Source organism: Trachurus trachurus (genome assembly GCF_905171665.1).
Source record: "Trachurus trachurus genome assembly, chromosome: 20".
Lineage (NCBI taxonomy): Eukaryota > Metazoa > Chordata > Actinopteri > Carangiformes > Carangidae > Trachurus > Trachurus trachurus.
In genome coordinates this window covers 7,201,681-7,341,160 of record NC_139911.1, presented here as the reverse complement: position 1 = coordinate 7,341,160, position 139,480 = coordinate 7,201,681, and the positions used below count along the sequence as shown (strand labels likewise).

General features: G+C 42.4%; 3 protein-coding genes across 5 annotated transcripts; 1 reads left to right on the top strand and 2 right to left on the bottom strand.

Moving 5' to 3' along the window:
• Positions 1-4,363: 4,363 nt before the first annotated feature.
• Positions 4,364-14,547, bottom strand: sh3glb1a (SH3-domain GRB2-like endophilin B1a). The gene is made up of 9 exons (XM_083995798.1): positions 14,369-14,547; positions 13,453-13,594; positions 12,185-12,313; positions 11,673-11,806; positions 10,694-10,786; positions 7,738-7,827; positions 7,138-7,238; positions 6,390-6,624; positions 4,364-5,648 (listed from the first exon to the last, which is right to left on the bottom strand). Exons 1-9 carry the CDS (start codon positions 14,429-14,431, stop codon positions 5,541-5,543), a joined length of 1,095 nt encoding a protein of 364 aa, XP_083851924.1. The 5' UTR covers positions 14,432-14,547; the 3' UTR covers positions 4,364-5,540.
• Positions 14,548-16,584: 2,037 nt separating this feature from the next.
• LOC311003986 (crystallin J1B-like) lies at positions 16,585-23,009 on the bottom strand. 3 transcript variants are annotated; one of them, XM_083995914.1, is made up of 10 exons: positions 22,964-23,009; positions 22,519-22,585; positions 21,657-21,836; positions 20,620-20,718; positions 19,995-20,087; positions 19,155-19,311; positions 18,775-18,890; positions 18,360-18,437; positions 17,855-17,994; positions 16,585-16,863 (listed from the first exon to the last, which is right to left on the bottom strand). In XM_083995914.1, exons 1-10 carry the CDS (start codon positions 22,964-22,966, stop codon positions 16,771-16,773), a joined length of 1,026 nt encoding a protein of 341 aa, XP_083852040.1. In that variant the 5' UTR covers positions 22,967-23,009; the 3' UTR covers positions 16,585-16,770. The 3 variants fall into 3 exon arrangements, with proteins under 3 accessions (XP_083852040.1, XP_083852041.1, XP_083852042.1); XM_083995915.1 differs by having other exon boundaries at positions 22,981-22,995; XM_083995916.1 differs by having other exon boundaries at positions 21,657-21,831; positions 22,981-22,994.
• Positions 23,010-28,200: 5,191 nt separating this feature from the next.
• vav3 (vav guanine nucleotide exchange factor 3) lies at positions 28,201-118,518 on the top strand. The gene is made up of 27 exons (XM_083995151.1): positions 28,201-28,586; positions 43,330-43,446; positions 68,474-68,532; positions 68,657-68,722; positions 71,410-71,518; positions 72,202-72,303; positions 73,789-73,857; positions 74,490-74,593; positions 75,309-75,408; positions 75,656-75,751; positions 79,619-79,687; positions 80,718-80,804; positions 80,922-81,007; positions 81,770-81,902; positions 86,478-86,587; positions 91,648-91,749; positions 93,305-93,396; positions 96,629-96,651; positions 97,621-97,639; positions 99,849-99,979; positions 102,111-102,176; positions 102,844-102,878; positions 103,090-103,206; positions 105,216-105,303; positions 105,988-106,117; positions 112,696-112,847; positions 114,471-118,518. Exons 1-27 carry the CDS (start codon positions 28,380-28,382, stop codon positions 114,513-114,515), a joined length of 2,514 nt encoding a protein of 837 aa, XP_083851277.1. The 5' UTR covers positions 28,201-28,379; the 3' UTR covers positions 114,516-118,518.
• The last annotated feature ends 20,962 nt before the right edge of the window (positions 118,519-139,480 follow it).

Genomic DNA, 139,480 nt, shown 5'->3' with positions numbered 1-139,480 from the left:
GCAAGCTGTTGCTATAAGCAGCAGAGGAAACATGAAATTTCCTGTTTTGCTAAGATGTGCAGCAACTGCCCAGTTCTGTATCTCGAAGAGGAGGGGTTTGAGGTTTCCTTCCCATCAGTGAGACTCAGATGCAACATCAAAATGAAATTCCAGCGTGTCGGTTCTCATGAGGAGCTGGCTTGGACGCACATATTGATATTTGCTTGCGTATTCTGCAAGTTAAATAGTGTCAGGCCACAAAAAGTAAACAAACATGTTTAGAGACATAAACATTATGGTGTGAAACAGGGAACAGCAGTTATTGCAGAAAGAAGAATGCCAATGCATCTCTCTCCTTTTGAGTGCATGTGTGTTTCTGCTCAGAGGTGAGAGGGCTGATAGATCAGTGTGTAGCTGTAGAGAGTGCCGGAGGCCTAACCAGACAGTAACCAAAATACCACTGTGGTGATGCTCAGGGTCATGGTGGTTGGAACATAAAAAAGAGAAACCGGTGCAAGTCCTTGTTGAAGCCATGAAAACACCATAATTTTTGCAGATGTTTCCCATTGCACACCTGCAGGTCAATCAGTTAGAGTCCAAATAAATATATTATTGTTGCTCTTCTGCAGGGCAAGGAGGATTTGATCTGAGCATGAGTTCACAAAGGTAAAAAAGAAAGACAGAAAGACAGAAAGTCAACTCAGGTCAGCAGTTGAGTACATATAAGAGGTAAAGCATTTTCATTTTCTGCCACTATTCAGTTATCAATAAGTAATGTGAGCTATGACTCATTCTGCACTTCTGGATTCATTGTGAATCTGGAAACCGCCACTACTGGTAAATATTAAGTTGAAAGCTGCAGGCTGAGGTTCTCAGTGTGTTTCAGGAAATGAGCAGTGGATTGTATGAAATAAAGAGTTGAACCTTGAGTCAGAGAGTGCCTCTGCTCGCCTGACCAACGGCTTAAAAGCCCGATCACACTACTGGGAGGGGATTGGGAAAGACTTTGTAGCCCAAAGAGCATCATGTGAGAAAGGCACTTTGCCACTGGTCACAGATTGTTGACCAAGAGGAAATTTAATTTGATTACTCAGCTATAAGAGAGCCATATAAAATAGGTTGGAGGGCATTCACACAACATGGCAGCCAAACATTCATAACATTGCACAGAAGTTAACAAGGTGATTGTACTACATGCACTTGCTCAGAGGTGATCTGAGACACGGGTGACACCAGACATACGATACTGTATATGACACAGCAACAGATTATCATTCATAAAGCTTGTTTTAAAGTAATGTGAAAGAGATGACTGGAGAATGTCTCTGTCCTTTTTTGCCCATTTGCCTTGACCTTCCCTGTTTAGTTTTGGGATCTTGCACGGGTGTGTGTGTGCCTTGGTAAACTGAACTATGCTTGGCAAACAGGAAGTTCCTGACCACATGGAGCCACAGGAAAGAGTTTGAAGTCTTCAAGACCAATTCATGTATTTCATTTTGAATAAATCTGGAAATATTTCTAAAAACATGTTTTCACTTTGTTAATATGAGGTTTTGATAGTAAACAAATGGTCAGAAATGAGTGGGAGAACAGAGGGGCATGCCCACTATCTAAAGCCATTGTAAATACTCCATGAAGATGGTAACAACTGGTGCAGTTTTTAAATTTATTGGACTTTTTCAAACATCTACTGCTCCGGCATACTTTCACCTAGTGACTTAATTTAAACTTTAAAACGTAGACATAGGGAGTGAGAGAGGTTGTCTGAAATGGTCAGATATTTTTCTCTTTACATGCTGCTCCCGGCCACAAATTACACACTTCACACATGATTTTTTCCACAGTCGTAGACCAACTTAACATCTCTCTCACAATGCACTCAAAAAAGCAGAGAGACTTACAGAATTTTAACTATGAGCTTCTGAGTACGGCCAGTCCCATCCAGCTGCCCATTAACGCTGCCTCCTGTTTTTAGCTTGCATTGTTTTCCAAACTTTTTACTCTAGAAACACCCACAACATATCAATGTGTGCAGGTGTTTTAAATCAGATAATTAGGAATATCTAGTAGGCTACTTTATGGTGTTAATCACTTTCTTCCAACACATACACACACAAACAAACAAATGCACACAGATAGGTTGACAGCTCCTTCATATCAAGTGTTCAGAGAGAGAGTGATGTCTGTCAGATTGGTCTGTACAATGTGCGATTCCTGACTGTAAGATCGTGGGTTTGATTCCCAAGTTGACAGAGATCACACCTTGGCAGCATCCCCCATGGCACTCTCAACATTTTAGCAAGGAAATGTTCTATTATTAGCATGCTAAATGTCAGGAGATAGCAGGGATTATCACAGTTAGAAATCAGGTTTTCCAGGTATAATTCCTTTTTTACAGCGTAGGTGTAAATACAAGTTGTAAAATGAGCCTGAATTGAGCTAACGTGACTGTCAAATACAATAAAAAAAACAAAAAAGACATTAGCCTACCTGCTAGTCCAGCAACAAGATGGTGAGTTTAGTAAAAGTCAGTCCAAGTTCATAAAATGGTACTTTTCGGTACCACATGAGATGGAGCCAGGTTGAAATTACGGTGCAAGACCTGGCTCGACAAGGGGGCACTGTGTCAATTGCAGGGGCAAGTAATTAAAATGTTTTAAAATTTGAAACTATCATTTTAAGCGTGAAATAATGCTGCTGGTCAAACTGACTCAGGGGCCAAGTGACATGGTTACAGAAAAACACAGCCTACTCGTGGTGATCTGATAATGTGGTGGCTGCCTGTTACAGTGTGAACAAGCCACTTCAGCAATCAGATAAACGGCAGCTCTTGATTTCAAGTGAGCCTCCTTTTTTTTTTCCTGTGAAGCTGATCACACATGAGAGTCACACACTATTTTGTGGACTATCTGACAGCTGAAGACACGCACACTGCAAGAGGTGCACTTTTCCTTTTATGTAGAATCACCGCATTGAGTGGGAACTTGAGGGGGAACTCAAATGGCAGATGTCAACAAGTATTTTCTGTTTTCTGTGCAACCTATGAAAGAAAATAAGGACTGGTGAAAGAGGAAGTGTATTTTCTCAGGCATGCTATCACTCATCTGATGTATGAATTGGTTAAGGCTTTCTTTATCCAGCCGGGCGGGGTTGTGTTCACAGAGATAAAGACGTGAAAGATTAGAAAAACTGTTGAACCGTGGTTTTTTGCGGACCAGTGTCTGAGATCTAACTCTGCTCTGTGGTGAAGCTTTATTTTACCCTCCATTTGTCCTGTTTTTTTCTTTGGGTTTTAGGGTGAACAATTGTACTTACTCCCTTTTTTAATTAAATTGTATGACAGGCGAAGGTCAGAGGTTAGTTATGAAAATAAAAATATTGTCCTGTGTTAACTGATGTACTGTACAAGCAGCTTCTCTGTATGTCAACAGTCAGTTTGCAAAACTCCACTTCCTCTTAACCCTTCTTGCTCCTATGACAGGCAATAATGGGGCACAAGTACTGGACTTACTCATCGGCCGGAGAGTGCTTCATAGCAGTTGTTCTTTCTTTTTTGTGGCTTTAAGTGACCACTGAAGGGTTTTATTTTATACAGCTGCCCAGGATCCCTTTTAAATATAAACAATAGAGAGTGATTATCTGGGTATTTATAACACGTTTCTGCTCACACTGCAGCACCAAGCTCTTCTGGAAATGGGAATGGGTCAAGAGGGCAGACGAATTAACACCAGGGCAGCAGGAATTTGCTCTTTGTGACAACTTGGTAAAACAGAAACAACTTTGGGGAAGAAAAAAAAAAGTCAGAATCAGCAATGAAAAACAAACACAACATCAACAACCCCCCGAAATCCAGAAATGGTTCAGAAAAATAAACTTTCAGTAGAAGCACTATATAGCTTTGTCTTACACATCTACATATTTAACAGAAGAGCTATATATACAGTATAACTTGGGCTTTGGAGCATGGTGGGCACAGTGAGTCAGTTAATGAGTTAACGTCACAGTAATTTCCTCATGAGTTCTGTTGAAATGGAGTTTGTTATTCAAATTCTTTGAAGCAGATGTTTGGTGTGTTTTGAGGTTTTGGATATTAGATGTAATCGGTACATTTCCTCTGTTGTGTTTTCTATTTATCTTATCTTAAATCTCTCTTCATTCTGCTTAGTTACAGACACTGGGTTGTCAAAATGTCTCTAGTTTATGTACAAACAAAGAAACCAGCCTCTTTTCACAGCACAAGGACTCACGATCATGTTGCCTGCTCTGCCCTCCAGTGGCTCAAATCATAAACAGGAAGGACCAATGTGAAGGCCATGAATCACAGAGGCTCCAAGTGCAACGAGGATAATAAAAAGAAATCAAAATGTTGAAATTGTAAGTGAGATTTTTTTTTATTTTAATGCACCACATTCCATATTTATTTTACAATTGTTTTCTATCTTATCAGTTACACACAAAACAAAAAGCAGCTGTGAAGTTATATACTTAAATCTCCCAGAATGTAACAGGACTTTTTTTTTTTTCAATGGGGGAGTGAATATAGAGGTTTGGGGAAAAACGGATGAAATGAGATGATAATGATGACGATGATGATGACAGCAATGTCCTTTAAAGCAGACACCACGTCAATCAAAACCAGAGGCACTACACAAATTGTGTATTCATGACTAATACATAAATTAATAATTGCTGTCTTCTGGCTGATAAACACCAACAGAATGTGTGGAAATGCTGGTTTCCAATTTTCAATAGCTTCAGGGAAAGAACAGGGTTCAATACAAAGACAGGAGACTGGACGACGCCCCAATACTGCTGGTGTAGCTGCAATCAAGTCAAAAGGCTTTAGGAAGGCAGATTCACTGTGACAGGCACTTTGTATCATGTTTGACACGTGAGTTTCGTTACTGCGTGGTGGTTACACCTTCAGTCAAATGCTCTGAACAATGTGTTCAACTCACTGTGAATTAAGGCTCCATGTGAATAAAGCTGACATACAACAAATATGATACTGTTTTGTTTTTTAAAAAACAATTCAAATTCAAAATAACTGTAAGAGCTACTGCAGCATAAAATTCTCAATTATAAAATAAGACTTTAAAAAAAATCAGCATCAGCCTCCACTTCAAACTGAAGTGCCTTTTTTGCTATTAAAACAATTCATCTACTGTTTCACCACTTGCAAAAGAAGTCCTCACATCATAAGCATTAATGTTGTCTGAGATATATGTCGTAAACAAAAAACAAAAAGTTTTTTTTAAAAATAGTTACAGTTTGGGAGATGTTCTGGCACATATTGCAGATTGTATGGCATCAAACACAAAGGCATGGAAGCAGGTTTTACAAATGTACTGCAGTTGCATACAAACACGTTAGGGAATGGGTCCGTTTCCTTTCCCTTTGCTCAGGTTTATTCATTCCAGCTTGAGTCCTCTAAAACTCAGAATCCATCTTCTTTTCATTCAAATACAACTCATTCTAAAAATGACTGAAATGGAAGAGAAAAGTGAAGGCTGTCCCTGCAACACTATATAAATATGGGATCACAGCTGGTGACAGCAGGCTCAGTTAAGCAGCTCAAGGTAGGTGATGGGCACTTTGCCCTTCTGGTTGCCTCGCTCACCCATCAGCCAGTCTGAATCCATGCCTGGGACGCTGCTGACCGTGATCACCTGGAATGACATGGATATAAGCCATTAGCCATACAGGCTTTAGTATTCAAAATAGTAACCGCGTCATCAGTCATCAGAGCAAATAACCGACACAGCAGAACTTTTATGCAGCGATCAGCATCTTTCACAACCGCATTTGTGAAGCAGCTACTTATAAATCCTGTTGGTATCAAAGGCAGGATGGACAATGTTTGTGGATGTGAGTCAGTGAGGTAATGCCATGCCACTTCATTGTTAAGTCAACTTCAGGCTCCTTACAGGCAGAGGGGGGGGGCTGTTCCAGGAAAGGGAGTGGCTTATGTTCAGTTACACAGAGGTTTCAGTACATGAGCTGCTCCACAGCTGCTAGAGGGCAAAAGTGGACTCACAGGGTGAGTCGCGGAAAATACAGAGCTTAGTTTGGGATTAAATTAGGCTTCATTATGCTGTTTAGATGGAAATAAACTAGAATACAAGGTAACAAACACTGCTGACTTCAGGCAAGGGTTAGGTATTACCCTGGTACAACCCGGGCTCACTCACATTCACACCTATTACCAATGTAGGCCACCAAGTAACCTTAAGTGTATGTTTTAAGACTGTGGGAGGAAGCTGGAAAGGTTGAAGAGAACCCACGATGATGCAGGGAAAACATGCAACTACTAGTGAGAAAAAATGCATAAAAGACTGCAGTTTGTATGTAAATATACATCGAATTCAACCTTTAACTCTGATTGTTCCCCTGTGGATGTTTTTACTCACCTCATCAGCGAGCAGGGAGAGCTCGCTGCTGCTGGCAGCGTCGTAGTCGTAGAGAACGCGGGCTTTGCGGCTGCCGTTGGAGCTGCGCAGTTCATTGAACCCGCCCGATGCTGCGGCGCTGCTGCGGCCCGCGGACACGCTGGGCAGGGAGGCCGACACCGGGATGGTGGGCACCGAGATGCTGGCCCCACCCGACACCGACGACTGGTTGTTGTTGGTGAAAGACGAGGGGAAACTGGTGGGAGGGATAGGGAGGAGGAGGATGGTCATGATGAGCGCAGTTTTAACATCAGCAGTTACAGCCAGGTGTTATCTCTGTATGACTTCTCTGTGAACTCATCCCTGAGTCAGTTTTGTCAGTATTCATCGTTTTTTCTCGTAGCGAAAGGTCTGAAATCTGTGTGACCTTACTTGAACTTCCACAGCTTTGATTGTATCACTCAAAATGATAAATGAAAGAACATTTGTCATCAGCACTTTTTTTTTTCCACAGAGGGTGAGACAGGAGGTTATCATATAGGCAACAGATGTGGACTGGAATGAGTCGTAAACTTCGGAAACAAGTCGTGACTAAATGTTGATTAGATCTGAGTGGTTTTCAGGTGAGTGTTGCTTGACTCCATCTCTCCTTCTCTGGATGTGGATCTCAGTGAAGCTTCTTTGCTCTGCTACATTAAATCATCTGTGTCACTGAAGGCCTGTAAAAACTGAAGAGAGAAAGAAAGAAAGAACCATCCATCAATGTTACCTGCCCAGCTGCTTTTGGAGATCCACCATGTACTGGTAACACTGTGCGTAGTATGTAGTCTGGGCCTCCACAAAGTCGTTCAAGCAGCGTAGGTGGTGTGCCTGGAGAGAATCAAACACATGCCGAGAGATAATTTAATGTTTCTAATGTGAGATGTGACTTGCAAGACAGACATACAGTATTTCTATATCCAACACTACCAATTCAGTTTGTAAGCCGTTAGCAGTGATCAATTTACTACTGAATAATCAGTTAACCCATGTGTGTGTAATTTAGTTAGTTAACTTAGATGTAAAAACATCTGCTGTACAGAGAGTTTCACATATTTTGCATTCTTGTCGACTGTGTCCACAGAGCTAAAAGGCTGATTATCAGTCTGATATCTGCTTCTTGAAGTCTCCGAAAATAAACCTCAGCAAATCCCAGCTGAGCAGCATTTTTTTTTTTAAGAAACCCTGTGATACAAACTGAAGATGTGGAGTCTGAAGACGTGATTATCTGTGTTATTGTGTGACACATGGAGCTACGTTTTGGCCACCTCAAACCTCCACCACCACCTGTGAACCTGAAAGCGGAGATGAGCTGAGCTTTGCTACGTACGTGGGTGCTGCTGACGCCTTCTAGCAGCAGCCGGGTGATCTCTGCCTGCCGGTCGAACTCACTCTGGGTCATCCTCAGCTCCTGCTCGGCCTGGGGAATGAGAAGAAAAACAGAACATCAGCGTATAACGCACATCTGGATCAGAGAGAGCTCAACAGGCAAAATATATATTCATAACATATGGCTATAATCAGTGCTGTACAGAGCGGTTTAAAATAATACAAAAAAAAAGGATAAAACATAAGAAGAGATGAACAATTCAATTCAACCACAGTCGACCACAGAACAAGATGAATCTGTATCGGTTCATCTGTGTACACTGAGGATTTGTAAGATGGGAAAAACAAGGAACAGAACCACAACAAGTGAACATGGAGTCTCTGTCCTGAGGGAAAGGTTTCCTCTTCCTCAGATTGAGCCAAAGGATTCAATAACGAGACCCCGCTGGAACAATGGCTTGTTGTGACTTGCTAAAAAGTCTAATAAACACAAGGTCTGGAGCCGAGACTGACAGGGACAATGGTCTCACTGTCCCGGTCTCCCTCCGGCTTACACCGAGAGCCACAGGGAGAGGTGAAGGAGGAAGGGGAGTGGGAGTGTCTGGGGTTTGGGGTTCTTGTAGGACTTTTCCACGAGGACCCAGCGTGGAGGAGACCGAAGGGGCTCGACGGCAGCTGCTGACGCTAATATCAAGGGGTTTTGTGTGTGAGAGTGATTAATACAAAGATAGCTCCAACATTCCACTCACCTCTGTCACTTCCTCTGCTCACATCTGCTGCTTTGCGTTTTGAAAACAGTGACACAGTAGTTAGAGCTACAGCTGCTGCACAGCCACAGCCAACAAAACACATCTCACTCTGCGTTTTTTGTGTGTGTGTGTGTGTGTGTGTGTGTGTGTGTGTGATGAAGATGGCGGTGGCAGCATGCTTTGACAAAACCACACTTTATAGAAGACGCTGCAGCGCAACAGTGCAACACAGTAAATATTTCTCCTCCTCTGTTTTCACACGATCAAACCACCTCGGATCCCAACAGCGACTTCTCGATGTGAGAGAAGTAGCACCCTCCAAAACAGAGATTAAAAGCACAACTTCTGCTGGTGTTAACCAACAGAAACCGTTATTTTCATCTCCTCTGTTCGGGCGGACTCTCTCTTTCACGGGCGAGGATAGCGTTGGCAGAACACCTACTTATTTGTAGAGTTTAAACGCATCATTTAACTGTCAATAACCACTCGACAACGCTGCTATTTAGGGAAACTAAATAAAATGAGTGAGCGGACAGACCGCATGGATAACCTGGCTCTGAATGTGCCATCATATGATTGTTCTTAGAGAGAGATGAAGCTCACTGGGTCTAAACTAAAGGCTGCAGCCTAATCGCTTTGCAGGGATACTGTCTGGTGTTTTAATGTCCATCCCTGACTTTGATATTACGTCACTGTGTAGTCATATTGCCTGTAGTAACTGTAGAGCATTAGCTGAGGATTTCAGTGTAAACGATCTGAGTCTGAGTTCAGGCGACGAACACCGAGATATCATCTTCAGACGTTGTTGACTGGAATACAGTGAAGAGTGGGATAAACATGAAAGACTATCTGATCTAACTTCAATGTCAGTTCAAGTTTATGACCAGTTTTTTCCTATTGACACGTCATTAAAAACTGACCAGAGAGAACAAGGTTTAGAGTTTAGACTAGAAATGATGAGATAAGAATATTCTAAAACGCTAAACATTTCAGAAATCGACTAAAATGTGGTTGAGAAAGTATTTTATGATATTTAAAGATCTCAAGCAGGGTGATTAGGATCAGTACGGAGAACTGTGGTAATATTACACCTGTACTGGGAAATGACTTTGCAGGAAGTATTCTTGAGTAACAAGGCTGAATAATGGCTAAAGATGATGTTTTGCAGAACCTTAAAATGTCACAATAAAGTTACTTTTCTACCATTTACCCCATCTGATATTTGAGTTAAAGGACAATTCCATTCAAATCCAACCTGGGGCTCTAGTTTCTTAATATTTTAGGTCCAAATGATGGATTCTGAAGATTTTCTTTTTAATTGTTTTGCAGTGGTTGTGTCTGTCCACGCATCGCCACGGCAGCGATGAATGGAAGCAGACAGCATTTCCACTGTTGTCAAAACCGCTTTTTTTCCCCACAGACAGCATCAGATGGCTATTCAAACACACACTGAGGGGTTTGTTTACTTCAAGAAAGCCGACATGTTTGTAAACAGAGATGTAATACAAAGTCTCATGAAGTCTCGCAGGAGTCAAGTTGATGTTCTCAGTATGTTTACAGGCATTCACAAGAATGTACAACCTTGAACTTTCACCTTTGAGCAGCAACATCAGTTAATCCATGAATTAAAATGGATTTCCCGAATGCTGCATTCACAAGGCCAACACTGTGTTTTGTGATGTCACTGTGACTTTGACCTTTGAATTCAAGTGAAGGTTAGGGTCAAATTTGAGGAAATACTCCCTGAGGTGTAACCAAGATATCACAATAATGACAGGATGGATACAAATACAGACTGACAACCCAAACCGACCCAGCCCAGTTCTGTCTGTCGCATAAAAATCATTAAAAAAGGAGACATGAGAGTAGGAGAACTGGGAGGAAAAAGGGAAGTCTAAACTTTCCGTAGCTGCTCATGTGACTGTGCTGAAGTCACAAGAGATAAACTGGTCAGTTTTGTGTTGTGTAACTTGGTGTGTCAGTCGTGACTTGTGTGACTTCAGAGTACAGACGGACGGACAGGGGACACGCCCACTGAGCTTTTCTTCCGCTGGCTGATGATTCTAGAGAAAGCGGAATTCACTACCACCGGGCATTAATCAGCATTAGAAAAAAGAAAACATCGAAACTGCAAAGTGGCAGTGTTGCAATGACAATAATGTATGCATGTTTTTGTTTGTGTGTGTGTGTGTGTGTGTACACACTTACCACAGCTCTTGCGTCAGCCATCCTGGCCTTCTTTAGTCTGGTTTTGGCTGCATCCAGATCCAAGCGTTTGACCTGCAGCAGCTTTCGTTCTTTCTGAACACAGACCACAGAACAAAAGGACACAGTTTGTTGATGTTGTTTTGTATATAAAACCGTTAGTCACATGATAATGTCATAGTATTTGGAGTCTGTAGCTATGAACTAACAGGATTAGTTACAAAAGGAGATAATCAACTATTTGACGCCTGTGCCATAGAGGACTGTGCGATCATATGCCATAGCTGTGGGCAAAACAAGATCAGTTTTCTATACATCAGCAACAGAGCTGATGTTGTCTTGGAGGTTTGATGTTTAAATTTAGTTGTGTGTGCAGCCCTTTATCAAACCAGCTCACTATGCAACTGGAGTTGATTTGGAAATAACAGAAACTTGATGTTAAACTGTTCGTAATTATCCAAGAGTTTGTGGTTGCTGACCTCATGTGGCCTATGGGCTACCGGAGCTGTGTTAAATTAAAAAAAAGCAGGAAGTTCAATGGTAAAACATGGGTGTGGATCAGAGCAGAGCTAAACAGACACAGTGAATAAGCCAACACCCACAGTAATTAATATACTAACCTGATTATATGGTCAAGGACAAGTACAAGGTAATCTACAAGTAAGATTATGGATGACCTATTGTGTGTTGTTGTGACACTTTTGGACCTTTGAAAATTTCACAGGATTCTTCCTGTATTTCTGGTCCAACCTGAAATTTTAACAGTTTCTATGCCTTTAAAGAATTAAATGTGTTTCAGACTCATTTCTAGGCTGAACTGAGGATCGTGTCCACAGTTCAATGTGATATCTGATCACAGCGGGTGCAATAAAAAGGGGCGGTCTACCCTCTACGGCTGCTTGTATTGTGAAGTAATTCCAAATATAAGGCCACAGCCCCGTGTAAAGTGAAACTGATCCAGAGCATTCAGGGTCCAACTCACCAGGATGGTTTTGAAGTCGCCTTCTAGAAAGTTTCTGAAAGGTGTCAGGAAGTTGATGGCAGCACTCTGGAGGAACTCCCTCTCTGCCCCACCGATCTGTTTCTCCGTCTCGCCACATTTTATCAGAGCGTTTCCTGCGATGTTCAGTAGCACAGACAAAAAACTTCAGCCACAATAGAACAGCAGACGGGGAGACTTTACAGTGGTGACGAGTGACGACGTCTCTGCAGCCTGAACAACTGAGACTTGAGTAGACACAGATGCCCTGAGATCAGTAAACAAAGTTGTGGTTGAAAGCTATAAACAGGTTGTGGCAATAACAAGAGAAACTGGCGGCCAATGATGCTGATGTAAAGGGCAGTGGTGAGTGAATATGTCCAATTTTACAGGCCTAAATTGTAAGTTCACTGACAAAAAATCTGTTATGGTACAACCACAGTTTACCAGGACTCATCTGGGGTTAATTGGTCAATTACGTCCTTGTGGGTCAGGCGGCGCAGTGTGTCACTCACCGTAGGCAGTTCCGGGACCAAATTCACTCCCAGACTCGATCATGGAGTGGCCCAGTAGCTCATGGTTGTTCATTCGTGTCGGGACTTTTTTCTCCAGTTTCTCGTACACAAATTCCTCGAGCCGGACATCTGCAGTTTGCAACGAGAAAACTCAATTAGTAAGTCATAAGACTACAGTATACGGATGCCAAACGCAGCCGGGCACTGACTCCAGGAAACAAGCCTGACTCGCATCTAGAAATTAAAATGGAAGCTTTCATAATGTCAACCATCACGTTCATCATCAAGAAAAAAAAAACTTTTCACATCTTCTGTCACACCTGATTGGATTTTTTTTCTCCATCAGATCATATCATGTGAAAGGGCACAAGCAGTAAATCTGTGGCATGTAGTGTGAACACCGACAAAGTAGAACAAATCCAGTTTAGTAGATCCAAGCCTGTTGCACAAGGCTCAAGGCTGGAAGCAGCAGCTGGTCCTGCAGTGTTTGTTGTGCTACAGTGGTATGGCATCATGGTGTGAACGAGGAGGATGCACAGCTGAGCTTACACACACTTTAATGACATTAAAGTATGTCAAACACCAGCTTAAAGTAATTGGACCACCAACTTCTAAAAGAGAATTAACTGATGACTATTTCCAAAAATAGTTGTGTTATATTAAAGCATGTGTTGGATCAATCTAATGATGAATCATATCAGTCAAGAAGCCTGACAATGTAATTATCAAAATTTGTGGCTGTATGTTGATTTATGTTTGATAGTGCAACAACCTTATCGCTGCTCCTCCCAAACACTGCACTGACACTTTATTATTCAAGCACTTTGTAACTCTGTGCACCCCAGTCTGTTTATGCCTCAATCCATCCCAACCCCTCTGGCACGTTACTTGAAGCACTTTGTAAACTCTGTCTGTATATCCTGGTCTGTCCATTTGTGTTCCCTCCATCTGTTGCAGGGACAGTCCTCGGACCATATTTAGAGATCTGTCAACTTGTTTTTATTTTCTGTTATCTGTTATTTATTTAGAATTATTTCGATAAGGGACAATGGATATTTATGTTATATTTATGTTATGAAGAAGAGAAGACATTCAGAAAGGAAAAACACTAACAACAACAAGACAGCAGAGAAGAATTGAACGACTAGTAGTCTACGACCATTGTACACTATTTAGAAAGCGCTCAGTGATAAAGTGTCAGTGCCGTTGGGGTAAGTTGTGAACATTTAGCTGGTCAGAAGTCAGGGTGGAGTGTGGTGTGGTCTTACTCGGGTTGGGCTGCAGCAGGACTTCTGTCTGCTTCATGATCCTCTCCGTCCATTGTTTGGTGTTTTCAGCTCTGACCAACAGGTTCTCCAGATGGGCGTCCAGCTCCGTCTTCTCCGCCTGCCCCAGCTTCTCCTCTGTGAACTAAAGAAAGAGAAATCAAACATGACCCATGATGGTGCCTGAGGTGTATTAGGCTACACTGGGCGGGCTGTAGTGTGGTGCTGGGTGGGTGAGTATGTAAACTAACAGCTAACTAACTTTTGTCTTTTTCTATAAGCACAGTGGCCCCTAACTTACAATTTTAGGAGCACAAGTAGAACATTTTGGGGCATAGCTACATCAACTTGCAAAGCATATAGCACATTTCCTTTTCATTCATGATCCTCACACACATTGGCCTGCCCCTTGTAATGACAGATTCCAGATTCTTTCAGTCGCCCCTGCCACATATCACCAGTGTTTAACAAACAAAACAAAACAAAAAAGGCAAATTTAGTGGTTGCACATGTGCAAGTAGATGAACATTTACTGGCACTGCCTCAAAATTCAGTGAGGAAATTACACCCATTTAGGAGGCAGTCTGTAGCCCTAGGCACTAACAGCCCAAAGCTTCCTGCGGCCTGCTCTGATTGATGTGCTAAAACAGCTGTAACACACAGACACACACTGTCATGTCGCGGGTTTTGTTGACACCAATTTTCTATGTGAGTGTGTATAGCTACAACTCAGTGGGCTTTGTGTATTTGTCTCAGCTGACAAGCAGCGACACAGCAGCAGCAACAACAATAACAACAGTAGTCGCGGTGACGTTAGCCGTTAACGGCGGCTAGCACTCGAGCTAACGCTACCTAAGCTAGAACCAAAAGTTGCTTGGTTGGTGCCAACAACGTCCACGAACTCAACGGTTAAACGTACCTGCACCGCGCGGCTCAAGAAAGTACCGGCGTCTGCGGCGAGCCGCTTAACGTTAAAGTCCATGGCACGGCGGCGGGCGGAGGGGGAAAAATAAACACTTGGTACAAAAAAGTAGCCTGTCTCACAATCCAACGGCCATCCCCACAGAAAATGCCATTGAATAAGCTTTTATTCCGAGGTCCACCCAGCTGTTCCCACGAAGATGATACAGAGGCAAGATGGTTCCCGTCTTCGCCCTGTTCTGACAGCTGTGAGAAACCAAACACCCGCGACTTGAACAATAAATATTGAGTATCGGGTTTTGTTTATTAAAAAAACAAACAAAACCCCCCCGCAGATGTGTGAAATTAAAGTAAATTACAAGGCTCCTGTTAAAGGCTGCTGTTTATATCTTGTCGACGGCCTCACAAACGCTAGCGAGGGAGGAGCGGCATAGAGCGAAGACCGTAGTTGGGCGGAGATATCGCTCTTGCTCCACTTTGCTTCTACTGATCTTTTGTTGCGTTCATGTCGCATGAAAATATCGGAGTTTTGCGAATCTATCGAAAAGGGGTGAAAATAAGTGGGGAAATTAAATTAAATTGTGATTAGAGATGTGATGTTACCGGACAGAGGGGCAGTTAAAATTCACATATAGGCTACATGTGTGGAAACATTTTCATATGTTACAATAAGGTGATAAAAACAACTACAACAACGACCAAAACGAAAACGAAACCAAGCATAGAAAGATGTAGGCCTATTGCAAGAATAAAGCACGCCTATTGTGATTATAATACATCTATAGACATGTAAAGTCATACTTTTAGGTATCAAATTCAGCCGAAATATAATTTAAATTACGATTTAGGCTGCGGGTTAATAATTTAAAGGACTTTGGAAGGGCCTTGAAGGCAACATGCGTGCGTGTGCGTGAACTGGCTCTGCCTTCTACTGACAATTTTGTGTATAGCTGAGTGCAGAGCCATGAATCGCTCTGGCTGAGTGGTAGCCTGCTCTAAGTCCACCCTTTCTTTTGTCAAAAACATACAGCTCTTTACCAACAAATACACACAATCAAAATTAAACACACAATCTTTGACACACAAGATGCACAGCATGATTTTATTTCTACAATAGGCCTATACATGTAAGTGATGAGATTAGAAAGTGACCACCATGTGAACATCTGTGATTTAAATAAATAACTAAATAAATAAACGCAGTTTCTCTCTCTCTTTTTTCTACATGTAAGTATGTATCATCATAAATCTGCAATGTAAACTATTTGCCCTGTCACTATTGGTTTTGTTATGCATGCTGATACCATGGGTACACTGTAATACTGACACAATGAAAAATAATATTTCCACAACATGATATATTTTGCAATCCCCTGCTGTTTCCTAAAAGACGTCTGAGGAAGTGGACTTTGGCAGATTTTAGGAAAACAAAAACACTCTGTCTGGATGTAATTATGCCAGACAGCGCCTGCTACCTGCTGTGTGGGAGGAAGTCGGGCAGAGAGGCAGAGAGAGAGAGAGAGCGAGGGAGAAAGAGAGAAATCAAATCAGTTTTTCTTCAATGCAACATCAGCCACAACCGCTCCTCTCCTCTAAAGTCAGCATTCAGGCTGCGCAGCTGAAACACAGATTCCCAGCACTTTGCCAAGCTGACATGTAAGCCCAGTAAAAATGTTGATTTACGGTGTTTGAATAAGCTTGACCCACTGACTATTTATCATCTCTCAACAAGACAGTATGCTGTAAAAACAACAGAGGGACTCCAACAGTAGCCTACACACTGTATTTTTTTTCTTCTAAAAAACCACACTATGTCAAAGATATTAAGGCCCTGGCTGCGTTGTGCTTGGCTGACTTTCAGCATTGTTGGGGCGGGTGTTTTAAACACATGGATATGGAAGTCAGCACTTTTCAGACGGTAGAACAACTCCTCCGAGGAAGGAACATGTTGCACTCCCTGGTTGTTCCAGGAGTAAATCTGTATCTGCTCTTTCACTTCACAATAACAGAAAGTGCTCAAGGGACAGAGAAGACCAAAACCTGCTGAAACATAACTTCAGGTTTCATGTTTTTACTTGGGAGCAGGAAATCCCAAATGTCCACTTTGAGGAAAAGAAGTTGAAAAAAGATAATGGAACAACACACACACAGACACACGTTAAATAAAGTTCTTTATTTCTTTTTGCTTATAATGGTGATACATATGTTTCATGTCAGATTTTCTCTTTCTTGCATGATGCAGCTTTGGCACAAGCAAATAAATTCAAGTTTCATTCAGTACGAGACTTTTAAAATGCAACTGTCATGGATCGTCGTGTCAAATTACTGTACATCTGCAATATGAGAAAATATAAGTAATTGAATATAAGTCGGAATTTAAGCTAAACTACATTTGCTGACTTATTTTTTGACCACCTTTTGGGCTAACTCCAGCAGCAGAGGATATCTGAGCGTCTTCTTCCTCCAAGACTCCGGGATTCCCTGGAGACCAGTCTGAAAACACATCAAGGTACTGTAACGGCTGAAAGCATCACAGGAAGTTTCACAATATCAAATCACTGTAGGTTCATCAAACACATCTGCTATGAAAGGGAACAATATGCAAAATGATATATTTTTACATGCTGCTGTTGACCTGTGTGTGTGTAGGTGTGTGTATGCGCCTCTGTCAGCTACTTGAGTTTCAATCAGCCGACACACCTGCTACCCATCAACCCCGGCTCTCCATCCCTTCTACTCTTATTGGCTGCATGCTTTATGCTCTGTTTCCACTGCCTGCCTCACTCTCGCCTCTCAGCCTGCTTTGCTTCACCAGTCTCCAGCCTTTCTCCTTCTTGCTTCCCTGCTTCTTCAGGACATCCAGCCTCGTTCTCGGCTGCTCACTCTCTCTACCCGCTCCCCAGCTTGCCAAGTCAGGCATCCAGCCTCCTCACTGCTCCCTCAACCCTCTCCCTCTGCATCCCACTACTACAACTCATTTCCCCTCGACATTTTCTACCCAAGTACAATTAGGCCTAATACATTTCATTTCATTCATTATTTTCAGTAACTGATGATGCTTTTACTGTTCATCCATGACTACACTGCAAAAACTCAAACTCTTACCAAGAATATTTGTCTTATTTCTAGTCGAAACAACCTCATTATACTCAAAATAAGACTCATCACATAAAAGTATCTTTTTTTAAAGACACTTTTTACTTGTTTCGAGCATATTTTCACTTGAAATAAGTAGAAAAATCTGATAGTGGAGCAAGTTTTTCTTTCTTATTACAAGCACAAAAAACTTGCTTTCACTGGCAGATTTTTCTACTTATTTTAGGTGATATTTGTTTGAAACAAGTGAAAATTATCTAAAAACAAGATGGAAAGAGGTTAGTATTGAGTAGAAATTAGACATTTTGACAAGAAATAAGACTAATATTCTTGGAAAGATTTTCAGTTTTTGCAGTGTAACAATTTTAGGTTTAGATGCCTAAAGTACCTGTGCTCCGAAACAGGCTCCTATGAAGGAGGATCGGCTGGCGGTGCATCCCCCGCAGCGCATGGTGTCCCTGACTGCTTCATCCAGCTGGTTCAGCGTCAGGATGCCGTGAAGCGCTCCCTGGAATGCACCTGGCAAAGCTGAGAAACACAGAAAACCATCAGAGGATGAAGACTGTTCAAGTTTTTTCTCATAATGAAAGAAAATATCTATGTACAGTAATTTCTTTGAAAAAACAAAAAATACAATGCTTTGCTCTACTGTACTCCTTATATCATTGGCATTATGAACAGGGCATGTGTACACGAAGCAGCCCAAATGTTCAGGCCTGTAAAACCTGAGACATTTGTACCAGCGGGAGGTGGAAACGAGGAGGAAGCAGGAGGGAGCCCATTAGTCAGGAGATCAAAGAGCGGAGAACCATCTAACAGATCTACTGACAGGAAGACCACGCAGGTCATCCCGAGTCAACAGACCTGGATCCTGCTGGAAGCAACCGCCTTACCTCATGTGTTTGTGAACACAGCAGGTATGAGCTGCTGGGACTTCTTGGAGAGGTTGTCCTTCACCTGGTGGAGTTGCGCTTCAGTAGAGACACAGGGACAGAGGTACACAAAAAAAAAAGAGAAGAGGAAAAAGACAGAGTGCTGTTTAAACCCTGGAGCTCATTTGTGGCTGGATCTCAAAAGATGACCGTGTTCCTGTGCGTAGGACTTCGTGTCTCTTCCAGTTTTGACCACATTTCCCATAAGACCTCTTGGTGTCTATCCCTCTCCAGCAGATCTCACACAAAATCCATCCACACGGCTTCCAGAGTAAAATACAACACAACACACATGCTGCATCTAATTTCTTTGAATTGTAGTAAAGCCAAAATCTAAAAATTAAAACAGTTTAACTATGACTTATTGAAATCCTACCAATTACAGCCCGGTCCAGCTCCTGAGGGTTCTGCCTCTTTGGGTCATTCAGCTGAGCCAGAACTGCATCCAGAGCTTTGGGATCTGGACCATTCAGGATGAAATGCTCCAAAAACCTGAGGGTCAAACAGACAAACAAAGGTTAAACAATCTTCTCAATTCACTCTCTTCCCCTTTTTTTGTCATCATAATCATAAGAAACCTCAGATTTGGGCCGCAGTATTTGTGCTGGGGGATTAAGTTTTACAGGACTTTCAGTGGAACAAACTGAATTTGTACGGTGTGTTATCTTCGCTGTTATCCTAGAAGCTACATACAACACAACCCACTGTTAAACCTGTGAGGTACGGTTCTGTATATGAGAAACCCATCACACTCACCTGGCTGCAGCCAGAGTCACAGCCACACACATGTCTTCGTTCTGGGTGACCCGTACGGCTTTCTCCACTTTCTCCAGCATCTGAGGCTGACCAGCAAACATGGCCACCAGTGGAGCCAGTTTGGTGACGCCGTCCATCATACAGTCCCCGTCAGAGCCTCCAAACACAAACACACAGATTAGTATAGATTTTTACACAGTTGATTTACTGTTTTATATCTTACAGTTTTTCTTGATTGTTTACACACATTTTCTGAAAGCATGCCTCATACTCTCAGAACTTCTCCTGCAAAATGAAACTTTACATTCAAAACAATGTTAATTATTCTTAAAATGCTATTTTAGTCTCAAATGACACACACAAACCATCATATGACTAGACATTTATAAGAACCAGTTGAACACTGATGTGCTCAGTGTAAAACACTATGATGAATGGAAAACACTTCTACTCCATTCATCATAATGACTTGGGCTTTTCTTTCTTTCTTTCTTTTCTTTTTTTTTCTTTTTTTACTGTAACTACAGACATCACTTACTGTAAAACAAAATAATTATGACACAAATTAATTATTGGGAATGGAAACTTTTTTCTGTGCAGTGTCTTTCAATAACTATAAGGAAGAGTAAGAAGTACTGGGGGAAAAAAACATTCAATTGAGGAGGTACACTCCTTATGTGTACTACGTATTTGGCTGTGAAATTGATTTGGACATCCAGTCCATTTCTCACAAATGGATGTAACGACATAATACTGTAGACGTGTGTATAGTTTCCATGGCCTGTTACTGTAAAAGGGAAGTGAAAATATTGACACTTATTCATGATCCGTGATCTTTACCAGTTTCTTCTTTGCCGGCATCCACGTTTCTCATGAAAGCCTTCAGGCTGCCGTTCCTCCAGGGCCCATCGATCGGCAGGATGGCTCTGGGACCTGACACATTGAACAAACATTATTTCATTATGGAAAGGAGAATGAATAGTCACTGACTTCACAGTTTCATCCTCGTTGACGCATGGAAAATGTGGTTTGAGAGCAAAACAAGCCAGAGAGGAAGGAAACATTTCCATAGAGCGTGTTGATGCAGTTGAAGTTTCTGTAGGTGGAGCTCTTTTCTTTGTGTCCTCAGTCATGCTTGTTATCGCCGCTCATGATGACAGAGCTCCTCATATATTACTGACAGATATAAAGCCATCTACAGTTTACTGTGCCCACAGGTGTGTGTGCTGTTATGGTGAGTTACAGCAGCTCTGCATTTATGTGACATCATGATGGCAAAAAAACAAACACAACAACGGCTCTGTGTGGAACATTTTCATTGCCAAACAGGGAAATCATTACATTTCAGACAGCAACAGGGACAGTCACATCTTTTCAGGCTTGTTAAAGTTGACCATTAATACATTTGCATCAATACATCAACTATAAAGAGGGTGTTATTTGGTTAACTGGACAGGTACAGTACCTCCTTTCTTTCTGTAGGGATCGTTGAGAGGCAGGTCGTACACTGTTCCCGCGCCAAAGAATTTGTAGAAGCGCTTGGTCAGGTCGTCCACATCGACATCTGCCAACACATCACAGACAAACATGACATGTTTCAGGTGCCTTTACACCTAGAAACACAACACACATAGCTTGTAGCATTATAATCAGTTTGTTTATTAAATATCTATGTATAACCCCTTAATTATTTGGTGCAAACATCAATTTAGGTTTAGAGATGAACAGATTGGAAGCTGGTGCCATAAGCATTTTACTTCAACAGTCTGATAGAATAAAATAGGCTAATGCAGTGATAACATATCCAAAAGGTCAAAGGTCAACTTCACTGCTCCATCATATTGTGTAAAAACACCTCAGGTCATTATTCAGTGTTGTAACTCAGGAGAGCGAGATTGTGACTGTATTTCCTCTAACTTGACTGCTTTGTGGGAGCATACAACCCTCAGGCTGTGTACCTAATTTTAGTTTAACTGAGTGACTGAAAAAACTGAGGTTACTGTAGAGTTGTTTTGGTGGCACATCACATGTATACACTTTGGTTTAGCCAGCTGTTTCCTTACATTTACCACAAAAACATGAGTCTCATCTCAGGCAATAGAAAATGAATTTGGAAAAAAAAAGCTGAATTTTGCCTTTAAAGATTTTAAAAGTAATTGCCATAAACAAATAAGACTGTGGTTGACTCCTACTTTATGTCTATAAACATTATGTTTTACAGGAAATTTGATATGGTTACAGGAAGAAGAGGACAGGAAGAGGCTGCAAGTGAAAACAACTAAATCTGTCACAGGGTTTGTTGAGGTGTAACATGAGAAAGACAGATGGAAAAGTCTGACAGACACAGATTCAGAGTTTATGTTTGAGGAGCCACTTTTCGTCATGATAGGAAACAAGGAGTCAGGATTAATGTGCTGTATAATGTAAACTGTCACTGTCTGGTAATTATACCTCAACAGCAACACAGACATACGCCATGTGTCATGTGGTTTCAGTAGCTACCTCCACACCGGCTCAGCGACTCCAGCAGGACGTAGGCTTGGTCTCCGTAGCAGGTCTGCTCGCCCGTCGTCCGGCGGTAGAAAGGATTCGCAGACTGCGACCTGAACTCAGGACAGGGCTCCAGATCAGAGAGAACTTCTTTGAGCCTGTCTGGATTGTAGATCCAGTGCATGGGCTGTGCTGGATGGGTTAGAGGCACACACACACAAACACACACACACATAAAAGAGGGAGAAAAACAGTGGAACATTCAATAGTTATGTTTCCCTAATGTGTTTGACATGACCCACTGTACATACAGGCGGTCGATAACAGATAACATAACAGGGGCAGATGTGTGTGTTGTGTTGTGGCTACTGGAGCGAGAGAACAAGAGTTACATGTTCAACAGTGACAGCTTTGTCATATATGCATCATTATGTGGTTGTTATGAACATAAAACCTTCCTCAGCTTTCATAACATCATGCGCAGGTCAACAGCACTTATACAAGTTAAGGCACCACCCCTGTTACTTTATCAGTGTGTGCAGATGTTGTGTGCACTGCAGATAATGCTGCTGATAATGCTCCCATGCAACACTGCAGAAAACTCCACATTTGGTCACATCCGAAAAGCTTTGATAGCATTTTCAAGACATTTAATCACAAATAATTAACAATTAGTTAATTCCTATGACAGGTGACATATGGAAACTCACAAGTATCATATTTGTAACATGAGAAATAAACCAGAATAAAAAGTGATTGAAGCATGAAAGTGATATGAAACGTGAATGAGGCAGTTTAGGTTTGTAAAATGAAAAGTTCTGTTGCATTTATTTATTACTATCAGCATCAGTAACACACAGCGAGTTTATCTTACCTGCTGCATCTGCCACTGCTGCCCCGATAACGGCCCCAATGGCTCTGTCGGCCACACTCAAGGCCATCTGTGTTCACATAGAAGATTCTTGACTAAAACATTTTCATTACATTTTAAAATACAACCTTTAAAAGAAGTCTGTTGAAATAATTTCCACTGATGACATAGAAGAACAGCTCATTATTGTTGGAAATGATCAAATACACTGTTTTCATTGTTTTACCTGGAAACTTGAGTCAAATTATATAAATTCCCATTTGTTTTGTTTCAGCTGGAAAAGTTTGGCAACTCAAATGTATTCAACTTCATTACATCACAGATAAATACTATAATATAAAATCTTCTTAGTTTCTACTCCTCTTTAAAGCACAAGCATTTGGTAAGTATGTCTTAGGCCTATTCGTTAAGATGCATGTGTTAATATTCTGTCATTACATAAACTTACCATTGAAAGGACTGTACCTTAGCTCCTTGTCCTCACCTTGTAACCTCCACTACAAATGTTGTATGAAGCTGTGTCAGTCTAAGTTTCCTAACCCGGGGGGTGGGCACCAACAACGGTGATAAGCACCCACCAATGGACACTCAGGGTTTTTAGGGGGGAGGCCAAGGAGGTGGTGTTTAGTGATGCTAGGTTTAAAACAGAAAGTTTAGTGCACCCATTTTTGGTTTAATTGTCACTTCAGGGACTTAAATGCAGCACAACAGCACTGGTTAACGTGCTGGCTGATTTATAGACTTGGTGTTGTCCTCATTTACTCACAACATGTTGCTGAATGGGATCTTTTCAGTGGCAACAGGCCTATATAGGAGCCAAAGCCATGTTCACAACACTCATTTAGCTGCTTTCAGATAAATGCTAATGTCACCACATGCTGCTGCTGTTTAGCATGTTAGCATACTAACCTGCAGAGGGAACTATCTTCATCTGCAGGTTATCTGATCATGAACCAAAGTGTAGTAGATATACTTATGACCTGATGATGGCGCTAGAGGAAAGGTCAGGGGATCATCAACAGTTACAGTTAATCCTGAAGGGAGCATGAATGTTGGTTTGATAGTAAAAAAAAAAAAAAAAAAAAAAAGTATGATAAACTACAGCCAGTGATAATGGAGACACAAGAGCTATTTGTGATAGTGGAAAAGCCACTGAAGCACCAAAATAATTCAAATCTTCACAGCAACTAAATAGTTTTCAAGATATTTCAGTCTGGATCAAAGTGGCTGACATCACCATCCCTACATAGCTAATAGAAATTATGTTAATATAACTAATTTGTATACAGCACATCCAAAAAGATTATGTTTCCTTGTAATTAATGAGATCTGTTGTTAATTTACATATTGCGAGATACAAATATGTTGATCAGTAAATGTTTTACATCTTGCAGAATAATCTCCACTTGAGAGACTCCGGGGTTATTCGAGTTTCTGTGGACTAAACCACAGACAGGACTGGAAGCGAACCTCAGTTTTCATTTATCAGTGAATCCGTGCTCCTAATGGATTGTACCGCAAAGCCAGAGGGCAAATTACTATACAGTGTAAAAAGTCACTTGGTCATTTTGATCTGTCATGCTCTGTCTGTATGCCTTCCACTCCACTGCCTCCATCCGGACAGCTCCCCCAGCTGCTCCCACTCTGCTGTTCCCACTCTGATGAAACCCTGCGAGGCCTGGCCAGCCTCCACTTATCCCAGGCCTCTCATGGGTATCCCAGGTCATTGATTTCTCCTCTGGCCTCCTAAACCAGCAAAATAGAGTGCTAAGGGAAGGGTCAGGCGATCGATAGCAGTTAGAAAACAATGAGCAAAACCCAATGTGGTCATCTTCAGTGTTGCATCTGGGTTGCAGAGAATTCGCTCTGGGAGACAACCAAAGGTATTTACTGTTTGTAAATAAGTCCTGGAAGGTATTATCTTGGAAGTAGAAATGTAGGAGAATTCAAATCAGGGTCTCTCTTAATTGAAAAAAAAAAAAAAACTCCATTGAAATACATGTAAACACGTGGAGATCACAGATACAGCTGAAAGATCATTCTCCATAAGGCAAATCAGCAGGAAACAGAGAGCGTTGGCTTTTCTCTGCAGGGAGATAACGTGCCCTTCACACAGAGAGCAGAGCAGAGCTGCACAAATAGATCAGCCACTGTCACCAGATCAAGTGACACAATGAGCGGACTGAAGCTCTGAAAATTACCGCCTGGCAGAGCTGCGGGAAGATATCGATGGAGTCCAGACAATGTGCCAGCGCCCGTGCCCGAGTGTCCAGGGGGGCCGGCTGCAGCTTAGGGGGCTTTGATCATGTGGGAGTTGGAGTGGAAAAGATGCCACTCACATGTTACTTGATGCCAGAACTTGCCCAGTAACTAAGAGGGCATACATCTGACACATTCATGTTACATATTTTGGATATATTTCCTCTTTCACAGTTGTCTATATATCTCTGCTTATAGCCTACCTTCAGCAACCTGGTCCTATTTGATCGTTTTAATTAAGTGCTGTTACAAAAAGGAGGAAATTCTGGCAGCAACATCAAGTCTACCATATGTGCACACACACAATCATGCTGTTTCTTGGAAGCCAAAGTGGTTAGTCATTACCTTTCAGCGCTGGTCAAACCCAGGTATAGGCAAATAATTCACCTGCATTGACGGAGATCTGAGGGCAATTACTGCATCTTTTCATGAAACGGTTGCCAGCCAGATTATCAGCTTCATGGTAATTTCATGTAAAGCTATTTCGTGAAGAATTAACAGTATTGCTGCAACTGCAATAAGCAGTTTGTGAATATTTTTTGTGTCTCATAATGGTTCCAGCACTGAAAAGCTATGATTAAGCATCCACCCTGAGCCCCTGTAGGGTATTAATCATAGGAATGCTGATAATTGCCTGGCTGTGTGGCTGTCTTTCCAGCCTGGGGAGAGGAAGCTGAAACAGGAGACGGGTGCTAAGAGGTATGCCAGCATCCGGCCGCGAGCCACCTCTCCTGTCATCTGTGCTATGCCAGCGATGGCATCCAGAGTGAAGCGGAGGAAGACAAAGCTGGATGCTCACAAGTCCAACGTCTTTATCAGTCCTCATCTGCATACACTGTGAAGTGAAGGGAGCCAAGGAGGCACAGAAGTATAGCTATACAACGCAGCGCTGGGAAATGAAGGAGTATAGGCCTACAGATGGAGAGAGAAAGAGAGAGGAGCTCAGTGCATCATGGGAAGTCCTCCAGCAGTCGAGGCCTATAGCAGCGTTAACTAGGGGATAAACAAAAGAGTAGGACTGTTGCCATCCCTGCTCCTCTGACATCCGTCCAAATCTTCTGCACAAATATGAAGAGAAGAATCGGCGATGGAGAAGAGAGTGAGGATCAGAGAAGTATTTACAACTGCACACACAGGAGACTAATCTTCACAGTACTGTTTGCACAGGCCTCTATGTTGATGCACTCAGGCTGATTCATCCACATACTGTATAGTGAGGTTCCTTCTCTCTGCAAATCTTATACTGTGGATTTTGTTTCACTTTATAAAATTAAATTGATCTGGGAGGTGCGTAGTTCTTCTTTTCTTTCCTGCACATCCACAGAGCTTCATTTAACACCCTGAATGTGATTACAAGCACATCTCTGGCTCAGCTCAGTCGTATTCATTTTCACATACCGGATCTTTATTATGCTTTCATGATTTAGCAATAGAAAATGCTCCACTTTCATGAACAGCTTTTCTTCTGCTCCAGATGTTTATTCACATCATCATCTATCCACACCGCAGTCTTTATGTAGCCTATTGCTTTGTGTTGTGCTATCACCCCAAGAGGGATCGATAAAAACCTGTAAGCAAACTGAAGTGCTCTCTACTGCTTCTCATTCGCGTCTTCTCCTTTCTTCTCGACCACTTGGAGCTAAATCATCTTGCATAAGAGCAGCTCTACAGTGACTGAGGAAATATTTCAGTTATTGCCAAGTTGTCACAGTCGGTCCAGAGCAAATAATAATAATACCCCACCTCGAGCTGTTTGAAACACTAAATCCAATGCCTGTTTTGCTCGACCAGAGAAGTCTAGGAGTATCTGAACCAGAACAGTTTCCTCATTTCACCCACACAGAAGTAATAAAAGATAAACCACTGTCAGTTAGACTATATATTGGCTCTGTATGCTCCCAGTATGATGATAAGTTGGTTTATGCATTTACAAAGATGAGTGTGTTGGACTTTTTAATAGTAATAAAAAAAGGGAGATAAAATACTGCCAGTCACATAATAAATGTCAGTCTTAAACCATAAAAGCAAATCAGTCTGAGTTATTAATTAATTTACAGTAACAAGCTCATGTGTTGCTTCTTCTTTATCAGACAAAAAAACAATCTGATACTGATACCATTAGCATGGAAGTTGTAAAACAGAAGTTCTGTTTTTGTTCTTCAACAGAGGTGACAGTGGTCGAAACTAGAAATGGCTTTATTAGACAGGGTCATAGTGCTTTTATATTTAGATATTAAAAAAAGAAGCCCACATATGACTTTGGAGGTGGCCATTTGTGAGACCACTGCTGTGCTGAGGAGAAAATAAGAAGCAGCCAGAGCTGAGGACTGACTGAATATACACATTCTGTAAAGACAAGTGTTAAAATATGCAAACATCCTGACATTGAATCATAAATGGCCTCCGTCACTGTGCCCACATGCACCTCTTTAGCATTGAGTGTCTTCAGCGCATATTGAGCAGAGGCTGATAACACACACAAAGACACACACACACACACACACATCTGCTTTTTACATGAGCCACACCATTTCCTGCCCAAACTAATGATTCACTCATGCAGAAAAGAGCACACAGCCATTCATGAATATATAAATACACACGCTAGACCTGCACGTATTAAAGGTGTGAGATTACCTCATGCATTAATGCTGTTGAGGCATACATTAAACATAATAGAAAATGTGTAGCACTTCAAACTGCCTCATTATGTCCAATGTCAGATGAGATCATTAGGTTTAGATTATTATTAATGTATATTAGATGCTTTAATGAAGGAAACTGGGTCTGACACATTCACGTTACATATTTTGGATATATTTTCACATTCATTTCAACATGTGCCCCTCTTTCACAGTTGTCTACATCTCTGCTTATACCTTCAGCAACCTGGTCCTATTTGATTATGTCCAATGTCGGATGAGATAGGTTTAGATTATTATTATATATTAGATGCTTTAATGAAGGAAACTGGGTCTGTGCCTCAGAAAGAAGCACTTATTAGGTTTGTTCAATCACTTTTAAATAGTAAACTCTGAGGTATATGTTTACACATTAGGGCAGCATATGATTAAAAAAAAAAAAAGGATACTTAACTGTTGAATAACACATTCGTTTCAGTGAGTTTGCAGTTTGTATTCTGATATTTGTGTTACTATAATTTCATAGGAGAGTCAGCCTATGGGTGGCAAGCAGAGGAGGTGAAGAACGAGGCGAGGGGGAGGGAAGAGAGAGAGGGTGTGTGTATGTGTGTGTAAGAGAGTGTGCGAGAGAGCGAGAGCAAGAGAGAGAGAGAGAGAGGAAGAGTGCAGGGTGCGCTCGCTCCATCCACAGCCTCAGTACACCGGACTGTCATCCTTGGAGCGGCCGCCGTGTCTCCCTCAGCAGCAGCAGCAGCAGCAGCAGCAGCAGCAGCGGGTCTCTGCTCCTCCTCGTCGGGTCTCACAGTCAGCGGATGTGGCATGGACACGGTCTGACACGCGCTGTCGAGCCTCCAGCTGTTTCTCTCAGTCCAACCTGAACAAGAAAACAACAAAATAACAAAACAAAAAACTAAAACAAACCCCTATCCAAGCTCCTTCGGCTCGGCTCAACTCACCATCACCATGATGGAGTACTGGAGGCAGTGCGCGCTGTGGCTGATCAACTGCAAGGTGCTGCCGGCGAACCACCGCGTTACATGGGAGTCTGCTCAGGTATTCGACCTGGCCCAGACCCTCCGGGATGGAGTCCTGCTGTGCCATCTGCTCAACAACCTGAGACCTCAGACCATCAACCTGAAGGAGATCAACCTCAGACCGCAAATGTCACAGGTAAGACACCAACTTACACACACATATTATTATTACTCTGTGTTTTCGCTCCGTCGCCAAACTACAACTTGAAACCCTCCGATGTACAGTAGGAGCGCACGACCACCAAGCCTCGTCAGGATTACGACCATTTTAACTTTTCTTGCTTCTCGGCAAATTTCTATCGCAGCCACAACATCGCCAGATCTTATAATGCATGATAATAGTCTGATATACAACTCGGCCTCGTTTAATCCACAGTTTATCACTTGGTTTATAGAAATGTTGAACTTTTTAACATCTCACTTCCACCGCTCGTGCCCGCCCCCAGCCTGTCATCTGGTGGCCAAAATGACGAGTCAACAAATGATAACAGTGGAAATTTCACTCACTCGACCACATTAAAGTGTGAGTAACATATCCCGAAGGAAAAGTGTGACCATCACGACTGTGTTCAGCCTGTTATTATTGCTTTGTCAATGATGCACCTTTAACAGCGCGCAAGGAAACTTTAAAACTACAGAAACTAGACGGAGTTTGGTAACAACAGACCCGGACCAACTTATAGTGCCGTAAAAGTTACATTATGAGCGCAAATGACGAAAAAAACTGTCTTCCTCTAATTCTTTCACTTAACCTTGTATCATAGGTTAGTGGTAATAGCTACTAATGGTCAATGTTGGTCAACGATGAACAGTAAAGCTGAGGGCTCCTCAATCTGCCCTCTATAGGTGATGTAGACGTAGTGGAGAAGGTGAAGTGACAACAAAGGTTTAATCAGGGCATCTCTGAATAAAGAAGTGTGTTCATCAGAATAATCAAGTACATTGTTATTATGGATAAAGAGGTGAATCTATAGGAGTAATAAGGTATTTTATTATAGTGCCTATTTATTGAGAATCAAATATAGAGATAGATAGATAGATAGATAGATAGATAGATAGATAGATAGATAGAGATGTGATGTGTTGTTTTGTCAGATACCATCTGCCTCAGTAACAGGAAAGCCGGAGCCAGGACCAGATTAATATTTGCCTTCATAACAGTGAATCTGTCCGTTTGGCACAGTGACAACACAGAGTGAGGTAGACACTCACCTACTGAGCCTGCAGACCTGCTGTACAATAATTAGACTATAGCAGCAACACACACACATAGTATATTCATCTGTAATGGATGCCCCTAATGCTCTGCTCCGATCCAAAAAGCCTTTGATGTCAGTCCCATGTTATACTGTACCGGTGATGATGGAGAGTGGGCTTGGGCCTGTTTCCTGGAAAACACACTCTAAACTCAATGTCACAGTGGCACACAGTCAATATGATATTGCCATTACTGCTTTTCCACAGTCAAATTGGATATCCGCTGTTAGACATGAGAACACAGGTCAAGTGGACAATCTTTAACAAAAAAAAAACTAATGTCGTCAGTGGAAATGGAAATCAACTCTTCTCGGGATCCGTTTACTCGAGGATTTCAGAGAAAACTAGATTGGGAGGCTGTAAGAGGAGCCGGTCCGTGCATTTACCGTTAGAAGTTATGCCAGATACAATACAATTAGTGATAAAAGAGACATCAATAGTTCAGCGTTTGCTTTCAGCCATGACATAATGACACACAACTGAGCCTCCGATGTGTAGAGGAGCGGTGGTGGTGGTGGTGGTGAGCTTTACATATGCTCAGAGCCTGGCCTGGCACAGACTGGGTTATTTATAGGCAGAGTTTGTTTTATGCATGGCTGGATGACTTACTCACACACACTAAGCCAGTGATAAAACTATATTCAGAGGAAAATCAGCATTAGTAGTATATATTTACAAAGTGCATGGGAGCGAATGCTGTACACAAGAGCTGCTTTTACTGCCATTGGCTTCTAACTAGACTGGTCTCTTACAGTAACTGTATTTCCAATGAACTGTCAGTCTCAGTGTAGTGTTTGATATGATGATATGATATTGAATCATATGGCGGTCAAAACATTTGTGGAAACCAGCTTCTGCATGTCGCCTTGTATGTATTACCGAGGAAACCCGACTTATACTGAATACTGACCACTTCTGTATATGTGTGTCAGTAGATCACGACTCGTGTCTTCCCCTTTAAACACACATATTCATATTCATACACCATGAAGCCGGATGCCACCTCCCTTTACCACCCCAGCACTGTTTCTGCCTCCGCCCCGTCGCCCCCCCACTAAAGTTAAATTTACATAACTGAGGGTGGAGTTGCTTTCCCACCCCCTGCATAATTCATGAGTGCCGTGGCAGCTACTTTATCATTGGCCGGTATTAACACATGGGACGCCACTGTGGCCTCACCCATGGGACCCAAGAGATGGAAAGACAAAGGCAGTGAACGGACAGGGCTACAAAGAGCCTGTCTGGAGTCTCCGTGGACATAAAGGACCCTGAAGGGTTCGTCCGCGCAGTGCTGCGATTAGCTGCGTAATTAAAGCACAATGCTTCAGAAGCTCTGTGAGATGTTGTGCTGTTTCTCATTCTGTGACAATAACTGTGTTGGTGTGTTTTGTTTTTTGTGTGTGTGTGGGCTGCGGAGTGAGATGTTTCTCTTCAGGACTGGACTCCTATTTGTATGCAGAAGGAGAAAGCACTAAAACGATAAGATGAAGTAGCTGCTGGGATCAGTCTATTTGCTGATGAAATGAGTTGATCTGCGCAGTTAGGCCTCCTCTGATCAACATCGTTGCAAGTACAATGAAGAGTTATCGGAGTGGACGGCCCCGTGTTTACTCTGTTCACGCATGCATGAAATTGTGACGGTTACGAGGTTTAAGATGAAGAGCTCAAAGTTTGACCACTTTGATCGTTGTTTTACAGTCTTGCAATGAACCAATTACATCGTCTAGACACAACTCCACAACCACAGCGACTGCTGCGTTTTGCTTTTCTAGCAGAGAAAACACCACATAATCTGTGGTTGTTTTTGTCTCGCTCTGTCAAAATCAGGCGTTTAGTATTTAGAGGAACTGTGAACTGCTTGTGGAACATCAAGCTCCGGCTCTTTCTGTCCTTTCTTCTTGAAACAATTGGGTCGGTGTTGTGCTGAATCTCACTTTTTTTTTCTGAGAAGACACCACAACTCCTTTAAACACAGCTTGATGAAGCATTTACCATCTTGAATCTGTGTTTTTTTTCCTCTGATGCTGTTAGCAAAGCGGGGTAGGCTAAAAACAAGGAGTTGAAATGTTGACAGGCAGCAGAAGCAACGTGAGGCCACTGACGCAGCCATTTTAACACACATACTGTACAGCTGCTTAAAGGTGCAAACCAGGGCTTCTGTTTTACTACAAATGTATAAACTTAAAACTGTGTTAATCTTTTGTCTACTTCGTTTCCCATGACCCAGGATTATAAAGTGCAGATTCAGTGTGAGAACAGCAGCTGAGAGCCTCTTACAGAGCGACTGTGAGCCGCGACATGCACAGGAAATCAGGAAATGGAATAGAGGAAGGAAGTGAAACTAAACAGGCGCTTGATCAAGCTCAGACCAAAGCTATGAGATGTCACACACAATGAAGAGAAAAGCCGCCTCTCTATTCACACAGAACCCCCCCCCCCCTCCCTCATACATACACACACATGCACATTGCTCTTTACAGAGCTTGCTACAGAGACTTAAAGGCCCATCCTTCATTTTTAGAAACTGAAAGTGAGGGAGAGACATAACATGAGTAAGAGTCAAGTCTAATTTTAATGCGTGTCAGAGTTGCTTGCAGAGCAACAGAGGACGTCAGTACACAGAGAAACAAGTCTCTACACCTACATGGAGATGCTGTGAAGGCTTGATAAGTCAAGTTATAATGAATTAATGTATAGAACCTCTGATGATACGTAATGTGATTGATTTATTATGATCAAGTGAATTTAAATCCACGTGGATGAAAAGCTGTCATCATGTGAGACGACGACGGCAACATCACAGCGTCAGATATCATACAACTTGCACTAATTTTTCATTATTTAGATTGTGCACAATAAATAATAAAGGTGATGATTTGCAGTCACAGGGCTTCGCAGGTTTCATTCACAAACTCACCTGAATGAGACCTCAGCGTGCGTATTACATCTGTACATATAGTACACACGGAGAACATGAATAAAACATGGTTTATATGTATATTTTATCAAGCAGAGACGAAAAGTTGTGTGATGTCAGAGAGTGAAGAGAAAAGCTGGTTTCACAGAGTGAACTCCCCATACAGCCGGCTTCAAAGGCTCCGCTCTTCACTCACAAAGAGAAAAGTTAGAAAGAGATAGCGTGGGAGAATGAGAAAGACCAAGATTACTTATTCTGCTCGAGCCCGAAGCAGAGCAAGACGCTCCGTCTCTCGAAGTCATATGGACTCAGGCAACAGGGTTTTGAAGCTGCTGCAGCTACGTAACACACTGTGATTCAGTGTAAAAAAAAGTGTCATGTTATCTAATACCAGTGAAATACCAGTTTCAGGGCAAATTTTGAGGAGAGAATTTGGGTTCAGATTAGTATTAAAGCATAATTGTAAACGAATGAAGCCAAATATGTGATCTGAGGCACTGACATTGAAAGAACTGGATTGTAAATAAACAAAAAGTGAAGTGCACCGACGCCGCATTTTAGTTTACATCATTCACAAAACTACTGTTTTACAAGCCAGCGGTTTGTTTTATAACTAATTTGTGAAATTAATATCTGAAATATTATCTTTGGTGGCTCCTATTCGCTTCTCTTCTCTAAAACTTTCATATGCAGCGGGATGTGACCAAAGCAGCCGACGATGAAGTTATTTTGTCTGTCAGTATCATACATTGCATCACAAAAAAAACATTTTCATTGGAGCATGACTTTGCTGCCGTTTCCCTTTTTTTTTGTTTTTGTTGTTCATAGCTTCATGTGGAAAATGTTTCCCCCCTGTTACATTTCTATGGAAACAAACAAGCACAGCACGAATAATTACCGGGTCAGATTTGATCAAATACCATCCTTGATCCTTCACTTAATGAATTCAATGATATAGCCTACCGTATTTCAAATTCTACACAGTGCATGTGCATGTTGCTTGGCTGCTCTTGTGGATTCATGTTGAAGAAATGGACTTGCACTTCTAAGAACGAGAAAGGATTGCACCTGTCAGCGTGCAAACACTGCGTCGCTGCAGCCATGCATGCCACAGCCGCTGCTTCCAGTGCAGTTGTGATGTATTATTCGCACTTTCCTCCGTGTCATCACCATGACACAGTCGCACCGCACGCCGCTTCATGTTCACACAGACGTGGACGCGGATATTTGCAAGGACAATGTTACGTTGCTCCTTCGCTCGTGCAGGTACATGTGTGGTGTGCGCTGACCCATCAGCCCGTCACCAAGGCAACCAAGGCTGAACCACAGCAAACCAGTAAAGGCTCTTCTTCTTGCTGCAGTGCACATTAAAGTATAGATAATGTATATGCTGATTTCATTAGATGATATTCAGCGGTGGAGGATGTACCTGCAATCGATGTTTATTATGTTACTCAATTCTGGCGTGGAGGGTTCAGTTAATCACCGCTGAGTGCTCTGAGAGCTCGGAGAAAGTCAATACCGTCTATTGTCTTCACTGGGAAAATATCATCATCATCATGAGTGGCATTTAAAGTGTAGTCAGGGACTCACAGGAGACCTCGCAGGAGGACGTGGTATAAATATGAAAACAGTAACATTAACAAATGATAATGATGGAAATGTCAAGACACTTTGTAGAAGGAAGAGAGCAATCAAGAGATGTACATAGCCTATATATCCAGATAATACCAAGCTACAAGCAGTAAGTGTATGCAACTCTACAGAAATCTGTATGAGACAGTAAAACCTCTATACTGCCTATATAAACATTGATGCTCCTGTGTGTATAGGACTCACACATTTCTGTGCGAGGACACAGTAAGGGTTTCATCCAGCGGGGACAGTTATGTATAAGGTGTCTCGTGCTGAGCGACTCAGGGTGGAAGTGATGGATGACTGTTGTCGCTTGGAAATGGGAATATCCTTATTTGTGTAATGGAGACAGAGAGGGAAGGAGTGTTGGGATACGAGAGGACTAGGACTAGGACCATGTATATAGACTTATACGGTTTGCTCTTATAGAGGTGGTTTAGAGAGAAAGAGAGGCCTAGAAATAAAAAAGAAAAATCTGTGGAATCTGTGATTTTTCTTGGCCTGAAAATGAACCAACTTGCAGTTTATCAACTCAAACGTTGAAGCCGTAATACTGTGTCAGCCTTCAAAAACCTGAATTATTCAAACACATCTGACTGGGCACAGACACACACACACACACACACACACACACAGAAACACACACACATCAGACAGACAGCAGTTGACCGGGCTGTGTGAAGCAGCACAGCAGAGCATTATTCACACTTGTCTTTTTTTTAAACACAATCTTCCAGGAGGTAGAAAATGAGGAGGGAGCGAAGGGAGGAAGAAGAAGAAGGGATGCTGTCTGCACTACACGCCATCCCAGAATCGCTGTTTTTGCGTGTCTACATTTAATTTAGCGCCGCACTCAACTAGTCTCTCGTCACCAGGAGTCTTTACCAGTCTCACGCCGTAGTACAGCCCGCCCTAATAAAGCGCCTTTTGATCTGAAAGCACCTAATCTGTGTTGCCGTAGCCAGGAGCGTTCATATCTCACACAGTAACACTAATTCAATTCCCTTGTCTGGTGGGGGATGGAGTGAGCTTTGTGTATATCTCGGGGTCACGGGGGTTAAAACCGGGATTTAATGGAAAATGGCTGCAGAGACACTTATTGGTGTTGTGGGGGAGGCACAGAGGTGGAAGGATGTGGGGGTGGCGGTGGAGGGGAGGGGAGGGAGGAGAGTTTTCCCTCATGGCCTTATTGTCATTCCATGAGAGAAAGTGAGCAGCATGCAGAACTATATGCGTATATTCGTCTCTCACTTGAGGGTGGAGAATAAATAAATAATAAAAACTGCTCAGACGTGTTGCTGGGGATGTCAGGATTTTTTCATTTTATAAATGTCACAGCTGACCGGCCAGTTTGTTGATATTAACCTTCATTCATGTAAATGTTGTCAGATGACTTTGAAAACCATGGTGCGTCTGTTCTCTTACCAGATGGCCGTGATTTTTTCCAATGCAAAGATGAGGAAGAGGAAGATTTTTTTTTTTTGTGGTTGTCATGTCAGTGATCTTTTCAAACCTGAACAACATGAGCAGCAACTTGTGGAGCAGATTGTTGATGATAGGCTACTTTACTTGTATTCGAGGATATATGGCCATATACAGGTGTGCTGCATGGACATGACCCCGGTTTATCTCTGAAAGAAAAGTCATTTTGGAAAATATTTATTTTGGACTAAGAAGTAGATGAGGAGATTATGACTAATATCTCTTAAACAGGAAATACAGCCAGCAGCTGGCCTGGCTTATTTCAAAGGGAGTGATGATGAGTGCCTCTTCTCAAATTCACTGATTATCAACACATTATATGCCTTTTAGTTCTGGGTTGAAAAAAAAAATCGATTCTCCATTTATTATCGATCCTCATTTGAATAATCCGATATCCATTCAAACCATAACCCCCCCCCCAAACCCCCACCACGGATGACGTGTGAAGCTGTCACGAGATCCAGTCACGTGAGTGAGTGAGCTCAGGTGCAGAGCATGGATGTATTATATTAACGGTGCAGAGCTGCAGGAGTAGCCTGAAGGATGTTTTCAGCTAGTGATAAAATAATAAATATCTGCAATTTGACAAAAATCTGGTTCAGATATGATCATTTTTAAGCGATTGAAGATCCGATCGCCAAATCCTATGTCATCCAGTCGAAGTTGTCATGTTGACCATCAATCAATCAGATTATGTCAATCCTAACGTCAGAGCTGCACAGTAAATTCAATCGTTGATGAACCAAGATGAAAAGGCAGATTTATCCTTTAATTCAACAGTCCGTCTGCTGATACTTTATCAGACACAGAGTCAGCCTGTTTACACCTGGACGTGGACGGAAGCTAGGCTACCTAAAACCAGTTAGCTGTTAGCTGTTAGCTTACCTTAGCTTAGCCGCTCCCTGCACCTGCAGCCTCTCCTCTGTTTGGACGTTTCCAACGTTGGTTTGCTCGTCTCGACACAACGAAATGAACGTAAAGGCATCGCCGTATGAATATCGTTGATAAAACGTTTGAATTGAGCCGCAATTTAGGTGTGCGCGTGCTCCGCAGGTGCGCTCCGTCGTTACCTAATCAAACAGGGCTAACTGCGCGTGAGCATCAACAAACATGGCAGAAGAAGGTGATGGAAGATATGTGGTTGCTTGTCGGATCTATAAACTACAAAGACAGCGAGGAGCCGGGCTGAAGCAGGAAGAAGCGATGGGAAGGTGTTTGTCTGTTCATACCAGGTAGATTCACAATGCACATTAGATAGCCATATGGTGAATTATTTGTTGTTTTATTTAAGTGTTTTGGGGGTCTGTTCCTAATATGAGCATTATTTAATGAGTTCAATTTACAACAAATATCAAATCAAATATGATGTAGCCTAATACATATCCAGTCAAATTTGTTATTGTAACTGTAATGTCTTAATATTGAATTGAATTGCTATCTTATCAATTGAAATTGAATCAATCCAGAACATCATTGGCAATAGCCTACTCAGGCCCAAGGGCAGGTACTTTCAGGTCCAGTGTCAGTCAAAGACCCTCAGACTTATCCAAACATTTCACCTCCACATGGACAAGCACATATCATTTCTAATCAATTAACTGTAATTAATGCTGTTTTCTGTGTTAGTAGCTAGCTATGTGACAGCGCCCATCACATTGCAAGTTATAAGTTGGTGAAAAGCCTCAATCTTCATGCACGGAGGGAAATATATCTGGCTCCTTAGCTGCTGCATAATAGGCTACTTCACTGTTCACCATGACGTCTTCTTGAGCTGTGTGTTTTGGCTGTTTTCCGCTGAGGCGTTAGGCTACTGGACAGTGGGATTATCTGATTTTGTTTTTGTTGCTGAAATCACTATGATTGATTAGAGGGGAAGACAGATGACACCTCCTGGAAACACTGCAGGGAGGTGACCTATGAGCCAAACTCCTGCAAAAAAAAGGTCCATTACTGGAAGTGTAGAAGATAAGAGGTGATAAAGAGGTTGTCACCTACCAGCTGAGGATATTCAGTCTGTGTGTGACTGGAAAAAGTGACTGGGTGAGACACTATCTGCTTTGTCAATGGTTTTTTGTCTCGTGCAGTTTTGGGGTTATCACACTTAACCCAGAGTGGAGAAACTACAGAAAGCTGTTACTATGGTATGAAAAGATGATGTTTTTCATCAATCAAAGATAAAATGGGCCGCGGCTGACCCCAAACTCAGACTGTCGGGGGGTGGGGGGTTGGGGGTTGGGGGTTAGAGCATCGGTTTCGTCAGTGTCAGCAGACCTCCGCCTACGATCCTCCTCCCATTTCCTGGTTCCACAGCTGACAAAAGCTCCCAACTTGACATGGATGTGACCTCTTGGATTGCGGTATATGTCACCCACTGGTTTTGACTTGGTTTCGTGCGCATGGTGTCAGTTACACCGGACAAAATATGACTGATAGCGTTGATTAGGAGTGGGTTGAAGCCAATAGACATACAATATCACACTGTTTCTTCCTTTACATTTCTTCTTTGTGGTTTCCTCTCTCCTCTTCTCTCTGACTAAGCATGAGAGAGAGAGAGAGAGAAAGGCGGACAGACTGGAGCTTTTAAACACCAAATTAGATTCTTTGCACAGGCCTTGATTCCCTCTGCTTGAGACTCCTCCATTTGATTGCCATTAATTGATGCTCTGAAAAAGGTTTACACAGTGAGAAGGCCAAACTCCGGCTGTGTTTCGCTGCGTAGATCTATGAGGGAACAAGAACAGGATTTCATTAAGCTCCACAGTATACGCACGGGGGTCATAAAAAAGCTCCGGCTTGTTGCTATGGAGCTTTTGACTTGGATACTTGATACTTATTGTGGATACAGAGCACGACCTGGCTCATATCAAAAGGCGCAGCAGTCAGATGGCTCGTCTTAAAGGAATATTTTTTTTGTTGCCATACATTCCAGATGGTTGGTCTTGGTGATGAAGTGCGCTGGTGGGAGTTTAAATCCTCCACACACTGTTTCTTGTATAAAATATGCAGTTTTATCTAAACTGAGTCTGTGTGTGTTTGGAGCTTCCTGCTGGGACGGTGCAGTGTAATCTCTCTTTAATTCCTTATTCTACACAATGAGGTTATTTGCAGGTTTCGCTCAAATGCAGAAATAGAAGCGCTCGTGTCGGTGGTTATATTTGCCTTGGCTTTGGTACAGTTTCACCTGGTGCGACACTGTAGAGCTGCAACAAAGCATTATTTTCTTGATTTAATAGCTTATTATTATTTTTTATTTAATATGTTATGAGATAGTTTACAACCCAGACATTCAGTATGTAGTTATCTGTAGCAGAAAAGCATCAAATAATCACATGTGAGAAGCTGGAACCAGCAAATAGTTTGTGATGAATTTTATATCACCAACCTGATTGGGTGATTTTCCTCAGTAATAAATGGTCTAGATCTTTTTTTTTTTAACTAATAACTAAGCATGTTTTATATTTGAACATGAAACAGAGCGGGGCATTCTGCAGTTGTTTGTGCGTGTGAACAAACTGTGAATCTGTTGACGTGAATTCTTAGGCCTATATCTAATGAAAGGCTAATATAATTTGTTCCTTGTAATACATTTTTGATTTCTGTAATTTGTATACGATATTTGGTAGGCTAGTTATTGTACCATTACCAGATCTGATTATATCTATCAGTGGGTTAAAACTTCTATTTTCTTTTGTCAATACCCAACACCTCACCTGGGATTATACTGCCGTCTGCATGCAAAACATGATGCTACAGGTTTGGCATAAATACTGGAAATAGGATCAAAACCTCCAACTGGCTCAGGTCAGAAGTGACAAAATCCATCCAACAGTAACTCTGAAGTGAGATGTAGGCTAATTCACACTCTCTTTTGTTGAATCTGTCTTGGTAAGATTCCCTGTTTTTAAAGGGATAGTTCAACATTTTGGCAAATTGGCCCGTTGCCATAATCCCTATAGTTTTAGGAGTAGGTTCGTTACCTTGAATTGTGGGTGCAATTTAAGCAGAGCCGCGAGCTGCTCAGAACTATGCTGCGGAGGCTCATGGGATTTCTTGGTTTCCCTCATCAAACTCTGCTCCGCCGTTCTAAAAATAGCTTGCACCGACAATTAAAGGTAACGAACCTACTCCTAAAACTATAGGGATTATGGCAACGGGCCAGTTTGCCAAAATGTTGAACTATCCCTTTAAGATATAGTAAAAATGCAGTTATACAGATTTAACTAGAATTGATTGGTCAAGTTGATTCCACAGAAACAGTCAGCAGTAACAGTTTGACCTATGTGTTGTGAATTAGTTGATTGTAATCACCCGCGTGCAACCATAGTGCATGCTCATAGTTACCCAGAAACACACTCAAACACACATTAGGTGCTATACAAATAAAGTTTATTATTATTATGCCACTCACTTCCTGATCCTCAGAGACTCAGTGTTGCGGGAGGAAAGCTGACAGTGGAGCAGTTAGCAGCTGCCTCATGCTGCTACTGTCTTCAGCTCAGTGCAGCACATACCACTGTCTTTCATATATGTGTGCTGTGTGAAGCTGCTTCCCTCAGATAATATGCCGAGGTCCTTTGGGACTCCGCAGACTCCAGGCAGACAAGATGTGCTCGTGCGATAAAAGAAAGTGATGTGTACAAGTGTAAACATTCAATATTATTCACTCTTTACGCTGCCTCTTATCTGGAGCTCTCTGGCTTGGGGGCTTTTCTCCTGTGAAACCATCTGTAAAGCCCTAATTCAATTGGAATGGAGAAGCATTTCATATTTGATGCATGGCCATGAGCTTGTGCAGACAAATCAGATCTTTCATTGGACCACGAGGGTGAAGGTGTGTTAAGAATAACTGAGTGGCTTCGGCAGCTCCGCTTCCTCTCCACAGTTTGTTTTTCAAGATGACACTGACTGAATTATTTTCTCGCAGGTTGTCAAACATGATCACAGTCAGGCCTCTGAATCCTCTACATGTTAACATTATAGCATGGAGCGCTGCCCCCTTTTTAAGGAACAGGAAACGACTGATGAAATCAGCTTCCTGTGAGGCTGTTGCCCAATATGAAAAAGAAGAAGGAGAAGAAAGAGAAGAAGGAGAGTGTGATGATGAAGCATTATGTTTAAATGAATAACTACGTATCTCTGGAGAGGGTCAGGTGTTATAGATTATTAATAAATTAAAGGAGAAACTGGACAAAATGAGGGATTTTGACGTCAAAGCAGCTCAAATCTCACCCATGCAACTAAAACTGAAGTAGTTCAGCTGTAATGATTTTAATGGCACTAATTCAATGTTTTTTTAACATTTACAATGTTGTTTGAGCACTCTCCAACTCCTTTTTTTCTTGTCCTATTTGAGTTTCTTAATTCTCTGTGTGAACTGCGGCACAGTTTCACTTGTCTTTGCTCATGTTAAACTTTAGTTCCTTGCACTGATGCACCCACAGAGTCTCACTACTCAGAAGCACAGACCACAACCACAGAGTTGGTCTTTGTGTTGGCTGTCTCGCCCTACTCTTCGTCTCACCATCGTCTTTGCATGACCCACATTACTCATGATTACAATAATCTCGCTCCTGACATTAACATTAACTAGCGCAGGCGTTAGCAGCGCGCTGGGGGTAAGGACAATGCCGACTCTTGCCGAGTGTCCGTCTAATGATAATCAACTCGCGTACACGGATATATAGGGATGAGGTCATGTTGTTGAAGCTGATCCCAGCTCTGTGATGCACAGTGATGTGGCAAAACACATCACTTCCTGACTCATCTCTTTCATCAGCATCCTCTTTTGTTCCATCCTGTATCAACTACAGGAAGGCTAATGGGCGTAAGACACACATACTGCACATTGGCTAACTACGATATGTTGACACCTTCCTCTCTCACCCCCCCCACCTCCTGCCCGCCTTCTGCCCTGCACTCCTTATACAGACCAGTCACCACCACCTCTGTAATACTACCTAATGCTGTGGCTTTTCTTTCTCAGCGTAGTGAGTGTTCCTGGGCAGCGTTCAGAGCATAATTTGGATAAATAGCTCCTGGATGAAGCTCCATTTAAAATCATTAGCTCACAGTTAAGAGGCGGTCTCAGTAAAATGACCTTGTTTATTAGAGGAGTTACTTTATTGATCATTTGATTAGATTTTTTCCTGGTGAAGGTGCATTGCCAGGAATGGCTTTTCCCGCAATGCAAAATAAATAGTGTGTTTTTTTTCTCTTCTCCTCATGTTGCCACTTTATCAACGAAATCCTGTGAAAAGGATCACAGATGGGCCGAGGTTACAGGAACAGGTGACCTCTGGGATTTGTAGTGAAGCAGCAGCGAGCTCTTGGCACCAGAGCTTTTTTTTTTTTTTATATCCATGATGTGTCTGGACTGGACTGTTTGAGCTTTGATGCTGCTAATGTCAGTGCTAGCAGAACATCTGTCTCTGGGCATGACTAACAGGACACTACGGTGGCCCTGAGAGAGGGAAAATATGCAAATTCATTAATTAGACAACACATGTAGCAAATACAACATGATGTTATATGCTTCCCGGGGACACTAGAAAGTGATGAACCTGACCTGTGGACCTTGTTATTCTGCTCCAAATTGTGATTCAAACCCCAAGTCACTGAATTGATGAAGATGTTTTCTGAATTTGTTTGTTCTTAAAGTGCGGTGCATCACTTTAAAGGCCACCGCAGGACTCAGTGGGAGTGAATCACAGTCGACCTGCGCTGACAGACTGCAGATATCATGACAGAGCAGATATTAAAAGGAAGTTTTTCACAGAAAACCCTCAAACTCAAACTTCCTGATTTTTTTCCAGGAAAGTTTTAAATGTCAAATATGCATAATGTGTTTTAATGTCATCTCAGTCTGGTCTTTTCATGTGTGAAACTTTTTTTTCCCCACAGTACGATATTGTCATAATTCTTTTAAAAGTTATTATGAGGCTTTGGCAGTTTTAAAGTTGACAAATCAGATTCCCTCTGTTTGTCACAGCTCCTCCATTGCAGCTGAACTTGTTAAAACACTGTGAAGATGCTCTGTTGATTTCACAGCTGAAGCCTCCTATCATCACAGACAGAGCGAGGAACTGTTTGTCATCCGACACATTAGAGAGAAATCTTTCAGTGTCCGGTTTGAGCCGCAGTCACAGATCTCAGTTTCGATTACATTACTGTAGCGGTGACATCATCATACTGTATCAGTAAACGGGGTAGACAAGATCTCTGCCTTTCTCTCTTTTCTTCTGCTAATTAGCCACCACTCCACTGGCCTATTTCTACAGGAAATACATCATATTAATGAACCAAGATGCTCTCATGGTGCCTATAAACACAGATTCATCCATCTTTCAGAGCCGTGGTCCTCCAGTGTCCTCGGCTGCACGGCCTGATTAGACAGCCAGAGAGAAAGCCAGCAGGCGGAGTGGGGAATAGAGTGATTTCTTTTTTCTTTTTCAAGTCACATAGTTTTCTGGAAAAGAAAAAACGAAAGATAAAAAAAAAAAACACATCATATTGTCCATGCATGTGGTTCTGTCTGGGCATTTACATGAGTCACTCACACATGAACTCTTTCTGTCTCCTCCTAACACAGTTCCTGTGCCTGAAGAACATCAGGACTTTTCTGGCAGCGTGCAGCGAGATTTTCGGCATGAAGAAGAGCGAGCTGTTCGAGGCCTTTGACCTTTTTGACGTCAGGGACTTCGGAAAGGTAAGGCTCAGTCACACGCGATGAGATGAGATGACGGCCTGCATCCACCGTGGCTGTGAGTGCCAGCTGTCCCCCCCGAGACTGCACTGATTTAGTCGAGCGCGCTTCACCCACCCACTCTCCGTCTTTGTGTCTCAGTTATGGAACTAAGTCAAAATTATTTATAAGCAGAAGTGTCTGCGCTTCTTTTTTTGCAAAGATTTATACAAGCCCAGTCTTTGATACCACAGCCTGGTTTCTGTTCAGCTCATCCTGTCACCGTGGCAGCAGTTTCTCCAGCCTCCGGGTCTTGTCTTCAGCACCATTAGCAGAAGGTTCTTTCGTGGCATCGTAGGTGCTAATAAGCACTGTCTTAGGCCACATTGCAGCTTTCCTCAGACTCCTATAAGCTGAAGCTGAAGTCAGCAACATGACCCAGCAGTTTAATTGCTTCCTCTCATTAGAGTGAAAATGCCTCAATGTGCAGACTTTACGAGGGGTTAAAAGTCTGCCCTCGGGTTCATTACTTTGATAGGATTTTCTGTCTTTGCTTGTAGCGCTGTGAAAGTGTCTGTGGCTCTTTGACAGCGCTGGTGCTGCTTTCTCCTCAAGTCCCCAGGAGGTTTAATTAGAAAACCGCAGCCTTGAGCTGAGAGAGGGTGCTGCTGCCGGACCCCGAGGCACCGCGAGGCGTTTATGAGACGACAGGGTCGGGGGTTCTACGGTTTAAAATGTGCGATGTGTGTCAGAGGGAGAAACACAGGAAGACGTGCAGTCGTAATGATTGATTAGATGTCATCACCCTCCGCTGAAATCACATCAAGAGCATCAGAGAGAGCTGAAACCATACCCAGCAGTAAGTAGCAGTAATATCAGATTAAATCAAAGACCAACTCCGCTGTTATTCTAAGATACAGTAAGCAGATTTATAATATCATGTTCGTTGTATCAGAAGTGAAACACAAAGACTGACATTTGTTTTCCAATAAAAAGGAACAGGGCATTTCTGTGTGGTCATCATGATAGAGCAGCTGTCATCACAAAACTATCATGTGAAGAAATGAACTGACCGCCACTTCAACAAAATCAATTCCTCTTATGATGAATGAACGAATAATTTTACCAATACTGATACTAGTATTGGAAATACCTCTGATGCATATGTGAATCTATGAGCCAATTTGATACGACTTCATTTATTAATGACGAATATGAATGACAATAATCACATATCCAGTCCGGTAATTAGTAGGAACAGCTGGTGTTTTTTAGGCTAAGGACTTGCGGGTCACTTTTCCTGCCTGGAGTTTGAATTGATTAGGATGTAATCAGCATGAACATCTGCATCGACGGTGCAGGTGGATCCTGCTAATGCTGCTGTTTATATTCTCATTACTGTGAATGTAAGTTCACTAATTGGTCAGTCGCCTCTGAAAAATATTCACTTAATAAAGCCTTTGACTTACAAAAGACATGTTAATACCGTCTCCCACAAGAACATATTAGTGATGCATAGTGCAAGGGAAAAAAAAAACCCTTGCACTGTAGATTATGAAAAAATATATAAAGACTATATAAAGATCCTCAGAATAGAGATGGAGAATGAAAAAGGGCTTTAGATATGGTCAACAGCTCATTTTTATCCCCACTTGAACGTTCATTTTCACTGGCGTGCTGAGCTGAATTAAGATGCAGGGAGAATTAAGTCATCTATTCATTAAGTCATCTATAATTAAAACACATTTGGACCGCTGGCAAGTTTCTTCCTTCGCCCTCAGAGGGAAATATTTTCACAGAAAATCTACAGAGGCTTAATGAATAAAGATGTGCACATCCAAATCTTTGTCCTTATTGTTTGTAAAACAAAAACTGTGACTGTTAGATTTGCTCATCATCAGGATTTTGTGCTCCAAATATTATCCCCTGTATGCATTTGGAAGAAAAGGAGCTTCTATAGACCTGAAATAAAACACATGCATTCACAGAATAACCTTGATATGTCTAATTATTCAACAAAAAAAAACACATTTTGTTGGCTACAGACGGAGCCAGGCTATATGCTAAGCTAAGCTGAGCTAATCGCTGCTGCTTGTAGCTTCATATTTAGCAGACCTACATCTGTGGCATTGATCTTTTCAGCTCCTCCAGCGAATAAGAGTATTTATATATCTGGTGTTTCAGGAAAATCCAGTCTGTTTTTGGAATATTACACTCAATAAGGCTTTCAACCATAAATGATATCTAATAGCTGCTCAGGGCATGACATGTCACTACATGACTTTAATGTCTGCCCGGTTAGTTCCTCAGCGCTGACCCCCCTCGCCCCTCGCCCCCGCCCCAAACACGTCTTTAAGATGAGATGATAAACTTTTATTTCAACCTTGAAGCACAGGCTCGTTCTCAGATTTTCTGATGTCCAATTTCATCCTCATTCAACCCCCCCCGACTCGTGCTTTCAGCTCGCTCGGCCTGAACACTTTGATGACTCTCCTGAGTGAATCCCACATTGCCCAGAGTGAATTTAACATCTCTGAAATTAGACAGCAAGCCTGGCCCCGTAATCCTTGCATGGCTGGCTCTGCAGAGGCTAATGGAGTGAGGAGAGGAGGGAATGGGTGAAGCTGCCACTCACCTGCAGCCCCAGTGTTTTGTTGTGTTTTTTTCTTTTTTTTTCTTTTTGTGTTGTGTGTGTGTGTGTGTTTTAAAAATAGCTGCTGGACTACTACTGAATAAAACATCAGACGAGTCTGTTTGTTTTAGCCTTTATCAGGCAGCCTGAAAATGCTTCAATCCTAAAAGCTGGGGAGACGGAGGAGTCCTCAAAACATAATCAGAGTCAGAAGACAAAGTGAAAGCTTCTGTGTGTGTGTGTGTGTGTGTGTGTGTGTGTGTGTGTGTGTGTGTGTGTGTGTGTGTGTGTGTGTGTGTGTGTGTGTGTGTGTGTGTGTGTGTGTGTGTGTGTGTGTGTGTGTGTGTGTGTGTGTGTGTGTGTGTGTGAGTGTGTGTGTGTGTTATAACATTAATACATCTGACAAAACAGCTTTCGGCTTGTTGGTGCTTTTGAATTTTAAAATGTGGCAGCACGTTGTTGTGATACAACAACACAACACCGACAAGTACAGCAGGTCTGTGTGTGTGTGTGTAGCCCCTTTCCCCTCTGTGCACCAACATCTGGTTTGTGCATCTGTCTTGTAGACACATGCAGGGGTTGTGGGCTCTGTAGGGAGAAGAGAAACTTAGATCCATAGGCCATACATACACATACACACACCCACACACACACATGCATGCTGATACACACCTGGCACCAGAGCACCAGGGTAAGAGCCACAACATCCTCTTGCTGTTTCAAGTGTGTGAGTTTTTTTTTTCTAACCTGCAGAAGAATTTATTTGACACAAACATTATGGATTTGTGTGTCTGTTGTCATAAACAGCAACACACACTGCAGTGGAAAATAAGCAGTGAGAAAAATCATACCATGACATAACATATGTGACACCATGAGGCTTCAAACACACAGATATAGTCGTATTTCTAGCTGTTATAGGACTACAAATATCATCATAACCTTTATTTAAACTCTGAGATACTAAGGAGTAACCTCATTTACAATATAGCCGAGATGAAACACAAAACATTTGAAACATACATAAGCAGTTAAACATAAGTGTAGTTAAAAGAAGGAGCAGTTACAGGTCAAATAAGATGTAGTTATGATTTTAGATTGCCCTTTTGATAAAAGTGAGGTAAGTTTCAGATGATTTTGCAAAGTGTTCCAGGTTGTAGGTGCACAGTAAGAGAAACTGGTCTTTCCAAGTTCGGTGTTAACAGAGAAATATGGCTTCTACATGTAGGCATCTCTTCAACTGCATCAACAGACCTACAGACAAGTGCAGCTGATGTTTCAGAGACATTGAACACATCAAAACGTGTTACTTTTATTTGGTTAATCAGTGTATCGAGCTCTTCCCTTGAGCATCCCCTCCCCTGACCTCGTGTGAGAACATTCTTGGTTGTGAAAATACATCAGATACACCCAGAGAAACGGTGACTAACTGTCTCACTTCTATTTTATTGCTGATTCCAGTCCCATCAGCTTGTTTTAAAATAGAGCTTAAGTGCTGACAGGAGCCGGCCTTACTCACACTCACATGACGGACAGTTGCTTAATTCTTGGAAAAACGGAGAGATTGTCACAGACTGACCTGCTAAATAATTTAGGTAGAGGAGTAGCAGTCAAGCTGTGCTTCTCATTCAGTCAGCTGTTTCCCATGAGTCCTCGACCTTCAGTGCTTCACTATACGGCGTATTACATGGGAAATGCACAATGCAACTGATATAATGAAGCAAATGTAATGAAACTAGACGATTCTGCATCATTTGCTCTTCTCTTGTCTTTTAAGTGAAAATGCAGTAGTGACAGCATTTGATCCTAAAACGTCATGCATGCTCATTTCTGCACTAAATATCTAATTCCTAATTAGTAATATTATATATACTATACTGTATGAAGTAATTATATAGTATTTTTGGTAATGTATAAAAGACACAGAGAAGATAGAATAGGATTTTTTTTATTTAATTACTCATCAAATTACTGATTCAAAGAGTTTCCTGTTATTTTGTGAAGTTGGACATTTATTTTTTACTGAATTTATCATGAAAATTACGAGTAAACCCAAATTCAAATCTCAGAAGAAAAAAACCCACAATCACAGAGTGATGAAGACTCTGGGCTTCTTGTGGTCTGACTCTCTACACGGTTTAGTGACTTCAGGTCAATTTGCTCTGCAGACTATGCAAATTTCTCTTTCTCTGTAACTTCCTCTAAATGAGCCAGAAGACGCCACACCTGCATGCGTTTAACCGTATCTGTACCGTATCTGTATATGTAAATGATGTGGCATTAAGAGATCAATGCAGCGTCTTCTTTTATTTCTGCAGCTGTTCGTCCATCTGCAGTGGTTACTGGTTTCTAAAGTCCTGACGCGACTGACTCTGCTGTTTGAAGTGGTCTACCTCGACACCAGGTCACAGTTTGAAAACCTTTGAACTGGTTAGATATGGACACAGACTGTACAGTAGAAACTATCAACTCACCCCCCCAGTGAACGTGACTCTATTACCTACTAACACTGGTTCTCTTGGGTTTTTAGATGGATGAAGATGAAGATAACATTTTTTTTTCATAGTGGGGGGAAGAAAACAACAGACTGGGGGGGAGGGGAAGTCAAAGGAAGGAGACAGACAAAGAGGGTTTATTGATTGGTGTCTTCCTCCTCAGTTGACTGTGATAAATTTAACTGTGGAAATCCACTAAAGGCTGATGCACCCCCCCCCCCCCCCCCCCCCCTCCCAATCCCATCCCATCATCTCTCCCTCTCTGCCTCTTCCCTTTGTCCTTCAGCCGTGTTCTCGGCAGCAGATCTGTGTGGTCAGATATCAAATGTCTGCTACGTGCTAATGGACACTCTGCACTGCATGGCTAAACTGCAGTAACGGTGGTTTTTAAAGGCCACCATAAGGTTTACTGCAGTGTGAGGAGTCGTCAATATACATTGGGATGATGGTGGCCTTTTATTTAAAAGAACATAGTATTGGCTCATTAGTGACCTCCCCCCACCTCTGAATATGACAGAGGTTTCTTCTACGATCTAGTTATCTCTCCAATTTAGCATCAGAGGTTTTACTTAATAACTTTGTAGGTGTCTGTCTGCCATTAAATCTGCAGTGACCTTCAGCCTTCAGGAGCTCTGAACCCATATAATACATCTTAGTCTATTAATGCGCCTCCATAGGCTGTCTACCATCAATATAAAAACAATGCATATATACAGGAAACAGTGGAGTGATGTCATGGATTTATTTGCTCTGTAGAACACATGCAAAAAAATAACTGGTAGGATTTTACTGGCAGGCAGCTGTAGGGCAAACCTCAGATATTTTTGACCTGTAAAGTGCAGGTGTATAAGCATTAACGAGTAACAGCGTCAGATAAACAAATTAACAGCAAATTAATGTTTTCCGGTTCACTGTCTCTGGCCCTCTGTGGGAACTGTGTAGGTGGCTCAGTCAGGATTACTTCTGAGAGCTCGAGTCAAATATTTATGCACGGGAATAAAGAGGTGTCATCTGCAAAAAAAAGAAAGAAAAAAATGTAGTTTGATTCAGGAAGTCAGACTGTGGACGTGGAGAGCTCGGATACTTCAAGGTGAAGAGATGCCTCTTGGCGTTGGATTGTGTAGTAAGTCCGCTCTGACATGCAATATAAGGGGAAAGTGAAGTGTGAAGGTAGAAAGGAGTCAAAGCTTTGGCTCAAATCTGTCTTTCTCACTCTAATGCAGTGTGGGTTATTTTATTACCTCAGGCTTAGGCAGATATTTGATAATATCAAATATCATGATGTTCAATTTTTGTCCCTCCCCTTCATATTTCACTGCAGAATAATTCTTCCTTTATATTCTACTTGGGTATAAACAAAAGTTCAGCCTGCTGTTTATTGGCAGTGCTGCTGCTTATACATAACAATAACCCAATGATGATGTAATTGTTGTAATATTTGGGCTGGACTGTATTGAGATGTTAGGTTTTGGGTGGATACAGTATAGACTGTGCGGTTGTGGCCTGTTCGTGCTGTGTCTGTAAAAGCTTCCCTCGCTTCATTAACTTTCACTTACAGTTCACAGAGTTAAAAACCATCTCCAGAACCATTTGAAGCTGCTGAAAGCTCTGCAGATAATTCATAGACTCCCAGTGACTGACGGCATGATAGCCGCTTCCACTGGAATCACACTCGCCTTCATATCGACTGGATTTTTTTTCTTCTTTCTTCAAGCGTGAATGCACAAACACACTCATACGCGTGCAAAGACACACAAACCCCCCCCCCGACCCGCTGGCTCAAAGACAAGGGCTCAGCCGGAGCGGCCGCTCGCTTGCTCGCTGCCTCTCTGCCTCTCTGCTTGCCAGCTGTAGAGATTGGTGGTGTCTTTGATTGTTTCATGGTGTTGGGGAGAAACTTCTTTTGATGATGGCAGACATGTGTTTGATCCCTGTGTGAGCACACTGGATGTCTTAGCTGTAGCAATGTCACCTAATGGCGAGGAGGGGGTTTCTGTAGGGATATTTGATCTCCACCCTTTAAGCCTCACCGGTCTGATTCTTGATGTTTACTCCCAGCTACTGTCACTTCACACACAGGCAGCCGCAGCAGCACAAGCTGAAACTCTTTTCTGAGCTTCAAAGGTGACAATTAAAAGTTGAATAATGATAATGCTCCTCCATAGGCTGATAATGCTCCTCCATAGGCTGTCTACCATCAATATAAAAACAATGCAGATATACAGGAAACAGTGCAGTGATGTCATTGTGCACATCTTGTATGAGCACAGCTGGATAACACATGCAAAAAACAACTGGTAGGATTTTACTGGCAGGCAGCTGTAGGGCAAACCTCAGATATTTTTGACCTGTAAAGTGCAGGTGTATAAGCATTAACGAGTAACAGCGTCAGATAAACAAATTAACAGCAAATTAATGTTTTCCGGTTCACTGTCTCTGGCCCTCTGTGGGAACTGTGTAGGTGGCTCAGTCAGGATTACTTCTGAGAGCTCGAGTCAAATATTTATGCACGGGAATAAAGAGGTGTCATCTGCAAAAAAAAGAAAGAAAAAAATGTAGTTTGATTCAGGAAGTCAGACTGTGGACGTGGAGAGCTCGGATACTTCAAGGTGAAGAGATTCCTCTTGGCGTTGGAGTGTGTAGTAAGTCCGCTCTGACATGCAGTATAAGGGGAAAGTGAAGTGTGAAGGTAGAAAGGAGTCAAAGCTTTGGCTCAAATCTGTCTTTCTCACTCTAATGCAGTGTGGGTTATTTTATTACCTCAGGCTTAGGCAGATATTTGATAATATCAAATATCATGATGTTCAATTTTTGTCCCTCCCCTTCATATTTCACTGCAGAATTATCATTAATAATTTTTTTTTTTTTTTTTTTTTTTGAATAATGAGGTTTCGATCTTCGGTCCTCTGTCGGTCATTTACACTTCACTGCTAAGGTACTGACTTTATACTGACCACCTGACATGAGTTCTGTTTATATAGAAAGCATACCCTTACAGAAAAAACACATGAACTTCACATGTGATAACATGTTTTACACATGTGCTCTACATGGTAACACATGTGATACCATGTAGAGCACACATGTAAAATATGTTACTACATGTGAATCACATGTGAAGTTCATGTGTTTTTTTCTTTAAGGTAATGCTTTCTATACAAACAGAACTCAGGTCAGTTGCTGGTAACATGTTTTACACATGTGCTCTAGTCTACATGGTATCACATGTGTTACCATGTAGGGCACATGTGTAAAACATGTTACTATACGTGGAAAATGGGTTCACATGGGAATTCAAATGTGACTCACATAAAATTGGGCCAAAACCACATTTCCCATGTGCAAATAACATGATTCCCATGTGCCAAACTTTTCACATGTGAATCATATGTTAAGTTCATGTGTTTTTTTCTGTAGTAGTAGTTCTGTAGTTCAGTTTTTCAGCGATATCACATAGGAAAGGTAACAGCCCACAGTTTCTTTTCCCAGCTTTGCCGAATTAATATGAATTAGAAACAGCTGAGTTCATTTGCTGACAGTGGAGTTGGAGAAATTAGCATTTTAGTGGCATAATCATTTACTTTAGCTTTTTCAAACAGCGATTTCCTAAACGCAAATCATTACTCTCCTGCACCCGTTTGAACAGACGCAGGGGAAATTAAGAGCAGCCTAATGCCGTGTTCACGTCATCAGATTTACTGTAATTACCAGTTTCCCACTTGTAGATAGTGTTCACATTAACATCCAACTTGTAATTACCACTGGGGGAATGTTTATATTCATAAGGATGATAATCTGACTGCTGGAATCTGCAGAAATGAGTGAGAGGCAGTTGTGCATGAAGACCCCGACTTGACCAATGAGTCAGCCGTATTTCATCATACTAGAAATTTTGTGTGGTTTTTCTCCTAAAGAGAAATATATCCAGATCCAGATCCTGAATAAGCAGCAGGAGAAAAAAATGTTTGTTTTTTTATTTTTAAATTGTGAAATAAAATGTGCAAAAAAATGGGAGAGAGCTGAGCCGCTGTGTCACCATCTGACACTGATGCTCTTTTACCTTTGCTGCTACAATGATTTACCGTAAACAGCAACAACAGGGTGAGTGAAGCTTTAACATGTCAGAACAAACCATGTGTGTACCCTTGTGTATGTGTCACAAAGATAAATTCATCTTCTTTTATTATTATTTATATTATCTTCTTGCCAACGAGCAGCTGATTTTAGACTCTGTCACATCCAGGTTTGAAAAATATTGAACATTTAGACAAACTGCCCACACAAAGCGCTTGTGTTTGCGGAGGTAGAGAGCTGAGAGACTGGGAAAATGGATTAAGATGAAAATTGTAACCTGTTAATGCCAAAACCTACTCCAACGGTTTATTGGAAATGGACTGAAATGATTAAAAACAGGCACCAGCGTAGCTCGAGGCTTCGAGTCGCGTCCACGGTGCGTTTCCTGTCGTCACACAAAATGTGGAACAACTCCTCTGACATCTCTTCTCTGACATTTAAAATGCCACATGGACCTTTATAAATGCGAATGAGGGAATAAGACGTTTGTGTGCATGTGTGTGCGTGTGTGTGTGCTTGCAGGCTGACTCATCTGAAGTTTCAGTAAGCAGCAGGAAACAGGAAGAGGAAATGGTCATGGCAGAGCAGAGCAGAGCCCCTCTGGAGCTTCAGCGTACGAGTGTGTGGATGTATTTGAATACAGTTTCAGGTGTGATGCTGCAGCTCAGGCAGATGTGATCCACACTCCCACTCAAGAGGTTCAATTCAAAACTGCCTCCCCCTGGTGGGTTGTATCCTCATGGGGCCGATGAGCCCAGTGAGAGCTGCATCGTTCGTGAGTGTGTGAATGTTTGAGTGTGTGTGTATGAGACCAAGACAATTGGACTTCCCCTAAATTTCCTGCTTGTATCTGTGATGTCCTGTCAGACTCTATCAGATGCTCACTTTTCCTGTGACCGGCTCCTGGCCCCTGGAAGTGGAAGTTTGTGTGTGTGTCAAGTGGAAATCTGGATGGGGGGAATTTATATTTATATTTTTGGCGTGTGTGTGTGTGTGTGTATGTGTCGTTGCACCATACCGGTTCAAAGGAAATCTCCTGTTGAGTCTGTAACACAAAACCGCAGCAGGTAGCCTGGCTGTATATATACAGGCCACTCTATATGTGTAGCCTCACCATGTGATTCATTTTTAAGACTTGCATACTCTGCAAATATTGGCCTTGTTTTATGTCCTCTCTTTGTAATTCCTCCTTATTTTTTATTTATTATTGTAGATCTGTGTTATTCTAATTCGAGTAACACCTCCCCCCCTGTTGTTGATTGGCAGTTTTCGGTGAACAGTGTGAGGTTGACAAGTAATTCTTCTTGCAGGCACCTTAGTGTGAAGCTTTGAATCTCAGGCTGTTGCCGGGTATTGAGGTTACCTGGCCATGAAAACATGCCAGGTATTTATAGGCCACTGCTGCGTCTGGGCCAGCCAGAGAGCATGTGAAGCTGAGCCACTGTGGTCAGGATCAAAGACGACCAAGACAGAAGTGCAGGTCTACAACCCGAGCCTCCTCCTCCCCTCGCTGTCCTACTTTCTGACAGCTTCTTCTTCTCCCCCCCCTTCCTCCCCTTCCCCTCAGCTTCACTACTGAGCACTTTGCTACCTGGAAATACAAGAGGAAGATGCACATCTCACTGTGACAAGGTTACACTGATGTCGACTGGTACTAAACTGTTGTCGGAGGTCGGATCCGTGAGGGAACTGAGACAAGTATATCGGTTTATTCAGTATCTAACAATTCTTGCTTTTATAAAAACGACAATATTTGTCTATAAGATGTCTCTAAACTGAACTTTTCTTTTATAATAACAAAATTTGTCCAGTTTGGTAACACTTTATAATAAGTACACACTATTAAGCATTAGTTAAGCATTAATAGATACTGAATTCTTCATTTATAACGCATGAATACTCATTCGTATGTAGTTTATGAATACAATTAGTGCTTATCAATGATGAGTAAAACATTTTTAACTGTTTATAAACAACATTCTAATGAGTATTATGTATTTATAAATGATGAATTCAGTATTTAATGCTTAACTAATGTGTACTTATTATTGTAAAGTGTTATCTCCATTTCATAATATTATTTATAGGCTTTTCCATCCTGATGAGAATTAAACATCATGGCTCCAAATGATTTTAAACATCAGTAAACGAGACCAAACGGCCTGTAGCCGTCCTGTGAGACCGAAGTTTCAGCTAAACGCTAACATCTCCCATGGTAACGTCTCCACGGCGACATGCTAACGTGAATCCAAAACGCGCGGCAACGCCCCCTCCAGACTTGAAGACTGAGTTGAGTTGTGTATATGTACACTGACATGTTTGCGTCGAGTGGGTGAGCAGGGAGGAGGGGGGGTGAACTTTGATGAGTGTGCACTTTGAGATCTCATCATCTGTTTCCATGGAGATGCAATGAAATTAATAAATCTGTTCATATTTTGTAGGCACAGTATTTATTTATTTATTTATTTATTTGCATATCTGTTTGGATTGCAGCCTATTCAGATGCACTAGGAAGTCAGAGGGTGAACTAAAGTTATTAGAATATTTCCAGCGGGGAGCTTGAAAATCTGTTAGAAATTTCTCAGTAACCCATAAAATAAATCAAGTTATAGGTTCAAACTCTGCAAAATGTCTGGACAGAATTGATCTAACAGACTTTGACGTATTTCAGCCCGGACCAAAGCAGCGGCTCGGCTGGCAGATGTGATGGAGCCAACAAGCATCAGAGAAGCCACTCACATGTCCTGCCTGCTCTACAGAAACACAGCAATGAAGCAGCTGCTCTGCGGTTTAGAGGGATAGTTCAACATTTTGGCAAATTGGCCCATTGCCATAATCCCTATAGTCTTAGCAGTAGGTTTGTTACCTTTAATTGTCGGTGCAAGATATTTTTAGAACGGCGGAGCAGAGCCGCGAGCTGCTCAGAGCTAAGCTACGGAGGCTAAAGGGATTTTTTGGTTTCCCTCATCAAACTCATCAAATACACAATCCAACAACTCCACAACGCTCTGGAGGACAAGTTGTGACCTGCACATTCACCACGCTATGAGATAATAACAGAACGTTACGAGACAGAGTTGTTTTAGAGGTAAATTCATGCAAAACCGCTGATGCACGTTCCTGTCGGGGGCAGTTTTTCAGCAAGCAGTCTCTGTATTTACCTCGAAAACAACTCCGTCTTGTAATGTTCTGTTATTATCTCATAGCGTGGTGAATGTGCAGGTCACAACTTGTCCACCAGAGCGTTTTGGAGTTGTTGGATTGTGTATTTGATGAGTTTGATGAGGGAAAACAAGAAATCCCATGAGCCTCCGTAGCGTTGAACTATCCCTTTAAATATGAAGAGAGTGGAACTGTAATACCGATCCCTCTTACAGGCGGCTGCACGAGGTGCGTTTAGATTCAGAACATGAATCGCCCATGGTCAGTGGTCTCTTCCAGATGGGCAGCCATGCAGGGAGATAAAATAACGCAGAGATTCTGCATGTCTCATTCCCATCTCCCCAGTCCATCATCTCACCGCTCCAGGGCCCCGGTCTCCTTGAGGCACCAACTGGCTTCACCTAAAAGAAGAGAGGGAGTGAGGGAGATTTTATTTTCAACAAGTGCGCTGACACATCTTTAAAAACTTTCCTCTAAAGCTTTCATGAGCTGCCGGAGGCGGCATCTGTCATCTCAGCAGCAGCATATCTCCGCTAACAGCAACGAATGAGATTACACAGGGACGTTTACTGTATGTTCTTCTGATCTGGCTGAGATGTTTTTCTGTAACATAAAGACCCCGCAGAAGCCACACAGATGATTGTACTGTATGTGTGTCAAGGATGCTTTTTCCAGATGCTCAAGGCTCCCAACTATCTGGGGGGTTGGGGGGGTCTTTTCTCTGTTTTGCTTCCCAGAGGTGGAGGTGGCGTGGGTGGATGCGCCGTCATTCAAAGTGGGGGCGATTTGAAAAAAAAAAAAAAAAAAAAGCTAATCTCCATCCTCCACAGTGCTGAGGAAAAAAAAAAACTGATCCGGCCTCACAATATACCGACTGCTGTGTTATATAATATCCAGAAAGAAGCAGTTTCGCTAAAAAAAAATTACACGGACACAAGTGAAACAAGTTTTGAATTTATGCATTAGGTGAAATAATACATGGTGGAGGAAGCGGTGAGATTCATTTTACACAGAGCTGTGGTTTGGTTTCGAGTTTGACACTGATGGGGATCACAGCAGCACAGTGTTTATCGCTGTCTGGGTCAGTTAAAGAGAAATAATACAGAGGTGGTCAATGCACATTGCAGTGTTGACATGGAAATTATTTAAATATATAGGGGGGAAAAAAACACTCTTTACCTGCCAGATGTGGATTTTTCTGTTTCTGTAGTAGCAGAAATCCCACCTGTTGTATGAACACAATGTGAAACAGCAACAGAAAGGCAACAGTACAGTTTATGGTGCATATACTACACCAGAGTGGACATTTTACAGTAGTTTCATAGAGGGAATATTATGAAATGAATTGTAATGTCTCTCTTAGGACACAATCTCTAATGGCAGATAATGAGCGTTATCCATTTCAGCTCGTTTCTTCAGTGAAGTGTTAATCAATACTAATCTGTTCATGTGATGTGATGTGTGATGTTGAACAATATAAAGCAGTATTGTTCTGTGGTAAGTTTGTGTTCCTTTAAAACTTCACATGCGTGTTAATTAATGGTCAGAGTTAGATAATTACATCGTTTTAGATATTTTGAAATTAAAGCCACCATTTCTTAGCCTTATTTTATTGACTGGAACTGGTGTATCATCATCGTCATCGACATCTTTAGGATTCATCCTCTGTGATGGAAAGTTTTGCTTCTGTGGCTAAAAGTGTGAAAGAAAAGCACACTTCTCACACTTCCATCTGCAGTCACTTCCACCGAAGCACAAACAATGGCCAAATTCTGACGTGTTTCCTCTTTCAGCGTGTGATTACATCGGCTCCATTAGATTCGGGTCAGAGTTCAGCTTTGTCTTCTGTCGACTTCTTTTGGAAATGCAGAAGTTACCACTCGCAGCTTTTGTTATCACATTTCCAACCTTTAAACTGTAGCATCACTCTTTTCCACTGTACAACTCTAGATACATTTTGTTGACCAGTGAAGCCTCAACTTCAGTGCAGAGCAGGCGCCTAAACTGTCAGGTGTGGACTGGTCAAATATTGATGTACTTTCAACACCACGCTGTAAGATTGAGTAGAGACAGAGTGAGCATGAACATCTGGTCAAAGAAGACATATAAAGAGAAGGTGCTCCTCCTTCTGACAGTCAGTTTCCATGTCCACGCAGCCAAACAGTCACGTTAAAGGTCCCATAGTGTGTCAAATGAGATTTCCATGTCTTTCTTTTGCTTATGAAGCAGGTCTAGATTCTATAGTAATACAATGAAAGTGGTCAATCCATTAAGAAACTGATGCGGCCTTTATGCTGAAACTTTGCCTTAAAACGAGCCGTCAGCACTTCTGCAGCTTTGTGATGTCACACAGTGCAGTCACTGCTCTCTCTCTCACCACCTACCTGGGTGTTTCTACCTGAAAACTTACATTTTTATTTGTTTATTTGATCAGTCAGAGGCTCAGATCCTGCTTTCTTCTGATTATCTCACCATCCTGTTGTTACTATACCTCCATAAAGATGCTTAAGGAGATTAAAAGCTACATTTAATGGCTTTTGGTACCACAAACACATCTTTTTATGCCTCAACGGTTTAAAATAAAACGCTGTAAAAGTGTAAAATATAGGATCTTTAAAGATTAAAAACTCTCGGGATATTTGTGTTGCCTTTACTGCAGCAAAAGACAGCACTTACAGAAGCATGTTTATTTCTTCCTTTGGTTACTCTAAGCTGTTGAAACAGAAGCACGACGCTGCTGAACGCTCCGTGTTTTTACTCTGAGAAACACCATAACGAGATTACACACAGCCGCGTGATTAATGTGCAGGATCTGCACAGTGAGACTGAAACGGTGCGTATTTAATTGTTCATGATTATAATGGCAACTCCTTAGGGTATGTTAGGGACGAGAGCTAACCCACTTACATTATATAGATATGACAAGCTGGCTATTTGAGGCTAGAGCTACAGAGACTCATTTGTTGCACCACAGCGGGACAGTGTCTGAGTATAGATCGTTTGCTGCTGTTTCGGAGTGAGAGATAGTTTTTTTTCCTTCTTTTTTTTCATTTCATCACTTGGGTTTGATGTGTCATGTCCTGTACATCAACAGCGTTTCCCACACTTACCATTACTTACATCAGAATTTAACTCGGGTAAGGAGGATGAACATCAACCCTCTCTTCCACAGTTACAGCTCTACTTTTCATCTCCTAATTATCTGAGTAGCTTTTGACATATGAATCCTGCTTAGAGCATCAGTGATGCACTAAACCAGATAATAAAAACAGACCAATAAAAGCCAATAAAGATGACTTCAAATTTAAAACCACATACTGGACTGACAGGCAGGACTTAAAGGATCGGGATATAAGCGTTCTTAATTTACTTTCCAGACTTTTAATGTCTGGAGCCAGTCATACAGATGTCACTCTGTTTACCTTTTTCCCATGGAGATTTGGATTTACGGCGCCGTCTCTGTGAGTGTTTGCCTGTTATGGCTCTGGTCAACATTATAATCCAGAAGGCGATAAAAATGGCTGACATGTAAACTACCGTGACAAATAGATGGATAACCCCGCTTCAGCCTTTGTTTACTTACCACAGCCAGTGTGCTTGTAAATCATATCCAAAGATGCTCTGCTGGCCAGAAAACCACTACATTGGGGCTTTTGCATCGCATAATTGATGAGGCCACTTTTCTACCTGTAAGAGTTTTATCTGAATATATTGAATAACTTCGATGGAAACCTTTCTGTTTTTCCCATATTTCATGCAAAAACCAGTGCAACATTAATTCTCTGAATGAGGTGCACTCTCCCTCCTGAATTCTTGTCAGGCTTGGCTCCTGCTGGCTTCTCCATCCGTCCAGCCAGTTAATTACATTCACCCGGTGTCCCTGGTGTACATCAGATCCTGATTAGATGGCTGCAACAAGAACCAGCATCCACTCTTTACGTCCTAAATCCAAACTGCTCCGCTGTCAGGAAAGAAAAAAACACAATAATTCATCTCTGGAAATATTTTCATATATATTACAGAATGTTTTTCCAGTTGTTGAGATTCAAGTGAGAGAGAGAGAGTTAATGTTAAAGCCGAGGAGAATTCACAGTTGTGTAAGTGAAGAACTTCGCCACTTCACAGTTTGCAGTGCACCCCTGCTGTGACTCTCCGGGTCCCACAGGGCGGGACAGGGTCGACTAAAACTGAAGCGTAGGGGTCCATGACTGACACAACGGCATCAAAGGCTCTGGAGGGAAAGGAAAAAAAAAAAAAAACACAGAGGAATGTCCATATGGATTTTCACTGACCGCCTCAGGACATCGTTTACAACGCAGACAACCCACTCAAATTTGCTCTTACACTCGGTTATGGTTTTGGCAAGTCTTTCAAGTCCTGGCTCCCCTCATGAGACCACGAGGAGCTGAAATCTCAGTATTCTGGTAACTTCACTTCAGCAGTTGACTCTTAAAAGGAGAGTTTATATTTTAGAGTGAAAGACCCCCCGGGGAGACCAGTCTTCCCCATTTGCTTCATTTCATCCTCAGTTAACTGCGGGATAGTGTTTCTATGGCGAGGGAATGAGATTGTCATGTCAACATGATGAAACAATGGAGATTGTGTTGTAGATTGGTTGGGCAGTGGGCGGAGAGAGGAGGTTATGTCTTTAGCATGGCTGCTACAATGGATTCAATGACAATAACAGCAGGGAACAGCAGATTAACTCTGGGATGCCTCGTGCTATCTCTGCATTGGAGGATGTTGCTCAGTTATCAGCAGCTGAGAATAAGGAAGACCCGCTATTAAAATCACATCAGTCTGGGACTATTACATTATAAACCTCTGGGGTTCCTACAAGACACATGGACAGATGTTTTGTATTGGAAACAGCTGCTTTTCTGTATGTAGACAACATTGTTCACGATGATACAAATACGAATACAAATTTGATGAAAACTGTCTGTCATGCAAAAAATGGGGTGATGTCTGGATCATACACGGGCAGGACAATCAGCTTTTCAATGAACAGCTTGTTTCTTCTACTTTTTCATCAAATAAAGTTTCACTTTGCAATTTTATGATCAAATTACATGCGAAAAAAATGATTTTTCATAGTTGTTAGTCATCTTTTTTGGCTTCTTTGGCTTTTGGATATCTGTAACAATTGTTTTGTTGTTTATTATTGTTTCATCTGCTGATCATTTTCTTGTGTTCCTGATTTACTGCCATTGTCATTCACATTCCTCTAAAACCACATTCACATTCCTCTAAAACAAATGAATTTTGTCTGACCAAGCCTCCAGAACCAAAAAGATGTTGACATTCTCTGAAGAGACAAAGAAAAGATGCAAAAAACAAAATAACACCAATAAATCCCCTTTGAAATGTAACTTTGCTTTTGCTACTTGTATTCATGCACAAATAAACATTCATATAATCTACAGTAGCACCATAGTTTAGGTTTGCACTACTTGTTATATTCTATATTGATTGGTAGTCAATCAATGAACTCACACTGTGTGCGTCACCAGCTTTACATCTGAGGCTTTGTGTGTATGTGTCGTTGTGACTGACGTTGTGTTGCTGGTCAGTTGTGAGCAGCCTGGTGATTCAGTGTGAAATTCAGCTGGAGTTACCTCACCTGTCAGAGGAGTGAGGATTTGGCAGATCAGATGCATTTGTGCATCAAGGCCTCGAGCCGAGCTGTATGTGTGTGTGTGCGTGCATGTGTGCATGTTTCTGTCAGTGTGCGAAAACCTTGCAAATGTGTGATCACTGGGATGATCTGCACGCCTATTAATGTGAACACGAAACAGGATTTCGAGGATCTGCTTTGATTGCTGGCAAGAGTGTAAATGCATATGCATGTGTGCGTGTGTGTGTGTGTGTGTATTTGTGTGTGCCCTTGGGGCTGTAGTCTGCACAGGTTGATGTGATTCACCTGGACAGCCGGGATGACCTTGCTTTTGACCTTCCATTGTGGAGATGGAGCTGTTTGATGGTAAAGCCGATCGTGCACAGACTCACAGCTCGTACTGTGGCTAACTTTTCCTCTGGTGGAGCACGTGACCTGAACTGAGATGAACCTCAGTCCAAGGTTTAGAGAGGAAGACTGGGAGTTTGATTTTTGAATCCTTAACAACATTAATCTCAGTAACTGCTGTGCTGAGTCATTTCTGTTGATCGACAACGTGTTCACTTTGCGCCGTGGAGCAGAAAAAGTCGGACGTATCGCACCGGCATTACATCTGTGATCACAAAACAGCTTCAGTTTAAAATTCCTCATTAAATATGATCTGATTTTACTAAATAGAAGCAGTGGACAAGTGGTCAAACAGGTGGCACATACAGTAAATGGCAGAATTAATGTTGAGCAGAGTTACTCCAGGTACCGTCACAGAGAGGTGTGACCTTCTCCTCACTACACCTTGTGGTCTGATATCACATTATCTTCCTCTATAATGTGTTTCCTCCACTCTCAATGCAGCTCCATCTGCACCTGGTGCCGACTGCCGAGACAGGCCGGCGTCCCTGTCCATCCATCCCTGTCGCCTGTCGAGCGAGCATTAAATAATAATTTAACAGCGGGGCATAAATTCTCCCACCGTGGAGCCGCTGCACCGAGATGTCGCTCAAATCGCTATTTCATGCTCATGAAGATGTCTTGACAGCAGAAACATAAATACAGAGGCGACGGGAACACGGCTGGGTTCACGCTTTGCCTGGATGAGAGTGGACGACGTGTTCTTTAGTTTAGTGTTTCTCCAACAAGTCGTCCTTTGCCGCCTTCTTCGCCGTATGCATGAGAGTAGAAATAATGCATGTGAAGCAGTGTTTGATGAGGACGAGTGGTGGTGGTGGACTAAATGATGCAGGCAATGAAGGCCGAGGAGAAACGGCAGCACACGTGTGTCGCATCCAAATCAGCTGTACGTCTCTATATCCAAACACACTAATTATGTATTATGGGCGTTAATGAGCCGTAGCTCTGATTGCCAAACATTAGCCGGTCCCTCTCTCTCCGAGCCAATCACGCTTCAACCTCATCTTATGTGCATTGAATTTAACACACCGGCTGCATGTGTCAAACAGAGCTGCTGACACACAAGTGTACGCACACATTAGTGTATGCATATATGCAGAAGTAGCAATAATCAATCTCATGTGCAGCGCTAGACACACAGGAAACAAGCTCTAATCAATTAGCACACAATCTATGTCACACACACACACACACACACACACATTGTATTCACTCTGTCTTGTTTTATGTAAATGTGTGTTTTTCAGAGGAGGCTCTTGGATAATTCACATGTCCTTCATTTCCAAACAGTTCTCCGCAGCAAAATGTTTGATGGGAAAAGTGCGAGTGAGAGAAGAAGAGCCTTTTGCTTTTCTGTCTGAAATACAAACAGGACTCCACTGACTTGTTTTTTTTTCTGCTTTTCATAAATGTTTTATCAAGCGTTGCCTGTAGAAATGAGCTGCAGTGGCTGGTGAGGAAACAACTTGGGGATTGATTTACAGTACATTTATAATAAAAAAAGACATTTGCAGGGAGATACTTTCCATCCCTAACAAGTAGGACTGAGCTGAATTCATCAACATTTTATTGAAATGGCAATATATCCTGGTGCAGTATCGAAATATATTTGTCACAACAGACCATTAATGCAAAAAAAAAAAGGAAATAGACTATTAAAACAGAAGTGGTGACTCATGACAGTCACAATATCTGCCAAAAACTAAATGAAATTACAACTTTGAATTTATTGCTCTAGCAAAGTTCAGCAAAATGGAACAACTTTGAATTTTACATCCATCCTCAAACTCATCCTCTTAGAGACGGTGTCAGCTCTGTGCACAGCAAACAAACTAAAGCAGTCGACATAAACTGTTCCAAGTACAGCGTGCCAAGTGCAAAGACTCTCCAAGACTGTAAGTACTTGCAATTTCTGAAATGGCTGCTCTGAAGCAGTCGAACAAGAGAGAGTCCTCTGAAATAACAGTGAAGGCTGCGGATGATAGTAACGCTGTCTGAAGGTGCTTTCGCAGCTGTGTGTTTGGTGTGGTCGCTTCAGACCCTCGAGTGTTTCCCCTCCTGGTTTTTCTCACATGCGGTGGTGAGAAAACCCAGAGCACCGCACTGGCCAAACAGCTGATCCCTGGTCAGTCTCATGTCGTCTCTTCACACGTAGAACTGGGTGTAGTTTGTTTTCAGAGTGTCTGAGCAGTGATGCAATGATCAGATGTGTTAGGGAGGAGGACTTGGGTATCGGAGAGTCCACTTCCTCAAACCGTTTTTATGAGGTCATCTTAACTCTGCAGTCATTTCCAGCACTGATCTCAGATCTTTAAGTGTGTAGGTTGCTTGCTTCAAATGCAAATCTATAAACAGATTGATGTGTTCCTTCCTTCGGTTTGAAAGGCAAAGTCTTTAAAAAAAAAAAAAAAATCAAAGCGTGCTACTGGATTACCTAACTGATATCTATTTTTAGCAGATAATCAGCAATCAGTGATTTGGAGAAAAAAGGGAGGAAATGGAATATGAGCCAGTGAAAAGGAGGAGTAAAAAGCACAGAGAGCAGAAAAACTGGGACAGCACACTGGGTTGTGTGTGAAACCAGTGAAGCCGTTGCCATGTTACACATCTCAAATGCACCAGCCATTTCCCAGCTACAGTACCATGAAGAAGAAAAAAAAAACGGTGAAGGATAAATGAGGAGGAGGTAATCAGCGGGTCTGTGCGTTGAAAGCAGCAGAGACGTTTAAACCGTGTCGTTTCTGCATCTACCTGTTGTTGAGCACCTGGAAATTAAATTACTGTCAAACCCGTTTCCATGGGTGAAATGATGAGGATGAAAAAATTAAAGGTATTCAGAAAAGAAAATTGATTTTGATCCCACTATGGGTCTTATAGTTTAGGCCTAATCACTCATCTATCAGACGATGTAGCCCAAACTTTGTGCAAAATTCTATTTTTGAGTAAATCCGCGGTGAAAGTAGGGTAGTTTTTTTCCCGCATTGGATAATGCAGGCGCACAAATTATGCGTCACGTTGCTCACGATTCATCAGCCAATCAATGATATTGGATCCATCATCCGTCAATCAAACCTCCGTCCCTACTCCACTCTCCTCCTCTAGATCCCTGCGCTCCATCACTTAGCCTCGCTAGCTAAGTTAGCAAGCTATAACGTAACAAGCCTACGAGCTAACAGTTAGCTACGTTAGCTAAACACACTCGCGCACACACACATACACACCCCGAGCTCGGTCTCGCCCCAAACATTGAATATCCCGCCCGCTCGATAACGACGACCAATCAAATTTGTTTCCCTTACTCGGGTAAACTTGTGGAAGGAGGCGCGACAAACAGGACAAACGGCCATTTCTGAACACCTTTAAGTAGCTGCATTTTCAGCCTTGAACTTCTGGCAGTTTACAGATAAACACCTAAGAGCTGCCACATCACTACTGACATTAACCTGAAACACACACATCCACACACACACACACACACACAGTTTGTACCCGACTTCCTTTCATCTGGGCAGACACATCCCTCATCCTGCTTTAATTGCTCTGGTGTGAATCATTAGCTCCAGCGCTGCGGCTGTGGTCGGACAGGGCAGGTTTATTAGCCTCCATCACAGCCCCGGTTCAACTCCTGCAGCATCACCACTTATCTCCCACATGGCTGTCCAATAGCCTTTGACCTCACATTTAAGTATTTTGGAGCTTTACAGAACAGACATCGGGCTGCTGCGGAGTCTTCCTTGTGACAGCTGAATCATGATGTATTTTTGAAATCTGCTTGCATAACACAAGTCGAAGAACAGTAGTAATCACTGATATTTTTGTTTTGCTGACTGATGAAGTTTTCCGAGCTAAAATTAAGCGTGCCTGCCTCTTGGAATTTCAACCTCTCATTTCCTCTGTGCACATTTTTCTTGACGTTTTCTATAATTACTGGTGCAGCCCCGCTGACGGATGTAGGGTAATACTCGTGAGTCTTCTTGGCCGTGTGTGCAGATGGTCAGTTTTGTTGCAAATGCGAGTGACTCATGTTGTCAACTGAAGCCAAAAAGCACAACACAACACTACACGAATCATCCCCCCCCAATAAAGAAACATTTGCCAACTACAACTGGAAAAGCTCCAGCGCTCTCTCCAGCACGCAGCGGATCCTCGGCTCGTGGACACGTTGTACCTGCCAACTGGCGTCCGGATGTCGTGCCCTTCATTCATTAGTGGAGAGAAAGTGCACCATCAACTCTATCTAACAACTGTTTAGAGGAAAAACTGTTGGGAGGATGAGTCTCTAGGCTCATTCTGTGCCTGTGTTTGGATGCAGCACTGACAATAACTGAAACATCTTGATAATGTGAGGTTGACATGGTGTAAAAGTGTTTCACAGTTGTTCTAATTGCTGGCTGATTTAAATAAATCACAAACAGCTCCAGAGAACTGCCTGAGGTCTGAAATCTAGTGTTTCCTCCTCCTCTCTGCTTGCTGAAGGGCACACCGGCAGCAGCAGAGGTGGTTGAACCCCCAGGGTTAAACAGACAATTAAAGGAATAAGCTGCAGGGTGCTGGGTTTTACTTCTTGTTTCTAAGGTAGCACGGAAAAAAAGAGTTTCCACACTGCGCAGCGGCACATGGTTCCTCCCTGAGGTGTGACGCTCGTTCTCAATAAACTCTTGGTTTTGTTTCAGAATTGAAAGTGTAGATTTCCATCAGAACGACTGAACTGACCGTGACGACACTTTTGCAGCATCAATCGGAGGAAAATGAGGTTTTATTTGGACCGATTGGACGGGTAAATCAGATTTTTGTCCTTCTCTGTGGACATTGTCCTCGTTGATGCTCAGCCACAGTGATCCAGATGACAGAAGATCCCATTGATTTACGGTACATTAGCAACAGTTTAATGAACTGAAAGCTATCAAAACCTGTAGCGGGGCCCCTGAGATACAGCTTTAGTTTGCCCTGGGTATTGTCTCTGAGGCTGTCTTACCTTATGCATTAACTGGGGTAAGTAAAGAATACCTAACCAATCACAGTGCCTACAAATTCTTCCTCCTTGTTTTTTGGGTCCTAGAAAAAACAACAAAACATTCAATGCATGTTTTATTCACAGTCAATAATGAAGCTTTTGCTTTTGAAATATTCATTTGCTCTCTTTACATATTTGGTATCTAGGAAACCAAAAGTGACCGTGTGAAGCACAGTAACACATTTTGTTCTCTCTCTCTATATTTTTTTTGTTTCCCAGTCTCATTGAATGGTGTGCAGGCCTGAGGCAGCTCCTCTACCTCCTCATTATGTGTAATCAGCCGCTGCTCCTGAGCCACATTTAGCTCTACCTCGCTGTTCAGCTGCTCACCACTAATATTTCCCTGAGACGACTCAGTTCAATGCTTTGATTCGTGTTTCACGGTGTCGGTGCTACGCCGCTGCCTCTGATGCGTCTGTTATGATAAATCAGCTTCACCAAAGTCCGACTTTGACGGACGTGAAACTTCGGCGTCCTCCATCTCCTGTTTGATGGATGCAATGCAGTTTGATCGATTACATATCGCACGATTGATCAATACTTGTCTGTTGATCAGTAGAGGAAGCCCCTCTGGTGGAAAACACTGAATGCAAAGACTAAAAACAGCTCAAGAGCACACGAATTTTACATCAGTGACACTCTGAATGTCACATTATTAGTCCCATCGGTGCAGCTGTAGAGTTTAGAGTTGAAAGGATGTCAGTAGAAACAACATGCCTCTGCTTTGCTTTGTGTGTCCTTTGTGTGCTACTGTTTATTCTATTTACTGAGGAGGGGGGAGGTAAAGGCCAGTTGTGTGATCAGTATTGATCTGCCAGAACTCACGCTCCAGGGCAGATGTTGTTAAATCTGTGTGTATGTGTGTATGAATGTGACAGTTCAGGCATGTTGTGACGTCAGACACTAGGGAAACTACACGGGCCGGTTGCCAGATTTTAAAACAAACGTGAATGATCCAAGCTCCCTGTTGAGCGCCGACTCATCATGTAATAATAACGCCGAGTCCGACTGTGTTCTCTGCTCAGGTGAGTTCAGCTGTGATGAGTGGAGCAGCTCTCACACACGTACAGTACTGCCACACTCGCAGAGTCAAGGGCACCGGCAGGACTGAGCACGGCAGCGTGAAATTACTTGTCATACTAATAGCAACCGTGTCAGCACACGAGGGCACACGGTTAACTTAACAGCAGGATCGATGGCGGACCAGGTCATGTGACTCCAGGCCCGCTGTTAGCGCACTGCTAACTGTGAACTGTGTCAGATGAGGAGGTTTTACAGCAATAACAACCTCTCACATTGATCCTTTAATTATGATTTTCAGAAGCTGAGTTGTAAAGTTTTTCCAAGTAGATGTTTTTTGGGGGTTTTTTTAATTATTTTTTTGTATTTGATCATATATTTTGGCTTTTACACCTTGGTCCACTCATGAAATGAAACAAGTGTGTGACAGTTACAGTATAGTTAGTGTGTAAGTGCATGTCAGTATAGGAAATGTTGGAGTGTTTGAGAATGCTGCCCTCATGTGTCTCAATTTGGAAATGCAGCAGACTTTACCTACACACTGATATCAGTTACATGTCTCTTGTCACTTTTTATTGCTATAATTTAAATTATACTGATAAATAAAACATCTTTCTGTCCATTCACAGGTTATGGACACACTATCTAAACTGTCCCACACAGTGATTGCACAACAAACTGGGATCAGGTGAGTTTTTAAATCATTTAAAATGGCACAATACTGTACCATACAAAGTCATCATATTTTGATGTCTTAATATTGTAGAAACAATTAAATATGACACTTAATAAATCCTGTTTTCCCCTTCAAGGCCTTTTCCCACAGAGGACAGTGTTGAAGACGAGGATATCTACAACCACCTGGAGGATCTCATAGAGTACGTGTCACCTCAAACTTCATTTTTCAAAAAGTCATTTGTTAATTTAGTTTCCAGTTTCCCTGCCACAGGCTGTTGCAACATTTGTTCCCTGTATGTTGACTGGAAGGCAGCCACCTCCTCCTCCTCCTCCTCGGGGGGCTCCCAGCATGCACTCACCCACCCTCTCTTCTTAGTCACCCACAAGTCGTGTGGCCCCTGTGGCGTCATTACATTTTCACACCCTCTTCCCTGCGTGTGCACACTAATGAAAGTGTTGCTGAATTTAAACTCTGTCTGAACCTCGCTGGCATCAGACGACTCTGACCTTTTGTCAGACGTTGGCAGCGTTGGAGCCTTTTTCTTAAGATGCGATGACAGCCGAGCAGCTTCTGATTGATATTTTTATTTTATCAAAACAACAAATAATCCTCATCATTTACTTTTGGGAGTGAACAGGCAGCAGAATCAGAAACATTACATAATCCACCCACACTGGAAACAGGACTCCTGACTCGATGCCAGGCAGAAACCCTTCATCTTTGAAATACTGAATATAAATCTGCCAATAATCTAATCATCTATTCATAGCATTTTCCAACTAAAACATGACGAAAGTTCAAGATAAGGGCTTATCTCTGTCAGTCTTGTGATTAATAAGGGTTATATTTATATATTGATAAATATATCAGTGAAATACAGTATGACTGTAGCTGTACTATAATATAAGTCCGCACAGGGAGAGATAATCTTCCAGTTCAAAGGCCTCGCCTTGACGCGGTGTTGTTCAGCGCTGCCAGCTCGTGGAGCAGGAAGCAGCCTGAGAGTCGGTAGTGACAGAGGAAAGCGGCAGCCTGACAGCAGCCAGCTGCCGGTGGAAGTGGCAGCCGGGATGACACTGAACAGAGCTGTCTTCAGCTCTCAGCTCCCATCTGCTCAGTGACGGCTAAATGGACACAACATGTACAGACGCTGCACCCACCCACCCAGCCAGCCAGCCAGCAGAGGAGCTTCTCTCCCACTTCTCGAATGTAACTCATCCATGTCCCTTTAGAGCCGACTGAACTCTAACTAACACCGACACATGATGTGAAATTTATGTTCAGGCTTCTGTACATTTAACGGAGCAAATTAGCCTTAGTTAGCACTGCTTCATGTTTTGTGGTTAGTATTTTAGATCTATAAGAAACAATTGGAACATATTCTGGAATTATGTTTTAGAGATCACAGGTTCTTTTAGACCCCGACCACAAGAAAAAGTTATTTTAGTTCATAAAAGTGCATAAAAATGACACAAGACAAACACATAATACACTCCACCAACAAAATGCAGAACACAAACAAGCTGCAGAGACTACAGATTGAAGTCCATGACTCTAATGAGAAAATAGTTTGTAAACTTGGATATTTATTTATTTATTTATTTATTTATTTATTTAAGGAGGACAGTGCACATTAATGAACATAATAAATGTAAAGGTGCCAAAGGCTAGTTTCAGACTGTAGTCCTCCGGGCAAGGTGTTAAAAGCCATTAAAATGAACAACAAGGACATAACAACATAATTCATAAAAACAGGAAAAACACAAGAAACCCACAAAAAAAAAAAATCTGAAGACCATAAGAAAAAGTTTGAAAGTGAAGTAACTCTGTCCTTTAAACTGAGGTTGTATCGTTGTGTCAATCAAATGAGACCTCACAGGAATCATGTTGTCATCACTGATGTAAAGTGAGTCAGTGAATCTGTTGCAGCAGAAAATGACGCCTAGAGGCAAAAGCAGCAAACTGGGTTACGACCGGCTTTCACCGACTGCTCCGAGTCCAGGTGAAGTCACCTCCGACATCTCTGAAGGTTTATGTGCATCAGTACGCTGGCTTCATGTCACACCTCATTGTTAGATCAGGAGGTGGAGGAATAAACTCCAGCACAGTCACACTCTCATTGCAGCGTAGACACACAGGCCTCCTGCTGTGACTTCGCTCCTGCAGCCCACACGATAACAGCCGTGTGCTTCCATATTTGATGACTCGTGTTGAGTCAGTCTCCCCCAAATCATACATCTTTAAGAGTTTACTCTCATCCACCACTTGTAAAATAAGTGCAGTTTCCCAGACTGCACCGACTTTAAAGAAGTTTTTTTTTTCTGTTTTAACTTTGATCTTATTCCTGATTCTTCTCAGAGAAGAAAAATACTGAACCGGGAACATGTATTTTCTCACATCCTGAATATCATTGACCTTGGTTTGTTATTTATAGTGGACATGGGTCACAGACGTCCCGTCAGGTGTGCAGGAGCTGATGCTTAACCCTCACCCCTCACTTCACCCTTCCTCATCTTTGCTCTGTGTTCCTTTGGGCTGCACACACACACACACACACGCACTGATGTGTCATGTTGGCAGCGTTGTTAAAGAGCAGTAATTGGCTCAGATGTGAGCAGTCAGAACAGGCCTGTGGTGTCACACATTAAAGTCTTTGCTTGTTTGTTTGTGTGTGTTTGCTCCTGAGCCACTTTCACAGCCCTGGATTAAACGTTGTCCCTGACTAACAAGATTTGTGGCGTAGTATTAAAATCCATGTCAGTCAAACCAGGAGGTTTGTGTGTGTTATTTTGTGTGAGGAGAGAGGTTCGCTGTAATAAATCTCAGGATCAGACAGCGGCAGCATTTGTGTCGCCTCGGTAACGTGTCATGTCATGTGTCCTGCAGTGAGAACGAGGTGGAGGATGAGGAGGATCTGTACGACTGCGTGTACGATGATGAAGAGGGGGGGGAGATCTACGAGGACCTGATGAAGACAGAAGCCATCCCTCCTCCGGTCAGTCCTCCGCTCACCTCAGTCAACGGTTTGACCAATGAGTTCAAGACACAGGTCAAGGTTTTACAAGATTTTTTAATTGTTTTTTTTTGGCAGAAATTGCTTTTATTTTTTTAATAAAGTGTGAAACTACCATTTTAATGTAAGCTTGACTACAGTGAATAAAACTAAATCAATATTTAGCACATTTATTGAACATCTGAGCATCAAAATTCAGATGTTTTATTGTTGACTTTTGAATGGGGGGGTAAAATGTGCTTTAAATTACAAACCTAAATAAATATTTTCATTATATTATATATTATATAAAATATATGTATATCATATTGTATAATAACTGTTTTGCACTGAAAACAATCCCATCAGCCATAATGTTCAAAGTATTTTTGTGAGTAATAAATGCTATTTAAGAAAGATGAATATAGATAAATTGATAATAAACCTACAGAAACTGTTTTCCAACTTAGGAAATTCAGGAGTTACTTGTACTTCTACTCTATTGTGTGTGCTATTACCTCACATCTGGCTGACAGTCCAACCAGAGTGTGTGAATCTCTGACTTTGTTTAAAAGCTTGTACTAAAAACATCTGTTTGAAGACTCAACAGTTTGTCAGCCCACAGCTCTGACACATAGTAACAGGAGCGTGTGTGTGTGTGTGTGTGTGTGTGTGTCTGTGTGTAGGCGTTTCACAAGCAGGCGGAGCTTGACATCAGGAGCTGCTGTTTAACAGAGATCAAGCAGACAGAGGAGAAATACACTGAGACCCTGGAGTCGATAGAGAAGGTACTGACTGACCTGTGGGATGTTTCTCTGTGTGGATGAACCAAAACACTGAAGCTAAATAAGAACTGGAGATGATCAATCTAAACTTTATTTATTCAGTCTTTTCTATTATAGAAATATGTCCCATGAGTTTTAGTTAGACACTGTATTTATCAAACTAGGAGATGCATTAATCACCTGACTTTATATTCTGTAAAATTTTTACTGTTTAAACTTGAACTCACATGTTTGTGAACTAACATGAATTATTTTTTACTTTTATCACTTAAGCAAAATCTATTCTGGCTGATTTGTTGTGTAATTCTTCTAAATTTCACAGCTAATATTACTAAAACTTGTGTTTTTTGGCTGGGAACCACTTGAAATAAAGATATTTTCACATTATTAATCTCACAACACAATTGGTCCACACCTCCATAATGAATCAGTTTTTTGCACATGTCAAACTGCATTAATCTGCAGACGTAGCGTGGCGTGTTTAGAGTTACAAATCTGTCTTGTAAATTAGCGTTGCTAAAGCCATCACAAAAACTACTGACAAAGTTCTGGCCTTCGCTATGGGTTTCCTCAGCTAATGACAGACTTAACTGTGTGCAAACAGAGAAATGACAATCGGCAACGTTACAACTATGCAGCTAATTCCAGTGTCAGGAAGAATACAAATGACTCGCTCATAATGTTATTTCCCCCCTCGATACCTGACAGAAACTAAATTATTCTTAATTCTCTGAGCTGACATGAGCCCACAGTCAGTAACAGCTGATGGAAAAGAGAAAAAGTTTCCTCCAGTAAAGTGATGACGGCGGCGGCCTCCTCAGCACCTGCAGTGTGGGAACCTGTAATCACCAGCTTTAGGAGATAATGGGAAAAATAATGAGTAGTGTCACAAATCTGTGCTCTCACAGAGAAACGAGCGGAAGGATGTATTTGTGTATTTTCGGTGATGAGTAAATCTCTGCACCACAACTCTGAGGAAAAAAGTCCTTTATGGTGGATGTTTTCCACCTTATCCTGCACTTTTACAGGACCGTGGGAGGCCCGCCACCGCCACCGCTGCCCCCCCTCTGCCTTCCCTTCCCTTCCCTTCCCTTCCCTTACCAGCCACAGCTACTTGTCTTCCCCCTCTTGTGTACGCTCACGTCTGGAAAAAGACCTTGCCTGATTTCCCAGCGGAGTGTCTCAGTTAGATGACTTTCGATATGAAGTGGATGGTGGAATTTAGTTTGTGCTCGCCCGCTCCTCTGAGATGTAGAGGTGACTATGCGGCAGCAGGTTTCTGAGAGGAAATCATTAAATTGCAAACTCTGAAAATGAGATTATTGTCGTGACCCAGACAGTCCTCCTTGTTTTTTGCTGACTGCAGCTCTTTGCAACTAGGCCCCCCTATAATATAACAACCTCTCGCAAAATGACTTTCCCACTCTCGCTCCGGTGGGACGAGCCTCATTCTCTTACACTCTCTCTCTCTTTCTTTTTCCTCTGCAGCACTTTATGACGCCCCTCACCACGTTTCTCTCCACAGTCGAGATGGAGGAGGTGTTTGTGAATATCCCGGTAAGTCGCTGTCTCGTGCTGCTCGGCGTAATAATCCAACAGGCCGGCCAACTGGCAGTCACTGACTGTTTACCGACTGTGGAAAAAAAATCTATTTTTAATGCACACAGTGGAACACAGATGTTAACACATCTGTAAATGTGTAAACACATCTGTAAATGTGAATTATTTTTATAGATATCAGAGGAAAAAGAGAACATTGTGCCAGAGTTTGTTAGTTAATGTTTTGATAATGTGAATTTTGAAGTAGTTAGTTGAAATAATGTCATATTAATCAATTATTCTAGAAAAATAATTGTACATTAACAAAATAAAACATCTATGGACTTTGAACAGCTCTTATAATATCGACTTATGATGTTTCTGAAATGATAGACAGGTGTCCATATGAACAGAAACTGGTGAAGGATCATTTTAATTTCAGTTTTGAAGTTTCAGTCTGAAAATCACTATAATTTTACACATAAGGAAGAATAAGTCCTTTAGACAGTGATATTTTAAAGTGCATAAAGCATTACATTTGAGCATTATTATTTGAGTTAATCTCTTGAAGTTATTCCTCTTTTTAATTATTTTTCCTCTGACTGACAGTAACAGATCCATGATAACACTTATTTGCTGTTGTGTTTCAGGACCTGGTTAAAGTTCACAAATGTTTACTGCTGGAAATCCTGGACTCAGTCCACCACAGAAGTGCCCAGAACCTTTACCAGATCTTCATCAGCTTCAAAGAGAGGTACAAGAAGCTGCTTCTTCTTCCTCTTCTCCTTCCTCTTTCTCTCTGTCTCTCTGACTTACACCCGTGACCCCCCCCCCCCCCCCCCCCCCCCCCGACACAGGCCGGCCACCAATCAATTTCTTGTCTTAGCCAAAAATCTATCGATCGGCTCTGGACTGTGTAGAACTGAGCTGCCGGGCTTTTAACCAGGGCCGAGAGGCGAGACCACTTCACCCCCGTCACGGCTTCTTTACACTTTCTCCCAGTATGTTTTAGAAAGGATTTTAAGATATCATTGATCACTCTTAAGCCTCTTCACAGCCTTTCTCCCAGCTCCATTAAAGATCCTTTTAGTGTCATATGAGCCGGTGTGTAGTCTGATATCCTCAGGCAGAGGTCTTTTATCTGGTACAGAGCTGCAGTCAGTCCTGCCTGAGGAAATCAGGGCTCGATCTTGTGAAAACATACTTTTATTTCAGAGCCTCCCTTGACTTTATGTAGCCTCTACCTTTTTTATTTGACTTTATTTTATTTTTATTTCATGATTTTGGTCTGTTTTTCTGCTTGTTGTGGCTATAATTTGAGTTTTGAAGTGTACAGTAAAAAGATATCAATGTAAATTATGAAGGCTGGCATATTTCTGCTCTTATTTACATTGATACAATATAAAATCTTGTTCATAATTAGCTTTTTTTTTTGCCTGTCTGTCTGCTAATTCCAACATCTGTTCCAGGTTGTTGCTCTATGGGAAATACTGCAGCGATGTGGAAACAGCCATCGCCACTCTGGACAACATCAGCAAAGACAGAGAGGACGTACGCATGAAGTTAGAGGTACAAGCTTCATCTTTGTTTGTAATATAAATGATAATTCACTGCCGTGGCGACAAGTGCTCATTTCTCAGCATCTCAGCGTGGTCAGAGAACGCCCTCAGGTGGTGACCTGAGGCATTGCAGATGATGTAAAGTTTGCTGTAACACTCAGTCTCTCTGGACAAACACATTATTATATTATTTACCATATATACATAATGATTCTACGATCATCTATTGATTTGTTGTGTTTGCTGTGTCTGTACAGGAATGTTCAAAGAGAGCCAACTACGGCAAATTCACACTACGGGATCTGCTGGTGGTTCCTATGCAGCGAGTCTTGAAGTACCACCTCCTCCTGCAGGTACACATGTTTTCATAAGAACATTGTCAGTGGGAAAAAAACACACAAAACAGGCCCAGACACATGTTGTGGGTTTATTTCCTGTATCTTCTTGTTGCATTTGTGAATGAGGAGGCATGTGGATGATTTCCGTCTTTGAACAGAGCTGCAGTGACATAATCACTGAAGATTTGTTCACTTTTATTTGAGTTTTTTGCTGAAAGAAAGAGGAAACCATGCATGTAATGGAAGGACAGTTTAATCCAAAAACTGGATGCATAGCTTTACAGCCTTTTGCATCCTCCATACAATACTTTGGCCGTACCCTCAGATGACGCACACAGACAAACAGGGGCTTGACTTATAGGAAAACACAGCATCTGTCAAAGCATGGAGGAGTAATGACGCGTGATATTTGGGGGCGTATTCGCTCCCGTCTGCTTCAGATGAGCTGATTAGAAATAAACAGGATATGAAGTTATTAAAATCTGCTCGGCCAGCTCTGACACTGAAACGTTTTTTTATTTTATTTCACGAGTTAATGTAGTATTGATCTGATATTTTAATACAAACGTAACACATGTAACATGGGGTGATTTAACATTTGATAAGTATTTTGCTGATACTACTGTATTGTACTCAGTCTGTACTTCCTCCACCACTTTGCATAACCAGCTGTGTAATAACCTGTCTGTGCTGATCCATCAACATATATCTCCACTAAAAGTCATCTCTTAGGTCCTGTCATAGTAAATGATGAAAGCCGGACACAAACCTAAACTTTAAAGTCTGCACTGTCTTTGTAGATGACTGTCAGTGAGTGACTGAGCCCCATCGGCGAGATATAGGTTCATTAAAGGCTCCATCATTTCCCAAACACAGTGAATGAGGCTGAGAGCAGCTCGTCACCGCCTCAGACCGACACCGGGGGCGCTGCTGTCCACGTTTCTCTTCCTCGCTCTGCCTCTGTCCTTCAGGCTCCTCTCGTCTATTTCTGTTGCTTCTTTATGACAGTCAGTCTGAAATGACCCGCGCGTAATTGTCATCTGATCGAGACAATCAGGGAGGAGGAGGGAGAAAATAGATAAAGGGGATTGAAAGAGAGAGCAGCTGAAAGAACGAGAGAGAGAGAGAGACAGAGAGGTGAAGTATTTTTAAGAGGCAACATGGAAACTCCAGACAAAGTCAGAGGGAAGTTACTCATGTGTCTTGTTCCTTCTTTAGACATTTTAATGGTTCACATGATAGAAGCTTAATCTCTAACATCTTAAATGTGTTTTCATCGTGATTTAAATTGAGTTTCATATTTTCATTATTGTGGTGAAATTGGGTTATTTGAACTAATTACCGAAAAATATAACTAAGGGTAACTAATGATTCAGTAATGATTCAGTACTCATTACCTACTCATTTTGATTTCTCACTTTACTATAAGGTACACAAAAAGGGTAACTAATGATTAAGTAATAGTTAGATCCTCAGTAATTTGATTAGGAGTTACTGAAGAACTCGCCATTAACTAATAGTGAGTAGTGACTAACTGTGAACCACGGTGTGATCAGTATACAGTAGCCTACTTTAGAGCCCCATGTGTGATATGTGTGATATTTTATTTTATTTATTTATTACTATATGCTACTGTATATCACTGTATTATACTATATTACTATATATACATGATTAAAAGGACTTTGTTGGTTTGGTTCAAAGCTCAGACAGGACACTCTGACTCAAATCAGTCATTTTTGTACAGTATCTAATACTAAAACTGGACCAGGGTAAGCTGAATTGGTAAAAGAAATGTGAGAAAAAAAACTTTCCATTTGAAAAAGTGGAAGCAAAACCATCCACATTCACATGAATCATTCTCAAAGTCAGCTTCTGCTCTGGATGTTCAGTGCTATCTAAATTATTTCAGTTTTTCAAAAGGCATTAATTAATAAGATCTTTCTCTACTTCTATAGATCTCCACCTGTCTGTGAGGCACAGCTTTGCAGCACTTTTGCAGCACAGTGTGTGTTTTTTGAAGGATGCATGCATGTCCGCAGCAGGCTTAATAGAACAATGTGACTCTTTGTAGAAGCCATGTGTGCTGTATTTTTTTTGAAGGATGCATGCATGTCCGCAGCAGGCTTAATAGAACAATGTGACTCTTTGTAGAAGCCATGTGTGCTGTATTTTTTTTATTCACCTGCTTCACCCAGAGATGAGCTGATTTTTAAAGGTGTTCAGAAATGGCCGTTTGTCCTGTTTGTCGCGCCTCCTTCTACGAGTTACCACACGAGTTTACCCGAGTAAGGAAAACAAATTTGATTGGTCATTATCGAGCGGGCGGGATATTCAATGTTTGGGGCGAGACCGAGCTCGGTGTGTGTTGTCTCAGACGATTGATTGATGGATGACGAATCCAATATCAGTGGCTGATGAATCGTGAGCAGCGTGACGCATAATTCGTGCACCTGCATTATCCAATGCAAAAATAAACTACCCCACTTTCATCCCGGATTTACTCGAAAATAGAATTTTGCACAAAGTTTGGCCTACATCGTCTGATAGATGAGTTATTACACTAATTTTATGACCCAGAGTGGAATCAAATTCATACACCTTTAACAGTGTTTTTCATAACAAGTCCTAAACTCTGCTCTATATTTTTTGCATTCAACACCAATGCCCCGCCAAAATAAAAGCAACTGCAGCAACAAAGCGATTCTGTTGTGTCAACATGGGCCTGAGATCTCTGCAGAACCAACCCTGGTAATAACTGCGCCGTATAAAGCGTCCGCTGGGTTACCTTTCCCCCATGATGACAGCCAGGATCTGTACAACTAATGTCTTGTCACTTCCTCTCGCTCCCCGACTTCCTCTCTCTTGCTGCTTCTTTCTTTCTGTCTTTTTTTGCCATCAATCTTTCTCCTTCTTTCTTCCCCGCTGCCGCTCATCATTTCTCTTCCCTCGGCTGAGCCCACAGCAACACGTTTCCCCCGACGAGTCCATCATGTATGGCCGCGGCCTATCAGCGTCACACCACTCCCTTCCCTCTGTATCTCTGTGGATGCGGGAGCAAGGCTGGAAAAATAGGACTCTGTCGTCTTGCAAGTGATAATAATGCACAGGTTGAGCTTGACTGACACCAGGGATTTGAGCAGTGCCAAGCAGACATATATATCTCCCTTAGCGGCTCAGTGTGTATACGTGAATGTGTGTGTGAGTGTGTGTGTGTGGGGGGTGGGGGGTTGTTTGTATGGACCTGTATGAAGGACATGCATGGCATCCTCCCTTATCCTTCACCGCTGAAGTCTAGATGTCTTGTTTACGCTGCAGCCAGATATTGGCAAGCAATTTCAGATACACACTCTCGCACTCGCACACATGCGATAGATGAGTGCACACACATGCACACACATGCACGCACAAACGCACACACACTATCTGATTTACTTTGGGATTCTTTTTGCAGTCACCCTCTTTCATTTCATATCTTGAGCCACAGCTTTATGTTTTCATATGTGTGGGATGTGGATGTAGTGTGTCGGAGCAGGGAAACAATGTTCATGCATGAATTCCTGTTATTGTTGGTTTGTGATTGACGGATCAGCTTCTATCCATCTTTACATACCGTCACTACCTATATACTGTACTGTATGACTAATGTGGGACAGCAAATATGTTCTGAGGGACATATACTGTCATTGTGTTGCGTCTTTCTTTAAAATAATGAGGAAATGTTGATTTGCATATAGGGCAATCAATTGATATGTTGTTTTTCATGTTTGTTATCTGATCCTGCGGCACAGTGTCCACTTGTTGTGACTCCAGCATTAGGTGTTACCATTGGAAAGTACTCATATTTTGTGTGTGTATGTGTGTTTTGTTTCTATAAAACAGGAGCTGGTGAAACACACTCATGATTCCACAGACAAAAGCAATCTGCGGATGGCACTGGACGCCATGAAGGTATATTGTGCATTACCCTTATACAGGGTCCCTATGCCAGTATGGAAAGTATGGAAAAGTATAGAATTTGATTTTATACATTTCCAGGTCTGGAAAAGTATTGAAATGGAAACTATTGATTGGAAATATATTTATCTTAATACTTATTTGGGTTTGGTCTTATGTGAAGTTATTTTGGTTAATTATTTTGTATGCACTATTAGCTACAATATCCTGGAGATTATTTGGTGACATAATGGCATACAAATTCAGAATAATGAAAACAAACGATTAATTGCATAATCTATTTACATGATACACATCTAATTACTCAAATGTCACAAATTATTTGAATTTTTTTTTACGAGAAGTCTGGAAATTAGGGTTTGGAAAAAATATGGAATTTTGAAATTGCTGCTTATAACTTGCTGAAACAGATGCATCCAGTTCTGTGTCATTTACCTTAAAAACTCAAAGATGGTAAAACAGCAAAGGGACATTTAGAGAAACAGGATACTGCAGAATAAGCTCAACAGAGAGTTGACTGAGCAACTGATGAAAGACGGATCTATTTACACAAAGCCAAGCAGGTACATCAGCCCTCTTATGAAACCTGAGCAATGTCACAGCTGCAAAAAAGAAACTGACAGCATGTTCACAAGTTAATCTTCCACTGACTGCAGCACTTACATGTGACTCTGAGAGGCTGCGTCTTGTATTTAGCAAAGTTTTACTTGATGACAGCCCACCCGTGAGATTCAGTTGGAATATGCAAGTGCACATCGGCGATGGTTGCTTCTGCAGAAAAAAGACAAAATTGCACAAAATGAATGGAAATGGCTGCATATAAAAGGGAAAAATAAGAGCAATTGCACAAAGTAATAAAGGGACTCTTATTTGTGAACAGCTGTGGGAATCAGGGTGCACTTTGGAGGAAAAAGAAACAAATCTCTTTGCTTCAGCATATAAAGAAACAGAGTCTTTTATAGTGTTGCAAAGTGTCTGGAGGTGAAGATGTGTTTATCTAAAAGCAGAGAGTCTGTGTTTGCAGGACCTGGCTCAGTACGTTAACGAGGTGAAGCGTGACAAAGAGACGATGAGAGAAATAGATCAGTATCAGAAATCCATCGAAAACCTGGTAAGCCACACCTTTTATCTCAGATAATGAGTTCAGAAGTGTTTGTTTTTTGTTTTTTTTCCCTTATCGCTGTCAGATCATCTTTCTTTTCTTCCTCCTCCTCCTCCTCCTCTGTAGAATCAGCCTCTGAGTAACTACGGGAGACCCAAAGGTGACGGGGAGGTACGGGTGGCCTCGGTCGACAAACGAGCCAAACAGGACAGGTGAGATGTTCATGTGACACGCTAGTCGACTGACTGATGACACTTTAACTAGAATTGAGTGCTGTGGTTGGAAAACTCCTCGTGTGTGTGTGTGTGTTTGTCACCTCGGGGCAAAGTGGGCTGTGAATTACATAATATCAATCAGTCAGAGTACAGAACGTGTCATGTTTAGCTGATGTTAGCTGACATTAGCCCATGTCCTTCACTTGACGGATGTCCAGAATAACAACACAGTATTTTTCTTATCTCACCAATAAATGAAACCACATTTGCAAACGTTGCTGTGTCAGGTGAGAGTTTATCTTTCAGAAGCTGCACTGCAACTTTTTTCATCAGACAGAAAAGGCATTGTTAGTCTAACCGTTGTTGTCTAGGATTACGTCGGCCCTACACTTGTCACCCACCCTGATGAGCTGTCGACTGTATCTTGAGACAACAGCTGCCTTCAGCTGGAGGCAAATATCTGTAAAACTAAGGCACAGGAGAAGCAGAGCTTTCTGACACACAGAATAAGACAAAATGTCCAAAAAAAAAAAAAACCTTGTTAAAAGTCCAATTTGCAGTAGCAAGGATTTTTAGTTTGGACCACACACAGTTCCACACAAACTCTGGCTCATAATTAGGCTTATATCTATTACTGTGTCTGAACAAATACATATTGCAGCTTTAAGATTGAGAGGATGCATCTCAGTTTCAGAGTAACGTGGTGCATCACGTTTGCTTTCATTGACTTTTGACTTTTACTTGTGGTTTGAACCGCAGGCACATCTTCCTGTTCGACGCTGCAGTCATCGTTTGTAAGAGGCGGGGAGACAACTACGAGATGAAAGAAGTCATCGACCTGCACCTCTTCAAGGTCACCAACAACCCCACCTCGGACAAGGAGAACCGAAAGGTCTGCACACACACACACACGCACACACAGACACACACAGACATGATTTATGTGGAAACTGTCATAATTTCCTACAGCCCAGGAGCTCATTTGAATTAACCACACAGCACACATTTCTTCAGTTTCCCATCATATATTTTGCATTGTATCATTGTTTGGTCTAAAAATTGTCACAAAAATGATAGTTTCACAAAGTTTAAAATGAAATTGATCTCAAACCACATGATATGAGAATCTGAAAAAAGTGAATTTGTAACACTTTTAGGTAACACTTTACAATAAGGGTCCCTTAATTAATGTTAGTTAGTACATTATTAAGCATTAATATATAAACTAATGTGTTAATTAATGCTGAGTAATGCATACATAATGATAACTAATTACATTATTCAACTTTTACATTTATGAACTAACTTTGAGTAGTTAACATTAATTAACTGCTTACTAATAGGCTACATTAATGAATGTATTTCCTAATCCTAAATAATACATACCGGTAATAATGATTGTTAATATATCTGTAAACAGTTAATTAATGCTTAATAATGTAATAACTAACATTAATTAAGGGACCCTTATTGTAAAGTGTTACCCACTTTTACTTAAAAAAAGATGATTAATCATCTCACAAAACAGCTGTCAATTAATTCTCATTTGATTAATTCACTTCGGCTTCAGCCCTGCGGTTGCTTTATTCCCCGCAGACGTTTTGACTTTAAAGCACAGGTGTAACTAACAGCCTTAATGATGGCTGTTTCCAGGGTAACTCGGTGACACAGCTCTGTCTGTTATATATATATATAGCCACATCATATCACTTACACCAGGTCAAAGTGACCACTGTAGGAAAGGTCTACTGTTATAATGACCGGTGGTGGCACTCAGAGTCTGTGAATTCTCACGCCGTGTCCCGAGTATTCAGGATCCATTATTGAGAGTCAGTATAGTCGAACATCTCCGTCAGGCTGCACATGAGTAGGTCTCCCAGGTGAGTTCTCTCTCCAACAGCTACCTGCCATGGCACATGTTTCCCAAGTTTTAGACGTGGCCGCAGCCTCGAGACAAAAAAAAAAAAATCACACTCTCACAGTCAGCTTAGTTTTTTGGCAGCTTCACCTCTTTGTCAACATTCGGTTACAATAGTGTAACCAGATTCCTCTTCTGTCAAGGCCACAGTAATGACGTCTGAAACTTAAGCCTCAATTAAACCAACTGACCCACTGAAACACATGTTTTCTCTCCTTCTCTGTGTCCTGCACACAAAAAAACGAAAGCTGTCAACGCTGTAAACATGCGTCATGAATTCTAATCAATTCACATCAATTCTAAAAGCCAAATTGTTTATTTCAGTCAACATTTCTACTTCGCCACAGCTGAGAAACGAACTGATTCACTCCTCTAATTGTATTGTTTTGTTTTTTTACCTACAACACAGCTGCTTTGATTTCTTGAGTCGAGTCTCGCACTGATTCAGCTCACTTACTGAAAAAGAAAAAAAGGTCTTCAACAGTTAGCTTTTAATTTTATGGTGTGTTAACACCATTATCAAAACACAATAACCCACTTCATGCTGTGATTGGCAGAGACTCTTAAACAGCCAGAGCAGCCTTTGATGACATTTAATTCCACCCAGGGCTCTTTGCAATGTGCAGTCCACCCTAATAGGATTAGAGGGGTGTGAGTTGTTGTGTATGTTTTACAGCATGTGAAATAAATGATATATTATGATAAAGTGACAACAGAACTTACTTACACTACTAACATGCTGTGCAATAGGAAGAACAAAACAAACATCTCATATATCATCCAATCAGCTATAATGGCGGAGAAGTCTTGCACAGTTGCGTTCATTATTGCCTCTTTATGACTGAGTCAGCAAAGCTCAGAAACAATTTTTGGACTGACAAACCAATTAACAGCACTACTTCAGCATAATGAGCAGCCATAACAATCTGTCATAACTGCAGGTTCATAAAGGGAAGGAGAGAAAAAAAAATGGAGTTGACTTGTTGTTTTGTGTTTTATAAACATCTGTAACAACCTCCATGTCCCACTGCTGCCTTTCTCCTCTCATGTGCTGCTAAAATGATCCAACCAGCAGCTCACAGACACAAACAACAGAGTAATCAACAGAAAAGAGTCTTAAATAATTTGGTGCATTTTTGTTCCAGCACATCTTTTACGTTGTCTTGTTCATTTACCAGCACCGCGCTGAAACAGTGGCAGACTAGAACAGTCTGCCTCCTCCCAGATGGTGTTATCATTAAACCTTGTGTTGGGCCTGACGACACACACACACACACATACACACACATATACACTTGCGTATACACACTGAGAGACACACACGGTGAATACTAAGTGCCAAATGGTGAAAAATATTGCCAATCAGAATGAGGAATGATACCTAAGGCGTGCCAGGAAACAATGATCTGGGTAATAATGATGTTGTAAATAGCAGACATTAGTGGGCTTAGACCCATATGGGCCTTCAGAGTTATTTTTTTTAAAACCATCGCTGTCAGCTCAGCACCACTCTCCTCTGACATGATGGATATGAGGCCGTTTGTTTGATGACACATTTATTATGTGATGAGTCTGTGCAACAGTTATTGACATATAAAAGCTTCATATGTTTCTTTAAAGCTGCTACTTTCATAATAACAAAACCCTAAATGACTGTGTGCAGTTTGTAAAGCAGATGTTGAGTCACATGACTTTTTTATGTTTCTTTTATTATCCACAGATCATTTTTTATCAGTCATTTACCCTAACCATAATACAGACACAATTAGCAAGGAAAACCAAGAGTTACATTTTGCTACATATTTTAGATGAGTTACATTTTGAGTTTGAAACATGACGGGGTGATTGATTTCTCATGTGATGCCTCCAAAACAGCTGTGCTGTTAAAGGGATAGTTCAACATTTTGGCAAATCAGCTCATTGCCATAATCCCTATAGTTTTAGGAGTAGGTTCGTTACCTTTAATTGTCGGTGCAAGCTATTTTTAGAACGGCGGGGCAGAGCCGCGAGCTGCTCAGAGCTACACTACGGAGGCTCATGGGATTTCTTGGTTTCCCTCATCAAACTCATCAAATACACAATCCAACAACTCCAAAACGCTCTGGTGGACAAGTTGTGACCTGCACATTCACCACGCTATGAGATAATAACAGAACGTTACGAGCCAAAATGTTGAACTAAGCCCAAAAACACTAAAATCTGCATTGCAAAGGAAATAAGAACATAAAGTTGTACAATGCATGTTCCAAACAGAGATGTATTGTAATAATAACTCAGTAGTTACTAGTTTACCTTCCAACATACTGTATACAGTACATTTACCAGGGCCAAACAATAACAAACTACTACAACTACAACTACACATAAAATAATGTAGTCATTCCTGGATCTGTCTGTTTAACTTTCACTGTTATTAAGATCCTATAAAGAAAAGCTGCAAATGCACAAAGTTAGCAACTACCTGTGGAGAATTTAGTTGAAGACAAGGAGTTGATAGAGATCAAAACCAGTGATCAAAGAGTGAGGATATTGGTCAAAGCCCAAGTAAATTTATAATAATAATTGTTTTTCGTTGTCAGTAGGATGTGCAAATACTGTAGATAGTTCTATGCTAACAAGCTCATCACTAAATGAAAAGGTGATAATATATCATTTTGTGCTGAGAGTTCACTCCAGGCAGCCAAACCCCAGGTGTTACAGACGTTTTGTTTGCAATAAGGTGCAATAATGTGTATCAGGAAGATCAGTTAATAAATATGTTGCGTTATCTCACTGAATGTGTGATGCTTTTTAAATTCTGGAGGTAACTCGGGAGAAAGAAGACCTGAACTGACAGAAACACAAACACCTCCTCCTCCTTCTGTACAAATTGGTAGCTAGACGATATCTTTGCTAAGCGCGAGCCTCCCGAGTCCGCTGGGAACGCCTCGGTGGAGCGCTGCCTCCCTCTCCTCTCCTCTCCTCTCCTCTCCTCTGCTCCCGGCGGAGGAGACGAGCCGCTGTGCTTCCCTGAGCACTGCGAGCTTGGCATGTTTTCAGGCTTCAGAGCCGAGTGCTAGAAGTTTAAAACCACATCTAGAGGCCAGAAAAAGTCTCCCTCTGCTAGCGTTTGCTATTTGTTATTGAAAAAAAAAAAAAAAAAACAGAAGCATGTGTTGACTCAGAGGCTAATAGAGTAACATTTAAGCTTTGAAGTGGGTGATGGTGGGTGATTACAGGCCCACTCACTCTGGGGTCTATGCATGCTGTCTGATGCCCAGCGGTTATATGGCACCAGCTACCTCACACTCGTTTCCTTCCTCTCCTTCATGCTCTTCCTTTCTGTTTTGTCTCTGTCACTTCTGACGCCCTAAAACCCCTCAGCCTTTGTGTTTGCTCCCCCTGAGGCGTCCCTCTTTCATTTTGCATCTCTTTGTCTCCATCTGTCTCTCTGCATCCCGTCTCCTTCCACCTCCCGCTCCTTTTGTCGTTCACTCAGTTTTGTTTATTCGCTGTTCGCTCCGTTTTTTAAAAATGTTTGTGTGTGTGTTTTTCTTTTCTTTTTTGCAGTGGTCCTACGGATTCTACCTCACTCACAACCAGGGACAGAACGGCTTTGAATTCTTCTTCAAGACCAAAGAGCTGAAAAAGAAGTGGCTGGATCAGTTTGGCATGGCCATGTGAGTGTGTACGCCACTGTGTGTGTGTGTGCTCTTGCGTGACAGTGCGATCAGTGTGTGTCTCGTTCTGTCAGCTGCATTTTGTCACAGCATCAAAACATAACAGACGAGCACCTGTTCTTCAGGTCGGACCACATGATTTATGACACGACGGCACGGTGATGTGAAGATAAGCAGAAAGATGAACGCGGCTTAAACAGACTCATGCATGTGAAGCTAAAATTTCAAGTCTAGTGAGTTGTGTGTTTCATACCCAGAAAACACAAATGTGTACATTTAGATTACAGTATCAGGTGTGTGTGTAGGTAAACTGAATCAACCAGATCTTATCATGAACTGGATCTAAACTAATCTATGGTGACAAATTGGAGCCAAAAGTGACAAGTGAAAAGTTATATAGAAGCAGATATTGTCAAAATGAGATGAGAAGACAAAAGTGTGTAAGATATGAATGGGTATCGGATGCTGTGTGTGGACAGTTGGGTGAATAGTGGGTGGCAGGATTCAAATCATGCAATAAAGTTGCAATTCAAATTCTACTTTATTCATACAGACCTGGGAGACACTGGCAGCTACAGAATAATGTCAGTGTTTCCACAACATGCACCGAGCGCCGCTGCTGAAATTTCAAATGGTTCATTAATATTGATGGTGAAGTTAACTTTCTATACTCTGAGCAGCATGACTCAGGCTGGTGTGGAGGGAAGGTGACCCTTCACCACACACACATACACACATACACACATACAGCACATGCACACAGACCATTGAGAGGTCCATCTGAGTGTGTGTGTGTGTGTGTGTGCAGCAGCTTGACAATCCATACGGCGACAAGGTGGACAAAGTGTTTTACTTCACTAGAAAACACAACAGAAGCTCCAAAAGTGAGCAAGTCAAAGTGAATGTGAAATCGCCATGTTCACAGGCTAGCTTATCCTGTTGATGCTACCATCAACACTGTTGTGCAGCTCGCTCCTTACCTACACATTTCAGAGAGAATAAATCAGACCTTGTGCAACAACTGTGCAAACACTGGATCTCTGTGAGGCCGGCACTCCATGTCATCAAGAATCAAAACCAGGTCATTTGTGCTCAAACCACTTTTTTTTAGAGAGTAAATATTTAAGTTTTAGGCCAGTTGACTCTGAAGCTTTCTTATTCATTTGTACAGAAAAACAAACATTTGCTATTTCTCAGGTCATTAATCAGACACGTGAACCTGCAAAGTGTGAGCCTGCAAACTGAAGGTGTGGAGCTGTAAAGACGTGTGCGTTCTCACACACACACACACACACACACACACACACACACACACACACACACACACACACACACACACACACACACACACACACACACACACACACACACACACACACACACACACACACACACACACACATTTGGGTCTAATGCAGGATGCAGTCAAGTGACAGTATGGAAAATATAATTGCATATATTTGAAGCTTCACTCATATAAGAGACTAAAAGTTAAGATTTCTGCTGCAACTGTTTAAATCTCTGTCTCTCTCTATGCTACCAACCATTTGAAAGTGCAATACAAAATGGTTTTAATGTCAGCACCCTGGAAACAAAGCTCCCAGTTTTATATATTTTATTTAAAAATGTTTATATTTAACCGCCTTAGAGTGGACTAATATGACATGTCTATAAATGTGTCTCCTGATGGTGGAGATTTAATGAACATAGTAACCATGACATTTAAAAAAAATATTAATAATGAAATAAAAATGAAAAAAATAAAAGAAAAAAAAAGTTACTTTCTTCAGTTTGAGAAACAGCCACAGAGGGTCAATCAGCTTCACCTCCATCATCACCATCTGTTCAAACTGTCAACAACACAACAATAACACACACACGGCAACATGTTTAATTGTATGTTTCAAGTTTTTAATTAAACTTTTACAAGGTTAAAATACCAGTAATATCTTTTGACATGATCAGTTTTGTTTTGATGAGTTTCACTGATGGAAAATAAACCCTGAGTCATTATTTAACACGGCCTCTTAAAACCAGCCAATTACATCCATGGATTGTGCCTCTAGGTTTTTGAGGTTTTATTCTATTACCGCTCTGTTGCAACAGTGTGAGAGGCACTTGTTGGAAATGAATACACCTTAGTTCTGCAAATAAAACACGATTCCCGTGAGGCCTTTTATTTTGAAATACAATAGGCATAATCTTCTCTGAGCAGAGGCCAGAGTCAGATGGTTTTTCCACCTTTGTCTAACACTCAAGGAAACAAAGATAAAAAAAAAAAAAAAAAAAACCTGTGAGAGATAATAATGTTGTTAAAGCTCAGAGTGAAGCATCACATAATGGATGTTGAGACCTCAGACTGTGTAGACTCTGAATTTACTTTAAAACACCTTAGTACTGATTATTTTTACAGGAAATTAGTGCATCGAAAGGTGTCAGAATTTTGCCAATAACTTTTATATAAATTAATTTTCAGTTCAAAGCCAAAGATACAATATTAAACCAAACTCCACAGTGAAATCTAGAGTGTGCAGTGATTTCAGACTTCATTTTTCTAGGGCCAAAAACTGGGAGAACGAAAAAGTCCTCCCAGTCCTCTCATTCCTCCGGGGTCTCCTTTAGTCCACCCTGTGATATCTGTTAGATCAGCCTCAGCAGCCACTATTAGTTAAGAGCAGAGGGAATTTAAAGCAGGTGTAATTATAGCAACAAAAAAAAAAGGAATTAAAAAAATAAGGAAGAAAGAGTAACGAGTAAAAAGATGTGTAATGAACGGAATGAAAAGAAAACCTGTGAAACATTTACAAAAGCAGCAGGTTCCAACAGGAAGTGAAGAGGAGGATTAGAGAGATGAAGCTCAGTGTGATGAGAGACTGAGAAAACAGGGGCTTTGGCTGATTAACGTTCGGGGCTGAATTAACAGCCTGTGAGAAAGGGAGAGGCATTGCCAGATAATCACTTGCTCCCACAGTGCCTCCGAGTAGCTGATCTGGGAACAGTTGTTTTCTCACGTGCGTCCTTTATTCGCAAAAACCGCCCGCTGTTCGCTGCTCGACTACGATCCAGAAGCCGCGTTCATTTCACCTCTGGACAAACTGTTGCTTCAGCAGCAGCAGGGAGTGAGTGCCATAATCCCTATAGTCATAGGAGTAGGGTTGTTACCTTTAATTGTCGGTGCAAGCTATTTTTAGAACGGCGGAGCAGAGCCGCAAGCTGCTCAGAGCTACGCTACGGAGGCTAATGGGATTTCTTGGTTTCCCTCATCAAACTCATCAAATACACAATCAAACGACTCAAATGCTCTTGTGGACAAGTTGTGACCTGCACATTCACCACGCTATGAGATAATAACAGAACTTTATGAGACAGAGTTGTTTTCGAGCCAAATGCAGAGACTGGTTGCCGAAAAACTGCCCCGACGGGAACATCAGCAGTTTTGCATGAATTTACCTCGAAAACAACTCTCGTCTCGTAACGTTCTGTTATTATCTCATAGCGTGGTGAATGTGCAGGTCACAACTTGTCCACCAGAGCGTTTTGGAGTTGTTGGATTGTGTATTTGATGAGTTTGATGAGCGAAACCAAGAAATCCCATTAGCCTCTGTAGCGTAGCTCTGAGCAGCTCACGGCTCTGCTCCACCGTTCTAAAAATAGCTTGCACCGACAATTAAAGGTAACAGACCTACTCCTAAAACTATAGGAATTATGGCAATGGGCCAATTTGCCAAAATGTTGAACTATCCCTTTAAAAGCCGATATATTGATTGACCTCAGCTCCAGAGGAGAGGGCACCGCTCAGGCTCCTCCTCCTCTTTTTTGAATTTTGTTTGTCCCATTTTCCCGAGAACATCTTGTGCCCCTTCACTTTGACTAATTATTTCTCGTACTAAAAAGCAGCACCTGCGCATACAGAGCAGAAAGGCTTATGTAACAGTGTCATCATGTCGCGCTGTTGCAGCATCAAAAACAAAGAAAGGCCTCTTAAATTTGAAGTAAACAGGCCGTGGTGCTGCAGGCGAACTTGGGCAAATCCTTTTTTTCTTTTTTCTTGTCTTGAACAGACACACACATACAGACACAGACACAGACACAGACACAGACACACACACATATGCATCCATGTCCCAAGGGGCCATGAACACCTCTTGTGTTCACTCCAAGCAGACCTTGCCTGTCTACTTGCAATTCTCTCCCTCCCACTTCAAAGAGCCGTATCAGTGAAATGTTTCTGTAGCCATGAAAAAGTTTGTTGGCTGCAATTATACAGCAAGTCCACGTCAGTTTTTCTCCTCTCTGCTTTTGAAATGAGCGTTTTAGTAAAAAAAAAAAAAAGCAAAGCTGTTTAACAACTGAAACAAAGTGGGCAGCACGAACAACTTCATTTTCATGCCTTAATTGGGACTCATCTGTAACTTACAGTGCAGCCAGCGTTTGGTAAAGCTACAGCTTCATGTTGTAACTTTGAGCGTTGAGCCCTTTATACTTACACATTGATTAGTATTGATCGAAGCTACTGATCGTTATTATCACATAGTAATGCAGGCGTGAAGAGACAGTGTTGAGACGTCTCTGGTGCATCCATGAACCACTCTAACATTTGAAGTTTGGCTGTCAAACATTTTACTACAAGACACGAGCACTTCTACATTTTTTCTTTTGAAAACTCTGACATAGTGGTTCATGAATGTTTAACCCTTTGGCAGCTTGCTCTAAAATCCAGGATGTCAGAAAGAAAACGATTTTCTTGAACTGCATTAGCATGTCATTGTGATTTAAAGAAGTAGAGTGGGGAAAAAATTGTTTCATGTCTGTGATTGTCAATGTCCAGGATCTCTGTTGGCAGGAAATCTATTGTCTGGGAAAATGTTCAGATGTCATGTTTGCATAGTTTATTTATAGTACGTGCGATTACACCAACACTTCCATCCAGACCAGAGGGAGGATTAGTTTATTTGTTGTGATCTTATCCATGGATGTTGCCTGAAATGACCAGTGTTTGTGTGAAGATACACAATGACGAATGTTTGACGTGTGTTTATGTCTTTTTTATTTATGTTCAGATCCAACATCCGTCCCGAGAACGCCACTAACAACTTCCACGAGTTTCGTATGCACACCTTCGACCGCATCACCTCCTGTAACTCCTGTCACATGCTCCTGAGGTAAGAAACCAGTTATTATTACTCTCTATCTCTCTCACACACAAACACAGACACATTAGAAGAGGCTGAAAATCTCCTCAAGACTGTCGTCGGGTCGGACATAAAGACTGAAGACGAGATGTGGACTCTTTCCCTTCAAACAACTGTCAGGGACTCTTTTGAAAGCGCCCCTGCTTCTCTTATTCCTCTCCAGTGTACCCTGACAATCTATTCGTCACTTTCCCCCCCCTCGCTCCTCTCTTCCTCTGCACATGTGCCTCAGTTACACAAAGTTTCTTTAGAATTTTTTTTGAATGGTATCGACTCCCGGAGGACCGTGCCTCATGGTCCCCTCTCACAGCGGGAACGATTGAGTGGTTTCACCTACAAGGACGGCGAAGAAAAATGTCTGTCACACTTCAGCACTTCTTCAAGGCAGAGGATGGGGGGAGGAAAGTGGACAAGATTATTGCACTGTGAATATACAGAGGCAGCCACCGAGTTCACCTGCGTTTTCTGAGGATAAAGCAGTGCAACCATTCAGTATCTTCTTCAAGTTGTTTCTGTTTCCTTGATTATTTCTATGGTTTTTCCCTGAAGTAGCCATTGTTCATATGAGCTTGGCTAGTTTCTTATTTCTCTCTTTGCAGCACTTGAAACTCAGCCACCTGTCTGGTCTGACATGCATCCGGTCTGTGCTGGCTTAACTGTCTATTTAAACCTGAGGAAAATGTGCAACTTGTAATATTTCCTTTCATTTGATGTTAAAAAGCGTGATGGGTTTCACAGATTGTAATGCATTTGCTGACTCTCTCCTCCTGTGCAACTCATTCTGTAGCTCTGAATAGGGCAAAGGAAAAAAAGAAAAACCCACTATAGTATACCTGCATGTTAACTCCGGGCTAGTTTTCTCAGAGAGGTTAAAGAGACAATTAGCAGGGGAGCAGAGCAAAGCAGCCCTTCTTTTCATTTCATTTTAATAAGGGCCTCTGAGATGGTTATGCAAATGAAAAACCGAGCCACACACTGCTGCTCTGTGTGCATGTGTGTGTATGAATGCTTCTTCTACATCAGGAAATTTCACAGTTATCTTTGCAATATTTATAAGATATGAGCTGATAATAGTTTTTTTTGTTTGTTTGTTTGTTTTTGGATAGCTGAAAGTAAAAACTTGTTAGAAATAACCGACCACACCAGTTTAGCTCTGGTAGAAAGTGTTGGATTTTGTCCTAAAGCGGCGAAGGTGGAACATCCTGGATTTGAATCCATGGCGAGAGGCAATCCATCCCGTCATTGTAAGGACGTTTCACACTAAACCACATAAGTCAACGTCATGATGATGCAAGAGGAAGTCAGGGGGTCACAATAGTGACGAAGACTGTCACTAATGTGACTAAAAACTGAAATCCTCCATCCAAACTGATGTTTCTCCTAAAAACGTGGCAGCAGCTCCTGTTCGCCACTAAACCTTCAGACTGTTCCTCAACGTGCAGCTTTTGAAAGTTTTATTTTTATGAACCCTGCTGTGATTTCTACTGTCCGTGTGATGATTTTTTACTGTGTGTTGTGTCTGCAGGGGCACCTTTAACCAGGGCTACCTGTGCTCCAAGTGTGGTCTGGGTGCCCATAAAGAATGCCTGGGCCGCTTTGGCTCCTGCGGAAAAACAGGTAACGCACCAATACTACACACACAGAAACACAACCCAGCTCAGTCTTTAAAGTTATGTTACGTTATGACACACACAGTCTGATTCTGTGTGCGACAAATCTGCGCTTCAGTTTGTTAGACATTAAATCTAATTGTAGGAGCACAACTGCAACTTTTATAGCAGTGCAGATATAATCATAATGGATCATAAAACCTGATATATGACTGTCTGGTGTGACTTATGATGGGGTATGGGGGAGATTTGTTACACTGTGATTTTAAAAGCTGCACAGTGACATTCTTGTTTTTGCTTCTCCACCACTCAGGCTAGTTTCAGGTTACGTCCCAGTTTGTCCAGACTCATATTAAATATTAATCACTTGTGTGAAATGTTGACCTAATCGCTGTGTGAAGGCTGGAATAACAGCTAAAAAAGTGTTTTTCTTAGGTCACCACATACTTGACCTTTGACCACCAAAATCCAGTCCGACTTAAAGTTTGTGCCAAATTTGAAAAGACTCCTTATATGATTTCTGGAGATGTTGCATCCACAATGCAAGTTTCATGTTGCCTGAAGTCACCGTGACCTTGACTGTTGACCTTTGCCATGAAGCCAAAACAGTTAGTTGTGGAGTAACAGGTGAATGTTCCCTCAAGGTGTTAGTGGAAATAATGAATTCACACGGACAAAGCTGTACTTTGTGAGGTCACAACACCCTTGACCTTTAAACCTTGACCTCCAAAAGCGGACTAGTTAATCCTCCAGTCCAAGTGGGTATTTGTGCCAAATCTGAAGAAGTTTTCTTCAAGACATTACAGAGGTTTTTGTGTCCGTGAGTCTTGGATGGGCGGACAACACAAAAAAAAACAGTTTGCCTCAGGCTGCTGCTGCCACCGGAGCAGAGACGCATTAAAACAAAGCAGAAAAAAATGGGAACAGTGAGAATCAGGGGGTTTGCTCTAAATAGATAAGAACTTATTTCTGCAGACCAAGGTCACCCATGTATTCGATCAGCGTTGCAGATTCTCATTCAAAATCTCCCACGCACTTCCTCGGGTGGTTTTTGACAATTCTCAGCACCTTAAAGGCAATGTCACTCTGTACTGTTGCACGGATCCCTAAAGCTTAATAGCAGCTTTTCTGAAGAGTTTTAAGATTCTTCCCACTTTTTTTTTTTTTATTATGCCCCTGTTGTGTATCTGTCACTCAGCTCCCTGTGCAGGAGCCCTGACAGCTCTGAAAGGAATGGAGGGAAAACTTCAGACGTGTAGAATGAAAAGCGGGCCTTCAGAAACCAGCTCCACATGTCCTCAATGGGTGTGTGTGTGTGTGTGTGTGTGTGTGTGTGTTTGAGAGAGAGCGTGAAGAGGTGAGAAAACTAAAGTCGCACTTTTTGTTTGTGAAACTTCTCTTAGGTCCTCAAAGTGTGTGCTTGTGTCACATAGCACTAAAAGTCTGCACGGTAATAAAAAAAGCCAAAGCAAATGTGCAGGTTTTTTTTTTTTTTTTTTTTTTTTTTTTTACAGTTACACCCCGGCACATTCTGCATGTCTGGGCTGCGTGTGTGTGCTTGTATTCCCCGTGGCAACCTGCCAGCTCCTGTTGGACCTGGCATCTGTCACGGTGCGATCAGGTCGCAGAGGCAATAACGCCACTGCCAGGCCCACCTGGGCACAGCGTGTACCTGAGTAGATTTGGGCGACACCGGCAGCAGGAGAGGGCGGAGTTGTTAAGACCGGGATGTCGCCATGAATTCCCGCCCTCGTTACTCCACAGTGTTGTTCATCCTCTGCAGGGACGGGAACATGTGCAGGGCTGAGGGCTGAATATTTAAGTATCAACATTTTTAAAGGGACATTGTGTAACTTCTCCTGTTATCTATTCACGAAAATTCAAAAGTATGTTTTCCATTAATCAGTAATCCCCACCCATCAACAAACTGAAGTGTTCCTTTCAGCTCTGAATTTACCGTTCATATCATTCATATCTCCATGGAGCGGGTAAGCTCGGTGCTGGCTGCCATGTCGTGTCGCCATGTTTTTACGTTCAGTGGCAGCGTGACGGTAGGAAACCGGCAGGAAATACGACATCGCCATGACAACATATTGTCACGTGTATTGTTTTGCCTCGTGCTGACGGACCACTTGTTTACATAGAGGCTTGTTTATGCCGTTACGTGCAGCGGCTGTCGTACATCTGCCGTCTGCCCAATTTCAGGTGAATGCAGCATGAAAAATACGATTGAGTTGCTTGCGATATACAACCGCAACGCTAGATGGGAGTAATTCCTACACAATGTACCTTTAATAAGTTTAAAACATGGCTGCATAAGCGACACTTATATAACTAATATTTGTACTCATTTTCCATAAAGAGACTTACATACTGTAAAGGCTTATCACTTATTTAGGTAGCTGACATTTTTATTTCTTGCTTCCTTTGTCTTTACGCCACTTAAAGCTGATTTAAAGCCCAGAGAATCACCATCATAATACACCAGCAGGTGTGCACTAACACAATCCCAGCATCAATCACAGCATAGCTCTGGGTACGTGTGTGTGTGTGTGTGTGCGTGTGTTCGTGTGTGTTGGAGATAAGCCATTGTTTACCTGCAATTTGTCTCTGTTATCAGCTCCCTCGCTGTGTTTGTATAACAGGTCAAAGTTCACTCAAGGAACAACAGGCCTGCTGAGTGTGTGTTTATGTATGTGTATGTGTGTGTGTGTGTGTGTGTGTGTGTGTGTGTGTGTGTGTGTGTGTGTGTGTGTGTGTGTGTGTGTGTGTGTGTGTGTATGTGCATGCATGAGTTTGGTTGTACTGTATGTATGGTGCATGTCTGTGTGGCTGTCTGTCAGGCAGTGTGTGACTTTGCAGGTATGTGTGTGGTTTTGTAATTGTTCTGTTTGCACAGGTACAGGCGTGTGTGTATGTGTGTGTGTGTGTGTGTTTGTGTGTATGTGTGTCTAGGGGGTGTAACCCGTCCCTCAGGGAGCCAATGAAAGAAACTGGTGGAGCAAAAACCTCAGGTCTGCCCCCCCCCCTCTCCCTCTCCACCCCCCGCCTCGTTACCTCCTCTATCCCCGCTGTCAGGTAGTGGCAGCACAGCAAAACAAAGCGAACCACGGTCAGACACGAGCGTCCGCCTTCTCCACTAATGAGGGAGTGTTGCCTTGTACCGACGAGTTTGTGCGAGTGTTTGCGTGCACCCGCTAACCCGTCATTCACTATGCCTGTTCTCAAACTTCTTTCAGATCCTGGCTCCGTCAGAACTCAGGTGAGCTGCTGCTGCTCTGTGTGTGTGTGCGTGTGTGTGTGTATATGTGTGTCTGTTTCTTCTGTTCGCCTCCTCTCCAAAGCTTTGCTGCACTTTGAAAGCTGCTCTCTCCTGCAGCTATTTGCCAAGGAGCCTCCGACTGACTTGACTTGCTGCAGCCCACCTGATGCCAGAAATGAGACTGTTTTTTTTTTTTTTGCAGCTTCACCCTGAGTTGTCTCTGCTCTGCTGTGATTTACAGCCTAAATATGCCTGAAGTGGAGAAATACATTGAGCTTGCAACAATTAACTTAAGTGGTACTGTACGTCAGTATCTGGGGCTGAAATTGCACAATGCACAGTGACTTTTGGACCTTGCTGTATGTAAAAGTTTTATGCAAAAATCTCATCTCATCAGCAAGACTGAGGTAACACTTAGCTGTGTCCCTGTTGCATTATTGCCCTGAGTTTATTTCTGGTGTCAGGCACTGTAAAGAGTGGTAAACACAAACACAAAATGCAAAGTCTAAACTTTTCTGAAAGAGTAGAAACTTTTTGTGCTTTGATTTCGTGCTCATGCAAAAAAAATTGTAAATAATTACATTGTGTTGATGTTGATTGCGAATATGCAGTTTTCCATCCTCACCAAGATTTAGATTAAATTGAAAAAAAACTGAGTCAGTGAATTTTCAGATGTTCTGAATCTCTTCATGTTTACTGGAGATCACAGGCCTTGGCTTAAATATGAATTATATGTGAGTGTGTGTGGTATTTTTTTATAGCATTAGGTGTGTTTGAACATGTTCACCTCTCTGCATCAGGCAAATCATTCATTTAGTGGGTTTGAGTTAATGGAAGAGCCTGGGGGCTGCACTGACTTTGTGTTTTAGCAGGGCAGGGATTTATGTGTCCAGTGTGTGCATGCCTATTGATGTGTCCTGAGTGTCATTCTCTCACTCACTCTCTGTTTTTATTTTTTTTATTTTTTAGGGCAAAAGTCGAGATCCAGGTGAGAAATTCACAACACAGCACCACAGCAGACCTCCTCCATCCTTACACACTTCATCTCCTCTTCCTCCTCTGTTGTTTCTTTTTTATCTGGCTGTCAGTGTGAGGCTGCTGCTCCTAAGACATGTTACCAGATTCTGGCATGTTTATGCCACAGTGTGTGTCATCTTAAAACAAGGACTAAATGTGACCAATTGTGTTGTTTTCTTACACTTTCATAATTATTTTTTCTCTCCTCACTTAACACAACCGTCTAACTGGCTAAATATTATGATTATGATGCTTTTCACACCTTTATAGATTGTAATTGTTTTTGTTTTGAAGACACCAGAAAGGTGTCTGTTTTGTAATGATATGAAACAGGGACAGTGCAACACTTTCTGCACCTTTACACCTTCAGTAGCAGGATTATTATCTCGGTCGCTTGTTAGCGTGGTATTCATACAGTCTGCAGTTTTCTCTGATGGTGCATGGTCACATTTTGCTCATTAACCCTCTGCACGTACCTGACATTAAGAAATAGGTCAAGCAGGAAAAGTGCTGCCACTTGCACTAGGTCGTCTGTAGGTTTACATGACTTGCTGCTTGTCTTTGGGATGACGTTTTCCTTTTCCTGGTATCGGAGCTAACCTTGCTCCGTCAGAGTGAATGGTGCACCTGGTAGCTATTAACTGGTTTTATCATTGCAGCTCAGACTCAATCTGTGACTATGAAAGGCCCATGTAAACAGTTTAAGTTGAATAAAGCCCAAAGCAGAAGCACATAAAGTAGCTAAGTTACAAAGAGTGAGTGAATGCAGTAAATGTAGCTGTTTTATTCTTACCTTTCTCCCACTATTGCTTTCACTGAGAGAATATGACTACCAATACGGCATGACTATATATAAATTTGTGTGTACGTGTGTGGCTACACTACACTAATCTCCCATAAACCTGGCTTCAACACTAATTTCTCCACCCCCCCCCCATCCATTATGCTGCAGAAAATCATTTCTGACTGAAGACGCATTAAAATCAATAGGCATTTGATTGCCCCTGCTCTTGCCGTTTTATAATATTTCAACGCTTCTCTCTTTGTCTATTTTTCAAAGGTGTGCTAATACGCGACTTGTCCTTGTGTGGATAGGAATGCAATTCATGCTCCCAACACTCAATTCTCCATGGCAATGTGTCTTCAGAAGTCCTATTCAAGCAAGCCTGCACATGTCAGGCTGCCTCAGTGCTACTACAGAGGCTGGCACAGACCCTGAAAGAGAAGCAAGGCACATATAGATGTATTAGCTTTCAGTGCAGCACTGTTGACTTCTCCATTATTTGCCTTTAGCTTCACCATCGCCTTCTTGCTCTCACTTGAATTTCTTTTTCTCTCTCATTGTATTCCTGCACAACTCTATCACTGTGCGCTGCAGAGAGAGAGATATGCACAATTCATTTGATTGTGTTGTGCATATGAGATATGAAGCCTCTATTTGTTTGGCATGGGTGGGTGCCTCATAACAGATGTATTATGATTCAATTCCAGTGATTTCTTGGTGAATAATGGGACGTTGAAAAATCTGATTGAGGTCATTCTAGCAAGCAAGTTCAGCTTGATTAAAATGTTCTTCCTTTTAGTGCGAGTGCAAACTTTTGTTACTGTGTAATAAATTATCTGTGGAGAAGAATATAGTCATCTTATGAAAATAGTCTGTAGAGGAATACAATTATCAATTTCACTCTAATTCCTTATTGTGAATGTTATTAGGAAACATTTTTAAATATCAATTGAGTGAATTTTTCCTCCTGAATTCTCCTGAACACCGTGTGCAGCTTTACTGCTGATCTTCTCTGTACCCTCGAGATAACAGATAAAGTCCTGTTGCCTGAGATATGATTATCACTAAGCACACAGGTGACAAAGGGTGTCTATGTATCTATATGATGACATGTATACACTGTGTCATTACTGCCTGTAATAGGTCCATGAATAGTTCAGCAGAACAAAGGGATGACAGACAGGTGTTCATGACTGAAGTCAAATACAGAGCTCAGAGCAATCACTGTTGTTTTCCTACACAAAAATAAGAGGCTTTTATTAAAATATGGGTTTTAAAATACAATAATCAAGACTTTATTACAAAAGAAAGATATAAATAAAGGTGAAACATGACAACTGTTTACAGTAAATGTTGAACATTAACCATTAACTCTCCGGCCCTGCCCCTCTCTCAGGTCTGCCCAAGATGATGGTGATCAGGAACTACTTCGGCGTGCCGAGCCCCACTTCTGGTCCAGCGCTCAGCATCCAGACGGGTGACATCATCGAGTTAATCTGCGCCGACCTTCACAGCCCCTGGTGGCAGGTCAGAGCTCGCACTACGTCTTCATTACATACTGTACTTTACACTATTTACAAATGGAACTGCTGCGTTTAACCCTCATATAACCCGGTTAGAAAGACAGAAATAGTCAGTGTGGGTTTTTTTTTCCCTCATTATTATTCTATTAAATGATCCTCTATATGAACTTCCTGTGTTTGTGTGGTTGACATGAATTTCATTCATACTCTCGACTCTACATTTAAACATTTCTTCACTAACAAGCTGCATGTGACAATGAAATCGTTAGTAACCTGTACACACCCACAGGCTGCGATACACCACACAACACTTATTGTTAAGGAAGTCAGACACCCACACTCTTGAGATGTTTGTTTGTTTGTTTAATGCCAGGGTTGTTGTTGTTGTTATGTGAGAAAACATGAGGTGTAATACTCAGATGTGGAGGAGACATGAGATGTTTCTGAGTGTGAGAGGATGAAAGGCAGCACACTAATTGTATTAAGTTTTACCCGAGGCCTGAAGGGGACACTGTGTTGGCATGAACTGAAGTTGTATTATAAACACACATGTGATAAGGAAACCAAAAAAAATCTCACATTGCTTTATACAAAACAGATAAAGTAGATAAAAAATTCAATTAACCCTGTGTAAAAGCTTAAACCGGAGGCAGCGGCAGCCCTGCAGTCAGCAAACATTCAATATCCATCTCCTTTGTAGCCAGCAGACCATAATCATTTCTGTTCTGCGGGTGCGTGACAAATAGAATCGATCGATATAATTTCATTTCATTCAGCAGCAGCCATCTGTTCAGTCTGTCAATGTTACCAGCTATAATCATTATCACACTCTTAGCAAGGATGTGGCACAAAGCGCTGCCTTCCACAAGCACTGATAACGTGTCCGGAGGCATCAGGGACGTGACGGGTGACGACCGCACAAACCACCGACGTGGCTGAAAGTGGACGGTTGGCATGTGACTCGCGCCTCTGTGACTGAAAACACTCGATGCCTGAAACAGTCGGTTCTCAGTCAGAGACATGCAAACGGTCCTGCATCCACTAACTAACAGCCAGAAAGCATGCAGTGTAGTTTTTGGCCTCATAATTGGCACAAATCAGTGAATTTTTGTAAATGTGAATTTATTTTTTAAACTTTTTCCTACTTCCTTTAGCTTCTATGTAGCTAGCATCAGTATAATTGATTAGCCTCAGGTCATGATTGCTAGGACGTACCTACCTTGATACCTTAATATTTTACATTTCTGCAAAACTACACTCATGCAGGACTCCCTACAGATTATAACAAACTTAACCGGCATTGACAATATTTTCAGTATAGTTATTATGTTAACTTAGACATTGTAATCATTAATTTATCATTTTGATGCCTGCAGGATGAGTTCATGTTTAAAGAATTGGAGCTGCAATCCATTACAGATGCACAACAATAAATTGTGCATAGGTGCAACATACAGTATGTGCATTTAAAATGTTTCTGCAACATTGAAAAGCTGAACTACAGGACACACTGAGCCAATATAGTTAAAAGCATTTAGGAGCAGGAACCAGGAAACAAAGAGTTTAAAAAGAAATTCCAATGAAGTTTAATTAAAGCTTGTTGTTTTTGTAATTTCCCCTTCGAGATATTAATAATACACCAGTTCCCCCAGTCATTTTACATGGATGTTAAAGCTTTTCATAACCGAGTCACCTCTGAGGAGGAAGTCCGCGGATGCAAGTGTTTACAAAACTCTTCTGTCATTTTGCAACCTTGCAATCCATGACTGAATTATTGCCCCATGTAAATTCAATATTTTGTCAGCTCACAGACAAAAACCGCAGCAAACACAGCTCACGACGTCTGGGCCTCAGTCAGAACGAGATAACTGCACTATGGCCTCCAGAAAACCCCCTATTCATACGGACTGAGCCTCCCCAGTGTTGATAAATCAAGACGCTGGGCTTAAAGACTCATCACCATGGGAGGAATAAGGAAGTCGTCCTCTTTCTCTCTTCCTGCCAGCCATTATTTCAACAATGGTTAACTAGGGCTGTAAATTTGCTCTGCTCTGTGTTGCAAGCTAATTGTTCCTGAATTATGGAGACAGAGTCAGCCAGATGTACATAATGCAATTATCTCTCTGTGCTTTCAGGGCAAAATCCTGTCGAAGAAAGAGGTTGGCTTCTTTCCAAGCGATGCTGTGAAGCCGTGCCCGTGTGTAAGCAGCATTTCCTTCTACTCCTTTTGCAACATTATGAAGGCCTGTAGTAGGAACTAGTAGTGGTCTAGGTGTATTTACTACCAGCTCAGTGATGTGGGAATGGTTGAGGATTTCTGAGGCAGGGTGAGTCTTTTTTTTACCCTGCAGGGGAAGAAAAACAGAGTAAAGCTGTGAGCACAAGGAACCTGGCTGGTCTTGTGAGATGCTGATAGTTCAATAAGAAGCTGAGAACAAAAGCATTTCTTATGAGGTGCAAACATCCTAAAGAGGAGAGCTGAGGGGAGGAACGGTGTGCAACTCCTTTGTTGAATGAACTATGTATCAAGTGCTTGTTTTGCTTCTTCCCTTTTAAACATATCTCCTCCTCACCACTGGCTTCTCATGTTCTGTTTGATAAAACGAAATTCAGACTCTGTCCAGCTGCACGGAGAATATGAGGCCTATCTGTAATCACCATGTCCACAGTGTTGTAAAGATAAGATGAGCATTTAGCTGCTTTTTTATTGAGGCTGTACAAGTGTAAAAGCACCTTGCTGCATATGAGCAAAACATCTGTTTGAGTCAAGCACACGACTTTAACTGCATGGGTGGAAGTCACATTGACGCTGCATTTGAAATAACAACAACAACAAAGTCACATGTCCACTTTCCCTCTCGTCTCCAGGTCCCAAAGCCGGTGGATTACTCCACTCAGTCGTGGTATGTTCACCAAACAAACAGCTTCATTACTCTCACTATCATTTAATAAGAAGGTGAAATGTGTGTAAATGTATCAAACCAGCCCCTCTGCTGCTGCTGCTGCTACAGGATTATTTATTTATTCACCTTCTTTACAATTAAAATAACATAGCCAGAAACAGAAACAGTGAGGGTTGTGGTGCTCAGGCTCCTTGTGTATGCTGGGTTGCAGGTTTGCGGGGCCCATGGAGAGACTCCAGGCGGAGGCAGAGCTCATCAACAGGGTGAACAGCACCTACCTGGTCCGCCATCGCAGCAGAGAGTACACAGAGTACGCCATCAGCATAAAGTGAGTCGGCTTCTTCTACCGCCCTCATCTGTGATCCTGGCTTTCACATCTCTGCACCCTGTCGCTCTGTTTTATCGAAAAAAGAAAAAAAAATCTTGTTATAATCTCTTTAAAGACAAGAAAATATCAGATGTGCATATTTATAGAGAGAAGTATCTAGTGCGTGTCTTCAAGTGCAGCTGTCAACTACGATCAGATTTAATTTCTCTTCCTTTACGTGACAGTTCTCCGTCTGCTCGGCTCATCAGGTGCCTTCAGCCAAACCACAGTATTGACCAGATGTAACTCCCACACATACGACGCTATTCGATTGACCCATTTATAGTTCCTCTGTGGGCCGTCGTGCTCCTCCTCTGAGGCCCAGCCTGTGGTTAACCACAGTGACCGAACCGAAGCACATTCACATGGTCTGATCTCTGATTATAATTAAAGGCATACAGGCATTTTGATGTTGGTAATGAGGAATTTAAAAAGAGTCTTTGAGAAGCTTGTAGTGCTACTAACCCGACCAATGTTTGTGCCTGATCTCTTTGCACAAGATAAATGGCGTCAGGGTAAAAAAACTGGCAGTGAAAAGACACCAGTGGAGTCTGTGAACTGGAACCTTTTTTCCCTCCATGAGGACCGAGCAATGGAAACACTCCTTTAAACTTCATTTAACTTATTTCCAGCATCCTTTCCCTCTTCAGAGCCTCCGAGGTTCCCTCTGTGCTGAAGTCTTAATTGCCGGCATCACACAGAAGTGCGAGCTCTGAACAGAGCCGAGGACGACTGTAAGACTGTTCAGGGTTATTAAAACCGCCCCATGAAAGAGAGAAGCAGAGTAGAAAGAGGAGCTCCGTAGCTGTGGGAACAACATTTAAAAATTATTACTCGCAAATGAAAATGCCATCTCGCTCGTTCCTCTCAGCGGAGCAGGCAGACATCTGATGGCTGTTGCCAAATAGCCACGAGATCCACAGATCTGGACCAATAAACTGCAGCTTTGAACTTAGTGTACTTCTCAAACTGGAGGCAGCTGCGGCCACATACAGTGAGAGTAGGTCTGACTCTTCAACTCATTAAACCTCACACTCTCTAAATTTGAAAATGAAATGAAATGCAAAATCCCACATACACAACTTTTTCTTTTATTTTCTTTTTTCTGAGCTTGAGAAGTGCTGATAGGCTTTCACAACCTTACGTCTGTGTTTATGCTCAGCTAAGCTAAGCTAACCTGTAGCTGTATACAACTGACAGAGGTGAGAGTGCTGCTGCTCCTCCTGTGAACTGCTCATTTCAGCACCAACATCAACATCTCTTTCAAAGTGGAGTCACAGCAAGTGCATATAGAGAAACATAATAATCCTACTAAACGTATTTGCTGCTGCTAATGAGTTTTAATATAAACTTAATCTGCAGGAGACAGGGTTTCTTCTTAAGTCCAGCTCTACTCCTAATAACCATGACCTGACCCAGGACCAGCGCCAGGCTGGGTGTCCGGGCTGTCTTCACTCTAAGTGGGTCGGGGTAGAGCCTGGAGAGAGGGAGAGTGAGGAGCTTTGAAGTGAATTTCCATGGATTCTGTTGTGAAGATCTCAGCTGAAAGATTAAAGCGTCTATATGTAAAAGGATTTTTCTTTTAAATGTCTAATTTTGGCTATTTGAATAATTTGATACTTACAAAAAGAAGATTAGACACAAGACAGGAAGCGGCTGTTATATAACCGCTGATAAATTGACTCTGTGAATGACAGACATAGTAGATTTCTGTACTCTCTCTCCTCCAGCCCTCAGCCACACTCTTAACTAACTCAAGTAGTAGGAGTGTGGTTGGGAGGTTTATACACACACAACACACACACACTTTCTCCTGACCACCCATCATTCACGTGTCACACACCTTTGGGACCCTATGCATTACACCGGCTGCCGTGCGCTCCACTGGGGGGGGCCAGGGGGCCGGCCACCGATCGATGGCGGTGATCAGAGAGGGAAATTACACTCATAACTTATTCAATGGCTCACAGGTACAACAACGACGTGAAGCACATAAAGATCCTGACCAAGGAGGGCTGCTTCTACATCGCAGAGAACAAGAAGTTCAGGAGCATATTAGTGAGTCTGTTTTATTTTTCAAATTCCACCACTGCAATTCATAAATAAATCATCGTGTTCGCTTAATGAAGTGTCAAAACCTGAATTTTATTTTAGCTGTGTGCACAAAAATAGCCATGATTAGAGATGTGTTTATACTGGCCTGAGGGCTTCAGCATTACAGATGAGTCCAGTGCATATTGGAAAGGTTCGCCAATCTTATTTATGCCAGGACTGGATTTTATGTGTCTCAGATTAGCTAAAAACATGTTTTTGAGCCTAATATGTGAACATCCAGTGTGTGAGTACCTCCAACACATTTGATAACACTTAGTTTCATATGTATTTTATAGAGTCAGATATCTAATGCTGAGGTATATTAATACAAAACATTTCATAACATTTTTTTTTTCTCCAGCACATTCAGAGCAGTTTTACATCCTCAGCAGGTTAAAAGCAAAATAGCTTCTGTGCTAATAATAAGATTCAGTTTTCAAGCAGACTCTTCATGGTTTGACAGTGTATTCATGTAACATCTGTGCTGTTTACACATCTGTCGCAAGAGCTGGAAATACATTTTTACAAAGGCGACAAATGTGACAATGCAGCCAACACAAATTCAATTAACTTTCCATCTTTGTTGACCTATTTATATTTATATATGTGTGTGTGTGTGTGTGTGTCTGTACCTCCGTGTATGTTCAGGAGCTGATTGAATACTACAAACACCACTCCCTGAGAGAAGGTTTCAGAAGTCTGGACACCACGCTGCAGTTTCCGTACCAGGAACCGGAGAACGCTGCTGTGCACCGCCTCAACCGGTCGGGCGGCAACAGTGAGTAGAGCTGACGAGTTTCTAATAATAGAAAACACAATAAAATATTTACTCACACACACACCAGACATTTTAATCCAGTGATGGTGGCAAATTATAGTGCAACAGCTGGCACGTGATTGACGGAGGATTGAACACATCACGAAAACAAAGCGTGCCAACATGAAACATTCCTGCATGGGGAGTTTAATGACTAGTTTCATATCTCATATCTGTTGTGTTTTAAGCAGTTTGGACTTTATTTCCTTCCCACTGGTTGTGATCTTAGCTAAATTACAAGCAGCACTGTTTTTTTGGCTCCAGCAGCAGTCTGTGAAATTATTATTTTTTAAATGACTTTTGATTTTTGCAGAAGTTCTCACTGTAGGAGGCTTTTTCTGATTTAGATTTGTGGCCATTAAAGTTTTAAATCACTAGTAGCACTATGGAGCTAATGAGTGGCGAACACATCTTCTGACAGAATGTAAATGAAGATGGCAGAGAAGTTTAGAGGATGCTGTCAAATAGGATATACGAATAGGGATAAGTAATGATTATATGTCTTAAATGTATGCAAATTGTTAAATCAGAGTCATTTATGCTTGAAAACACATGATAAACTGTCTCAGCTCAGTCCAAACCTCTGACCTGTTGGTTGTCACCGATGCGTCAGCAGACGATCACGCAGCCTCTGTGACCCGACACTTCTTCCTTTACCTGTAACGAGAGCTGTTAGGAGCTCTGCTGCTTCACTCCAGCTGCTGTTTCTGTTTCTTATCTGTCACCCCCTCCCAACCCTCACTCTGCTTTAAATCACTGGGGAGCGTCTTCACAGCCTTAAAAGAGCAGCAACAAACTATATGTTGTTGTTCATTCTCCCGTGATGTTAATTGTTTTTGACTCGACTGTCAGTCGGAGGTTGGAGAATCCGCTAAGTGCGTTATTAGATTTGATAAACACTCTCTGGACGTTTACTGAAGATCAAATTAATTTGAGTTTCAGAGGAGGGAGATGGTCTGAACCCTCGGTGACTCCGCCAAAGTCAAGACCGTTTACAATCTGACGTACAGTCTTCATCTGCTGCACCTACTATGACAGCAAATTCTAAATATACCTGGAAAAAAATAGGAGTTGAACATTTAAATTTGATGTTTTATACCACATCACTGACATTGACTTTTTATAACTGATCTTTGTTATCATTTTATCAGTCAAGCTTTATTTATATTGCACCTTTCATACAAGTCAAAATAAAGAGTTAAAAAGAGATAAATAAAGTGGTTAATAATAAAGGAATAAAAGTAAAAGAAAAACAGAGGAGAAAATGATTAAAATATGATTAGCTGCAATAAAAATGAAAAACAACAGAAACGATGGAAATTAAAAAAAGGACAAAAAATTATTCTAAACACTAAAATCATTCCATTTTTGGTGCATTTAGTTACAGATTATTTGTGAATTAACTGCTGCTCAAATAATAAGTAAGCTTAAATAATAAGTATTAAAAATAATTCAGTATTAATGAACCATCACTGTTGAGCCTAGAAGCTCTCGAGCAGAATATCTTTATTATTCAGTTTTCCAATTTTGGGAGCTCAAAATATTTTAGCACTAGAGGAAGTTGTGGCAGAACTTAGTTGGTGTAGATGTTGTGAGTCTGTGGGTTAACATGTGAATGCGTGACTTCTTTTTTAACCTGTGTAAGAATGAGCTGTTTGTTCAGTTCAGAGGAAACCTGACAACACCTCCAGTCAAAGCAGCTGTTGTCGCCGCCACTTGGAGCAGCACAATGATGATTATTTATGCATGCAGCTGCTGCTCCCTCTAAACCCTGCGACTCTGTCAGTCATTACCCTCTCTAACCTGATTCCTCTCAGTATTCAGGTAGGAGATGTTATTTATCAGGGCTGAATGAGACGAACGCCACATCCAGTGAGATTCCTCTCTCTCCCCTTCTCTGACCGGGAGTTTAACTCGTGTGTGGGATGTATAACGTTGAACCGAGATTTATGAGATGATGTGAGGAGTGATATCAAACTGCCTCCTGAGGATTGAATATAAACATTTCAGTGACACAAACTGATGAAAATGTGCTTTTAAGTAGAAAAGTTGATTTGGGGAAAAAGATATTTAAAATTTCAATCACATTTATATTTAGTTTTATTGGCTCGGCTGATAATGGGGACAAGTTTGAAAAGCCGCAGAGGGCTAAAGACTCACATTTGATCGCCTGCCACCTCCAAAACCCGAAGCAGAGAGTGTTGCTTGCCCTGTAAAACATCCACACACGCTGAATGTTTCAAGCAATGCCAGAAGCAAAAGGTATTAAACCCAGTGTGTGAGCCAGGCGCAGCAACACCACCCATCAGCTGCTTAATGGAAAATGTATGACTTATCACAATCAGTGGCAAAATTAGGTTTCATTTGAACCTCGCATGCCGCTGCGTGCAAAAAGACAAAAAAAAAAAAGCCCCGGCTTGCTGATGAGCGCGTGCCAGGCAGGAGAAAATGTGAACAGATTGTACAGAGGTGTTTGGTTGTCGGAAGAGAAGAAGCCTGTTGTTCCAAAACTCTGCGTCACAACACAAGTGGAGACAGCTCCAGCCCAAATCTGTTTTGTTCCGGTGTGGTCCTTTGTCTTGTAGGCAGCCTCCTCCCCGTTGTGCACACTTCATTTTCTCTCTTTCACTTTTTTAAATGGCTCCTTTGTTTTGATTTTTATCCTCTTCGAGCGCTGCTGGAGGACGGCTAATTAATGTTTAGGTTCCCTTTCATGTTCTGTTGGCAGCTTTTGCAGAAGGCAGAAGTGTTGGATTGCTAATGTTTAACCAATATGCTCACTACTATACTGTAGCAACAATAACAGTGCTACCCTGAAACATGAATGAATATACTGTACATGTCTGTGGAGCAATCTCAGCTACCAGCATGTGTGGGAATTTGTGTGTGTTTATGTGTGTGTGCAGCGCCGTCGTCTCATCATTTAGTCAACAGGCTCACATTGTGGATTCTGGTGTGGTCCACAAATCTGATTTTGCAAAAACGAAGCATGTAAAATGCAGCTGGTGTCTTGGTGGCTGTTTGAAGTGGAAGGCGATCTCTCTTCATATTGCTCGTACCTAGACACCATTAGGGGTTGCTGAGCTGTCTCTCAGCACTGATTAGTATTCATTTTAAAAAACCACCGGAGCTCTGCTCTTCTTACAGCATATCAATAAACCGGAGCCTGTTGACTCGCCGGCAGTATTGTTGTTGGGAGCAGCACATTTTTCAATAAAGTTTCAGCATTTTTTTGCTTTTGTTGGGGAATACGTTTTCTATCCCCAGTGGTTGAAGCGCAGGGGGCCCGGGGGCGGGTGGAGGGACGATACATCAGTCCACATTGATACATCAATTCAATGGCCAATGATTCAGTAGCAGTTGATTGAAATGAAAACATCATTCAGGCCTTGATACATATTATCAGTGGTTTGATGCGCCTTTATTTTGAAATTCCCCTGGTTTTCCCTGTCTGTTTCCACCCACGCGACAAATATGCAAGCGGCAAGCAGCCAGAAAAAAAGGTCAACTCTCGTCTGTCCTCTCAGAATGAATCAGCAGTGTAGAAATATTTTAGATTTTAGAGAAGATAAACAGGAACTTAATAATTTCTAAATAATTTATATAATGAATAATTTTATAGTGGAAATATAGTTGTTTAAATCACACATACACATTTTGTTTTGTTAAATCGGATGATATTGTCTCATACTTATCACTTGTTCCTTATCAAATAGAATCTAATTGTATTATGGAAACTTTGTGATATATAATCCTATCATGATAAAACTTGTGATTTACATCCCTGTAGTTGTTTGATTGACTTTCCAACAGGAAATGTGGACAGACGCTCCGTACAGAAACCTGATTCAACCTCCCTGATCTCTGACATCTGTTTTCATAATGCCCTTTGAGTAATAGATAAACACAGCACATCAGGTTTCCATCAGCTTTGCTCACCTCAGTTAAACTTCTCTGGGCACACTCATTGCCTTCCATTAGTCCGGGCTACTGTTTGTCAATTTATACTCTAAAGCCTGTTTCTGCTTCAGTAATGGTGCCACTAAGAAAAAAAAAAAACTCTCTCGCCTCAGCGTTTTTCTGCTGACTGTACTCGCGCCATATTCGCTGTGTTGACTTATAAAAATAACAGTGGACTCAAAGTCCTCCATAAAGTCTGTCGCACAAATACTGTCGGGGTTGAAAGTTGTGTTCCCGGGAGCAAGGCACTAACTCTGCCAGCTCGAAGACGCTGCTGGAGCCGGATCAATGCCTGTACTGTAGCTTCTTTCTGTCTCTGCCAGTAGAAACGCTGAAAGACAGAGAGAAATACAAACTCAGCCGCCCTGAAGTAGAGTTTTACACTTTCTAAAGCTGGGAAATCTGCACTGTCGGCGTTGTGAACCCCAGACACAACTAGAGATAAAGGCAATTAGGATTCAACAGGAAAAAACTGTAACGAAAAGAATAAAAACTAAAGCAACTATCAGTGATAAGTGGGTCTGTCAGGAAATTTAAGGAGACACGGAGCTGCAGTTGTGTCGGTGTTACAGCTGGATGATTGTCTTTATGAATATGCAAATAGACATCTATTCCCTATGCTGTAATTGTGAGTACACTGCGTGTTCCTCCCTATTAAATGCACAAGTGAAGATGTCGCCCTCTATTACTGACACTGACATCCCTTTGTCATCACTTCATGTTTCAGCTAAATCACTGGCGTGGACTCGTCTGGGCTGTCAGTGTTTTGGCATTTAATTCAGTCGTTCACTTTAGTTTCCAGCATCATAAACTCACATAAACTGTGGATTTATAGAGGTTTTATGAAAATGAGAGAATCACAAACATGCACCACTCCCACCTACAGGTTTTTTTTTGCAAATTATAATATCTTCATAATGAACTGATCATTTTAAATACTGGAAATTCTGACCGAAGACACATTAAAGCATTAAAATGTAATTTCTGATCCCTTATGATATTTCATTCTAACGATATTTGGCTGATGAGTGTAAATAGTTTGTGAGGCAGAGTTTAACCTGCAGAGCTCCTCCTGCGCCTGTCGTGATTTATTCCTCTGTCGAACTGCGACTGCTCCTTTTGTTCCTCTGCAAAAACAAAAGCCCAGAGTTGGAATTTACAGAAAAAAAAGAAAAGAAAAAGAAAAACTGTTTTATTTTTTCTCCTTTGCTTCTCTCTCCTCCCTCCATCCCCCCTCTCACAACTCTCCACTCCCTGCCTGGCCCGCCTCGCCCCGCCATAGCCCCATTGCTCTGCGGCCTCTCTTTTGTAACTCCTGCCGGCTACAGCTTTGTACCTCCTTCCTCTGCTCCCTTCTGGTCAGGTACAGGTATTGCTTCTCTCTATCTCTCCCCCCCCCCCTCCTCCCTCTTTTCTGTTCCCGTTCTCTGTATTTCTTCCTCTTTCCTTTCATGTCGAGGGCTGCTTAGCATGCTGGCTGTAGCTCAGTACATCATAGCCTCAGTCTTTGCTTTTATCTGCCATCGAGCCTCCCATTGTACCGTCTCACCTCTCCAATAGTTCTGTGCACATACATGTCATCCTGTGTGGAGAATAGGGGCTGTTTATTTTAGCAGTGCATGCACCGTAAGTGAGGTTTTGTGTAAGTGTGTGTGTGTGTTCTTTTTTGCATGTAAACACCAGTGTGTGAGGCAGACACGGCTTAGAAAAGAGTGGTGTTTGAAATGTTTTCCATGGCGTTTGTGGCAGAGTCTGGTGTGTGTGTTCGCCTGTGTCTGTCTGTCAAAGTAAAGGTGGACGTGTCCAAATACACAGATCTCCCTCTATACTAGATATTCTCTCCCCGCGGCCGGGTTGCAGAGGTCTGACACTCCATTTCCACATGTCAGCTCAGCCCAGTCTGACTTTACCAGTCAGTGTCTGCAGCAGGAAGAGAAGCCGACAGGGTGGGATGGAGCGGTGGTAACTAGCTAACCTGCTCCACGTCTGTCTCCCACACCACTGTCTCCTCGACAGGATGTCTCCGCACACACACACGGCTGTCAGAGCACTCTAACTGCACTATCTCAGCTAAACTATGGACTACAAAACTACAGCTCCCTGTAGCAACTGGGCCATAGATCACTTTTTAATGGAACAAAGTGAGAGCACAGACAGAAAAATAATATCGTGAATATTTTTATATTCATTACAATATAATTTAATGTAGAATTTCTCTTATTTAAGACCAAATTTGTATGCATGTGTTACAGTATAGTGTTCATGCAGTTTAGAATGAGTAGATACATACTACTACATAACCATAATAACTACTGGGCATAAAATTTTAAGCAGCAAAATCTAATCTCCACAAAAGATCTAGTTTGTGCAACCTGTTTTAATGTAGTGATGCACATGTCTCCACCATATTTGAATACTAATTTGTCACAAAATGGAAATCGCCTTCTCCAGATCTGTGTGTGTACAGTATTTGTGTTTGTTTGTGTGAGTGAGAAAGTGTTGATAAGTGAAACCAGTCATTAAACTCATAATAAACTAAATCTAATATCTCTCTGTCCACCCGTTTTCTCCCTTTCCAGTGTTGACTCCCAAAGTGATCGGTGTGGCGATCGCCCGGTACGACTTCAGCTCGCGCGACACCCGGGAGCTCTCGCTGCAGGAGGGCGACGTGGTCAAGATCTACACGAAGTCCGGAGCCAATGGCTGGTGGAGGGGCGAGGTCAACGGCAGGGTGAGTCTCCAATCATCACATCATAGAGGAAGAAGAACAGGTTTCCTCTGAGTGCTGATATTGACTTCTTGGTTTAAAGTAGCCCTATAATTATAACATGTAGCTTTGCCCTGCGAGTTTCATTACATTTTTTTTAAATTTTGGCTGTTCTCTCTCTGGTAAATCCAGTTTAGGCAGCACTAAAAACAAACCAAATCTCACATTAGTCCCCTACAGGCACCTGTAGACAAGAATATTTGCCAAATCTTTCTCCCTCTACCTGCCATCTACGCCTTTCCAACGCCTCTGCTTCCCCCCATATCCTCACTCTGAGAATTTCATTTGCTGCCCTTGTGTGACTTAAATACAGAAATGTTCCCATCCAGTACTCAGAGCGCTCTGTAATCCTGGTTCTAAATGTAGGGAAGTATACATATGTGCTGACTCCCACTCAGCATCGCAGCCTGGCAGAGACTGAGACTGAGCGACAAACTTTACACTTTGTGGAAAAGTCTGAGGAGTGTTAGTTTGTGTCTCTGTGGAGCCCTCAGCTGGCACAGCTGGCTGGACAAACAGCTGGCTCACTCTGTCGTTTATGCACCACCTCAGTGAAATGAAACACCAGGATCTGACTGGTTCTCATGAGAGATAGTCAACGCTGAAGATTAATATTGACACAAGAGCTTTGCAGCCATATTGCATATGGTTTTATAAGATCTTTACAGTTATGAGGTGGCACAGACGCATTTTCATCTCTGTATGGACAAAAAGTTAACAGAAGAGTTACAAGAAAGGAGTCTCACATCTGCTTAGCTTAGCATAGCAACAAAAACCCTTTTATAACAGCAGCTCATTGAAATTCATACTGTATCTTGTTTATTTAAAGGGATAGTTCAACATTTTGGCAAATTGGCCCATTGCCATAAGCCTTGTAGTCATAGCAGTAGGTTCGTTACCTTTAATAAAGGTAAATTCATGCAAAACCGCTAATGAGTGTGGCCATCGGGGGCAGTTTTTTAGCAAGCAGTCTCTGCATTTGCCTCTAAAACAACTCGTAAGTCTCGTAACGTTCCATTATTATCTCATAGCGTGGTGAATGTGCAGGTCACAACTTGTCCACAAGAGTGTTTTGGAGTTGTTGGATTGTGTATTTGATGAGTAGGGTTAGGGTTAGGAAAACCAAAAAATCCAATGAGCCTCAGTGGCGTAGCTCTGAGCAGCTCTGCTCCGCCATTCTAAAAATAGCTTGCACCAACAATTAAAGGTAATGAACCTACTCCTAAAACTATAGGGATTATGACAATGGGCCAATTTGACAAAATGTTGAACTATCCCTTTAAGTTTTATTATGGGGATTTGGTGGATATTTGGGGACATTTCTATGTGTTAACCTGACATTTTAAGTATTTTGTTGTAGCTTCATTTGTGGTAAAATTGGTTAATATGCGAAAAACATGTCTGCTCTTTTTTAGCCAATTTAAACCTTAGTTATAGTATGTAGCTTTATTTTCCTAATGTTAGCATGGTAATATGTGTATTATAGTACATTTTTCAGCCATAATAACAGTCTTCAATCACAAATGATGCTCAATGAACCTCTGTCTAAACACTTACCCCCTCTGCCCTCCCCCTCCTCCCCCACAGGTGGGCTGGTTTCCATCCACGTACGTAGAGGAGGGTGAGGAGTGAAGGAGTTTCGCCGTGGGAACCAGACTGAGACAAAAAAGAAGAACGGCAGCAGTGGAGTAAGCGCACTGACCACATAATAGTGACAAAACAGAGTGAGCGCCTGCACTGCTGCTCGCTCCGGCGTCGCGGCGTCGCCCTCCTCCGCGGAGCTCTGCTGCCTACAACCGATCCCAGAATCCTCTGGGAGAGAAAACAGGGTGCAGTACGCTGCAGATGCAGAGATGCCCGATCATTTCAGGTCAACTCTGTGAGGCTAAGTGACTCCACCAACTAGCAGCTTGCCAGTCAGCGGGACACAAGCCCTCGCCAGACACTCCTCCCTCCCTCTCTCCCTCCCTCCCCAACTTCATCCGTCCATCCATAATTCACCCTGCGCTCCCTTCCTCTCTGTGCCCCGGCCAGCCCCACACTCCCACCTGTTCCTGCTTGCCAAGTCAGCCGTCGCTGGTCTGTCAAAAGTAGATACTCAAATGCCACCATCCATCCATCCATCCATCCATCCATCCATCCTGTCATCCATCCATCCCTCCATACCTCTGTGGAAACAGTCGTCTGAGCTGGAAAAGACCCTCACTGTAAAACCTTTTTCTCCTTTCACCTTATTCCCTCTCTGAAGGGATCTCAGTTAGTTTTGACCTTGCCTGTGTGTTTGTTCCACTAATGCAGGTGGTTATTGATGACTTGATGACCCAGATTCACACATCAGCACCACCCACCTCTTTTCCCCCTCAGATTACGATCACCGCAGACTCACTTACACACACACACACACACACACATATAGAGGAGATGTAAGATGGCGTCAGATAGCATCGCTGCACAGTGCCAGCAATTGATTGCTGTTGTTCCTATTTTCCTCCCACCTCCTCCATTCTTTATCTGCAGCCCAGCCTCTCATGTTTTTAGTTGTCTTGGCTGTTAGCGATCCTCTGCTCTTATCCGTGGCAGCTCTGTCAACAGGAGCCCATTCGCTGAGGGTTTATCTTAGTGGAGGTATTAGTGTCGGGGAACAAGCCACCTGCCCCAGCAACATAAAACACAACAAGAGAAGAAAAGCAGATGAAACACAAACAGACAAACTTTATCCGCACTCTTCTCTCGTCTCTCCCTCTTTTCCTCTCTGTTGTCCATCTTGGTTTCACTCAGATTTGTACCTTAGAAACAATTTTGCACTGGATTATGCATCAAAAAAATTTTAACATCTTCTTCCTGGGGGTGAGCGGAGACTTAGTGACTCCTGCTTGAACTGCTATTTCAGTCATTTTTCCTTCTCAAGAACACACTTGAACATTTGCAATTTGAAAGATTTGTTTTGGCAGGTTTTAAAAAAAGACATCAAATATTGAAAAATGTATTCAAGCATTCAACACTTCAACCCAAAGGCACTGATATCAGTTTTCAGAAACCACTCGCTGTCGTACCTCTTACCACTCGTGTATATTATTCACACCATCTGCTTAATCCACAGTGAAAGAGGATTTTCCCACATTTGAGGGAATAAATACCTTTACGGGAAAACATGCAGCAGAACACACACCAATATATCATCAGACAGATTAAGACAGTCGAGTACACAGATCCTCAGCAGTGATCAAATCATGTGACTGAAGACTCAAGATTAGTTTGCTTGGGGCAGCGATGTTTAAATCTCAGCTACACTCAGTTTCTTTTTGCAGTAAAACAAACTACAAACTTCTTTTCAAAAATATGTACATATTTAATTTTTTATTCAGACTGTGGTCAGACAGCGACCGTCCACATGTCACACTTACAGTCCTTACAAAGAAGATCAAAACCACTTTGAACATGTGCAGTGTTTTCTTCTTCCTCCTCCTTACATACTTATACACTCCTACGCATGACATTTAAAAAAAAAAATCCCCCATATCTTATCTTGTTTAAGGGGAAGCTACATAATGATTTAAGATGCAATGTACACAAAATACAGTGATATCTGTCGCCGAGGCCGTTTGCTGTGAGGAGGCGTCCCCTGGTTTACCACTTCTCCGCTGAAAATGTGGTAGATGTGGAAGTTTAAATACTATTAAAGCCTTCGTACGACTAACAGGGGAACACTTCCTCTGGAAAACAGCCCACAGGACTTTGTTTCCTCCCAGAGCCATCTACTCCCCTGTCATGTCTTCATCCTCCTTCTGTCATGTTTTCAATTGGTATCGTGCCAGGAAATATATTTCGTGAATCTCAGTAAGAATTTATTGTAAAGATATGCTTTTCTATGGACTTAATGGAGCCATTGTGTTTGAAGAATCATTAATAACCCCCTGCCAGACCTGCCACTCCATGCCTTTATGGTATAATATACATATACATATATATACACAATGAACTATTTTTGTACTCAGTCATACTGTTTAACCACTGGACTGAAGACGTGCGTCAGAAACAGTCACATTAATGTGATGTCTCCCTTTTTCCTATTTCCTATCAACAGTGTCATTAAGTGACCACTAGATGGAAGCATCTTAAACACATCTCTTCCTCCCAGAGCAGTCACCTTCAACTTGCTAAAGTTTGGAGAGATGACATCATCTGATAAGGAGGTGAACAATATGTAAAGAGGGAGACGGCATCAGCCTCAGACTTGTTGCTGGCGAGGAAGGCGCTTTAAAGACAAGACCAGAATATCAAATGACACATAATCCAGGTTTAAAACATCAGAGAGAATTAATGTGAAATTATTTATAAGAGAATTTATGACCACCGTCTCACAATATCCTGGCTTTCTTTGGAAATTAACTGATATTCCAGGAACGTCTTGTCCACTAGGAACGCAGATGATGGTGATGATAATGGAGATGATGATGATGATGCCAACCCCTCCCCTCCTGCTTGCTGCAGCCTCTGAACAGTCAGACATTATATATATATAACATCTTTAGGAGATCTTATAGAGCGAGCTGCGTGGCGGCGGCGGCCTCGGCGGCACAGATGCGATCCAGCTCGGGTCGTCCTGGGAGAAGCGGTTGGCGAGGCAGAGTAGGCTCCTCTCACCGCAGACTCCCGTAATCCACTCCCGCACTCCCTCCTCCGCCCAGATGAACTCTGACAGCACGGCCATTTACAACTGCAGGCCTTCCTCCCCTCCGACTGAGCCTCCAGATTTTTGTGTGCAGGAGGGACGGGAGGAAGGCTCAAGGGTATCTGTGATCTAATCATTACACCATCTCCTCACCTCGACGACCCGGCCGCATCCATCTCTCTGTCAGCTCCCCTCTCTCTCGCTCTATCTCACTGTGTCACTTCTCCCTCTCTCTCTCTTTACTGCTCTCTTTCCCCATCTATCTTTCATCCAATCTCTGTCTTCTCCGTTTTCTCTCTGTATTCCGTCCCTCACGTCGCTGCTTCTGTAGGCTGAGAGGGAGCTGCTTCTGTACGTTGGCGGGAGGAGAATAGACGATTCGCTTTTTTTTATCAGCAGAGGAGGCGGAGAGGCTCACTCTCTGTAAACAATCACAGCAAAATGAGGACTGGTTTAATTTTACCACAAATTAATAGACTGAGAGAAATGATGCCAATTAGAGGATGAATTAGAAATCGTTCGCACCACTTTTATCTCCTCGTATACAGCGTGTGTGCACAGATTACGTCCACATGCGCAGGCACACACTGTGTAAGTGGGGTAAAGCGTTTGACAGGATTCAGGGCTGGAGAAGTCTTAAGCTCAGCAGGGGGTTTAGGATGCAGTCTCCTGAATCAACACGAGGAAACTTCTGTGCAGCACAGAAATCAAACCCAAAACATGAATAAAATTAAAAAAAAAACTCATATTCTTTCTGGTCTGGAAACTCATCAGAACCTAAATCATCCTCCCTCCTGTCATCTTTTTTTGCGCTCGGTGGTCCCTTTTCATCTTTGTTTGTGTTCATGCTCATCGTGATACCCCCTGAAGCCAAAGATGTTTTCTGTACTAACTGTAAACTCAGCATTATGTTTCGTAACCACGGTACCCGACCGCTGTGGCCTAACTCTAAAACCGTGCAATCCTGACTGTGTAGCATAATTACCGTGTATTGTTGCTGTATTATACTGTAAAATATGTACATAGCATATAATAAAGATACATATTGCTTCTAATGTATTGTTGTTTCATGTCTGACTTTACTGCAACAAATTCATTTAACTATCTTTTGTCTGTGGATCTAAATCAGTCTGAATCAGGTACTTTTAGGTTTAATGTTTCAAATTTCACTAAATAATTTCACCACTAAAGCCTTTGAAATGTCTCAGAACATTTACTGAAGTACTTTTCTTAACTATTTCCACCGTTACGCTGTTTAGAATTTACTTCACTGTGTCTCAGAGGCAGATGTTGTCGTTTTTACTGCACAACATTTAACAACAGCAAAAGTTAGTCGTTCCTTTACAGGTCGAAGACATACAAATTCCCAAACTTTGATCATCTATCTACTTCCAAATCTATGAATGAACGGTTAAATGTTTTGCCTAATATGCTTGAAGATTAAATACTTCACAGAGATCTGTGATGTATGATTACCTCAATCAGTGCTGATAAGATTAAAGAAGTTCTTTATTTACAGGAATCATCCATATAAATAAATCAGCAACTTCTACTGTATGAGTAACAGCAAAAACACATAGTACAGTAAATATACTGTCGGTAGAGAATCATGCATGAAACACACTGAGTGCAGCATGTAATAGTGCGTATTCTGACCTTTAAAATGCCATATTTAAACAAATAAAACATGCACTCGAGTAACTTAAACAATTTATCAATTGAACCCACTTGTGAGATGGGATAATTAAAGACACTGTTTCCGAATGTTGACTTCGTCATTGTGGAGATGGTGTCAGTGCTGTAACTGTGGGATCACACTGCGCTTGAAAAGATGCCACAATGAACTTTTCTGTTTGATTTATCCACATTACAGAGCACACAACAGGCGCTGGGCGTCATCATGGTCAGTCTCATCTCTGTCAGCTCAGCTGGCACAGAAGTGACTTACTGGCTAAAATTAGGCCTTGGTCCTGAAAGTATAGTAGTGCTCATTAAATGGCAGTCATGGTGTTACTGCCGTGTTTTGTTGCTGTTGCCTCCACAGGACTTAAATAACCTGCAGCCAGTGGGGTGCTGTTTCTCGCTAGCTTATTGGCTAATAGGTGTGAATGAACGTGGGGACAAGCGGTGGATCTTGTTGCTTTTCTCACGCTGACAATAATGAACCGAGTTAACTAAATTTCTAAATATAGCCAGTCAAAACCAAAGCACAAAAAAGGTGAACGCTCACAGTACTGTGGGTGTGTGAAAACATGCAGTGAATTGTCGTACAACTGTGTAAAAGATGCAGGCCATATGGTGATGCTTACTGTAGCCTCTCTGTAAAAAAGGCATTGTGCATGCATGTTCAGGTCTTGTGTGGGTGGTGGTCTCCTCGGCCATCTGCTGCCCAGCTACCTGCCGCAGCTGAAACCAGACCAAGGCTCTGACAGCAAAAGGATCAGTGGAGCCGGAGCTGGAGCAGCCAGAGCTGCTGGCGCTGCAGGAGTGGAGAAGAGCCGCTGTGCTAAATGCCCACTAGTGAAGCTTTTTTTTGCCTCGGCCAGGGCCGGTCTGGATCACACCGGTCTGCTTCCAGCTGAGGCTCCACCACCAGTGTGACAGATGGCTGGTGAGAGGGTGACATCAGCCTTCTTCACAGAGCCGAAATGATCAGGTCCAAGTTTCTGGACTGCTGCTGCTGTCCAGTCTGATGTGAGGCTGTGGCTGCTGAAGGAGATGTTTACTGAGCTCTGTGTTTCTGAGACTAATGAAACCAGGATCTATTGTTATTAGAGCAGAGGTGGCAGGAAGTGCTGGTTTTATAGCTGGAGTGAAAGCTTGTTCCTACAGCTTTGGGCCCCTATTTTCAGTGTGGCCCCATGAGTAAAAGCACAAACTTTAACAACAAATACTCTACAGTAGAAACCCAGCATTGTGGTTGCATAAGGATGTTTGTTTAGCTCAGCACCACTTACTGATTCATTGAAATGTGTAACAATTAGATGAACTGCGTTATATACAAGTAGTATAGTATTGAAGGTTATGTGTTTTGTTGTTGTTGAGAGATTGGCCTCGGTGTTTGCAATATCTTCTTATTCAGACCCAATCCAGAGAATAAATAGCAGCCCGGCTACAACATTACAGGAAAAGGCATCCAGAAGAAAATCCATCTACATTTCGTAGTGTGCTGCAGAAAATGTTCGCCGCTAATGTACTTAAATGTGTGATTTGTAGTTTAATGTCTGGAAACATGTGAGAAACGCTGAAACAAAAGCACCTGCTCAGCTGATGGAACTGTCGTTTCAGTTTAGCACCGCCGTCATTTGCCTGCTCTCCCCTCCATCTTCCTTTTGCAAATCCCTGTATCTCATCAAATCTGCCATGTTTTGACTCCGTCGACTGCACTCCATATCCCAGTCTATTTCTCACTCTGTCTCGCTCGTGCTTTCTCTGGGTTTATTGCTGTCTTTTCAGGCCATGAGGGAGCCATCATCATTGCCAGACGGTATGGCTGCTGTGTGTAAATATCAAGCAGCACTCTTTCCCCCCATGTTTTCCTGGAGACTATCAGCACTGCATAAACACTGAGGTGCTGTCTGCACAACGCATTGTGACAGCTCATCGACTAACACACACACACATTTCGGCTGTTATAGGCATCTCTCTCTACGACTCTACCACTTGCAGTTTGCTTTGACTAAAGAGAACGTATGTCCTCTATAGCTCTGTTTGCATGGCTTAGCACGGTTCAGGCTTCAAGTGTGTTCAGGGTGGTTGCATTTATTCTACTCTAACTGGTTCAGAGTCATGTTCAGAGCTGCAGCCCTCTGTTGTACTCCTCTTTTTATTTATACATGCAAACACACATACGCACACACAGGGAACAGATGGAGGCACAAACATCGGCTTCAATAATGATCAGTATTATGAAACGGTTAAGAATGTATCATTTCATTTTACAGATATTCTCTCCAACCACATCATCCCTGCAATGTCTAATATTTTCTGATCCAGTTTTTTCAGACAGTGCATAAAGACTTGTCCCTCCATACACACCTCCAGGGTCATCAGGTAAATAGACATCAGGGAGATTGGTGCACAGCTGAGGCTGAGCTCAGAGACAAATCTAATAAAATACAGTTTCCTTGAGAAAAGCATCATGGCAGAAGGAGTCACATGTGTAGATGATACTTACAGGAGTTCAATCTGGAGCTGTAAATAAATACCAAAGTGTGATGCCACTCTGTAGGCCCCATACTTGAGTTTCTTGTGCAGAAATAGAGATAAAAAGAAAAAAGTGAGACGGAAAATCTGTGTGTGTGTTTGCATTAGATAAACCTTGGTCACAATCTATCGTTAACTTGCAAAATACCCCAGTGCATGCTTGTCAGGTTGCAGCCAGGAACCTCTCTGTGCACTATGGAGATTCATTAGTTTCTTCTTCAAGTTGCACTGGAAGAGGAAGTGTGTGCACACATGCAACAGGAACAACACATGGCAGGAAAAAAAAAGAAAAAAAGAGGCAGCATATGTGCACGCTACACAACATTTGTGTGCATGTGTATGTGTCAGATAATTATGCAGCTTGGAAAAGTGGAACAGCTGGGCCCAGGCATTTTGAAAGGGAAACATACTGTACCTGCAGAGGTGCAGCTATTTTTTAAAACAGAAATGTTGCTTTCATGGCCCACCACAGTATTTTATGTAAGAATGGGCACAGGAAAGATCCAAATTTAGTAAATGACATAAGGGCGTATGTATTTCGTTTTATTTTCAGTGCTTCAAAATTAGATAAATATTTTGATTGGTTAAAATGCATATTGAGTCACGCATTGATTCATGTTTGAATTTGTTCATGCCTTTTGAATTTCATCATCTCAAGTTACACTTTTAATTTGACCTTTGCAGTTTTTTTTACCGTATAATTTAATCATGTTGTTGCTATGACTACAAACCCAGAAAGCCTCATTTAAACATGTTATCACCACCCCAGAATTTCCACAAACGCTTATTAGAAAGTGGATATAAAAGGCAGCAGCTTTCCTCTTCCAATGTGATGGTACAGTTTTAAAAACATGGTGCGCTAGATTGGAATATTTTCTTTCCTCAATGTAAGTGTGACATTGCTTCAAGGCACCGCTGGGACGCAGCTACAGAATATATACGGAGTATGAGGTTAGTTAAAAGTCTGGAAAACGTGTTATCTAACTTTGAAGCAACCTCAGGGCAGATTTAAGGGGGAAATACTGGGAAGGTTCAGTTTTAACTGGGTAAATGAACTTCAACTGGCCTTTTATTTTTACTCCATCTTTTTTTTTTTTTTTAAACTTGTGAGATTTCAACGCAGCAGAAGTACCTCTCCATGTCCAGGAGATCCTGGTATTCCTCCCTCCCCCGTGGTTTTCACAGGAGGCTGGAGCTCTCACTGATCTGCTGCAATTTGGCAGAAGAGATGAGGGAAACAGAATCAGAATGAATGATGAGCTACTGTCTCTGTTACATTTCATTTGCTCCTCTTTTCCAGCTGCATTAGCCCCTCACATCTGGCAGAGCAGCATAAACCACCTGACATTTCAATGGATATCAACTGCCCCAGCCTCTGCTCTGCTGTAACATCCAGTTTGGTCCCATAGAAGCGAACTGTTTTTCTAGATATTTTTATTTTAGGTGCTGCTTGGAAGCATCACATCCATAATTTATCTGGATTGTTTTGCAATTCAGAGAAATGGCAGTTTACAGTATGTTTGTGCACAGGCAGCTGATTGGCTGCCGCTGGGCAAATTACAGATTTTAGTTGATGTCTTAAGTGGAAAGACTGTAGCTAGAGGAAGTCTAGTAAAGAGCATATACCCATATACTTCTCCATTATGTATGCAGACCCCTACTTCCCCCTGCGTGGCAGAGGGATGATGGAGATGTGGGAGGCAGAGAATCTATTTTGGGGTCTTTGAGTCGAGCTCAGTCTTTGCTTTTGCCTCTCTCCCTCTCTTTCCCTCCTCACCTCAACTGGAAATCGTGCCATTCGCAAATGTGCCCATTCCCCAGTGTCCCCTGAAGCACCTCCAGCTTCCATTTGTCATTCCTGGGAATGTGGTGGCGTCAGCAGTTATGTCTCAACCTCCACCGATGGCACCACACCGCCACTACAAGGATTTTCAGCCGCGCCTGAGGTCACCCTACTCCGTTATTACAGTTTTTATATCTTCGACATGATGGATAATGATAACGCTGTTGCCCTATTTAGTCTGCTGTGGCAAACACGCTCACGCATTTGTTCATTCACTTGCATTTTTATTTATGTGCTGGCTCACTTCTCAGAGATATGTTATCCACACTGGTGCATTTTAATGCCAGGCCTGAATTCACTGGACAGTTTCTATTTCAGATTGGTAACCTGTTTATGGTTATCAGTGACTCTATTGTGCAAACATAAAAGAGTCAAATGTACAATCTGACCCAGGTAGCCCAAATGTAGTTTTCCATTGTTGACACTTTGACTTGTATTGGCATTTAAAACTAAATCCCTTTTATTAGGGTTAATAAACATTTTACATTCAAAAACATACAAGTTGGTAAAGTTGTGTTTACTGTTAAAATGTACACAGAGCAAACTAACCCACAGCTCTGTAAAAACATTTATTGATTCACTAAGTCACCAGCCTTATGGAGCCCCAAGGTTCATATTTTGGAGGATAAAGATATATATTTTTACCCTGCAATGAAAACATATCATGTTAGTGTGTCTTGCTCTTTGCCATCTGAAAGTTGCACAACAGAAACCAACACAAAAAAGTTTAAAATACCAGTTACAGATCTGGTTAGGCCAAAGGTAAAATCACATTTGACCTTCACAGTACTAAAAATAAATATGTATAAAAATAACTAGTTAGTTTGTACATTTAGCTGCCAAATAGAGAGGCGCTATAAACAGACCTCAGAATCAAGTCCATTTAAATCAATTTGTATTCATAGCACCAAATCACAACATTAGTTATCTCAAGGCACTCTGGACTCTACTCTTTATAACATTGATTACAGAGACCTGACAATTCCCACCATGAGTAAACACTTGGCAGCAGTGGTAAGAAAAACTTCCTTTTAAAGAGGCAGAAACCTCGAGCACAACCAGACTCAGGGTGGGCGGCCATCTGCCACTGAGTCTCACCTCGCCCATCGTGGTTGGTAGGACAAACCCAAGTCTCAAATCTAAGCAGATACATGAAAGAAACAAATTCATTCTATTAGCATCATGGACACAATAAAAAGACACAAAATCGTATACAGTATTCAACCAGAAACAGATACTGTGCAGTGAAACGAAACCTTGTTAAGTTTGGATTTCCACCAGAAAACTTTTTTTGTTTTTACTGGGCGGATTCTGCTCACGAGCCAGAGATGTGATTTGTATGAAAGGATTAGTACATAATGAAGAATCACAGCAGCTGGTGAGAGGATGATGAGGCCTCTGGTAACTTGTTGAGCAGCAAACAGTGGCTCCTCATTTGAAACTGAGCTGACAGCTCCGCTCTCTTCCCTCACAGCTACAACACAAGCCGACGGAAACACAAAGCCCCACGGCGGCGTACACCGACGACGATCTAATAAATTAAACTCAATTAATTACCATGTTTAGCATAATTTTGGAGTTTAACAAAGGTCTTTGTGGTAGATGTATGCATTACAACAATTATTCATTTTGATGAGCAGGGATTATAAATGAGGCAATTAACACGCTGTCAGATTGGAGGGGAAAGAGCCTGGCTGCTCATTCCCAGAATCCTTTTTTTTTTTTTTGCATGTAAACTTCAGGCTTCTGTGCAGTGGTGGCGGCTGGTGTCAGGCTGTCAGATGGAGGGGGGAGGAGGGGAGGAGGGAAGGAGGGAGGGGGTCAGCTGGGCGCCGGAGTGACCGGGACAGCAGTGCCTCCCACAGTGGACAGTTGACCCCATCAAAAACACAGAGCGCCTGAGTTAAAGTTGAGATGCAGCGTCCTTCTATCCTCTCAAGTTAACCTGATTTAACTCAACAACAACAGACACACACACTCTCTCACACACATACACACATACACACACAGGCTGCCAGCAAGTTAAGTCCCCAGGCGAGAGCTGGGGCTGCAGAGAGGGGGAACACATTAGCCTAATAAGGGCCATCTGGTGGCCATTCATTAACTTGACCATCCTTGAAGTCCCCGACCCAAAATGTCATTTTTCACTTTGCAGAGGAATCCGTTAGGTGACAAGACGAACTTGGGCCAAATTACCAAAGATGGAAAAGAAGAGCGAGAGCCTGACAGGGAGTGGGAACAAGAGTCGAGCCAGAGAGGGAAGTTAATTAGCTGCTACTGTGTGTAGTGTGGGCTGATCCAAAGCAGCAGTGACACAGTGAGAGGGGAAAAACACTTTAACCCAATTAACTGATTCTTCATATCGTCATACATCTGTTAAACAACGGTGACCAACATTCAACTATTCTAAATTTGACTATAATAAGACAAAATGTTAACAATTACTGATCTTTTTTGGTTAAATCCACTATAAGGTCTTCATAAGCAAAGACATGACTTGCTTTTCAAAATAAGAGCCCTGATCTGATGGCGACCTGAGCACAGACAGACTTGACACAAATAGACCTGAGGGTAATTAGTGAGAATGAAAAAAGCAGCAGCATGATGATCGATCATTTAACTTCATCAATTAATCAAAAGCTGCAGAGTAGTGCAATAAATGCCACATGAATTTACTGCATGTAACGACATAGACACTAAAATAATTTCATAACAAGTCTTGTTTCCACATCCTGCACCAACAATAAAACAAGTCCATAGATCAACAAAAGACAATGTTGTATTAAATAGCTGTCAAATTACAAATAAATACTCTGATTTAACAGGTAAAATCTTGTTTGATTTTACAAGGTTGAGTCAAGCTTTCACCATTTTACACAGTCTTGGGCTGAGCTCGGACAGACTCAGGTCCTGGAGGCGTCTCAAAACCACTAAGTAGAAATAACTGCATGTATTTGACACCTTAATAAAAAGACACTGACTGATATTCACAGTATGAAGAGCATCTCAGACCTTGACTGACATCATTTGCTGTGATGAGTGATTTGAAGATGAGTGTATGTGCTCACACACGTGAGGTAAAAACCCCTCGTGCAACAGGGGGTCTGCACGGCTTTAATCAAGCTCTCTGATTAGATGCATGGTGGTGAAGCACCTTTCTGTCTCATACCAAAACACCCCACAAGGTCATATGCAAATGCTCCTATTATTTCTCTCCATCTTAAATTCTTTCAAGTGGTAATGTGAGTGATGTGTAATTTTTTTCTTTTTTCCAAACCTCAGCGCTAAGCGGTTATTGCTGTAATGTTTTGCTCTGCAGTTCCCAGAGATCAGCAGCAAGGGGATAAATGTTTTCATTTCAAACATTCATTGCTATCTGGGCTCAAGGTTGTTGTGAATTTATGGAACTGTTTTTGGCACATTAGGCAATATCGTTTTTTGGAGTGTGACAGTTTTACATCATTAGTGCACGTTTGGAGCCTTATGGAGGTGAAATGTTGCACAACTTGACACTTTTTTTTTCATATATCCAAGACCTCTCCAAGACACACTTAAACACATATACACACACTCCAAGTTGTTTCTTACAGTATCATATTCTGCCAATATGTTCACATGGTGTAAATGTCTTGTCTCTTCATTAGGATAAAAACACACTAAGTCACTTCAATGCTGCCAGACCCATATGGTTGTGTTGTTGTGTGAGTGACAGTGATAGTGAGTCGTTGTGTGGTCTCATATCTTGTTGATGCTTCTACTTTCTTAATCTCTTCAGTGCCATTCAATATTGCTCAGTTTTTCTTCCTTCAACCAGGTCAAACACACATACTCCTACGTCCTCAAAATGACCTTTCAATTTCTGACAAAGTCTCTGTTAATGGTGAAGAAACGGGACTGAAACCCCAATTTACATGCGCTATTAAGATATGATGTGTAGTAGCCTAGTGTGCAGAACGGAAATGGACAATTTGGGAGTGTGATCGGTTCACGTCTGAAGCTCGTCAGGCTCAGCGAGGTCAGATCTCAGCAGGTGTAAATGCAGCGGCTGCAGTGTGAGCTCATTCTTAAGGAGTTAATCCAGCCAGCAGGTCACCTGTCTCCAGCTCTTCCTGTTAGATTAAGCTACCCGGCAGAAGAATGATGTCACGTCAAGGTAACGAGAGAACTTTAATACCAGGTGTAAATGCAGAGCTCCATGGATCACTGAGTCATTACTCACATCCCTGTTCAGACCTGCCACTGACTATAGGTCTTTAATGATTAAAGTGTATATATAAGTCTAAAACAAGAGGTCATCTTTTGACCACTTGTGATCAGATCTCACCTCCAACTTTATACAGTATGCAGATAATGTTAATGATAATGTTTAATTGGCTGATATTCCTCATATGTATATAAAACACACAATGTGCATTAGAGGCAAAACATTTTCCTGTTTTATTATTCAACAACTTGGAATATGTGAATTGGATTTAAAAAAATAACAAATAGGGCAAAAGCCTTTGATGAGTAATTACACTTTTCTTATCACAAGCTCCTGTCAGTCCTACAGTGTTGTGTGAATCAAACCCATAGAAATGAGAGAACTACAATCTGAATAAATATCTAGTAGCATCTCTAGTAGATCAATCAATGCAAGGACATCTTTTACTTTTTAAATCAAACCCAGACAGGTTGTAGTTAACCTGCACATTTTGAAGGCACAAAAGGTGTATTATATAAGCTGTAAATGTCTGAGAAAGATTCAAATCCTACAATTAATTCAGTCGGCCCCTGGTTGTCGATGGAATATTGGTCCTTCAGTGTGGCCAGGACTGGTTTACATTCACACAGCTGAAAGAATGTGGCCACCAGAGGCCTGGATCAACTCCCAATGCATTGTGGGTAAATTCATACCTGCAATCAGAGCTGTGTCACTTGTGATTGTAATACCAGATCCATATACTGACCCAAAGACATTGGCAGGTGTAGTGTTTACCGTCACTAAAGTTTACCATGCTAACATGCTAATATTGGTAAATAGTACACAATGCAGTTAGTTTTGCAGCTCTTTAGTTACAAACCACAGTATCAACACGTTGCACAGCAAGTTCAGGTTGTGGTGATCATGATGTCAGGTGGAAAGTAAACAGAAAGCTGTTGCATTGATTGACAACTAACAGTAGTGGACTTTACTGTAAATAGGTTTTTATTCATGGTCTTGTTTGTTTAAGGTTTGACTTTGTCAGATTGTAAGTGACTGTCCCCGTTACTGAGGAGTGAATGTAGCAGCTGTTTACTGTAAAAACCAACATGACTGACTGAATTTATATTTTCTCCAACACATTCTGCTTTTATACTTGATTTCATTTTGACACTGCTTTAAAAAACAGGAAACAATAACCGTCACAGCACAAGCTCAGATATATTTATATCTTCATCACTGAAGTTCTCATCACTGAAGTCTTGTGCGTAGCAAACCAAAGCCTCGCTGAAGACTTTAGTGCAAACATGCCATGCATAATTATTCCACTCACACCTGTTTGTGTCCTTGGGGATGTGTGAAAGCAAAACAGGTATTTTCTACTTCTCCTTAATGAAGCTCTTCCTAGGCAACAATCTAGGTTACCAACTGCATTTGCTCATCAGTGGCAACCACGTGAAGGAGAGATTCTCAGCTGGTTGGACACGAGTTTCAGGAAACAAACAAAAACAAAGAAAAAGAAAAAGAAAAAGAAAGAAAGAAGAAATCTCTCCTTCTCCTCTTCTACAGTATGATTGGTTTTCAAAAGTTCAAAGTTCACCTTCACCTTTACTGCTCCCACCTCACCAAAGAGACGACTCTCCATCCTAAAGAGAGATGTTAACAAGCTTTTCAAGAAGCAGAAGAACTGTAAAGCAGCTGGACCTGACACTGTTTCCTCATCTGTGCTGATGTTACCCCCAGCACCTGTCCTTCGGGATTGTAAAGAGTCTCAAACCTGAACAGGGGTTGGACCTTTAACCTAGATCCTCTGGTTAAGGTACAGTGTTATATTCAATTGTCCACCTTGAGGCCACAAAAACATACTTCGCTATACATATAGTTTAGCGAAAATATATATTGGAAGGAGAGTAGTGTGTAGATCAAAGCTATGATACATGATGAAAGTTTCTTTTTCAAACTTAGTGATCCAAAACAGGCAAAAACATGTTGGTTGTAGATCTCAGTAGCCTTTAAAAATTAAAATTTCCCTGTCAGACGTTGCTGTTTCTACAGACCTCACTGGGGGATAAAATAAAAATAATTTCACTGCAGGAAAAAGACCAAGGTCCTTCTGGTAGATGGTGTCCATGTTCATAGACCATTCACAACACTTCAATGTCCTTCTCTTGAATGTTAACTGTCTGCAGACTGAGCCTAGACCTTCAGAGGCTGATGACCGTCTTCTTGGTCTTGGAGGTGGATGAAGATCACCGAAGATCATCATTAAATCCTTGCACTCCACTTCCGGCCTGGTCCTGATACACACTGGAAGGAGATTTTCATGGTGGTTGGAGCTGCTGAGCTGCTTTATCCAAAAACTGGAGCTTATAGGAGCCAGGCTGGGAAACTTTTTGCCTTCCCCAACCAATGAACACCTTTTGTTTGATTTGTTGCCAGAGCCTTAGCAGAGATATTCCCATTAGTGGGGCCAGACCACAAATCGGCTGATTATCCCCCCCTCCACCACCACCTTATTAAAGCTGCAGGGAAGACAGCAGTGCAGCAAACTGTATTTACAGCACCAGGGATGCTCTTTTGTTCTCCAAATAAAGGGGTGATGCAGGAATGTTGGCTAATGATGGCACAGATGACCATCCCGGACCTCATTTGTAGTTAGCAGGCAGAATGAGGCATCACTCTCTCCCTCAGGCCGTCATCCTTTTACTCCCATCTCCCACTACATGGTGTACCTGCAGAGACATCAAAGATAGCAGGAATTAGCCCGCCTCTTTGAAGGTGAACAATACTGCAGTGATGTTAATTCTCTAACCTCCATCTCTTACTCTTTAAAGTCAAAGAAACTTCAAATGAAAATGTCAGAATCTGCCAAATGTGGCCTCAATTTTTTTTTTCAATTGAAGGACAGAAAAAGTTGGTGAAAAGAAGAGTATTTAGTTAGCGCGCCCTATATGAAAATCACTACGACTGACAACTTTTTTCTTAATTTCAGTTTCACAAAAGCTAAACCCTCACATGTCTGTGCCTGTTTTCACACATCAGGTGTTTGGCCATAGGCACAGCATTGAATCAGGTCTATTTCTAATGAGACAGATGAAGTGTAACACAGACCATGAACATCCACATGACCCTGACCTTGATGGACCTGTTGCCCCAAACCAAACCCTAATGAGTGACAGCAATACGACACATGACTTGTATTTTTTTGATACATCTAATTAGCTGGTTATAGCTCGACAATGATTCTGACAATGAGAGGTTTGTTTACTTGTAGACGTGTCTACTGCAAGAAAAACAGAAATAAAAGGCAGAAGAGAAGGAATCTGTGGAGAGGAGATAGAAAACAAAAACAATCCAGTTTCACAGGACTTTTTCTGTCCTGGCATCGTGAGCTCTGTGACTTTATATTTGACCCTGTGTTTGTTGAGGCTATCAGTGTGTCAGAGGGTTGATGCACAGTGTTTGTCCACAGCACACACACATATATCTGTGGAAAACTGCCAGTGTGTCGATAGCAAACACACACACACACACACTGCGGGGAAGAGCATGGCACGGAAAACAAATTGTCACTTCAAATTCCAGCACTTCTATATTCAGTCATTTGCTTTATTTCTGACTTTGACATGGGAATTGAGTGAAGTGTGATGTGAGACTGATTTGCTTCATCTCCTCTCACAAAGCTTCACAGTGTAAATCCTTATAGATCAGTTGCTTTGTTCGTCACAACAGAAACTCTAATCATGTACGTTTCCTCCTGAATTACTTGTCATAATACAACAACTCAGCATAAATCTGTAATTACTTTGAAAACATTCACACTCTAGATTTATGACAGAGGAAACCTGTAATTTACTGACTTCTTAAAGGAGCGGCACACACAGGCTCCGCCCACACAGGTGTTTTCACTTTTGCCTGATTAGACCTCTTGACACTTCCTCACTCTCCATGTTGCACATGTAAAGACCTTCATCGTTCTCACCGGTTCATTGATAATAAGTGCTCCAGCAGTGAGTCGGGATCTAATCAGCCAGAATAACTCACAGCATCTGTGAAGCTGAGCCACCCGTCACACAGGTGGCCGTCATTGCCAGGAAGTAGGTTCATTGGTAAGATGGACAGGGTGCAACTAATGCCTCAATAGCCTACACACCAAAATCAAATTGTAATATAAAGTATTTTAATAAAAAATTTGTTCAAATCTCAAAGACTTTATCAAAAAATCATTTCAAAAAACAATTTTGAGTTAAATTGACCTAAACTTTAGTCAGTTTCAGGAGCTACAGAGTTTCCTTGAGTAGCATTAGCTTCCCCCCAACAATACTTCAGCAAAATTAATTAAATAAATCACACTATTAGATATATATTTCTTCATCTTATTACTGCTATTAGAATTACATGTGTAGCAGTTGGGTCCTTTTCTTCTCAAAGGTGTGTCCATCTTTGTAGCATTAGCTAGATACATGCTAGCTGTTTCAGAAGCAGAGCAGGTCAGCTCAGACCAACACTAATTTATGATTTCAATGTGGTATTAAATTGAGTTTACAATAATTCATAGAAAATAATAATCATTTTATATCATCTTAAATAAATGTAATGTTTTAAAATCACATTTTCCTCACTTTCCTTCCAATTAGCTAACAACCTCCCAGTGTTCCCCTGGCGCCCCCTCAGGGGTCCCCAGACCCCACATTGAAAACCACTGCAGGATACTCATTATTGTTTGGTCATAATTGTGAAATAGAGAGAAGATTTTTAGGAGTTGAAGATTAATATTTCAGCACTGAATTATTTTAACCAATAGAAGCACTGCATCACTTTAACAAATTATGTGCACTTTATGATCCCTCTTAGCCACATACATTTTCAGTTTTAAGAGCAGGTAAATCTTATCAAACAGAAACATAGTGTGACCATGCTGCATCCATCTTTCTTCTTTCTTGTAGCTGGTTTCTGACAAAGTTTTTATCAGCCAAGTATTACGACACTGTTTTTGGACTTTGACTGTGGTTCTCTATCGTCTTGAGACTATCTCTCCACTCAGTTACATATTCCATATGTACGGGATATGACCCCCCCTGCCTGTCAGGGCACGTGGATATTTCTTTAAGACACACCGGCTTGCCCGGCCACGCCCTATTGCGTAGCTATAAAGCGCCTGCGCTGGCGTGTAATCACTGATTGTTTGATCTCCACGTTGTGTGTCAGGGTGCGTGTCACAATCCGAGAAATTACTACTGAAAGAGAAGCAAAGATATAGTGTGAATCCGCTTACGTGTGTGAGTCGGGGCGTCTGTCACTGGCAGCCTCCCTGGATTGCTGTATCCGAAGCTCTTTCTGTCTGTCCTTTTCAACAACAAAAAAAGAAAAAGGAAGAACACCATAGCCTGTCTGGTCCGGCCGGAGGTCCTCTGGCTCCCAGCGGCGGTGGCTGTGTTCTCCCGGCGTATCGCTCGCGGCTCGTGAGCTAACGCGCTCGGTGGATACACACGGACTGCGTCCGGCACTGTGCTCTCTCCCCAGCGTATTGCTCGCGGTTCGTGAGCTGACGCGCTTGGTGGTTGAGTACTGACTGGGTCGGCAGTGTCTCCCATCGGCGTATTGCTCGCGGCTCGCGGGCTGACGCGCCGGGTGGATTCACGGCGAACATCGTCTGTGTGGCTGAGCCGGAGCTCTTCGGCTCCCGGCCTCGGCAGCGTTCCTCACCGGCGTATTGCTCGCGGCTCGCGGGCTGACGCGCCCGGCGGCGAACGTCTGTCTCCCCTCTCTCCAAAAGTTCAAACACTCTCACCAGTCCCCCATCATAAGCGTACGGCTCCCAAGCAGAAGGTGGCCGGCACGCAGAGTACACTCACAGAGCAAAAATAAATCCCAGTTAGCTGCGGTGCTACAGGCTACCTGTAAACAGGAAGTGTGGTACTTCCGGTTTCCGGTCCCTGGTAATATGGCACGCCAGGAGGGTCATTGTTGTGTGGGTTGTGGGGTGGCAATGCCCCTAGAGGATGGGCATGATAATTGCGTGCTGTGTTTAGGACATGAGCATGCTCTGGTCTCAAGGGAAAAGCCTCAGTCATGCATGGACTGCTTTATTTTGCCTGCACGTACGAGGGAGGCTCGTTGTCGGTTTTTTGCCTCGAAACGGCCGGGCCCTCAGGTTTCTGAGGGACCCCGGCAGAAAACTGGCAGAACGGCTTCAGCCTCGGAGGGAACGGGGGAGTCTTCAGGTGTCTGGCAGACTCCATTGCTTCCCCTTCAACCCATGGTGATCCGGCCTCCACTCAGTTCTTTCCTGCCCCCGTCTTCAGGGTTGGACAGGGAGGAAGAGGCGGAGGAGGAGGACGTGGACATAGAAACAGTTGCCTCCTCCGACGATAACGACCTCTCTTGTGCACAACAAACAGCGGGCGAAGCCACAAGGGGGGAGCTAGCCTACCGCTTTGAGGCGGTAATGAACAGGGCCTCCAGAGCCCTGGGTGTTTCCCTCCCTGTAAATCCTATCACGGCCTCTAGGTTTGAGGATGAGGCGGAGGTGCGCCCGGCATCAACCCAGGTGCCCCTCCTACCTGATTTTAAGGAACTGCTGTGTCAGCAGTTCCATTCTCCAGCCTCTACCCACAAGTGGTCTGCAGCATGTCGCAGGTTTTCTAACATGCACGACAGGGACCAGGTTGCTTGTGGGACGCTTCCCCCTGTGGACCGAACCCTCACCCCACTGGTTTCCCCCTCCAGCTCCATCCTTGGCAACGCCACCTGCTCCAGCAAGAACTGCAGGGTCATGGATAGCTTGCTCGCTAAGCTGCACAAGGCTATGGCGGTGCAGACCCGGTTGGCTAACACTGGGGCTATTTTGTCCCTTTACCTCCGGGACCTGTCTCGGCAGGTTCAGGATGACACCAGTGTGGGGGAGGAGCTACAGACGGCCTCCTCATGCCTCTCCTCCGTGATGAAGGAGCAGGCTGAGGCGGCGGGCAGTGCTTTAGCGTCATTCTGGGTGGTTAGGCGCCACTTGTGGCTCTCTCAATCCCAGCTGCAGCAAGGGGATAGAGACTGTCTGCTTAAGGTGCCGGTGGAACCTCCCGCCATGTTCGGGCCCCATGCCACTGCTTTGTTGCAGCAGGCACAGGAGAGCCGCCGCTGCGCTAAGGAGGTTTCGGTGGGCCTTGCCAGGCGCGCTACAGGCCCAAGAAGGTCTGGCCCGTCTCGGTCTCATCAGGCACCGAATCCTGAGGCCCCGACATGGGGTCGTGGGGACCTCAGACTCCAGTTGGACGCCTCCCGGCAGCGTAGACACCGCCGTCAGACCAGGGGGAGAGGACCACCGGCTAGGGGGTCCTCTAAGCGCCCTCGGCCCTCCTGACGGTTATCAGGCCCTGGCCAACCAGCTTTCCCCGTCTGCCTCTCGCAAGGCGGCCTGGTTGGCCCTGGAGGCCGACCCATGGGTGGTCTCTACCATGATCCAGGGATACCGTATTCAGTTTTTGCGCCGGCCACCAGTAACACGGGTACCTACCTTTACAACAGTGGCCGATCCTCACCAGAGAACAGTTCTGCAGGCGGAGCTGTCTACTCTGCTGGAGAAGGGAGCAATAAGGGAGGTGGCCCCTGGAGATTGCCAGGCCGGGTTTTTCTCCCGCTACTTCCTGACCCCAAAAAGAGACGGGGGGCTCCGTCCAATTCTGGACCTCAGGGGGCTCAACCAGTATCTCCGTCCCCTGCGATGTCGGATGCTGACAGTCCCCAGGGTGAGGCAGGCAATCACTGCAGGAGACTGGTTTGCCACCATAGATCTCAAAGATGCGTATTTCCAGATACCCATCTGGAGAGGTCACTGGCGGTTCCTGCGGTTCGGCTTCGCAGGAGTGGTGTACGAGTTTCAGGTGCTGCCGTTCGGTATTTCTCTGGCACCGCGAACTTTTACTCGTTGCATGGATGCTGTTCTCTCCCCCCTGAGGCGGAGAGGTATCAGGATCCTGAACTACATCGACGACTGGCTGATTTGCGCGGCCTCCCAGGAGCAGTGCCGCCACCATGTGTCCCTGCTGCTGGACCATGTTCAGGGCTTAGGTCTGCGCCTGAATTACAAAAAGAGCAGGCTCGAGCCGTCCCAGGTGACGACCTTTCTGGGCATGGTCCTGGACTCAACGAGCAGCACAGCTGCTCTGACTCCGGAGAGGCAGCAGGCTTTCAGGACCTGCCTTGCCCTGTTCCAGCTGCGCGCTCAGGTCGACTGGGGCCTCTGTCTGCGCCTCATGGGCCTAATGGCAGCCATGGTGCAGGTGGTCCCTCTCGCCCTCTTACACATGCGGCCGGTGCAGAGGTGTCTGCTGTGTTTGGGGCTGTGCCCCCAGAGGTCTCACAAGACCAAAGTGTTGGTCTCTCGGAGGCTTCACGGAGCCCTCCAGTGGTGGAGGGTCCCCGAGAACATCATGAGGGGCCGGGCTCTGGGTCCAGTGATCTATCGCCAGCTGGTGTACACAGACGCGTCCACGTCAGGGTGGGGCGCCGTTCACGAGGGCTGCGGGGTCAACGGTGTTTGGACTGGCCGGTGGCTGGGTCAACACATAAATATCCTGGAGCTAAGAGCGGTTCTCCTCGCTCTGCGCCATTTCTCGTCGAGGCTGAGAGGTCACCATGTCATTGTCCGGACCGACAGCACAGTGACGGCCGCTTATATCAACAGGCAGGGGGGGCTGGGCTCCCCCGCCCTGTGCAAACTGGCAACCATTTTGTGGCAGTGGGCTCACCCGCTCTTCCTCTCGCTCAGGGCCGTGCATGTGCCGGGAGTGCTGAACTCCGCGGCAGACATCATGTCGAGGGGGGGTCCCCGACCGGGAGAGTGGAGACTTCATCCGGAGGTGGTCTCCGAGCTGTGGCGTCTCTTCGGCAGGGCAGAGGTCGACTTGTTCGCTTCCAGGGAGTCGGCGCATTGCCCACTCTTTTTCTCCCTGGGGAACGACAGCCCCCCGATGGGTTGGGATGCTCTGGCTCATCCGTGGCCCCGAGTTCTGCTCTATGCCTTCCCTCCCTTCACTCTTCTCCAGCCTCTTCTCCGACGAGTTCTGGTGGAGCGTGTGCGGGTTATACTTGTGGCCCCCCTGTGGCCCCACATGGCATGGTTTTCGGCGATTCCACCCCTGCTGGACGGGGCGCCATGGGAGCTTCCGCACCGGCGGGACCTGCTCTCCCAGGCGAACGGAGCCCTGTTCCACCCCTTCCCGGCAGGGCTCAGGCTGGTGGCTTGGCCCCTGAGAGGGACAGGCTCCTGGCCTTAGGGTTGCCGGAACCTGTGGTGGCAACCATCCAGCATGCCCGGGCTCCGTCCACGAGGGCCGCCTATGCCTACCGGTGGAAGATGTTTGCCACGTGGTGTGGGTCCCGCCAGGTAGACCCCCACTTGGCCTCAGCGCAGGAGATACTGCAGTTCCTGCAGTCCCAGCTGGAGGCACGGAAGGCTGCGGTAACACTGCGAGGATTGGTGGCAGCAATCAAAGCAGTGCGTATCCGTGAATTTGCCCTGAGTGCGGAGGACTGCAGCCTCATTTCCCGGTTTCTCCGGGGGGCCCAGAGACTTACTGTGCGCTCCACCGGTCCTGCGGTTCCTCCTTGGGACTTGGACATTGTCCTTGGGGCCCTTCAACGTCCCCCCTTTGAACCCCTCGGGGGGACTGATCTGAAGTGGCTTTCTGTGAAGACCGCCTTCCTGCTCGCCGTCACCTCGGCCAGGAGGGTGAGTGAGCTCCAGGCCTTGTCAGTGCACAGTGACTGTTGCCGGTTCTCCCAGGACGGTTCGGTTGTGGTTCTCCGCCCCAACCCGGCCTTCCTGCCGAAGGTCCTCACCGAGTTCCACCTGTCCCAGTCCATCGAACTCCGGTCTCTCTCCTCTCCAGTCTCTGGCGAGGAGCCAGAGCGGGGCCTGTCTGCCCTGTGCCCGGTCAGGGCCCTGACCGAATATATGCGGCGGACACGGACTGTCCGGAGGTCTGACCAGCTGTTCATCTGTTATGACAGAGGGCGTCTAGGTAGGCCTCTGTCGAAGGCTAGGCTGTCTCACTGGGTTGTGGACGCTATTCAGCAGGCCTATGTGCAGTCGGGGGTGCCTGCTCCACCAGGGGTCCGGGCTCACTCCACTCGGGGTGTAGCCGCCTCATGGGCCCTGTGGCGGGGGGCCTCTCTGGCCTCCATATGAAGAGTTCATTTGCAAAAACAGATAACTCCGTTTTTATAAATTTTCAAAAAATTAGTTTTTTCATAATTGTTTACAAGTGATATGGGTCAAACCAAAGTTGAGTGGGTTTGACTAAGGAGGAATGAAATAATAAAATGGAGGTATTTCAAAAAATAACCCTTTATTGAAAAACCTTTTTTTTTTCATTTATATTTTAGTTTTTGGGGCAAAAGCAGATAACTCCAACATTTGTTTTTTTCACAAAAACAGTTAACTCCATAATCCATTTTTTACCATTGAATATAATAAATGACTCATAAATAAATGAAATAGATACATTTATTCATCATAAACCAAGCAAGGAAAGTGCTAAAAAACAACAAAGAAACAAACAAACTCACGTACAACATGTAAAGTTCAGACTAATTTCAACGCTACCAGAAATCTTAAACACAGACCCAAAGAACTTTGATAAGCCATCAACATGTGGCTATTTGTTTTTTGTTTTTTTTTAATTACTCATAAATAAATTAAATAAATAAATAAATAAACAAACAAACAAACAAATTAATTAATTAATTCATCATACAACAAGCGAGGAAAGTGCTAAAAAAAACACTCATGCAGATCATGTAAAGTTTAGACTAATTTCAACCAGAAATCTATGTTCATGAAAAGAAATCATGTTGATAAGCCATCAACATGTGGCTTTTTTTAAATTACTCATAAATAAAATAAATAAATAAATAGAAAGATAAATAAACAAACAAACAAATTAATTAATTAATTAATTCATCATACAACAAGCGGAAAGCCATCAACATGTGGCTATTGTTTGTTTAAAATGACTCATAAATAGATAAATAAATTAATTCATTCATTCATTCATTATACAACAAGTGAGGAAGGTGCTAAAAAAACAACTCATGTACAACATGTAAAGTTCAAACTAATTTCAGTTATAATACTACCAGAAATCTCAAAAACAACCCAAGAACTTTCATAAGCCATCAAAATGTGTTTTTTTTTGTATTCAGCATTCGATAGTCAGTATTCAAAGTATTTTAGTTTCAGTGCTTATCATAAAAGAAACAGATGAGGTTCAACTTCAATATGCAGCAAACTTGCAAACTTGAAAACCATCATAAACAGGTAATGATGGACTGAGCATAGACATTTTGCAGTATTTTACATTAATGTGTCAGTGTTGCTATTCGATATTACTCAGTGTTACTAATAAAAAAAAAAAATAAATAAATAAAAAAAAAAGCTACAAGGTTCAAACTGCACAGCTCTTTGTAGTGCAATTCAGTAGTCAATGCTACAATGTTTTAAGTGCTGCTCTTTGTTTAGTGTTTCACACTATTATCCTTTGGTTTTTAACCAAGTATTACACATTTAGTACTGCATAATATTCTGTGTAATCTGCAGCATAACTCAGATAGCCTTATTCCTCAGCACTGCTTTCCTCTAAGTCCTGTCTGCCCACATCATGTCCTGCGTCAGCCAAGGCATCCTCATAAAATGT

Bases quoted from the DNA above. Each gene is read 5' to 3' on its own strand.
- sh3glb1a (XM_083995798.1), bottom strand. From the start codon at position 14,431: ATGGACTTTAACGTTAAGCGGCTCGCCGCAGACGCCGGTACTTTCTTG. The intron at 10,787-11,672 runs GTGAGTTGGACC...GTCTGTGTTCAG, and splicing joins GCGACTTCAAAACCATCCTG to AAAGAACGAAAGCTGCTGCA. The intron at 5,649-6,389 runs GTGAGTAAAAAC...ATGTCATTCCAG, and splicing joins TCTCCCTGCTCGCTGATGAG to GTGATCACGGTCAGCAGCGT.
- vav3 (XM_083995151.1), top strand. From the start codon at position 28,380: ATGATGGAGTACTGGAGGCAGTGCGCGCTGTGGCTGATCAACTGCAAG. The intron at 81,008-81,769 runs GTGAGATGTTCA...TTTGAACCGCAG, and splicing joins AAACGAGCCAAACAGGACAG to GCACATCTTCCTGTTCGACG. The intron at 106,118-112,695 runs GTGAGTAGAGCT...CTCCCTTTCCAG, and splicing joins CAACCGGTCGGGCGGCAACA to TGTTGACTCCCAAAGTGATC.